The sequence below is a fragment of the Schistocerca serialis genome, chromosome 7 (genome assembly GCF_023864345.2).
Source record: "Schistocerca serialis cubense isolate TAMUIC-IGC-003099 chromosome 7, iqSchSeri2.2, whole genome shotgun sequence".
In the NCBI taxonomy this organism is placed as follows: Eukaryota; Metazoa; Arthropoda; class Insecta; order Orthoptera; family Acrididae; genus Schistocerca; species Schistocerca serialis.
Window position 1 is genome coordinate 86,394,615 of NC_064644.1, and position 144,179 is coordinate 86,538,793.

The following is a 144,179-nucleotide window of genomic DNA, read 5'->3' on the forward strand; positions in this document are numbered from 1 at the left end:
TGTAGTTAATGGGCTAATGATTTTGCTTGAAAATGGCTACACAGCCAAAACATTATAGTGCACACAACAAAATGGAAATGAATAACAGCCAATACAAGAAACTTGTTTCTTTCAAGAAGTTTATCACACTTGCAGACCCTGTTGCAGCTAAATTACTTACAATGTATGTCACTTCTAACGTATATTATCCCCCACACTTTAAAGTACACTACTGGCCATTAAAATTGCTACACCAAGAAGAAATGCACATGATAAACGGGTATTCATTGGACAAATATACTAGAACTGATACGTGATTAAATTTTCACGCAATTTGGGTACATAGATCCTGAGAAAGCAGTACCCAGAACAACCACCTCTAGCCGTAATAACGGCCTTGATACACCTGGGCATTGAGTCAAACAGAGCTTGGATGGCGTGTACAGGTACAGCTGCCCATGCAGCTTCAACACGATACCAGAATTCATCAAGAGTAGTGACTGGCGTATTGTGACGAGACAGTTGCTCGGCCACCATTGACCAGACATTTTCAATTGGTGAGAGATCTGGATAATGTGCTGGCCAGGGCAGCAGTCGAACATTTTCTGTATCTAGAAAGGCCTGTACAGGACCTGCAACATGCAGTCGTGCATTATCCTGCTGAAATGTAGGGTTTCACAGGGATCGAATGAAGGGTAGAGCCACGGGTCGTAAAACATCTGAAATGTAATGTCCACTGTTCAAAGTGCCGTCAATGCGAACACAAGGTGACCGAGACGTATAACCAGTGGCATCCCATACCATCACACCGGGTGATATGCCAGTATGGCAATGACGAATACACGCTTCCAATGTGCGTTCTGCGAAATGTCGCCAAACACGGATGCAACCATCATGATGCTGTAAACAGAACCTGGATTCATCCGAAAAAATTACGTTTTGCCATTCGTGCACCCAGGTTCATCGTTGAGTACACCATCGCAGGCTTGCAAACGTCCCTATCTGTTGACTCAGGGATTGAGACGTGGCTGCACAATCCGTTACAGCCATGCAGATAAGATGCCTACCATTGGGATGCAGCACGGTGTTCCGTATTGCCCTCCTGCACCCAACGATTCCATATTCTGCTAATAGTCATTGGATCTCAACCAACGTGAGCAGCAATGTCGCGATACGATAAACCGCAATCGTGATAGGCTGCAATCCAACCTTTATCAAAGTCGGAAACGTGATGGTACGCATTTCTCCTCCTTACACGAGGCATCACAACAACGTTTCACCAGGCAACACCGGTCAACTGCTGTTTGTGCATGAGAAATTGGTTGGAAACTTTCCTCGTGTCAGCACATTGTAGGTGTCGCCACCGGCGCCAACCTTGTGTGAATGTTGTCAAAAGCTGATCATTTGCATATCACAGCATCATCTTCCTGTCGGTTAAATTTTGCGCCTGTAGCACGTCATCTTCATGGTGTAGCAATTTTAATGGCCATTAGTAGAGTTCTGTCATAGCAACTTGCACATTCATACGCTGATGATTTTTAACAGACTAGATATTTTGATGAACAACAGATAATTCTGAGCAAATTTCTCTGGTTTTCATCTTTTTCTCTCATAACTGGTGAGTGTGCTCTCCAGTATGGTACAGTCTGTCACCCATGAACACACTGAAAATTTTCAAAACTGCATGACACTTTTAAGGAAGGGGAGCACAATGACATGATTTAACCTACAAAGACCATGCCCATGACAACAGATATTTAACCATGTGTGGCCCCATACCCACCTGTGATCCTCTCAGTAATTCCAGTGATCTCCCCTTACCATTCCTGTTGAGGTGCAAATAATGCCTAGTATAGCCCAATCTCCTGATAGTCCCTATCAGTACCACTGCAATGTGTGCCCGGTCAATCATCACTGCCATTTCTGGCCCTGCTTTGATTCACCGTACAGCATTGCCAAGATGAGGGTGGTGGTCATGGTGGAACAACTCAACCACGCATACACTTGTGCCCCTGGTTCCACTAAATATCTAACGCCTAAGTTTTGTCCTACTATATTCAATATAATTTTGTATGAATTGGTTACTTCTCAGAAGAAACATAAAGAAATTTTAATCTCTTTATATACTACTTATATTTGTGCTTGAAGTCGCTAAATAGCATTAGATGATGATAGAAGGATGTGTAGAAGGAGAGAGAATTAAAGAAGAGGGGCAGATATGTGGAAAAATAAGAGAGAAGAAATATAAAAAATGGAGGAACTAGAATCACAAAATTGTACTCAGGAAAGCTAGCATTTGAAGACAAGAAAAGAAATGTTAGCAGAATTGTAACTGATTCTCAGGTTCGAATTATGGTTACTAACCACCAAGAAGGGTTCCACAAATGGAAAGAGTACAATAGAGTTGTACTAGACAACCCAAAGAGTAAAGTTCATACCTATTGAAATGTTCCAGTGGTGGCCGAAGATTAGAAAGGATACTGTAATTTGAAATATTAGGTTGTAAAATATCTTAATGAAATGAATCACTGAAAGCAATAAATCTAGAGATCCATTCGCTGTGTAGGTACTCACCAATAACTGCCTGACTCAAATCAAGACAACTTTTCTCCTTACTACAGAGACCCTCACTGAATAACCTTAAAAATTAAGACTTAAATTCTTAGTATAACCAAGACTTCAACATCACAGAATTAATGTTACCATGTGAGAACTTACTTTCTGGTCATGAAGAAAGTAGGTCAATGTGGGAAATGCTCAAGAGATTATGATTTGAAGTCAGCAGGTGTAAGACCAACTTGAAGAAGGGGGAATTTTTCTGTGACACCACACGGTGCTAATGCGGAGAACGGCAAACTATGCGAGCAGTGTTGAAGCACATGCTCCCTAAGAGAACTGATGGCAGCTACTCTTGAAGCCTGTGATATCACTAAATATTAGTCACAAGGCATTTACAATGTGTGTTATTAAGTAACATCTGTTTGTAGAATGCTTATTGCACCAGACTGCAATTATCTATGTATTGTTTTTATTTTATTATATGGTCTATGTCTTCTGGCACTATTAAATGAATTGTCCTAATGCTCTTTTCAACAACTCTCAATTAGTGCTGAAAACATGAGAAAATAAGCAAAAATATAAGGCTTTAGTGAAGAGAACCACATGGTTCTTGAAGACAAAGGAGAAAAAGAGAGAGAGAAAACCGCATTACTGATGGGACAGGACATAAATGTATACAGAATAATAAAGAAATACATATCTGTGCTGACTTTTGAAAAATATTTGACAGAGTGAAATAGGCTATTTTTTTTTAAGGCTATATGAAAATATGCTAATATTACAGAAGATAAACAAAAGGAGGGCACTGCCTACGAAGAAATTGTGCGGTAGATACATTGGAAAGAATGGGGTCAGAAAAATTAGGAAAGAGGAGATGGAACACAAAGTGAGACTGAAAAATAGTTTATGAATAAGGGAATGGTAGTAAACAGAGAAATATTGTGAGCCAATGTATATAAGTAAAAACGTAAATGTTTCTTTGTATCAAATTGTAAATCCCCAACAGTTCTTCAGCAATTATTGGGCTTTAAAATTTTGATACAGCATTGCACTCAAATGTGCACGTTTTTATATACCAGTTAAGAGTGCCATATATATATATATATATATATATATATATATATATATATATATATATATATATATATATATATATAAAAAAATACAAAGATGAGGTGACTTACCGAACAAAAACGCTGGCAGGTCGATAGACCACAAACAAACACAAACATACACACAAAATTCAAGCTTTCGCAACAAATTGTTGCCTCATCAGGAAAGAGGGAAGGAGAGGGGAAGACGAAAGGAAGTGGGTTTTAAAGGAGAGGGTAAGGAGTCATTCCAATCCCGGGAGCGGAAAGACTTACCTTAGGGGGAAAAAAGGACAGGTATACACTCGCACACACGCACATATCCATCCACACATACAGACACAAGCAGACATATTTAAAGACAAAGAGTTTGGGCAGAGATGTCAGTCGAGGCAGAAGTGTAGAGGCAAAGAAGTTGTTGAAAGACAGGTGAGGTATGAGTGGCGGCAACTTGAAATTAGCGGAGATTGAGGCCTGGCGGATGACGAGAAGAGAGGATATACTGAAGGGCAAGTTCCCATCTCCGGAGTTCGGGTAGGTTGGTGTTGGTGGGAAGTATCCAGATAACCCGGACGGTGTAACACTGTGCCAAGATGTGCTGGCCGTGCACCAAAGCATGTTTAGCCACAGGGTGATCCTCATTACCAACAAACACTGTCTGCCTGTGTCCATTCATGCGAATGGACAGTTTGTTGCTGGTCATTCCCACATAGAATGCGTCACAGTGTAGACAGGTCAGTTGGTAAATCACGTGGGTGCTTTCACACGTGGCTCTGCCTTTGATCGTGTACACCTTCCGGGTTACAGGACTGGAGTAGGTAGTGGTGGGAGGGTGCATGGGACAGGTTTTGCATCGGGGGCGGTTACAAGGATAGGAGCCAGAGGGTAGGGAAGGTGGTTTGGGGATTTCATAGGGATGAACTAACAGGTTACGAAGGTTAGGTGGACGGCGGAAAGACACTCTTGGCGGAGTGGGGAGGATTTCATGAAGGATGGATCTCATTTCAGGGCAGGATTTGAGGAAGTCGTATCCCTGCTGGAGAGCCACATTCAGAGTCTGGTCCAGTCCCGGAAAGTATCCTGTCACAAGTGGGGCACTTTTGTGGTTCTTCTGTGGGGGATTCTGGGTTTGAGGGGACGAGGAAGTGGCTCTGGTTATTTGCTTCTGTACCAGGTCGGGAGGGTAGTTGCGGGATGCGAAAGCTGTTTTCAGGTTGTTGGTGTAATGATTCAGGGATTCCGGACTGGAGCAGATTCGTTTGCCACATTCCACATCAAACGGTCCCTTCCCTACAGCCTAGGTCTTCGTGGCAAACGAATCTGCTCCAGTCCGGAATCCCTGAATCATTACACCAACAACCTGAAAACAGCTTTCGCATCCCGCAACTACCCTCCCGACCTGGTACAGAAGCAAATAACCAGAGCCACTTCCTCGTCCCCTCAAACCCAGAATCCCCCACAGAAGAACCACAAAAGTGCCCCACTTGTGACAGGATACTTTCCGGGACTGGACCAGACTCTGAATGTGGCTCTCCAGCAGGGATACGACTTCCTCAAATCCTGCCCTGAAATGAGATCCATCCTTCATGAAATCCTCCCCACTCCGCCAAGAGTGTCTTTCCGCCGTCCACCTAACCTTCGTAACCTGTTAGTTCATCCCTATGAAATCCCCAAACCACCTTCCCTACCCTCTGGCTCCTATCCTTGTAACCGCCCCCGATGCAAAACCTGTCCCATGCACCCTCCCACCACTACCTACTCCAGTCCTGTAACCCGGAAGGTGTACACGATCAAAGGCAGAGCCACGTGTGAAAGCACCCACGTGATTTACCAACTGACCTGTCTACACTGTGACGCATTCTATGTGGGAATGACCAGCAACAAACTGTCCATTCGCATGAATGGACACAGGCAGACAGTGTTTGTTGGTAATGAGGATCACCCTGTGGCTAAACATGCTTTGGTGCACGGCCAGCACATCTTGGCACAGTGTTACACCGTCCGGGTTATCTGGATACTTCCCACCAACACCAACCTACCCGAACTCCGGAGATGGGAACTTGCCCTTCAGTATATCCTCTCTTCTCGTCATCCGCCAGGCCTCAATCTCCGCTAATTTCAAGTTGCCGCCACTCATACCTCACCTGTCTTTCAACAACTTCTTTGCCTCTACACTTCTGCCTCGACTGACATCTCTGCCCAAACTCTTTGTCTTTAAATATGTCTGCTTGTGTCTGTATGTGTGGATGGATATGTGCGTGTGTGCGAGTGTATACCTGTCCTTTTTTCCCCCTAAGGTAAGTCTTTCCGCTCCCGGGATTGGAATGACTCCTTACCCTCTCCTTTAAAACCCACTTCCTTTCGTCTTCCCCTCTCCTTCCCTCTTTCCTGATGAGGCAACAATTTGTTGCGAAAGCTTGAATTTTGTGTGTATGTTTGTGTTTGTTTGTGGTCTATCGACCTGCCAGCGTTTTTGTTCGGTAAGTCACCTCATCTTTGTATTTATATATAATTTTTCCCACGTGGAATGTTTCCTTCCATTATATATATATATATATATATATGTTTCCTTCCATTATATATATATATATATATATATATATATATATATATATATATATATATATATATATAATGGAAGGAAACATTCCACGTGGGAAAAATTATATATAAAAATTATATATAAAATTATATATAAAAACAAAGATATATATATATATATAATGGAAGGAAACATTCCACGTGGGAAAAATTATATATAAAAATTATATATAAAATTATATATAAAAACAAAGATGAGGTGACTTACCGAACAAAAGCGCTGGCAGGTCGATAGACACACAAACAAACACAAACATACACACAAAATTCAAGCTTTCGCAACAAACTGTTGCCTCATCAGGAAAGAGGGAAGGAGAGGGGAAGACGAAAGGAAGTGGGTTTTAAAGGAGAGGGTAAGGAGTCATTCCAATCCCGGGAGCGGAAAGACTTACCTGTCCTTTTTTCCCCCTAAGGTAAGTCTTTCCGCTCCCGGGATTGGAATGACTCCTTACCCTCTCCTTTAAAACCCACTTCCTTTCGTCTTCCCCTCTTTCCTGATGAGGCAACAGTTTGTTGCGAAAGCTTGAATTTTGTGTGTATGTTTGTGTGTCTATCGACCTGCCAGCGCTTTTGTTCGGTAAGTCACCTCATCTTTGTTTTTATATATATATATATATATATATATATATATATATATATATATATATATATATATATATATTATCATTGACCGCATAAAGTAATCAGAAGATCAACACAAATTGCAAAACAATTTAGAAAAGATGTTTGTACGGTGCAAAAAAAGGCAACTGACCCTAAATATAATACAAAGTTTGAGATCATCCACATGAAAGCTAAAAGGAATCGATTACATTTAGGTCTAAACAATAAATCAATCAAATCTAACGACTACAATATTAGAGAAGGAAAGTTACTACTCACCATATAGCGGAGCTGCTGAGTCGTGACAGGCACAACAAAAAGATTCACACAATTGGCCACTTAAGGCCTTTGCCAGCAATACACACACACACACACACACACACACACACACAAACGCAACTTGCACACGTCTGCAGTCTCAGACAACTGAAACCATACTGCGAGCAGCAGCACCAGTGCATGATGTGAGTGGTGACTGGGTGAGGGTAAGGAGGAGGCTGGGGCAGGGAGGGGGAAGGATAGTATGGTGAAGGCGATGGACAGTGAAGTGTTGCAGTTTAGACGGAGGGCAGGAGAGAAGGTTGGAGGTGGGGAGGGGGGGGGGGGTAAGTTGCGGAAAGGAGAGAAATAAAAAGAAATTAAAAGACTGGATGTGGCAGTGAAATGACAGCTGTGTAGTGCTGGAATGGGAGCAGGGAAGGTGCTGGATGGGTGAGGACAGTGACTAACGAAGGTTGAGACCCTCCTAGCCTCAACCTTCGTTAGCCAGTGTCCTCACCCATCCAGCCCCCTCCGTTCTCATTCCAGCACTACATAGCTGTCATTTCACCGCCACATCCAGTCTTTTAATTTCTTTTTATTTCTCTCCTTTCCGCAACTTACCACCCCCCCCCCCCTCCAACCTTCTCTCCTGCCCTCCGTCTAAACTGCATCACTTCACTGTCCACTGCCTCCACCATACTATCCCTCCCCCTCTTCACCCCAGCCTCCTCCTTACCCCCACCCAATCACCACTCCCATCATGCACTGGTGCTGCTGCTCACAGTGTGGTTTCAGCTGTCCGAGACTGCAGACGTGTGAAAGTTGCATATGCGTTTGTGTGTGTGTGTGTGTGTGTGTGTGTGTGTGTGTTGCTGACAAAGGCCTTAATGGCCGAAAGCTATAATTGTGTGAAACTTTTTGTTGTGCCTATCGCGACTCAGCATCTCTGCTATATGGTGAGTAGCAACTTTACTTCTCTAATATTGGTATATTCCATCCTGGATTTTCCATTATTTGAAATCTAAAGGCTAAATTCAATTAAATACCTATGAATTAAAATTACAAACAACTTAAATTGGAAAGAACATGTAGAAAACGTTATGGGGAAGGTGAACCAAAGACAGTGTTTTATTGTTAGAACACTTAGAAGATGCAACTAAAGAGACGCTTAAACTAGAGCTTCTCAATCCTCTTTTAGAGTGATGCTGCGTGGTGTGGGATCCTTACCAGATAGGGTTAATGGAGTACATCGAGAAAGTTCAAAGACGGACAGCACGTTTTGTATTATCAAGAAATAGGGGAAAGTGTCACAGACATGACACCTTTTCGGTAGACATAATTAAAACAAAGGCATTCCTCATTGTGGCGGGATTTTCTCACGAAGTTTCAACCACCAACTTTCTCCCCTGAATGCAAAAATATTTTTTTGACACCAACCTACACAGGGAGAAATGATCATCATGATAAAAAATAAGAGAAATCAGAGCTCACACAGAAAGATACCAGTATTCAATTTTTCCACGTGCTGTTTGAGAGTGGAATACTTGACAATTATTGTGGATGTAGTTTTAGGAACCCTCTGCCAGGCTCTTAAATGTGAATTGCAGAATATCCACGGAGAGAGGGGGGAGTGGGAAAGGGAGGGGGAGAGAGAGGGAGGAGGGGAGGGGAGGGGAGGGGAGGGGAGGGAAGGGAGGGAAGAGAGGGGGAGGGGGAGAGAGGGGGGAGGAGACGATGGACAGAGAAAAGGAGGAGGAGGAGAGGGAGGAGAGAGAGACAAAGTGAGGGGAGGAGGAGATGGGAGAGACCGGGAAGGGGGAGAGGGAGATTAGGATTTATATCCAATTTCACACACATATTATAAACATGTGCTTTCTGTTTTCTTTCTTTTACATTTAACCAGAATGAACTGCAGCACTGTATGACTGTGTATCCTGAATCAGTGTCCTTTCTAAACACTGCATGCCTGTTGTAGAACACAAACCAACAAACTGGCATACCATTAAAATTCCACCTCCCTGAAACAGCAAATGTTGTATTACAAAAAAAAAGCCTTCAATTTTCTTCTACAGACAAACTTGCACTCTGGTAAACAATAAAATGGCTCCTTATAAATCCTGTGCAGATTTAGGTGTTCAATGGTTTTCCTGCACCAAATACGGCAAATGGCAAGACTACCCCTTTAATAATAATAATAATAATAATAATAATAATAATAAAGAAAGCATGATCAATATCTTTCCTCTCCTCAGTCCAGTCTGAGGTTGCAGTCTGCCATCAATGGGACATTAAACTATAATCATCCTTTCTTGTTTTGTATTCCTCTGAAGGTGTTGTTGCCCCAAATTCCCCGAAAGAAAACCTTCAATAATGTGATATTCAGAAGTGGCTGTTGTCAGTGCATCTTCGAATGTTTTAGATCTTCCAAATGTTCATTATGCTTTGGTGAGGAAATTCTGCATTTCACAGATATAATTTCCTTTACTTAGGATTTCTTTCTGATTATCTGTAAATTTACTGTTTTGTCCTGTAAAACAGCAGTGCTTTTTATAAATGCCACACATGAACAATGACATACAGTACAGTATCAGCATGGGTCTAAAAATTCATTAACTGTTCCACAATATACTACCTGTTTACAAACAGTTGCATAGATGTTAGCTCTCTTGGAATAAACACACCCATTTGTAATTAAGTCCATTTTACTGAAAATTTGTATTAGCTAAATAAATCCAATTAGCCTTTTATGGTTCTTTTTCTGAATAATTACAGATATTTCCTTGCCATACATACACATTCTTATTCTAAAATGAATGCAGAACATGGCAGGAGAATATTCTAACATGTGATACTTCTCCCCTCCTACAATATGCATACCTTGTCATTCTGTGCCTGTGGACTTCTGAAGTAGCCATTATAGAAACAAACCGGAACTCATAGGGCAAATATTTGACATTTAAAATTCATACCAAACCAATGGGAAAATTAAGTAAGTCTTCTGCATCAACATGTAGTGAAAATTTTGCAGTGAACACTAATGTCACTATTTTAGTACAAAAAAAAGCAAAACCCTCTTGATGACAATTACACAAGAAACAAACTGTTACAAGCAATTAGATTAAGAAAACAATCACTGTAAGGAATAACTGAGAACAATGGAGATAAACTACCAATCCTGTGGCATTCAGCTAAAGAATGAACAAATGTCGTGTGAAAGGTTAAACTTATTTATGTGGCGAGCCAGCTTTTTAAGATTATGGTACTGGATTTAACATTTCTCACTAATCACAAGCACTCTTCTTTCTGAAGGTATTACAGACATCTGGAACTAATTCTTTCCATTTTTGATGCTCAATTGGTAAATTAAATTGCTACCACAAAGTGTAAATAGTGAAGGTACAAAGACCGACATGGTACAGAAAACATAATGAAACATTAAATATGACTGAAGTTTTCTTTGTATAGTTCTAAATGTAACTTAACACTCCTGAATAATATAGATTACGGCTTATAAGCAAAACGAAGACTTCTACAATAACATAAAAAATGACAAGAGTACCTGAACAATATGTTTGTCATCCCTCTCCGTGTAAACTATATATGCAGATGAGACAATGTAGGAGATCAAAACAGTGTGCTACATTAGGTATTCAAATACAAACATTGTTCCTCCAAAAAGTGAAACCGAATCTTTATCTGGCTCACATTCTTATTTGCGTTTATATTCTATTATGGAGTAAAAGTCTCAGTCTGGAAGTATTCAGGCATTCACAGTACTTCCCGTATATTTTGTGTGTGTCATTTTCTTAAATACAGTGACAAATGATTAACACACAGCAACACTGCTGACATGATAAGGGGCACCTAATGCAAAAGTATTCTAAGCTAACAATATCAACAAGTTTTTTAAAATTTTATTTTGGCATCCTGTAGTATCTATTGTTATCCTTATTAGCAAATGCTTTTAATATTTGTATTTACAAGGAAAAATTTTAATACAATTTTCTGAGATACTAAAGCCACATTTCAACACTTCTATATTTTCTGATTACACAGTTAACATGATATACACACATACATAACATAAATCTATGTACAAAATATCTCACAATTAAAATATGTATGGCATTCTCATTTAAAATTTGTAATGGTAATTCAACTGAAGATGACATATATAAAGGAGACAAACAGATTTCTAAAGAATTTGAGAAAAAAATATTTCATAAAGCTGGCATACAAACAATTGTAAAATTTAAGCAGACATGTGCAACAGTTTATTTTAAAAGAGTTTAATGCAGTCTTTAAATATGTGTAACAAGCTAGTAACAGTCACTCAGATTAGCTACAGTTCTTAATACACCTTCAAAGTAATGAGGTCATGACACACAGGAGTCACTGTTTTCTGTATCTTTGTTTTTCTGAGCCAACTGACTTCCAACAAAGTCACATGAATCCTCATCAAATTCATCCCAGTCCTTTACGAGATCTGATGCCATTCTTCTTGCCTCACTTACATCAGGCATTTGGATATGCCTGTGAGCTGAATAACTATCACCAGCTCCATCAGGAACAATGTTTTGCATTTCTGCCATTACAAGTTCTTGTTCAGAACCTTGTCCCTCAGGCTGAACCATAGCATTACTTGTACAAGCAGTATCAAATACAGGCACCTGCTGAGCTACGGTAGTTGCGATATCTGCTTCTAGCGATACACTTTCCACTTTCACTCTCTCACTGACCGAATGTCCTGCCACCTCACCCTGACTAATCCCAACATTGTCCATAATAGACTGCACAACAGATGCCTGCTCTGCTCTGACAGTCACAGGTCTAATTCCTCCATCCGTATCTTGTGGCTTATGTCTCACACACCGAGCATCTTGTGAAATTATTGTATTTGTTCGGCTCACTACAATACCTTCACTGGTTCCTTCAACAACCTTTGCCTGTACACTGCCACTTGCTATTATATTAGTAATTTCTTGACCAATATTATTTTGTTGTACTAAATAGGCACTACTTATCAGTTCTTGATGAATTTCGGTGTTGTCATGCAAGGGCTGCTTCCTTTGTACTGACTGTTCTTGCCTTTGCTCTTGAAGCAACTGTTCTTGAAGCAACTGCTGCTGATGCTGTAGAGTTTCCACTTGGCAGTTCTGGTGGTGCTGCAGATGCTGTTCTTGAGGCTTCAGGTCTTCCTGCCTTTGCTGCCGGCACAGTACATCCTGGTGGTGTTGTGGCTGTGCTTGAACTTGCACTTGCAGTTCAGATGGTTGCTGCTGGGGCTGCAGCTGCTGCTGTTGATGCGGGGTCTGTTGCTGCCGCAATGGTGGCAGGTGTGGTTGGTGTTGTGGCTGCAACTGCTGGTCTTTATTTTGCAGCTGTTGTGCAGAAGGCAACTGCTGTTCTATATGTTTATGCTGATCTTGTTTCTGTTGCTGCACTGTTTGCAGTATCTTCTCTTGGGTTACCTGCTGCTGTGCTGTTTGTTGTCGTTGTGGCTGTTGTTGTTGTTGTTGCTGCTGCTGCTGCAAACACAGCTGGTCCAATTTTTGTGTCTTTTGTTCTCGAAACTGTTGCTGCTGCACAAACTGATGTTGCAGGTGCTGTGTTAGCTGATGGGTGTACACTTCAGTATGTTGCTGTGGTGCCGCAATATGTCCTGTCTGAAGAATGGTGTTCCCATTGGGTCCAGGCTGTGTGATTATGAACATCATACCTTCACCGGTCATGCCTCTTAAGGCAACCTCATTTGCATAATCGTGATCCGATATAACAACACCGATACCCTCAGCATTACCTCCCTCTGAAACCTGTATTGGTGGTGGAACAATTGCTTGATTTAACGTTGGTCTCTGGACTATTGTAGAGAAAGAGGTGCCCCCAGCTGTAGTAACAACAGTGCCTTCATATGGGTGCACTTCCTCCCCAGACATAATTTCAGGCACTATATACTCCTGAGTGTCAGCATGTACCATCTGCTCTTCAACATAGTCTTGAACCTCTGTATCACCTGCTGATCCCAGAATGTATTCTCGATTGTCATCGAGTACAATGACCGTCTGGTCACCATTAAGGGCACCTGTAGAAAGTCCTAAAGAAGCAGCGATTCCACTGGCAACATTGCTCAAAGCTTCTGCTTCAGACGATGGCACCAGTGTCTGAACTGGTCCTGCGGGGCCCGAAGCCAAAACAGTCACTGCTGGAGCCAATACTACTGTCCCTGCTTTACTTTGCTGCACCGTGACCATACAGTTGCTGTCAGTCACCTCATTACGTCCAGGCCGCACCTCGTGTTCAGGTTCCTCCTTATCTGCTTTCCTTGCAACATCACCGTGGGCAGTGCGGAGATGTGCCTTCAGATTGATGTTGCGCACAAATGGCTTGTGACATATGGGGCATTCATAATTCTTCTTAGCTGGATCCGAATGCAAATTAGCTTGTATGTGACCTTGTAATGCTCCGTTACTTTTGAATGTTGCATTGCATACCTGTGGAACAGCAACAGGAATTAATTTTTAAAAATCTATTAAAGTAACATTAGTTTCAAACAATGAAGCACATCTTCGCAATACACTTTCAATTTATACATAAAACTTGAGAGGTAGCAGAAATACTTCAGAATCTGAAGTAATATTGGCATCCATGTAAGCAATTACGAACAAGTTTTTAACAAACTGTACAATGCACAATTTACAATAACTTATAAGTCACTATTACTGGTGTCAGTATTAATGAGCAGGTCTCTATTACAAATTATTTTCAATATTATACATGTTCATCTGACAGCTTCAGTCTGACGTGTAATCCCCATTCAGCACTATGATTTTGGCTCATATGTAAGTGGGGTAGAATGAGCACTAACTAGAATCTGCAGTTTTATTGCATTGCTCTCCAATTTATCGTTTCAATGTTATTTTGCATTTTATATTCACTTTTTTTAATCGAGAAAAGTGAGTAGCCAAGAACAATGATGTCAACAGCACTTGTAAGGGAGACATTGCTTCTTGTGCACCACGCATTCTCTTCCCCAATATATGAAAGATTCTCCGTCGAAAAATTTTTGAGACTAAAAAACTGGAACTACTTCCCACATTCAGGTGTAAGTGATAGAACCATGTCAAGGCTACAAAATAACAGACTGGATGGTCTACATAATCCATCAGATGAATTTCCTCTAGTACTCTTCAAAATTTTAAGATTCTAAGTAAAACACTGAACTTTAAATTCTCAATCAAGCTTCTCTACCAATTGTCACTTCAGTAAGCAGATAATTGAATATTTAAATGATGAAGAATCCCCAACTAGTATTTTCTGTGACATAAATATTTTGGTTTTTTATGTATGATTACCCTATAATTGAGAAGTTCAAAACAGTTTTTAAAAAATCTTGCACCATCACTGAATGGCAGCCATTTTTATTTGTAAGTGCACGACAGTTTTTCAATTTGGAGACATTAGCATTAATTTGAATACCTCTGCACTGGTTAAGTTACAACACTGCAATTTACATGACTGTTTTAGAGAAGTCTCCTCTACAACACTGTTTATTACCCAAAACATCCTACAAGGTGTACAACTTTGCTTCTGCCATTTTTTCCCCAACATTTGAGGCTTTAATGAAACAAATTGGTTACACATGTATCATTCAAAGTATTTTCCATCGCTGGCCACTACTTTCAGGCCATGTACGAATCCGGTGTCAAAAAAATTGTTCATCTTTTGAAGCGATACACGAATCGATCCAATTTGTGACTTCTTTATGAGATTGGAAGTGTTGGTCAGCCAGGCCCTGCGCCATTTATTTAAACAGGTGATTGTCAGAGGGAGTAATGTCTGGAGAATACGGCGGGTGGGATAGGACTTCCCATTTTAATGGTTTCAGCTCACACGGGACCCAAGTTCCTTCTTTCTGAATCATGCCCATAGCCTTGAGACGTTTTGAAATGACTTGCTGTATCACTCACTCACACTAATCATGCCAATTCTTCTTGAGTTTGACATGAGTCTTCTCTCAGCAATGTCTCCAATTCTGTATCTTCGGAAACATTCTAGCTTCTATGCCAGTCTACAACATTAAAATCACCGTTCTTGAAGCGTTGAAACCACTCATGACACATTCTTTCACTAATAGCGTCCTTACCGTATGTACTTGAGAGTATTCGATGAGACTCAGCCGCTATTTTCTTCCTATTGAAGCAAAACAGTACCACCTCCCACAAATGACGAGAACTAGGCTCGTGAACTGACATTTTCAATCAAGAACAACTTTATGATGCAGACACAAATCGACTAATGTTTGAATGAGGTTATGTTGACCGAGGTCAAAGCTAACTGCCTGACGTCTGTGATCTGTTTGTTTCAATCGCTACTTACCACTGTTGCCATCTATCGACAAACGGCAGAAGCAAAGTTGTATACCTTGTAAATTCAAAAATAATCAGTCAAAATGACCTCCAAAGTTTGGTATTGAAAATTTAGAAAATCCACTTTTTAGACCCGAAAATAAAAACCAAGGAGTGATTTATCATAGTGTATTTATTTTTTTCTCTCATTGTATATCAAACTGCTAGCCTTATGTAGAGCAAGAACACTGGCAAATGTTTCCTTTTTTAATTTTTGAAATTTTAAAATCTTTGTTTTTTTTTAAGTTTGTGGCTGGGTATCTCTGGTGGGACTGAATACAAAAATTTGATTTTTTGCATAGCTTCGGTTCTATGTTAAAAATATTCCCCATTTACACCTATGTTTATTCTCAATTAAGTAGCACATTATTACTAGTTCAAAATGATGAAAGTAAAATAATAAACATACAAAATTTCTCTACTGTTGGGAAAGCTGCACGAGTTCAGTCGTCAAGACAAGTGTGCACAGGAGCTCAGTGGACTGAGTACCAAGTTGGCACAGGTGCCCAGTAGTCACTGACAAGGCTGTACATGAACTGTGTACCCCCACTACACTTTCTGGGTACGTTAGAGTAGATGTACACACTTCATTGAGAGTGTAGAATATTTTATGTGCTTTTGTCGTGAGTGTAATTTTTAATAAGCTAAAGTAATTTTAAAATTTAATAGTAAATAAATCTGGAGGACATTGTATTGCAATAAAATGGATGATCAGTTTTCTATTGGACAGATAATAGGTGAAGTGTGTTTCAAAAAAGTTTATGGTTCAGTTTCAAAAAACTTAAAAAATGTTAATGACTTCAATAAAGAAAGACAAACTTAGTTTAAATTACGAGTAAGTGTCGGTTGGTCACAGCCAGTGAGCTCCCTGCCGCCGCTGGATAAGCAGCAGCCAGCAGCAAGTCATACTCTTAGCTCACTTAATCTGTTTCATTGTCTAATTCTTAATTTTTTTTGCGTACTTTTGGGTACTTGCATAGTTTAATTCACAAATTTCAGGCGTATTAAAGTATTCGAGAGTTGTAGCATCGCATTTTAGTACCCGTAATGTGTAAATTCGCGTAGTCATCAGTCACCTGTTTGGTTTTGAACGGCTTGTGAGATAGAAGAGAGGAAAAAAAAATTGTTAGGGATGGATAGGGACTGTGCCTGTTGTGGACAGATTCAGGGGAAATTGGCCACCGTCCGTAAACAGCTGGAAGCTATGTTGGCCGTGGTTGACAGGCTCCAGGCTGTTGCCCTGGGCCGCGGTGACCTTGGGACACTCGAGGTGAGTGCTTTGGCACCTCTGGAACCTGTAGCATCACCTGGGATCTCCGATGCCACTGCGCCCTCGGATTCGGACGTCCCTGCTGGTCGTTACTTGCCTGACGGTGATTGGCGAACCGTGGCGGGGTCGCGAATCCCTGGGCGGAAGGCAAAAGTTGGTGCTGGCCACAAGGCTGCACCCTTACGCCTCTGTAACAGGTTTGATTGGTTGGTTGGGGCTGAAGGGACCAAACAGCAAGGTCATCAGTCCTTTGTTTCAAATGTGGTCCATTCCGATAGCGTGACATCTCAGAAAAGTCAGAACGATAAACGGGAAAAGGCTAAAAAACGTAAAGGGCAGTCATGTTGTCAATGGTAAAAACAAAATGAGGTAAATCAGCATGAGAACTAAGCCAGCGCTATGATAGAGGCAGGAAATATCCCACCTCTGAAGCAGCAGAGGCGAGAGTAACAGGTTTGAGGTACTGCCCACTGCTGAAAGTACTTCTGAGCCAGCAAGGGCTGCCTCACCTGCTGCAGCAGTGGCCGGTCTTCCTGATAGGTCCGGACAAGTGCAGAGGGTGGGATTGCTTATCATTGGGAGCTCCAATGTTAGGCGGGTGATGGAGCCCATTAGGGATATGGCAGCTAAGGACAGGAAGAAATCCAATATGCACTCCTGTGCATACCGGGGGGGAGTCATCCAAGATGTGGACAGGATCCTTCCAAATGCCATGAAGGATACAGGGTGCAGCCAACTGCAGGTGGTGGCTCATGTCGGCATTAATGACATGTGTCGCTATGGATCAGAAGAGATTCTCTCTCATTTCCAGTGGCTATCTGAGTTGGTGAAGACTGCCAGTCTTGCTAGCGAGATGAAGGTGGAGCTCACCATCTGCAGCATCGTCGACAGGACTGATTGCGGACCTTTGGTACAGAGCAGAGTGGAGGGTCTGAATCAGAGGCTCAGACGGTTCTGCGACCATGTAGGCTGCAGATTTCTCGACTTGCTCCATAGGGTGGTGGGGTTTCGGGTTCCGCTAAATAGTTCAGGTGTCCACTACACACAGGATGGGGCAACACGGGTAGCAGGGGCTGTGTGGTGTGAACCGGGCGGTGTTTTAGATTAGACAGTCTCGGGAAAGATCAAAAAGGCCTCCAGTCTCAAAGGGTACAGGGCAAAGAAACAACGAGAGTCGACCAAGTAACAGTCGGTATTACCAGTTGTAAATCGTCGTAGCTGTGTTGGAAAAGTACCAGAACTTCAAGTGCTGATAGAAAGCATTGAAGCTGAAATCGTTATAGGAACAGAAAGCTGGCTAAAGCCAGAGATAAATTCTGCCAAAATTTTTACAGAGGCGCAAACCATGTTCAGAAAGGACAGATTAAATAAAACAGGTGGTGGTGTGTTTGTATCTGTTGGTAGCAGTTTATCTTGTAGTGAAGTTGAAATAGATAGTTCCTGTGAATTACTATGGGTAGAGGTTATACTCAACAGCTGTACCAAAACAGTATTTGGCTCCTTCTACAGACCCCCCCAACTCAGATGATAAAATAGCTGAATTGTTCAAAGAAAACTTTAATCTCATTACAAATAAGTACCCCACTCATACAGTTATAATTGGTGGAACTTCAATCTACCCTCGATTTGTTGGCGAAAATACATGTTCAAAGTTGATGGTAGACAGAAAACATCTTCTGAAATTGTACTAAATGCTTTCTCTGAGAATTACTTTGAGCCCACACAAATTGTAAATGATTGCAAAAACACACTTGACCTCTTAGCCACAAATAATCCTGATCTAATAGAGAGCGTCATGGCAGATAGAGGGATTAGTGAACACAAGGTCATTGTAGCAAGGCTCAAAACCATATCGACTAAAACCGCTAAAAATAAATGCAAAATATATCTATCTAAAACAGCAGATGAAAATTCGCTTCATGCCTTCCTAAGAGAGTCTCCATTCCTTCCTAGCCTCCATTCCTTCCAAGCTAATTATTTAAGTGTAGACAAGATATGGCTCAAATTCAAAGATACAGAATCGACAGCAATACATAGATTCATACCGCATAAGTTAATAAAAGACGGGACTGATCCACCATAGTACACAAAACAGATCAGAACACTGCTGTGGGAGCAACGAAAAAAGCATTCCAAATTCAAAAGAACACAAAATCCCCAAGACTGGCTAAGTTTCACAGAAGCTCGAAATTTAGTGCGGACGTCAATGCGAGATGCTTTTAATAGTTTCCACAATGAAACATTGTCTCAAAATATGGTAGAAAACCCAAAGAGATTCTGGTCATATGTAAAGTACACCAGTGGCAAATAAACAGTCAATACTGTCACTGCGCGACAGTGATGGAAATGTTACCGATGATGGTGCCACTAAAGTGGAGCTACTAAATACAGATTTCCATAATTCCTTCACGAAAGAAGGCGAAATAAATAATCCAGAATTCAAAACCAGAACAGCTGTTGGCATGAATGACATAAAAGTAAATATCTTGTTGTTGTTGTTGTTGTTGTTGTGGTCTTAAGTACAGAGACTGGTTTGATGCAGCTCTCTCCATGCTACTCTATCCTGTGCAAGCTTCTTCATCTCCCAGTACCTACTGCAACCTACATCCTTCTGGATCTGTTTAGTGTATTCATCTCTTGGTCTCTCTCTATGATTTTTACCCTCCACGGTGCCCTCCAATACTAAATTGGTGATCCCTTGATGTTTCAGAACATGTCCTACCAACTGATCCCTTCTTCTAGTCAAGTTGTGGCACAAACTCCTCTTCTCCCCAATTCTATTCAATACCTCATCATTAGTTAAGGGATCTTCCCATCTAATCTTCAGCATTCTTCTGTAGCATCACATTTCGAAATCTTCTATTTTCTGCTTGTCTAAACTAATTATTGTCCATGTTTCACTTCCATACATGGCTACACTCCATACAAATACTTTCAGAAACGACTTCCTGACACTTAAAGCAATACTCGATGTTAACAAATTTCTCTTCTTCAGAAACGCTTTCCTTGCCATTGCCAGTCTACATTTTATATCCTCTCTACTTCGACCATCATCTGTTATTTTGCTCCCCAAATAGCAAAACTCATTTACTACTTTAAGCGTCTCATTTCCTAATCTAATTCCTGCAGCATCACCCGATTTAATTCAACTACATTCCATTATCCTCGTTTTGCTTTTGTTGATGTTCATCTTATATCCTCATTTCAAGACACTGTCCATTCCGTTCAGCTTCTCTTCCAGTTCCTTTGCTGTCTCTGACAGAATTACAATGTCATCGGCGAACCTCAAAGTTTTTATTTCTTCTCCATGGATTTTAAATCCTACTCCGAATTTTTCTTTTGTTTCCTTTACTGCTTTCTCAATATACAGATTGAATAACATCAGGGATAGGCTGCAACCCCGTCTCACTCTCCCTTCCCAACCACTGCTTCCCTTTCATGCCCCTCGACTCATAACTGCCATCTGGTTTCTGTACAAATTGTAAGTAGTCTTTAGCTCCCTGTATTTTACCCCTGCCACCTTTAGAATTTGAAAAAGAATATTACAGTCAACATTGTCAAAAGCTTAAGTCTACAAATGCTAGAAACGTAGATTTGCCTTTCCTTAATCTATTTTGTAAGATAAGTCGTAGGGTCAATATTGCTTCACGTGTTCCAACATTTCTACGGAATCCAAACTGATCTGCCCAGAGGCTGGCTTCTACCAGTTTTTCCATTCGTCTGTAAAGAATTCCCGTTAGTATTTTGCAGCTGTGACGTATTAAACTGATAGTTCGGTAATTTTCACATCTGTCAACGCCTCCTTTCTTTGGAATTGGAATTATTATATTCTTCTCGAAGTCTGAGGGTATTTCGCCTGTCTCATACATCTTGCTCACCAGATGGTAGAGTTTTGTCAGGGCTGGCTCTCCCAAGGCTGTCAGTAGTTCTAATGGAATATTGTCTACTCCCGGGGCCTTGTTTCGACTTAGGTCTTTCAGTGCTCTGTCAAACTCTTCACGTAGTATCGTATCTCCCATTTCATCTTCATCTACCTCCTCTTCCATTTCCATAATATTGTCTTCAAGATCATCGCCCCTGTATAGACCCCATATATACTCCTTCCACCTTTCTGCTTTCCTTTCTTTGCTTATAACTGGGTTTCAATCTGAGCTCTTGATATTAATGCAAGTGGTTCTACTTTCTCCCAAGGTCTCTTTAATTTTCCTGTAGGCAGTATCTATCTTACCCCTAGTGGTATGCAAATCTACATCCTTACATTTGTCCTTTAGCCATCCCTGCTTAGCCATTTTGCACTTCCTGTCGTCTCGTTTTTGAGACGTTTGTATACCTTTTTGCCTGCTTCATTCACTGCATTTTTACATTTTCTCCTTTTATCAATTAAATTCAATATTTCTTCTGTTACAAAAGGATTTCTACTAGACCTCGTCTTTTTACCTACTTGATCCTCTGCTGCCTTCATTATTTCATCTCTCAAAGCTAACCATTCTTCTTCTACTGTATTTCTTTCCCCCATTCCTGCCAATCATTCCCTAATGCTCTCCCTGAAGCTCTCTACAACCTCTGGTTCTTTCAGTTTATCCAGGTTCCATCTCCTCAAATTCCTGCTTTTTGCAGTTTCTTCAGTTTTAAACTACAGTTCATAACCAATAGATTGTGTTCAGAGTCCACATCTGCCCCTGGAAATGTCTTACAATTTGAAACCTGGTTCCTGAATCTTAGTCTTACAATTATATAATCTATCTGAGACCTTCCAGTATCTCCAGGCTTCTTCCATGTACACAACCTTCTGTTATGATTCTTGAACCAAATGTGAGCTATGATTAAATTATGCTCTGTGCAAAATTCTACCAGGCGGCTTCCTCTTTCATTCCTTACTCCTATTCCATATTCACCTTCTATGTTTCCTTGACTTCCTTTTACTACTACCGAGTTCCAGTGACCCATGACTATTAAATTTTCATCTCCCTTCAATATCTGAATAATTTCTTTTATCTCATAATACATTTCATCAATCTCTTCGTCATCTGCGGAGCTAGTTGGCATTTAAACTTGTACTACTGTGGTAGGCGTGGGCTTCGTATCTATCTTGGCCACAATAATGAGTTCACTATGCTGTTTGTAGTAGCTTACCCACATTCTTATTTTCCTTTTCATTATTAAACCTACTCCTGCATTACCCCTATTTGATTTTGTATTTATAACCCTGTATTCACCTGACCAGAAGTCTTGTTCCTCCTGCCACCGAACTTCACTAATTCCCACTATATCTAACTTTAACCTATCCATTTCCCTTTTTAAATTTTCTAACCTACCTTCTCGATTAAGGGCTCCGACATTCCACGCTCCGATACATAGAATGCCAATTTTCTTTCTCCTTATAACAACGTCCTCCTAAGTAGTCCCCACCCGGAGATCCGAATGGGGGACTACTTTACCTCCAGAATATTTTACCCATGATGAAGCCATCATCATTTAATCATACAGTAAAGCTGCATGCCCTCGGGAAAAATTACAGCTGTAGTTTCCCCTTGCTTTCAGCCGTTCACAGTACCAGCACAGCAAGGCCGTTTTGGTTAGTGTTACAAGGCCAGATCAGTCAATCATCCAGACTGTTGCGCCTGCAACTACTGAAAAGGCTGCTGCCCCTCTTCAGGAACCACACGTTTGGCAGGCCCCTCAACAGATACCCCTCCGTTGTGGTTGCACCTACGGTACGGCTATCTGTATCGCTGAGGCACGCAAGCCTCCCCACCAACGGCAAGGTCCATGGTTCATTGGGGGGGGGGGGTTGATATCTTAGGTGTTGTGAAACAAATCACTTAAGAAAGGCAAGTCTTCCGGTCGAGATGTTATACCAATCAGGTTCCTTTCAGAGTATGCAGACACAATAACGCCTTTCTTAGCAATCATATACAACCACTCACTAGATGAAAGCGCATTTCCTAAAGATTGGAAAGTAGCACAGGTCACACCAATATTCAAGAAAGGAAATAGGAGTAACCCACTGAATTACAGACCCATATCACTGACCTCAATTTGCAGTAGGATTTTGGAGCATATATTGTACTCGAACATTATGAATCACCTTGAAGAAAATGACTCCAACACGGATTCAGAAAATATCATTCTTGTGCAACTCTTTATTCCCATGAAGTAATGAGTGCTGTCGACAAGGGATCTCAGACCGATTCCATATTCCTAGATTTCCAGAAGGCTTTTGATACCGTTCCTCACAAGCGACTATTAATCAAATTCTGTGCATATGGAGTATCATCTCAGTTGTGTGACTGGATTCGTGATTTCCTCTCGGAGCGGTCACGGTTCGTAGTGATGGACGGTAAATCATCAAGTAGAACAGAAGTGATATCTGACATTCTGCAAGGTAGTGTCATAAGCCCTCTCCTGTTCCTGATTTACATAAATGATCTAGGTGATAATCTGTGCAGCCCCCTTAGATCGTTTGCAGATGACACTAATTTACCGTCTAGTAAAATCATCTGACTATCAATTCTAATCACAAAATGATCTAGAGAGAATTTCTGTATTGTGCGAAAAGTGGCAATTGGCACTAAACAAAGAAAAGTGCGAGGTCATCCACATGGGTGCTAAAATAAATCCGATAAATTTTGGGTATACGATAAATCACACAAAACTAAGAGCTGTCAATTCGACTAAATACCTAGGAATTACAATTACGAGCAACTTAAATTGGAAAGACCACATTGTGGGGAAAGCGAAACAAAGACTGCGCTTTATTGGCAAAACACTTAGAAAATGCAACAAACCCACTAAAGAGACAGCCTACATTACACTTGTCCGTCCTCTGCTGGAATATTGCTGCGCAGTGTGGGATCCTTACCAGCTGAGATTTATGGAGGACATCAAAAAAGTGCAAAGAAGGGCAGCTCGTTTTGTGTTATCGCGCAATAAGGGTGAGAGTGTCACTGATATGATACACGAGTTGGGGTGGCAGTTACTGAAACAAAGGCAGTTTTCTTTGCGGCGAGATCTATTTACGAAATTTCAATCACCAACTTTCTCTTCTGAATGCGAAAATATTTTGTTGACACCCACCTACGTAGGGAGATATGATTATCGTAATAAAATAAGAGAAATCAGAGCTCGAACAGAAAGATATAGGTGTTCCTTTTCCCCACATGCCATTCGAGAGTGGAATGGTAGAGTAGTAGTATGAAAATGGTTCGATGAACCCTCTGCCAGGCACTTAATTGCAGAGTAACCATGTAGATGTAGATGTAAGTTGTTCTGTATCATCACTTTGTGGGTGTCATGAGAAAAAATATATTCTGCCAGAATCATGAAACCTTGTTAATGACATTTATATTCCCACAGAGAAAGCTATTAGTAAATTGTATTTTACTTTTCTAATTTAGAGGTATCTCCTGCTTCAAAATGAAGAAAACTGAGTAGCAGAAAAGGAAAAGCTGCTATTGAAAGCAAGATACAATGAATTTCATACAAAATTAGAAAAGACTTAGAATCATGGTTTAATAATGCAGATACCAATCATCCAACACTGAGTATTTGAGCTTAATCAAAAAATTAGAAAGCCAGTGCCCAGTGACACCTAGAGAGGAAAGAGTTAAAATTTCAAGTCTGCTCCCTGACTCATGATCAAGAGAAAAAACAGTTCACGAGTTCAACATTTCTGATCAGATGGTCAGACTAACCTGAAAATCAGTGAAAGAGCAAGGCATACTATCAGTTTTAGGAAATAAGAAAGGACTAGGTATAAGTGAAGAACAACTTAAAAGATCCAGCAGTTTTTTGAAGACAATGAAAACAGTAGAATGGGTCGTACCAAAGATAGGAAAAGAGTTGTTATAAAGGAAGCTAAAGTAACCAATGCAAAATTGTACTGTAAAAATTTTGTGGCCTTTGCCCTAAGTGGTGTATTTTTACCAGCTCATCAGGAATACACACTGTATGTTTTTGTTCGTATCATCAACATGTCAAACCGATGGCTGCAAGAGCAAACCTCAGTGATGTTAATTACACAGAGTTACGAGATTTAATGGTCTGTGACACTAACAATTATGAATGGATGATGAGTTTGTGTGATAAATGCTCTGGTAAAGAAACCTCTCTCCAACTATTTAACAAATTTGAGGATAAATTCCTGTCAGTTTTACCTTCAAACAGTGGGTCATAACCAACAGGGCTCAAATGAAAATATTGGTTAAATCTCAGGAAGAGTACTTTGAATCTTTAATTGATAACTAAGAAAATCTTAAAAGTCACCACTATGTATCTATAATCGAAGCAAGTTTTTGAAGGATAAAAATGGTTCAAATGGCTCTGAGCACTATGGGACTTAACATCTATGGTCATCAGTCCCCTAGAACTTAGAACTACTTAAACCTAACTAACCTAAGGACATCAAACAACACCCAGTCATCACGAGGCAGAGAAAATCCCTGACCCCACCAGGAATCGAACCCGGGAACCCGGGCGCAGGAAGCGAGAACGCTACCGCATGACCACGAGCTGCTGACTTTTGAAGGATAAAAAAGTACAGCTTTATGAAACTGAATGCATATTCCTAGCTGATTTTGCAGAAAACAGTACATTTGTGGTTCTGGATGAAATATAAGGATACCACTGGGTCAATGACCATGCAACAGTGCATCCATTTGTTCCGTATTTCAAAAATGAGAATGATGAAGTTACAGTTCTTCGATTTGCATTCCAAGTGATTACTTTGAGCACAACACTTTAGTTATCGACGCATTTCAAATGTATGTAACAAACTACATAAAAGAAAACTTGCCGAAAGTTGAGAAGCTGATACACTTTTCAGACAAAAATGATAGTCAAATGGCACTTTCTTGCCTCTTGCCGTCGTAAAACACATGCTATGGAATAGGAAGTACAATAAAATGTCAAGTTAGTAAAGCCAGCCTACAAAGAATGACCACAGACCAAATTCTTACAATATATAGGATACAATTAAAGGCATCACCTGTTTCTCATCAACAAGAAAGAAGAGATTGTTCTTCAGATCAAAACAACTCTTCAAACCAGATTTGAAACCTGCACAGCAATAAAAGGAACAAGGCAAATCCACAAATTCCTTGGTATTGCAGAAAACTTAGTGCTATAATTTGCAAGGTCAGAAACCGAAATTTACAAGGATCATTGTGTCAGTAAAATTACGTCTCTGTCTTTAACACTGAGGGACATAGTGGCATGTGCGTATGATGGTTTGCACAGTTTGAAAGAATAAGTTTGGAAAACAATCACGTTTTTGTGCATTTTTGCCAGTTTTCTGGCTCAAGAACATCACTCAAGAAATCTACTAGTTAGTGACAGTGGATACTAACAAAAAACATATTCAGTATGCTTTTAGTGCTTGAACTTCCCACAGCAACTCGGTGGTCTTATTCTACATCACAAAACCTGTCTGAAGAAATTAGTGTTATTAACAATCACCACTAGGACTAGGAAGCACCACATCTCAAAAGTACGTTAACTGAAAATATTTATTTTGTATTTGCATATAATTCAGTACCTTAACTTCAGTAATGACTGATTACCTGTAGCCAATATCACACATGAACTAAGCAACAGCCATAAGATCAATTGTAATGTAATGTGAATTATTTCCTCATTTTCAAAAATTCATAGCTTTGTCCACAGTCAAATATCAATTCTGAAATTTTTACAGGTGTACAAAATGTGCAAAAATCAAATTTTTATATTCAGTCCCACCAGAGATAACTAGCTCGAAACTTTACAAAAAAATAAAGATTTTCAAATTTCAAAAAATTATAAAAAAATATGGAAGCATTTGTCATTGCTCTTGCTCTATATATGGTTAGCAGTTTATAATATCTAACAAGAGAAAAAAAAAATACTCTGATAAATCACTCCTTAGTTTGGGTCTAAAAAGTGGATGTTCTAAATTTTCAATAACAAAATTTGGAGGTCATTTTAACTGGTTATTTTCGAATTTAGGGTGTTTTGGGTAATAAACAATGTTGTAGAGGAGACTTTTCTAAAAACAATTATGTCTACTGCAATGCTGTAATGTAACCAAGTGCACAGGTATTCAAATTAACACTAATGTCTCCAAACTAAGAGAGAATTGTGCACTTATGAGTAAAAATGGGCCCCGTTCAGCAATGGTGCAAGGTAATTTAAAAAACTGTTTTGAACTTCTCAACTATAGGCTGATCACATATTTTAAAAAAACCAAAATATTTAAAAATGGTCAAGCAACCAACTATATTTTTATTGGATCACTTCACTTGGATTGATCCGTATACAAAACTGACTGTGCTAATCGCAGCATTGTGTTACAGAAACTCAAACTTGTCATATTAAGGTAATACAACTCACCTAATTATGCATATCCTCCCTCTTTTGCTGCCTTTTTTGCTTATTTTCGTTTCTTAATAGCTTACAGGCAACTGTTCTGCAGCAGTTATTTATTTAGAATGAAAGTATTTATTGCTCAGGAGCATGTGCGAAGGGGGTTGTGAGGTATCTACAACTGGATGTGCTGTGAACAACCTCTGTTATATTTGTTTCCTTATAAAATTTATCAAAAGCATTCAATCACAGCTCAAAAAGTCATCATCTACCTTTAATATTTTGGCAACAAAGGGAAGCGTAGAGGGTGAAAATTGTGCGGGGAGACCAAGGCTTGAAACAGTAATCAGGTTCTACTGGCAGTTATTACGCAGGGATGAAGACACCAGCACAGGATAAACTATCTTTGAGAGGTGCATCAAATCAGTCGCTGAACTGAACACTGCAATGGCATCAACAACAACCACCATCATTAACATAATACAAGATGATAAAATTAGCCACACCATTCATTATATCAGTATGACACAGAAAGAAGTCTCGTACATGGCCAGTTAACCCGTAATATGAAAGGCTGGAGTACTATTTCCTGTGAACCATCGTTTCATTTTAAAGTAGACACAATGACATTTGTTGTGGGCTAGACTGGGACACTACATATCTGCCTTCAAAGTCAGTGTCATCCCAATCAAGTTATTAATTTATCTGAACCTTCCATAACTATAACATGACAACGGTGACAAGCTGAACCTGGATGGCACACCAGGATTTGAACTGAGGTTTCCACCTTTCAGGGGCACTGTTTTTACAAATGACTCAAGCACAACGAATACACTACCTTGTGCATTGATTTTAATATTTATTTTAATGGTCGGTCTGCTGTACATCTCATAAGAACAGTTTTTCATTGCAAGTTATTCTGAACTACTCATTCCACTTCCCTTCCCTTTACTTTGTTAGTTTACAAACCCTCCTGGTTATCGGCTTGACCAGGCAACAGGGTGGAGTGAAGCAAAGCAGAATGATTGAGGTTTATTAGGGTGGCCACAGGTAGTGGATGGAAACCCTTGAATGAGGCTATAGACGCATAGTAAACTGGCAAAAGTGTCACTTTGCAACTGTGAAATGTCACTCTCAAATATTACATGGAAAAATATTAAAGTTGAATTAAATTGACTTAGTAATGAAACAATGTAAAATCCAGGTAGGAAATATCAACAATGTAGGAAAAGACAGATTGCTACTTACCATAAAGAAAACACATCACATTGCAGATAGGCACAATTAAAAAAGACACTTACTTACACCTTATGGCCACAGTCTTCATCAGTAAAAGAGAGATACACATCATTCACAGACACAAGCAAGAACAACTCACGCACACATCACCGCCAACTCCAGCATCTCGAGCCGGCATTAATTGTGCCTGTCTGCAACTTTCCATGTCTTCTATATGGTAAGCAGTACTGTGTCTTTTCTTACATTGTTGACGTAATAATGAGTATATCAAATTGTGTAGCTCAACGACAAGTTTAATGCAGCATTACATGATGTTGTATGAACTCTTTTTTTAATTGACATTTGTGTCTGTGTATGTGCGGATGGGTATGTGTGTGTGTGCGCGCGCGAGTGTATACCCGTCCTTTTTTCCCCTTAAGGTAAGCCTTTCCGCTCCCGGGATTGGAATGACTCCTTACCCTCTCCCTTAAAACCCACATCCTTTCGTCTTTCCCTCTCCTTCCCTCTTTCCTGACGAAGCAACCGTTGGTTGCGAAAGCTAGAATTTTGTGTGTATGTTTGTGTGTCTATCGACCTGCCAGCGCTTTTGTTTGGTAAGTCTCATCATCTTTGTTTTTAGATAAATATTTAGTTGTATTTTCTTGTTTTCATTCATATTTAGTGCAATATGTATGCAATAATGTTTTATTGGAAAATTTTTAGTGTTAAGAAAAGCAATATATTTTCAGTTATGATTATTTAAATATAATTCTGAACAAGTTTTTACATGACTAGCATTGTTTGCTTTTTTCAAGTTTTTAAATAAGCAGCACTGCTGCGCCTTGTAGTCATTATTTGGAGTAAGCAGTTTCCTGTGAACAGTGGTTGGTGAGTCTGAGTAGTTTTCAGCAAGAGCTGAACTTACTTTCTAAGCGGCAGTGCAGTCACACTGTTTCAATGCTTTTACGGGTGATAGAATTTTGATTAGCGTGTGTGGACTTACGGCATTTCCATGGCGCTTTTGAGCATTGAATGTTTTTGACTGCGAGACTTTAATTTTGCACTAGTTTTAGTCTATTTCGTGATGAAGTTTGGCATACAATGAAGTACATTTCTGATGAATTTGATATTATCGCATAGCCAGGATTTTATGTAAGGCCCCCTGGCAATATTCACTGATGTGAAAAATGCCCAGCTAGGTCTCCCTATAACTGGCTGGGTCATAAAAAGGCAAAGGCACACCACCTCCAACAGGTGTGTGCCTACTTAAGCTCTGTTGTGATCAAAACAGACTTTGGGTTGATGACAGCCTTACTTTATGTGAAGCTATCATAGTTCTGTTAGTGTTATAAATGAGCAATACACATTATTCAACGTAACTTCCCCACTGTGTTAACTACATTCTTTTTTATTTTGTTTCCACTGAATTTTCATTCATTTTATTTAACCTATTACATTATTTATTAATTACTGCAATATAGTCTAAACCTCATGTATCTAATCTTGGTTGTCTGACAAAACCTACTGTATAATAGGGAAGATGCACAGGGGTGGAAAATCCACTCCTACGACTGTAGACTCACTTTTTGTTGTCAAGGTCATTCACTAGGCTGGATTCAAATAAATCCAAGAACCATATTGAGAACATTGACAACATATCGTATTATTTTCTCAACTTTGAGGGGGGGGGGGGGGGGGGTTACCTTATAACTTCATAAGTACTTAACAGAGGGACATCCAATTTGAACAGCTTTTGTGGATACAGACATAAACCATACTTCTATAAGAGCACTCAGGGCTTGCTATTTTCACAGCAAAGAATTCTGGTTACTTCCATAATACAACTCAGTTGGACTATTTTGAAGATTTGCTTTGTCACAGCAAGAATTTCTGATTCTAGAATCGAGAAATGGTTCATCGAATTAATACAGTGAGAAGTTCATCTATTTTCTTATCTGATATTTCTTTGTAGAAGCAAATTTTCAAATACATTCTAATAAAACATATTATAATTTTTTTTATTCTTTAGCACTTTTATTGAAACAAGGTACCCATGTCCAAACATATAAGTATATAAAATCTTTTTCAATCCCGGGAGCGGAAAGACTTACCTTAGGGGGAAAAAAGGACAGGTATACACTCGCACACACGCACATATCCATCCACACATACAGACACAAGCAGACAAATATGTCTGCTTGTGTCTGTATGTGTGGATGGATATGTGCGTGTGTGCGAGTGTATACCTGTCCTTTTTTCCCCCTAAGGTAAGTCTTTCCGCTCCCGGGATTGGAATGACTCCTTACCCTCTCCTTTAAAACCCACTTCCTTTCGTCTTCCCCTCTCCTTCCCTCTTTCCTGATGAGGCAACAATTTGTTGCGAAAGCTTGAATTTTGTGTGTATGTTTGTGTTTGTTTGTGGTCTATCGACCTGCCAGCGTTTTTGTTCGGTAAGTCACCTCATCTTTGTATTTATATATAATTTTTCCCACGTGGAATGTTTCCTTCCATTACATTAGTATATAAAATCTGTAACATTCATTTCACCTATTCAAAATGGTGACATTTAAAAACCCGCATAAAAATAATTTTGCTAAAAATATGAAGAACTGGTATCTGCATATCGTGCCAAATCTTATGTATATACCGTATTCCTCTTGGCACACTTTTTTCAAGCATACTGTTAAAATTTCACACTTTTTCTCTAAAATCCACATCAAGTCTACAAAACATGTCTTGAGATGACAGAATAACTCTCAACTGAGAAAGACTAAAGTTACATTCACATGTGTGTCACATAATGATTTGTCAAAACATTCCACAATGCATTACAAATGTGTGCATTCACATGGACCATCACTGGGATGGAATGCAACAGAACTGGACAGCACCACGAAGGATACTAGTGAGGAAAGTTTTTAAACTCATGTGGGGAACAAGACACAGAGGATGAAGTAAAATGGCATTATGTATTGCATTCTAAATACTGCCTGACAGTTTCACATCCATATATTTTCTTGATAAAATATATGTTGATGTTCTGAAATACTCGGAAGACCATTTTCCTATTCTTTCAATTATCAGCAATGTGGAAAATTTACTCTACATCCTTTGCTAAGAACATCATCATCTTTGTATCCTTCCTGTGAGCTGGGTATGGTGTTTATGAACAACTTGTCTCCATGTTGCTCTATCTTGATGTACAGGGTGACACAAAAGTCTGTTAACATTTGAAAATTCATATTTCACAGATTAAAGTAAGCAGAAAGATATAAACTGAAAAACATGTTTGAAATGATATGGGGTTTTACTGAAACCACAGAAAGTGCACAAAATGACCAACAGATGGCACTTTATATGATACACAAACAATAATTAGCATAATAATTGATTTTTAGAAAAGACGATGTACTTCATAACAAACACTCAATGTGTTGGCCATCATTCACCAACAATACCTATAGTTCAGGGACAATGTTGTGAACAGCACTGTACCGCTTATTAGTATGTAAGAAGAAAATTACTGTTGGATATTGTCTTTTAGAATCCCTGATGAGAGATCAGATGAATGCAGTAGACTTGAGACTTCAGGCAACTGCACAACCAATAATCACACAGACTGAGGTCTAGGGACTTTCACACATGTAGCAATATGGAGTGGAGTGCCATTTTGCGAAAAAGTCTTAGCTTCCAGCAGGTGTTTATCAGCCAGGCTGCGGATGATCTGTCTCCCTTCTTCACTACAACACTTTTTATATACGTTCTCATGTGGTGTTACTGACATCTTGCAGTTCCATCTGTTTGCCAATTTCTGCACTTGTTTTTGGTTTCAATAAAACCCCTTGTCATTTCAAGCATGTGTATCAACTTTGACCTCTCTACCACCATTATTCCAAGAATCCGTGCATTTTCAAATGTTAAGAGACTTTAGGGTCGCCCTCTACTTCTTGCCTTGTTTCCCAGTTTTCCCTTCCATTCTTCAGATATTCCTTAACCTGGTCCAGCCAACTTTTTCTGGGTCACCCTATTGATCTTCTCCTGTGCACATTTCTATCCAAGTATTGTTTCCACTAGCAGTTAACCTTCATTCTCTTCACATGTTCTTAACAAATGGCTCAAGTTATAAATTTTGATTTAGCCATTAATAAACTCTACGATCATTAGTAGTTCCCCTAATTCTGATATCACTTTCCGACTTTTTGTAACACCGATGGTATCTCATAATCTCAGTTTCACCACTCAGTATTGGATTTCTACATCTACATCTATACTCTGCAAACCACTGTGAGCAGCATGACAGAGGATACATCCCACTGTACCAGTTATTAGGGTTTCTTCCTGTTCCATTTACATATGGAGTGTGGGAAGAATGATTGACTGTATGCCTCTGTGCATGCAGTAATTATTCTAATCTTATCTTCACGATCCCCATGTGAGCAATACATAGGGGGTTGTAATATATTCTTGGAGTAATTGTTTAAAGTCAGTTCTTGAAACTTTGTTAATGAAAATAAAAATAAAACTTTCTCAGGATAGTTTACATCTATCTTCAAGAGTATTCCAGTTACGTTCCTTCAGTATCTTTGCAACACTCTCCCAAGGATTACACAAACCTGTGACCATCTGTGCTGCCCTTCTCTGCATATATCAATATCCCCTGCTAGTCCTATTTGGTACGGTCCCACACACTTGAGCAATATTGTACAACTGGTCATACAAGTGATTTGTATGCAATGTCCTTTGTAGACTGATTGCACTGCCCTAGTATTCTATCAATAAACTGAAGTCCACTACCTGATGTACCGATGACTGAACCTAAGTGGTCATTCTGTTTCATATCCCTACAAAGTGTTACACCCAGGTATTTGTAGGAGTTGGTTGATTCCAACAGTGTCTCATTGGTATTATGGTCACAGGATACTAAGTTTTTTTCATTTTGTGAAGTGCACATTTTTACACTTCTGGACAAACTGACAATCTCTGCACCACACTGAAATCTTATCAAGATCTGACTGAATATTTATGCAGCTTCTTTCACATTGTACTTCATTATAGACAACTGCATCATCTGCAAAAAGCCTGCTTTTACTATTAACATTGTCTGCAAGATCATTAATAAACAATTTGAAAAGCAAGGGTCCCAACACTCTTCCCTGGGACACAACCTAAGTTACTTCTACATCTGACAATGACACTTCATCCAAGGCAATATGCTGTGTCCTCCCTACCAAAAGGTCCCCAATCCAGTTACATATTTCACTTGATACCCCATATGATCATCTTTTGATAATAAGCATGGCTGCGGTACTGAGTCAAATGCTTTTCTGGTTGCCTTGATCTAAATCTTCCAGTATATCATGTGAGAGAAGTGCGAGCTGGATTTCACATGATCAATGTTTTTGAAATCCATGATGGTTGGCATTGAGGTCATTCTGTTCAAGATACCTCATTATGTTTGAGCTCAGAATATGTTATAAGATTCTACAACAAATCGATGTCAAGGATATTTGTGGATCACTTCTACTACCCTTCTTGTAGATGGGTGTGACCTGTGCCTCTTTCCAAGAACTGGGCATGGTTTTTTGTTTGAGGGATCTATGACAGATTATAGTTAGAAGAGGAGCTAACTCAGCCACAAATTCAGTATAGAATCTGACAGGGGTTCTATTGGGGCCTGGAGCTTTGTTCAATTTTAACGATTTCAGCACTTTCTCAACCCCACTGACGCTAATACTTATTTCATTCATCTTTTTAGGGGAACGAGGATTAAATTGCAGCAATTCTCTGGGGTTTTCCTTTGTAAAGGAACACTTGAAAATGAAATTAAGCATTTCAGATTTTCTTTGCTACCCCCAATTTCAGTTCCTGTCTCATTTGCTAGGAACTGGACACTAACTTTGGTGCCGCTAACAGCCTTTACACACAACCAGAATTTCTTTGTGTTCTGTGAAAGCTCACAGAAGATGTGAAAGATAAAGTGAAATGATACCTGTGTAATGGTGATGATCCACGTAGAGTGAACACACCTCCATTTAACAACGGTGCTCCCTCCCGTTCCAGTGTGAATCAATCTTAAGGCTCACATAGAGGATGCCAGGTATTGTATAAAACCACCATTAAGTTCTATAACTGGTAACTCAGTTTGTCTCGACAGTTACAGGAGCATGCCATATCGTTACTTTATTTATGAACACAGCAGTTAAACACAGTTTAGAGGTGTAGCACTAACCAAATAAAATGCTCTATGGATGATAGGGAAGAAGAGCTAGTGTTCGACAGTGTTCCTAACTGTCATATTGTACTAAAGCACTTTTAGAAGAAAATAGCACCAAAATACAATGACTTTTATATGCACAGTCTGAACAAACATCATTGAAGAATTATGGTAAGAAGGTTTTTAGTTGTAGGTGGCAGCATTACACTGTTCAAAGTGTAAATGAAGATATGCTTGTTTGATGTGTGTCCTACAGATGGTAGATGTACACACTATTTGAGTCTGGGCAGTCTGCAATGGCTCAGAGTATGATTCACTAGCTGCCACACGAATCAGCTCTAAAAGACTACCATCCGAAGTGGTTTAGGGCTGACGCAATATTATTTGCACAACGAGTGAAAATTAAGTTGTTGCACAGCAAGGGCTTTCAAGCATTTCAGTCTGACACTTACAGCTGTCTCAAATGGTATGGAGGGGCACGTGGTTGCCTGGAGCTGTAACCAATCAGTCCCATCATTTGTGATGTGTAAAAGTCTTTTCTATGCATTGTAAATACTCGAAGAGGCATATGTTCAGATGTTTCTTGATAATAGCAACTTCTTTCATCCATAAGGTCATACTAACTGTCACTTTTATGGCACTCTGAAACCTTTCTCTAATATCATTATCCATTGCAGGGAACAATGCCACATTACAACTTATTGCTTCCACCTTCATCAGTCTCTTGCATCATATTTTTCATTATCAGTTAGCTTCGGTAACACTATTACATGTAATGCAGAGAGAGAGTTAGTTCCCGGATTATAAGACTCACGGGGAGCAGTAGATTAAATGGGAAAGATTGTCTGAAATAAATGCATGCACTTACGATACAACAAATTGTTGAAATTGAGGAGCCAATGAAAAAGAAGGAAGGAAGATTAAGAGTTTAAGATCTTGACATCAACAAGGTAATTATGGGAAGACCACATGCTAGGATTTGGGAAGGAAACTGAACAGTTGCTGAAAGAAACTAGAATCTGATATGAAACTTCCTGGCAGATTAAAACTGTGTGCTGGATCAAGACTTAAACTTGGGAACCATTACCTTTCGCACGCATGTGCTCCATCAACTGAGCTACTCAAGCGTTACTCACAAACCATCTGCACAGTTATACTTCTACCAGTATCTGTCTCCTACCTTCCAAGCTTCAGTAGAGATGTGAGGACAGGTTATGAGCCTTCCTTGGGCAGCTCAGTTGGTAGTGAACTTGTCTGTAAAAGACAAAGGATCCTGGGTTCTAGTCTTGATCCGGCACACATTTTTAATCTGCCAGGAAGTTTCACATAAGTGCACACGCCACCACAGAGTGAAAATTTCACTCCAGATTTGACTTGTTTTAAAAATGAATAATAGATATTCCATGGAAATCTTTGAAGTCTACATACCAATATGGTCACATTCTGATGAGATTTCAATAGGGAGGAAACAAAATGGACAAATGTCAGCAAATCCCACTGTAACATTAGTGGATTCTAATACAAAAGTATGTCTAACACTAGAGAATGATTCTTCAATGAATTACACTGAGTATGACAACAAATTCCATGGAACACACATTTGTAGAATTTACTGAAAAGAACAACACATTATCCCAGAAGAAAACAAATCCAAAATGTATTGGCAACGACCAAATGGAACTGAAAATTAAGCCGACTATATTTTACCTGACAATAAAGAAATATTGCTGAATTTTAAGGTCTTAAACCAATATATAATATAGCCTGCTTGGCTAGCAGCACGGTCTAACATGCTGCTTCCCGAGCGGGAAGGCGTGCTGGTTCCCAGCACGAATCCACCTGGCGGATTAATGTCAGGGCCCAGTGTGCCGGCCAGCCTCTGGATGGTTCTTAAGGCGGTTCTCCATCTGCCTCAGCAAATGCGGGCTGGTCCCCCTTATGCCGCCTCAGTTACACTATGTCGGTGATTGCCGCCCAAACAATATCTCCAAGTACGTGTACATCATAATTGCTCTACGACGCAAACATCTGGGGTTACACTCGTCTGGTATGAGATGTTCCTGGGAGAGGGGGGTCCACTGGGGGCCAAACTGCACAATAACCCTGGGTTCGATGTGGGGCGGCAATGGAGTGGGTGGACTGCTGTGGCCTGTTGTGGGCTTGTGAATCACTGAGGGCTATGGCAGGACGAAGCTTCTCCATTGTTTCTCTTCTAGGTCTCCCCCCCCCCCCCCCACACACACACACAATACAATATATAATATAAAGTGATCAAATATAATGAAATAATAGATACAAGAGCAGAAAGACACACATTCATGCAGGAAGTTAGAAATGTACATTATGATAATTTATTTAAGAACAGGAATGTAAAGCAGCAAGTTTAGCATCTTAGAAAATGAATATTACATGTATACAACAGGCAATTATTTAAAAAGTACTTACGCAAATACTACAATGTGCTGTGGGTATGTAAAACCCAAAAGAAAATCTAAAATGAGACAAGGTGATAAACAGAGGGCGAAAATTTCAAGTAAACAATAAAATGTTCGATTAGGCACTACTGTCTGAAATGAATAAGAGGTTGTAAGAACGTACAATGGACATCTGATCACAGGAACAATTAAAAACAAAAAGAGTATGAATAAAACAAAATGGAAGGATGTTGATTAATAATTACATTTCATCAATTTTGGCAGTTGGTGCAGTGAGTAACAACAGAATTAAAATTCATCCATGATCTGGAAGACTCCTTTAAATGATTCTAGTTCAAGAGATGAGTTACATACAATGGCATCATTCTTTCACTACACATATGCAAGAGAGTGGACCGCATTTGTTTACATGCTTGCTGCTAAAGCATGAAAATGTTACACTGTTCGATATGTACTTATATAAACATATATCTTGCAACCTCTGCAGATTCTCATAGTTGTTTTTTTCCTTTCACAAAGAAAAATCTACTTTTATTTCAAAACTAAATCAATTCCTTCTGTATCCTTCCAGTCTCTTTCTACACCTATCTGTTTTTAATTTATTGTTTTTGTGTCTCTCTCCTTATTTTAAATACAACATGCTACCCATAATTATGATCAAAATATAAGATTGAACTATATTTACCTTGCATACAAATTCACGGTTGTTTGTGTGGTTGTTGCGATGTTTTATCAGCAGGCTTTCCGAGAGTGCCACATATTCACACTGGTCACAACGAGGAAACTGGCAATTGCGCGGTGGGGGTACATTGTGCCTTGTATACAGGTGGTACAGCAGTAAGTTCCGCTTGCTCGCACGGTGACCACAATGTTCACAAATGCGTGCATCAATTTTCTCCATATGAATGTCCTGTAAATGGCGGCGATACAGGTAGTAGGTTTCGAAGTTTACAGGGTCACCATCATTTCCACATGAATAGCACAGCCATGGCCCTGTTGTGTTCTCTGCACCCGATGCCACTGGCCTCGACACAACCAGTGAGTTCTTCGCCGACACTGCAGAGGTACTGCCCGATCCCCCGCTGCCTGCTGCAGCAAGCACACTACTCGGAAGCTCTGACAGAGGCTCCACTTTGTTTCCATGTTTGAGAGCAACACTCCCAGTTATTGGTTTCCCCTTGCTGATAGCATCTGGCTTCAAAACTACATACGACACCTGCACAAAAAGTTCACGACATTAAGAACAGAAGATGAAAAGATCTAGTCATAAGATAACAAAAAAATTTTGGCTTTACCTGTCCTTTTTTTAAAATTATTATATATCTTTTACTTTTCTTGTTTTGAATGAGGTTTATGAGATTATGAAACAGAATTAATGGCCAGTACTTACTTTCAGGAGACAAAATATTTAGTACCATCAACAAACATATGTAAGGAACACTACACCATCCCAGCTCAGGACTATTAGTTTCTTCCACGAGGAGGAAGAGAGAGGGATAGGCTGATGAAAGTTAAAAAAGATCTTTTCACTTGAAACTCCAGGGTGAGAGGGACCACTTGTAGGGAGGATGACGGAGGCAACCTTGGCAATGTTAAACAATTCTGCAACACAGGCAATGTGACTCCCAGGATGAGAGGGATCTGCCCTTCCTTTTTAACATTTCCCACTCTATCTTCCTCTCCTACGTGAAGAAGCAACCAACAGTTTTGAAAGCTAGGTTAGTGTTGTCTACTTTTGTGTGTGTATTGACAATACTGAATATTTCTCCTGCTGAAGGTAATTGCAATCCCTTGTAGAAAAATAAACACCAAAGTACCCCAAAGATATTTTCTGATGAAGGACTGAAGGCTTTAACTTTTTTTAATAACCTGAAATAATTCTTGTTAAAGAAGACAAGGGCATATCACCTCCAGCAGCACACAGTGTAGTACAGTCACTTGGTGTTCAAAACTGGAAAGTTTTCTGTGAGTTTTAAAAATTAGTATTATTTTAGATTTCAATATGCTCTTTTCAAATTTTCATTTGCGCTCATGCCACCATATTGGAAAAATGTCACCCAAAAACAGCTGTTTGACAATATCTCATTTCCAAGACATTTTACAATGAAAACAGTTACTTAACAAAGAAAACTAGAGAAAAGTCCTGTAATTTATGCGGTAACATTTTCTGCCACAGGCACAAAAAAATGCCCCACATGCGTAAAGGGACCTTGGTGTTTGGGTGCCCCCCTTTACAGAACATCTGCTGACAGAACTAAAATATTCTGCCTGAATCATTAGTACAAGTGTCGTTAGCATTTCTAGAGCGATTGTTTCTAAGGAACTGAACTGTTTTATCACTGTTTTATCCACTGCAAGGAAGTGAGGTGAATGGAGTGAAGGAAAAAGGATTTGAATAATTTCGTAAGTCAAGCGTTCAAGGCAATGAAAACAAGGGCAAACTTTTGGAGGGACTGAGATCGATACTGGTTCACAAGGTGTGTTGAAAACACTTCAATAATGAGAAATTTACCTCTGCATCTTTGTAAAGAGGAAGTGGTGTTGCACCTTCCCATCCACATCTGCAATCCACTACCCCAACATCTCATTGAAAGATCTTTATTTTTTATGTGCTGCTGAGCTAACAGCAGAGTTTGCAGCAAAACAAAAACAGGCAAGAATGCGCAATCACAATATTATGTATGGTGTATGTAAATTGTTCTTTGATTTGATTTTGGTTTTATAATCCCAGCAATCATCTTACATGTGAGCAGACATCACTCTAAAACCTCAAGAAGAGATGATACATAAACCATCTAGTCATATCTCCTCCAAGACATCTATAACCCCTGTGATTACTGTCAGTGCTTTTTCTGTATTTGTGTGCTCTTATAATTAACAGGAGACAACTAATTTCTTCACTCATGGGTGATCAGCAAACACACACGTCATGAGTAAAGGTTGCCACTTCCTGTACACTGTAGGCACCAAGAGGTGGATTTTGGGGGGAGGGGAGGGAAGGAGGGGGAGGGGGAGGGGGAGAGGGAGGGGGAGAGGGAGGAGGAGAGAGAGAGAGAGAGAGAGAGAGAGAGAGAGAGAGAGAGAGAGAGAGAGAGAGAGAGAGAGGGGGGGGGGCACAATCAATTCAAGAACATTAGAATACTTATTTATCTGTGTGTGCCACTATTGCTCAACAACCTCATTATACAGTGAATGGTATGGTTTTTATTTTTCAGCCAGGATTTTGCAGTGTTTCATAAAGGAGGTGCGGATAATGGAACTTAGAGGGGGAGAAGGGACTATACAAAAAGCTACATAATCTGCACCAGAAATTGTGAGAGAACTGCAGATAGTAATGATCCTTCTTTGGATCTTAAAATTATACCTTGATTGCCTGTAGCTTGTAACTCAGTTTGTAGCAATTTCTATACACCCGCATATTTAGCACCGCTGTCACAAAATGGCTTATCCAAATTTAACCAGTTAGTTCATAATGTGAAATGGCAATTTTATATAGTGATAAGAACAGGATTTAAATTTAAAGTTGGACTTTACTTTGAATAGATCAGTGCTTACCCATCCAGCTCAGTATATGAGGTATATAAAATTTAACATATTATTCTCTAACTTGAATATGATTCAGTAGTGATAAACCTTGATGCTGATCATTCTGAAGACTGTAAAGCCTAGTGCAACTCAAACTGTGACCATTGAGGAAAACAGGGTTAAATGTTATTAAATGTCAGCTCTACACTGATACCTACGAAATAGTCCTGTACAACTGAAAAGCCAAGCTGTTTACACCTTAATCTTCCCTCAGTTCATTGTACCTTTCTTTCTTCAAATGAATTAATAATTTCTTATTCAAATAGTTTCAGGATGGGAAGATCAATCTCTGTGTGCGTCTTTACTCCTATCATAAGTTCAGAGGGTGTTTTCTCTATATCTCTGTGGTATGACAAATTTGTGGCACACTGAACTGATAGTGTCACTTTGTACCATCTCATACAGTTGTCAATACTAAGTTTAGTGATGATCGTAGCTCAAGTTGAACTAATTCTTACAATATTACAATTGGTTCCAGAGAATCCTATCACTTTTGAAATGTGTTCAGTTCATTTTGTCCTGTGATACTCCTCAATTCTTGAGAGACAAAGCAATTCCCTATATGTAATTATTTGTACTGGAATTCCGAATTAAGTCTTCTGTACTTCTATCTTACTAATTACCTCTGCTGATTTTGTAACCACTGTGGGCCTACATTTGGCCAGCTGGTTGAATCTTGCATCATCCAGATTTGTGGGGCATTTGGATGTGACAGTTGGCCAATGTTGACTGCATGAGATGGTAAGTGGAGACATACTCATAATCAAGGTTCTTGTTGACTACGTCTGATCAACAGAAGAGGAGTTGCCATATTGTGGACCATGCTCACTGTAACCCCTTCACAACTGCATCTGTCATCTGAGAACAAGTAATGAGCTTCCTGCAACATTTTGTGTCATCCTGCACCATTGTTCAGAGATCAGACTAAGGAATTACTGCCCACACTTAGATGCCATAACACCACAATATAAATGGTTGTGTTTCAATTGGTTCTGTGACCGGGAAGCATAGACTGCTGATAAATGGTGTCGCATTGTGTTCAGTGATGAATCGCTGCTCTGCACCACCCCCGATGACCATTAGTGGCTAGTATGGCAGCGAACTGGAAAGAGGTTTCATTCTTCCTATGTTTCTGTGAGGCACAGAGGTTTTACTCCTGGCATCATGATGTGGGGAGCTACCAGTTATGACTTTATGTCACAGATAGTAGCGACTGAGGGAACTCTTGACAGCACAATGGTACCTTACCGACTCACAGAAATCTTGTGTATTCACATTTCACCTCTCATGTGGCAGTACTACAGTGCCATTTTTTAACAGGACAATACTCGTCCAAACACGGCATGTCTCTACAAACTCTCTGTGTGATGTTGAGGTAAACCAATGACCAGCAAGATCCCTACTACATCTGTCCCCAGTACAATATGTGTGGGACGTGCTCAGATGTCAACCCCATCCCAGTGCCAGTATGCAGGGTATCAGGCTGTGGGCCTGACCGCCTCAGTAGTGGATACAATGGCTCTGAGCACTATGGGACTTAACATCTATGGTCATCAGTCCCAGTGGATACAATGGTTTTACTTTCCCACAATGCACACTTCCCAGGTCACAGGGGGTCAAAGTTATACTGATAAATGGGCTCATAAAGGCAAGTTCTTTGCAAATTTGACTTGACTTTGTGATCATTTCAATAACATCACATACCCTCTCAACCTATGAAGTTTTATTTCCTCTTCCACTTCTGTGCGCTTCCCTTTTTATCAGGCAGTGCACTTAGAATGTGGTTGTATCCTTGTGTCGATTGAAGTGGTCCATTATGATCCGTGCGATAGGTACATAATGGCTCACCCACTTTGCTTTGAATAATGGATGAAGGAAACCTCCTTCCTTCCCTGATTTCTTATTCACACTTAAAACATTTTACACAACTGAATATTACTCTTTTTCTCGTCACTCAAATCTGATAAATATTAACTTTGTTTTTCTGCTTTTTCTGTTCTCTTAACAGTATAATGTCCTGTCTCATGCACAAGCTTAATGATTGCACACTGCATAGTGTGTGGAATCAAACTCCCTCTTCCATTGTTGAACTTGAAAAAACTAATCTCTCATCAAAATATTTTCATAAGGTCGTTCTTTGACAATGAGCATGACTGCTGCAAACTATCATTCTTATCTTTAGATTTCCTGATTCCAGCTATTAAAGTACATACAAAACCAAACAGTACATTTACACAGATCAGCGTTCAATGGTGTAGGATACTCTTAAGTTCATCTTCCTGTTCTTTGTCACAACTCCTCCTTATAAATGATCTTTTCGGAATACTATTGCACAATTTGTTACAATTTTAATGTGTACTCCTAGTAAAAACATCTGGAATTTCTTTAAGGCATTAACAATAGCAAACACTTAAAACTCATAGCTACTGTATTCTTCCCATTCAGGTGTTGTTTTCTTAACCATGTAAGAGGTCGGCTGGAATTTGTCACATTTTTGTACTAACACAGCTCCAAAGCCTGCTTTGCTTGCATCCATATTTAGTTCAGATCCATATTGTTGGTTGTGGATTTTTAAAACTGAATCCAACAAAAGAGTCTGAGTGTTTCAGTAATTTACTCAGAGGTTTGGCAATCATAGAGTAATTTGAGATAAACTCTAAAATATCCCATCAGTTCCAGGAAACTTCCTGTTGCTGCAACAGATTCCGTTTTGGAAAGTTTGGAAAGCTTTTCTCTCTGCAGAAGATGGTTGAATTTGTCCAGTAGTTCTCTTCATGAACTGACATTTTGCAAAATTAATTTCCAAGCTGTATTCTGCTGGATTTTTACGACTACATTAAGCGCTTTTGGTTAGTATCAAAATACTGTCCACATAAATAAATTCGATGTTACCTCGAGCCAATGCCCAAGAAACAGTGTTTATAAATTGGTGGAACACTGCAGATGAATTTGATAATCCGAATGAAACTTTCTTGAATTGTAACTACCCTGAGTGTGTCACAAACAAAGTATACTTTCAGCTCTGCTCTTCAACCTCTACGTGAAAACATCTGTTCTTGAAATCTAGTGCGCGAAACACTCAGGCTGCTTGTAGTATATCTAAAAGATCTTCTATAAGGGGAAACAAGTAACAATCTTTTGCTGTAATCTTATTTAATTTTCAATTATGAAAAGGATAGATTGTTACTCACTATGAAGATGACACATTGAGTAACAGACTGACCCAACAAAAGGCTTTTGGTCAAAGCCTTCTCAGAAAAGAAACAAAAACATACACACATACACAAAAGCAGGCACACCTGATGCATGAATGACTACCATCCAGCCACTCTAGCCGAACTGCAACTACTGTGCTGAACAAAAGCAGCTATGGGAGTATGGCAGGGAAGGGGAAGGAAGAACATGCTGGGACTAGAAGCCAGCAGGGCAAGGCTGTCAGGGGCAGTGTCAGGATGCCATGGGGGAGGTGGGAGGGGGGCTCGGGCTAAGAGAGGAGCCAAGAGAGGAAAAAGACCAGTAGTGCGTTGGCAGAGACTGAGCATAATGAAAGTGAGGGGCATGAATTCGGAGGAAGTTATAAGGCAGAGAGGGAAGAAACTGTTGGGTGAAAGGTGTCGGGGAAGTAGCTTACCATAGGTTGAGGCTGGATAATTCTGAGAGGGGAGAATGTGTTGCAACGATAACTCCCATCTGTGCAGTTCCCAAAAGTTGGTGGTGGAGGGGAGGATCTAGATTGCCCGGGTTGTGAAGTAGCCATTAAAATCAAGCATGTTATGTTCGGCTGCTCGTTGTGCCACAAGGTGGTCAACTTTGCTCTTCGCCATAGTTTGGCTGTGCCCATTAATTCTGGTGGACAAGTGGTAGATAGTCATACCAAAATAAAAAGCTGTGTAATGTTTACAGCAGTTCTGGCACATGACATGACTGCTTTCACAGGTGGCCCACACACTGATAGGGTAGGATAAGCCTGTGACAGAATTGGAAAAGGAAGTGCTAGTGGGGTGGATTGGGCAGGCCTTACACCTGGGTCTTCCACAGGGATATGATCCCTGTAACAAGGGGTTGGGATTGGGAGTGGAATAGGGATGGGCTAGGATGTCATGGAGTTTGGGTGGGCGAAAGAACATCATTTTAGGATCACCCTTTCTAAAAAGTTACAATTATTAATACTCTTCTTATCAGCATTTGTATTCATTACCCCCTTTCGGCTACTTTTCTCCTTTGTTCATTTATATGAGATGGCCAAACTCGTTGCAATTTTAGTATATTTTGCCCTTGTTCTTATGGTTGCAATCACTTGGCCTGTGGTCACTAGTGCCACAGTTGAAACACTTCCTGTTTGGATCCCAAGCTGCACTTTTGGTGTTCTTGTCATGTGAATCTTTAGCAACTGTTACTGGGGTTTTTGAAATTTTCATTGCTGTAACTTCCGTTATTTCTTTTCAGCAATTACTTCACAGCTCTTCCATAATGTCTCATTTTCTTCTTTACCTCTTTCGGTTTCCCAGCATCTTATGACAGAAGTTTTGTGCCTGGATGGTCTTTTACCCCCATCAATTTACTCAGTGCAGCCCACTACATAAGACTCTTCTCACCCTGTAGAAAAAGTTTAGCAAACCTGTAGTAATTCTGCTGCAAAAATAAGCATTTTAAATTGGTTCCAAGGTGTTAAAAACTCAGTTCTCTCAAAGACTGAGATCCACTTTTTAACTGGTTGTCTGCCACTGCCACGAAATGACAGAAAATTTACATTTATTTAGTAATTGTGGTGAGAATTGTGCTTTGCTTCCATAGCCTGACTCTGAAACATAATCTTTTCTCCATTTTCTTTTCCAGTAAACTCTATTACTGATACCCATTTGGATTCCACCCTCTTCTCAGTCCCACTATCTATGCATAATACATTGCAGACTGCTCCCAATTCTGGTTCTAAAAATGATTCTTGAATACATTATGTCAAAAAAGGAGTGGTCCTAAGCAGTGGGTGGACTTTTTGAAACCATTTATATGATGATGTGGGTTAAGGTCCAAGGCATCACACCCTGCAGCCATTGACCCTGGCAGGCCTTCGTATGTGAAAAAAAATATTTCAGAATTTTGCAGTAATGCTCTACAGCTTTAAAAATAATAATGTTGATCAGACCATTACCATAGTGTAGTGGTTATTGTGTGGCCCTCACACATGCAAAATCGACTTTGATTCTTGTCACATGCTTTTAAATTTTTCATTTTTTAATCCTTATCAAAATGAATGAGTATTGTTTTAAATGTATTTTTTTATTTTATTTATATTGCTTTGTTATGTCATTGTAATCGGTGTTTTAACTGTTTCGACTGCTCTCACTTTTTCTTCTTATCATTCTTTTTCCACTTGGAATCTTTGTGCGTGTGAAATCATTGATATTTATTGATTTCAATTTAAATTCCTGTCTTTTATAATTTTTTATATTTTCATCCACGTAACTGCATCTTATTTTTATTTTTTACTGGAGCTTCATTTTAGTTATAATTCCTTCTTTCATTTAAATCTGTATCTGCATTATTTCGTGCATAGTGAAAAAAGAATTTATATTTTAAATGTTTATATGACAACTGCTATCCAAAAAGCTGAACACTTTGTAAAGAAAAATACATTTTTGACACCATTGCATGGTCATAATGAGTAAATTATTTTGTCTTTTGTTTGTGACTGATAAATCAGGATTTTCTAAAGTTTGAATATTATGATGAATAAATAAAAATAATGAAGGTCTCGAGTACACACATTCAAAGCAGAAAAAGAATGGTAAGAAGCAGGAATGACAAAAATTGAAGCAGTTAATATGCAATGAAAACGACATGATAAAGGAATAGAAATACAGCAATTACATTTAAACCAGTTAACTGAATAAAAATAGCTGACAAGTTTCGAATCCAGACGCTATTGCGTGTGAGGATTGCACAATAACTGTTGCACTATGGCAACAGTCTGATTAACATTACTATTGTTAAAGCTGTAGAGTATCACACAATTTTCCGAATGTTTTTTTCATCTCGTACTATTAAATGAGGGCCCACCAGTGCAATGGCTTCAAAGTTTGATACCTTGTATCCTAACATACATAACTGTAAAGATGGTTTCAGAAAGCTGATCCCATCGTTGGGGACCTCTCCTTGTTAGTTTCGAGTTCCCCTGCATATCAACTGAAAAATATGGCCAGAAATTTCCGTCACACATTTACGATTTTCTCTGTCATTCCGTGTTCAAACTTATTTTGAGTAACAGTTTTTGTTTTGTAGGATACACCTCCTTTCATCACAACATTTAAAATTTGTCCTTGTGTCATTTAGCTACTGCTAATCATTGTTAAAATTTGAATCCCCAATGTAGATCCAAAATCCATGCAGTCACACATCCTTCCAAGCAAAACAGCATTCAGAATTACTTGTCGTAAACCTAAAGACACACAAGCTGACCAACCGAAAAATTGAATGAGTGTAGTGCTTTGGAAAATATTTACAGAACCGATGACTACTCCTCTTCCAGCTCCTTGTAAAGAGTGTGGAACTCTCCTCCATAATCTCAATTTTTTAACATTTTTCTAACCCAGACTCTTTTTGCTCTCTGTTCCTCACCAAGTGCAACAGCAATCATTGCAAACTGCTTTAAACTAAATTTCGGTATTTTATGACTATCTACTATGAACTATGAAATAGCACTTCTAGTGAGTATTTTATGAACCTGGTGTAGCGGCACAATGTTCTTTCCACGTTAACGTGCCATGTAATGTGAATGTTCAGGGATTCCTCTGACCACCTTCAAGTGAACATTCATGTACGTTTGCACTTATAATAGCATTAAAAGATCTTACATTTTGTCATAAAAGAAACAAGACATTAGAGAATACCCCAAGAGCAACAGAATTTCATAAACTGCACTAAAAGAGCATAATTTGGTTTAAAGTGCACTTTTGTATGTCCAAATTCACTCTGCAGTACTTGGTATTAAGCTTTCTTAGTGTGGTTTTTACAATGCCAGTTTTCTTGAGTATGTGACCTGTTAATGCTATACATACGAGGAAATGAAAATGCACACTTGAAAATGAGAAAACAGTTGAAACTAGCCAATGAAACACTTTGTTTTGAATAAACTGAGTGCCTCCTCAGAAAAGAACAGTTCATTTCTTTAGAAAACCAAGAAAAATGATTAATGCTTGATTTGCTAACAGCATGGAAATAAAATTAAATCAGAAGACTGAAACTAATATCAAATAATTTTAGTCTTCCATGATTACACGGGTGATTTTAATTCACTTTAGAGCTCCCAGTCACAGAAATCTGTTTGATTTGACAATAATACTGCACATTAAATAAATACAGGAACCAGCAAAATCACCATATGTAAACATGGGTCACATGGAAACTATCCTACTACAACTCAGGCAGCTATGTATGCTAATGAATCTTGCTGCTTGGGAGTGCCAGAATAATTTCTCCTGACAGACTCTGGCTGCTTCTTGCTGTCTGCTGCTATATTCTGGATAGTTGTACTAGCAGGGTAACACGGGTTTTAGTAGTGGAAGTTATGTGAGGTGCATGATGAATTAGGAGGTCCAGCAGACCATATTAATCTGCCAGGAAGTTTCAAGTCAGTGCACTCTCCATTGCAGAGTGGACATTCATTTTTGAAGTAGGGGGTGTAGTTTGGGGAAGTGTTGAGGGAGAGGCAATAGGGCACTGAAAGAGTATTGGTGCAAATTAATGGACATACAGATTAAGTGGGGTGGGGGAGGGAAGGCATGGTGACAGGGGAGGAGTTGAGTGTGGAACAATGGTCAGCAGAGATTGAGCTGTGGGAATTGTAGGATTGAATTATTTATTTATTTATTTATTTATTTTTTTTATGAACAGTTCTCATTCCTGAAAATTAGAGAAACTAGTATTTGCTAGTGGTGGTTTTAGGGGAGGGGTGATGGATCCAGATGGAGTGAGTTGTGTAGCTTAGCTTGTTGTGCCCAGTGGCATCCCAAGTGATCAAATCTGCTCATGGCCAAGGTTGGCAGCAATTCTGACAACAGCATATGTAGAGGTTGTTGCAGCTTACTTGATGTACAACATGGCTGTTTTCACAGGTTATCTGCCTCTACTGGGTTATGTAACGCATGTGACAGGACTAGACTAGACTAGGTGTATGCATGGGACACATCTTGCACCTGTGTCTTCCACTGGAATAAAACTCATGTGGCAAAGGGTTGGAGATAGATAAAACATAATGATACGACAGACATTCTTTCCACGGGAATACAGCGGCCAGCTAAAATATGGTGTAGGTTTGTGGATTTTACGACAGAAATAGAAGGTGGATGCACAAAAGACAGTTGGGATCAGGAAGGCAACAGATTCGCATGAGAAGATCAAGAATGGCGCTAAAGATTTGCACATGGATTGGAGGTTATGATGAGCTTCTGGATTTAGACCACTATGAGAGCAATTGTAGGTAACAAAGAGCCCTCTGCTAGATAATTACTGCAATTTCTCACTACTATGGTGGAGCCTTTATCTGCAGGCAGGGGTGGAGCCTTTATCTGCAGGGAGGATGGTCCAATTCCGGATTGGGTGAAGATCGTGGCTTTATGATCTTCCTTCTTCTGAGAGGTTTATGTTAATGTGAAAGGGCATAGAAAAGGAAGGTGAGGAAAGATTGGAGGTGCCTAGTTATTAGAAGATAGTCACAAATGAAACAATCAAAAATCCAGGATGGAATGTAACAATATTATGAAAACGAAAGCCTGGGGTCTCATCTCGCAAGTGATGAGGAAGGAGGAGAGAGGCATAACAGCTCGTAAAAAAACCTGGGTCCATCTGGCTCCGGATGGTAGCACCCCGTGAGGGCCCTGCTACAGGTGACGCCTGCTCAACAGTCTCAAAGGCAGAAGAGGAATCCTAACTCCCAATGGCAGAGAGAGCGGAAGAACCTAATGGAGAAAACCAAGAAAAATAACCATTTCGGACTAACAATCTGATCTTACCCTGGAATTTATTTCCTACCACATACAATGCACAATTTCAATTGCAGAATGGAAAGTCCGCTAGAAGAAAGCACTACCCCAGGTGGTAACTCGAAAGAGGAATCCACCATTGCTTTATGCAATGCACCAGGACCTAGGGTTCTGGGGAGTCCCAACATCTGCATTAAGGATGAGTCGCACCCTTGGTATCCTTCCAAACTCAAGTTCAAAAGGAAATTATTTGCAGGCACCTTGAACGTAAACTTATTACTAACAATTGGTAAACAAAAAGAACTCGAAATTCTCTTAGATAAGCATGAAATACAAATTTTAGAAGTTCAAGAAACAAGATTTTTGAATGAAAATGTTACAGAAACCAAAAACCATATAATTATTAAGGGTAAACCAGCAATAAAAATCATGAAAGGCATGCCAATACATGGTACAGCTTCCTATGTTCATAAAAATTTACTAGATAACATTACAGAATCCAAATCCAGTTCACAAAGGCTATTCTTCTCACAGTATACCTTTGTTAATTGTCATGCTCCAATCAATGATGACAATAAGAAAAATCCTAGTAAAGTAGAAGCATTCTGGGAACTTCTAGAAGAAGAAATATATAAAATTCCAAAATCAAATGATGTTATACTAATGGGGGATTTTAATGCACAAATAGGGAGGGAAAAATCATTTCGAAAAATAGTAGGATATCATCCAGTCAAAAAAAAGGGCACAAGACTAATAAGTCAGTCAGTTGAAGGTAATGTCAACCTTCTTCAAAAAATTACCCAGAAAGCAAAAACATAGATCTCTCCGAATGCAATGCTGGGGAATTCCAGTTAGATCACGTGGCTATTTCTAAATGCAATTTTAAAGAAATCATGATTGTAAAAGTAGCAAGAAACAGGGAATTTGATTCTGATCATTATCTCACTAAAATTAAACTGAAACTTCTCCCCAATATAAACCAAAAGAGGCAGAAAAAACTAATTAAATATAATACAGATAGGCTCAACATCACCAAAGAGGTAATACAAAATTTTCGGGAAGAAATAAAAGTAACTAAATCAGGGAAATGGGAAAAAATATAGAAAGAAATCAACAGATCAGAGAAAAATGTATTTGGAACAACAAAAATGAAGAAGAAAGTCAGGTGGAATGAAATCTGTGAAGAAGCAGTTACAGTAAGAACAAAACAGTGGAAGAAATGGAAATGTTCTAGGAAGCCTGAACACCTTGATGAATTTAGAATGCAAAGGAAAGAAACAGCAAGAATAATAAAGAGTGTTAAAAGAACTTTTGAGAAACCACAACTTTATGACGTACAAAACAACTTTGTATAAAATAACTTCCAGAATTCCTATCAGATGTTTAAAATTCATCTAAAGGGCTATCAAGCTCCAAGTATTTGCTTCGCAGATGAAAATGGTAACTTAGGCCTAAGCAACAGCCAGAATTGTGAAATACTAAGAAAGTACTTTGAAAAATTATTGAATTGTGAAGAACGAAACGGTAAGCTAGAAACTCCAGATCTCCATGGAAATACAGAAGCAGATCCACCACCTACAGCTGAAGAAATTAAAAAAGCAATAAGTACCCTGAAAAACAACAAAGCCAGTGGAGAAGACTCTATCACAGCTGAACTTATTAAATGGTCTCAACCAAAATTAATAACTAACCTTCAGCTCATGTTTGAAGAAATATGGGAAACTGAAAAGATACCAGAAGACTGGAAAGTGGCTCTCATCCATCCCTTGCACAAGAAAGGTTATTAAGCGAAATGTAAATAACTACAGATGTATATCTTTGTTGCCAGTGGGTTATAAAATATTGTCAACAATACTACTTAACAAGGTAGAAGCAACACTTGATATGCATTTGGGAGAATATCGGAGTGGATTTAGAAAGGGCAGATCTTGCTCAGAACAGATTTTCGACCTAAAGTCCATAATTCATCACAGACTTACAAATTCCAAAGATATAGTTGTAACATTTATACATTTTAAAAAGGCGTTTGACTCGGTTGATAGGGAAACACTAACTAAAGTGATCAGAGAATTTGGCATCAAATCTAAATTAGTACATCTTATTCGTGAAACACTTACAGACCCCAAATCAAAAGTAAAGTTTCGGTGTGAAGTATCGAAGGCATTCAACATAAAAACAGGTGTAAGGCAAGGTGATGGCCTGTCTCCACTTCACTTTAACTGCTCACTAGAGAAAATAGTATGAGAATGGAAACAAAAACTAAAAGAACAGAAGCTATCACCAATTAGACTGGGAACTAAAAACAAAGGTACTGAAATTCACTGCTTAGCATCTGCGGACGATTTTGTCATTCTTTCTGAAAACCTAACAAATGCTGGAATACAAATCTCTTAGAAGAAATAGCCAACAAACCAGGTTTAAGAATGACTGTGGAAAAAACAAAATTTATGACAAATACAAAAAATGCTCCAGCATCCCTAGCAAGGGGGTAAATAAATTTAAATATTTGGGAGAAATTATCCAAGAAAACAGCTTAGAAAAATTCACAGTAGAAGAAAGAGTACATAAAATGAAGAGAGTTCACGGAATAACTAGGAATGTCTATAACAAAACGTATCTGTCTAGAATTTGAAGATACAGCACTACCATACAGTAGTAAAACCAGAATGTCTTTATGCAAGTGAATGTTTAGTACTGAACTACAAATCACACAAAATTAAAGTCCTAGAAAGAAAAATCATTCAAAAAATACTTGGGCCACCCAAAAATACAGAGGTATGGAAATTAAGAAGCAGTAAAGAGGTTTATTGCAACACAGAAAACATAAATGAAACACTACGAAAGAGGTGACAGCTATTTTTTGGACACTTACACAGAATAGACAGCAACAGGTTAACCAAACAGATTTTTAAATATCTTTAGGACAAGCTGTCAGCAATATCCTGGATTCAAGAAGTTAGGAAGATTTGGAAAGGAATAACGTAAGTGAAAAAGATGCAACAGAAAGAGAAATTTTCAAGAGTAAAGTGTTAAAAATGGAAGGATTCCAAGGCAGGAGGGAGAAGAAGACAGTTTCAAAATGGTCTGAGGCGAGAAAACAAATACTTAGTGAAAAGATGCAAGAATACTGGAGGAAAAAGAAAGACGAAGAAGAAGATGAAGAAAAGGAAAGTTGCTACTCACCATACAGCGGTAATGTTGAGTCGCAGATAGGCACAACAAAAAGACTCCTATAATTAAAGCTTTCGGCCATTAAGGGCTTTGTCAACAACAGACAACACCGACACACACACACACACACACACACACACACACACACACACACACACACACACATGCAGACACAATTCGCACATACATCTTCAGTTTCAGGCAACTGAAACCACACTGTGAGCAGCAGCACCAGTGCATGATGGGAGTGGCAACTGGGTGGGGGTAAGGAGGAGGCTGGGGTGAGGAGGGGGAGGGATAATATGGTGGGGGTGGCAGACAGTGAAGTGCCGCAGGGGAAAAGTAGGGGGGGGGGGGGACTAGCAGAAAAGGAGAGAAATAAAGACTGGGTGTGATGGTGGAATGAAGGATATCATGTCCTTGTTGTTTGTCAAGCTTATATACAGAGTGTATACGTGGACAAGGAAAAAAAATTCCCGGATTTTTCCCGGATTGCCCGGTTAAAAATACAGTTTCTCCCGGGTGACAGTATTTTTTCCCTTATCAATCTTTTGAATGATTATATATAAAAAAACAAAGATGAGGTGACTTACCGAACAAAAGCGCTGGCAGGTCGATAGACACACAAACAAACACAAACATACACACAAAATTCAAGCTTTCGCAACAAACTGTTGCCTCATCAGGAAAGAGGGAAGGAGAGGGGAAGACGAAAGGAAGTGGGTTTTAAGGGAGAGGGTAAGGAGTCATTCCAATCCCGGGAGCGGAAAGACTTACCTTCGGGGGAAAAAAGGACAGGTATACACTCGCACACACGCACATATCCATCCACACATACAGACACAAGCAGACATCTGCTTGTCTGATGTCTGCTTGTGTCTGTATGTGTGGATGGATATGTGCGTGTGTGCGAGTGTATACCTGTCCTTTTTTCCCCCTAAGGTAAGTCTTTCCGCTCCCGGGATTGGACTGACTCCTTACCCTCTCCCTTAAAACCCACTTCCTTTCGTCTTCCCCTCTCCTTCCCTCTTTCCTGATGAGGCAACAGTTTGTTGCGAAAGCTTGAATTTTGTGTGTATGTTTGTGTTTGTTTGTGTGTCTATCGACCTGCCAGCGCTTTTGTTCGGTAAGTCACCTCATCTTTGTTTTTTTATATATAATTTTTCCCACGTGGAATGTTTCCTTCCATTATTTTGAATGATTATGGCGTACAATATCCCGGCACTTTAGAAAACGAAACTCAGGGAAAAAGACACGTTATGGAAACACTTTTGATGTGCAGCAACATGTACGCTGCATTTTTTTTCGCATTACGAAAGTATACACTGGAATTCCACCAAACACCGCATGTTACTTTCCGAATCATTGAAAATGAGATTTCGATGCGCTCTTGTAGGCCGTTCGTAGCCCATGTCACGTGATCTCGCCAGCCGATGACAGCGGATATTCAGGACACGTGATGTAGTCAGCCAACAGCAACATCACTGTTAAGTAGCACGACCTCACAAACAGCGAAAGTTAATAGTTTAAATTAATATACATAGTGTTGTTACAAGAAAAGCAACGTTTTCACATATAATATTGTTCTCAAGCTACAAGAGAAGCTAAGCTTTCGCATATACTGTTGATCTTTTTTGCGCGTGTTACACTTTAAGATATATCACACAAATATGCCAGTAAAATTTTTAATAATGACATAAATGATCTTCAGGATTCGAAATTCTTCTAAATGGCGCGTCATCAAAGAGTTGATTTTTAAACGAGAGTCAAACGCTCTGTGATTTAATAAATTCATGGTACATTCTTGCACATAGTTCAACTTACGTAAAACGATATTTACTTTAAAAGTAACGCTTTTCAAACCACTATTCGCAATATTTTCTCGCAACCTGTTAGAAATAGGTTCGTTTCAGCAGTTGCCAGAAAGCGCAGATAACAGGCGACACCGCGCTTGGGTAGCTATCATGACTAGGAAGCCCGTATGTACGTACGTGTAAAACATTGAAAGATCATACACAATGTCATAAAAGAAAAAAGACATCAGAGGATACTGCAAGAGCATCGGAATTTCGTAAACAATATTAAAATGTGCACATTTAAAGTGCATACTTAAAGTGCACATTCGTATGTCCGGATTCCCAATGATGTAGACCTCGACCTGATATTAAGCTTTTCAGTGTAGTTTTCTTGGAGCACCAGTACTGTATTATATCATGTTTGGTTCTTTATTATGACATAATGCCATACGTGCTAGAATATGAAAACGTGCACTTGAAATGCAGCGAACAGTTGAAACTAGCCAGTACTGTGGAATTAAACATTTCGTTTCAAATACATTGACTGCCTCTGTGGAAAAAGCTTAACAAAAGTCAAATTTCTTTAGCAAACAGACAAAAATAAGTTTATTGTTCCGCAAGGCGATTAATGCTTGACTGTCAGAAAGGTGGAAATAAAATCAAATCTGAAACTAATGACATATTTTAGCCTTCAGTAATTATGTGAATATGTTTTAATTCACTTGATAGCTCCCGGACACAGATATCCATTTTGTTTTCATTTGACGTGAGAGTAAACGAAGGGGAAACAGCAAAATCACTAAATGTAAACACGGGTCAACGGGTCATGTGGAGACTACCCACTATAACTCAGACTGCTCTGCGCATCAGCCCCGGATCTACATTTGTGAACCGAGCAAAAAAAAAAAAAAAAAAAACGAATTTTGAAAATATGTTCATCTTGTAGTGCACATCTTTCTGAAAAGTCTGAAACATAAAACATATGTATTCGAGGAAATGTAAGACATATTATTTGGTCTTAAGCATGCCAAAGTGCAGTGCCACGCCTCTTCATAAAGCATTTTTCTACCCCAGGTCCAAACTATATTCAGGCGAGTAAACATTGAAAAGTCCTGTGGTGCCTCTCCTGCTCCCAGTTGACCGGTTTGACAGCCTGCCCCTCTTTAAAAAAAATCTCGCAATTAATAGCGGATGGGATTATTTGTAATCGAGAGAACAAGAACTCTTCAGAAAATCTGAACTCTTTATTGCCTATTAGTTAATAACTTGCTGTTTTGTGTGACATAAAATTAAATAAAGGATTCATAAAACCAATACTGACAAGAGATAAGCAAGAAATTACACATTTCCTCAAACCTTAGCTCCTAGCATTTTTTTCTCTCTAATCTTGCTACAGCTTTACATGGCCTGCTTTCCTTTCTGCGAAAGAATCTATTACCTCATCAAAGTTCGTCAAACGTTTTGCTACATGAAAAATCGAAATGTCGTTATCTAATACTGAAAAAGCTGTTAATACAAATAATAACCAAGACTTGTGTGGTTTCTCGACCTGATTACGTCTATTTTGTCACTGTCTGGTAGATAAAACAAAATAGGCCTTTCTAATATGGCAGCAATTTTGTAACACACCAAATAAACGAGATTGTTTTGGCACAAACGGCCATTTTTATAACACGACAGAATATAATTCACGAAGTACCAATATCAAATGCCTATTAGGCCTCCTACAAGCAAAAAGCTTTATGTTAGGAAATAGTTTGATATTTCACTCATACGCACCAGCTTCTCAAGCATGAGATCGAAAAGTAGTCTTATGAAATTTTTATATAAATTTGAAATCGTCTTATTCTTCCATAATTTATGTGATGTCCCCGTTTCTTCTCCCTCCTCGTTCTAACAATCTTGTCATCACAAATTCTGTAGCTATTGCTGCCATTGTCAAAATTTGTTCGTCGATTAACTTCACTAACCCTGTCAGAATCGCATGTTTAGTTATCCCGCGATTATTTTCCGGTTAGGCGTTATTACGTGTTCGAGCAACACGTTTTCCGCATTACTTCCTGAATAGAACTTACGCGTCTGCTAGCCGGGGACTGTACAACTGGTCAAACTGGCCAAAAATTTTCTGTCAAAATTTCATTTTCTAGGATACACCGAGAAGATAATGCGTAATCTTTCTCACCTGTTATTCCAGTTAGTCGTTTATTTCCATTCTGGTAGTCTGAATCTATGGATTTCGCTAGTAATTATAACAATTCTGATCGTTCACAAACCCAATCAACCACATAATCAGACAGCGATTGGCATTCATCCATTCGGCTTTACTCCCTCAGCTCGTATTGCCCCGCCCCCTTTTGTCTGCGGAAAGTTTATTTCTAGATGCAAAGAGGATTCTCCTGACAGAAACATCACATACACTATGCATGCATTCAAAAGTCAACTTATGATTCATTCAGAAATCAACTTAAAATGTGTTCAAAAATGTTCAAAAACCAACATGGAAGCGTTTCAAAATCCTGCGAATAATCAATAGACAAACGTGCGCCGGATGCTAGGCGCTTTGTGAAACAAGTTTTTTTCCCCCAAGAATATGACTTTGGCGGCCCCTTTTTCCGGTAGCATCTCCCCCTTTTTTCCGGTAGCATCTAGCTGCTTGCTGTGACTGCTTGCACAGCCAACAGCCACATTCCTGTAGCCAGAAGCGGGAGAATCACTACTCAACGTCACTCAACTGCGCTTGCGCATGAGCCCGCACGTAACTGCTAAAACAAATCGTATGTAAACAGTTGCGACTTCACGCTCATTGAAGGCAATTTGTTGTTATGAAGCACTGCGTAGTCTTCCTAAAGCCTTTGACACGTTTTCAATTGGCAGATGCTTGCATGAGAACTGTGTGTCGTTGTTGTATATGACGCACTGCCTTTGCAATTTATTTTCGTTTTTTTCTCTCGTTTATGTTTTATTGTTGAAGTATTATTCTGCAGTAGCGGGATACAGTAATATCCTTTGTTAGAGTGTCGGTTCTTACCAGTCAAAATTAAAAAAATTTAACTGAAAACTCAAACAATGAAAAATTCCCGGAATTCTAAAAATATCCCGGGTTTTTCCCGGTTTTCTCCCGGATGAAAAAATTCCCGGGTTTTTCCCGGATCTCCCGGTTGTCCCAGGTCGTATACACCCTGATATAGAACACAGCATGTAGATTATGTGGCTGTGTAGTGCTGGAATTGGAAAGGGGAGAGGCTGGATGGGTGAGAACAATAATGAAGGTTGAGGCCACGAGGGTTACGGGAACATAGGATGTACTGCAGGGAGAGCACCCACCCGCGCAATTCAGAAAAGCTGGTGTTGGTGGGAAGGATCCATATGGCATAGGCTGTGAAGCAGTCATTGAAATGAAGGATATCATGTCCTTGTTGTTTGTCAAGCCTATATAGAACACAGCATGTAGATTACATGACTGGTTTCACAGGTAGCCCTGCCTTCAATGGGATAGGTGATGTTAGTGACTGGACTGGAGTAGGTGATGGTGGGAGGATGTATGGGACAGGCATCTAGGTCTATTACAGGGGTATGATCCATAAGGTAAGGGATTGGGAGCAGGGGTTGTGTAAGAATGGCTGACTAGTTGTTTACCTCCATCTCAAAGATGGCTACATCAATATTTCTGTCCATATAAAACCTACTAACAATATCTCCACTTCCACAGCTGCCACCCATTCCATACCAAGAAGTCCCTTCCATACAGCCCAGCCACCCATGGTCGTCACATCTGCAGTGATGAGCAGTCCCTCTCAAAATATGCCCAGGGTCTCACTGAAGCCTTGACTGACCGTAATTATCCTCCCAACCTTGTACAAAAACAAATTCCCATACCTTATCCTTCCAGTCTCCCACCACCTCCCAAAATCCCACCGTCTGGGCACAAAGGAGCATTCCCCTCTTAACTCAGTACCACCCAGAACTGGAGCAACTGAATTACTTTCTCCGCCAGGGATACGACTACCTCTTATCGTGCCCTGAAATGAGTATGTCGTGCCCACTATTCTTCCCACTCTTCCCACAGTGGTATTCCGCTGTCCAACGAACCTACACAATATACTCGTCCATCCTTACACAAGCCTTGCTCCCAATCCCTTACCTCATGGCTCATGTCCCTGTAATAGACCTAAATACAAGACCTGTCCCATACATCCTCCCATCACCTACTCCAGTCTGGCCACTAACATCACCATCCCATCACAGTCAGGGCTCCCAGTGAAACCAGTCGTATCATCTACAAGTTAAGCTGCAACCACTGTGCTGCATTCTATGTAGGCTTGACAACCAACAAGCTGTCTGTCCACATGAACGGACACCGACAAACTATGACAAAGAAACAAGTGGACCACCCTATTGCTGAACACAGTAGCAAACATGGTATCCTTCATTTTAATGACTGCTTCACAGCCTGTGCCATATAGATCCTTCCCACCAACACCAGCTTTTCTGAAATGTGCAGGTGGGAACTCTCCCTGCAATACATTCTACGTTCCCGTAACCCTCCTGGCCTCAACCTTCATTAGTCATTGTCCTCACCAATCCAGCCTCTTCCCCATTCCCATTCCAGCACTACACAGCCATCATCCCACCATCACACCCAGTCTATTTACTTCTCTCCTTCTCCACTACTTCCCTCCCTCCCAACCTCTCTCCTGCCCTTCGTCTAACCTGCAGCACTTTACTGTCCGCCACCCCCATCATACTATCCCTACCCCTCCCCGGCTGAGCCTCCTCCTTACCCCCACCCAATCGCCACTTCCATCATGCACTGGTGCTGGTGCTCGCAGTGCAGTTTCAGTTGCCTGAGACTCCAGGTTTTGTGTTTGTGCGTGTGTGTGTTGTTGACGAAGGCCGTAACGGCCGAAAGCTTTAATTGTAAGAGTATTTTTGTTGTGCCTATCTGCAACTCGGGACCGCCGCTACATGGTGAAAAAATAAGTCACAGATAGGTAGGTGGCAAAGGGGGAGATTTGTGGTTAAGAGGTGGTATGAACTGGGAGAAGCACGATTAACTTTTGGTAGTAAAAGTATGTTAAGGAAGCAGTTGATCTGTAAGGGAGATAAGTTATTTGACCATTTCAGCAAGAATGAATTTGGATGTAAATGATGTAATTAAGAAATACCCTCAACAATGCATATCACTGAAGTAAAAGCTTGAGATTATTCAGTGAATCACCAACTGTGTCCCACAAAGTGTCTTCCCTTATGCAGAAATACATAAGACTCGATATACATGGTTGTGTAAATATTTTACAACAAGAAACTTTGAGTACAGAAATACTTTAAACCTAACAGCTTTGTTTCAAAATGATTCACTAATTAACATATTTCTATTATGAATTTACAGTCGTAGTTGTTTTTATGCAACAAAACGTACTCACTTTTGACTTTACTCCTTTTCCATCTACAACATTCTTACATGATGAAGTGCCATCTTGACCCCTGCGCAGGATTTTAAGCTTGATATTCTTCTTGTTATTCACAAGATGAGGATACTTTTTGAGAACTTCTGTAATAATTTTTGCATGATTTGCCAAATTTTCTTCTGGTGGTTCCTGATTGGAAGCAACTGAATCTGCCTCACGGGTAGGAGGCGAAGTAGTAACATTTGTATCTACTTTTGCTTCATTTTCTTTGCCCTCCGAAGACTCAGTATTGTCACCCAGAGAAAAACGAACACGTTTTGGGACAGAAGCTATTACTTGTGAGTTTGCATTACTGGGTGCTGCACCATCATGCGATGCCTGAGTTTTAAGAATAGATTTGGCTGGCTGTGGTGGTGGGACAGGAACCGGAGGTTTTGTGATGCTCTCAGGATTCTGCTGCTGGTCAACATTCTCTTCACTATTCCCACTTTCTTTTGCATTGGCATGGTCATCATCCCTACTCCCTTCCCCTTCAACTTCAGCATCAGCATCGTCATCATCATCGTCATAATCCGCCACCGCCATGTCGTCGTCTACATCTTCACTACCATCTTCTATTTCAACGAGATCCTTTCGTAGTTGATGTTCTTGTACATACTCCTTCACTGCCTGCAAATCTACCATTTTGGGTTGCTTTTCTGGTGAAGCGCCAGCGCTATCACCGTACGATGGCCTCTTTATAGCAACTGCTGTCCTTCGCACCTCTTCAAAACTAGCTGTTTGTTGCACTTCTTTTTTCACATTGTTCAAAGAACAAACTGGTGTACTCGTCAAGGAGTGAGAAGAGGACTGAGACACTGGTGTTTTCGGCGTATCTGCAGGCCTCACAAGGGGTTTTGTTTCATACGTGATGTCATCAAAACTAGGATGGTAAGTCTGCGGTTTCAAATCCACGTCCGGCCAATCAAAGCGCATAGGACCCGAGACATCTTCGTGACGGGCATTTGCTCCACTCTTTGCACTAAAAACAAAATAAAGTGAATAAAATCGTTAATCTCATTAAGACAAGTGATATGTTCACATTTATTAAACATAAAAACATCTGTTATATTGAAAAGTGTCCACTGTATGCAAACAACAGAAGTATCTGACTGAAAATATTTAATAATTAAAACCATGAATTACAAAAATCAAAACTGGAAAATCCACGAAGCAAAATCAATGATCAGTTATACAAAGATTTCTCACCAATAGTACTTCGCCACAGTACACACAATGAATGCAAATTCGGCAAATAAATGTTTCTCAAAAACAATACTTGCTCCTTTATTTATAAATTTATAACTCTTTTAAACAATACAAAAGTTTTAACGATACTAATATGCTATTTAATATTAATGAAGTTGTACACTAACATATTCCTCAGTGCAGCTAAGGAATGTATAATAAAAATCTAAAATAAATAGCTGATAACAATGAACATTATCAGTAGCTGATGAACAACATGCCACAAAACACTCAAAACTGAGAAATTTTTTTCCTTTGCTTCTGTCATTTACACTTTCTCATTTCAAGCATTACCTTAGACAAATTTGTCTATTACACACCCATATGTCCACATACAATCTAGTCGAGTGAAGTGGCTCAGTGATTAAGACACTGGATTTGCATTTGGGAGGGCAGAGTTTAAAGTCTTGTCATGCAATCCAGATCAAAGTCTTTCACAGTTTTTCTGAAATGCTCAAGAGGAATGCAGGGTAATTCCTTTGAAAAGGATGTGGCCAGGCCAGCTTCCTTTCCTATCCTCGATCAGTCCAAAATTGTACTCCATCTCTAATGACCTAATCAACTGGACATAAGTTTTTCAATGCTGGCCTGTTTGATTTGATTTGATTTGATTTGAGATACATATTCCATAGATCCAGTATGGCGTGATTACACATGGATGTGGAACGAGTCAAAGCAGATACAATATAGATATCATACAATACAATACATACTGGTATATTACACATGGTAGATGAATGATTCAAAATTGGTACAATACAATAATATAATCAAGGTAATAAACAATACATTACAAAAATTCAATAGTGATAAAAAACAATACAGATAACAATGACAAAGGAAATAATCAATGCATTTTGTACAATATTTGTCAGGTAAGTAGATTTCACATTAACAATACTTTCTCATACCAGGAACCAAATGGTCAAAAAGACAGCTTATTTTTATTTCGTGTAGTCCATTATACTGTATGAAATAATTTTCTGGGGGAAATGTTTGCTAAACATATCCTAGCTGCCCAAAAAAGAGTAATAGAATAATTGTAAAGCAAATTCCAGAATCTCCTGTTCCACTCTGTTCAGGCATCTGAGAAAATAAGCCACTGCTTCTCTATATTTTCACTTACATGCTTTGTCATAAAAAACACTACCAGGCAACCATTCACTTATATCGGACTGATGTGGACACACAGAAACACCTAACAGGAAACACTTCTCACACTACCTTTCGATCTCTCGCTTTGGTAAAAGTATACACTACCACACAGACACCCAAACATACATTCCCATGGCCACAGGAGTGCATGTGCAGTCGTGTGTGTGTGAATGTGTGTATTTTTTCTAGACAAAGAGTAAGATCTCAAAAGCTAGTGTGAATAGTGTTTAATGTTTCCTGTTATGTGTTTCTATGCTCCACACATCGTTCTGCTGTAAGTGAGTGGCCGTCTTCCCCTTTTTTATATATTCTACATTCAGGAATTTCAATTATTGTGGTACAAATATGTGCTACGTATCCTGGTACTAAAATTTTCAAATTACTTCCCATACACCTTAGGCTTATGGAACAACAAATACTTTTTCAAAATTAAATTACACTCTTTCTGCTCCCACTTTTTCCACTCTTCTGAGGAATTTTTGCACACGAGCATACCAAACAAATGAATATTTAAACTGTTATTTGATTTTTAGTGTACGCCTAGCTTACCTACGCCAGCAGTTACACAATTTCTTACAGATATTCACAATCATTTTTGGTGCATGTGTGTTTTTTGACTTTACGGGCACTCAATGGTCAATTTATCAGTACCCTGACACATTTTGAAAGAAACGAATGTGGATAAAATTGTTAAAATTATTGCACACAGTGAGAATGAAACCTACAAATGACACTCATGCACTCACTCCCATCTCACATTCATTCACACAATTACTCTGTCTCACACATCTTAAGACAATGGAGAAAGGGTGAAAGGGATTAAAATGTAAACATAATGACAGAGGAGCTAAAACAACAGCACACGCAAATGTGACCGACTGACCACCTACAAAAAACATAGGGGAGCCAGTCACCCCGTTAACACATTAACACAAGCTTCATAAAATCCCGGGGAAAATGTTGGACAACTACAAAACTTTAAAACTCTAACCACATTCATTGGAAAGTCACTTAAAATAGAAGGCAAGTCTGTTCACAAATCTGCTGCCATCTTCTGGTCTGAAAATACAACACAGTCTAATAAAATGTGGTGCAAAGTGATCTGTATGCTACAAGCACCACACACTGGAGGGGCCTCTCAGCAAACTAAGAACCCACGTGTCACAGGGCTGAGACCTTTGTGAACACCACAGACACGTGGGCTTTCCTAGTTAGAGCTCACCGTCTATTACTTTCATCCTCCAAACAACGCAAGACTGGATATCAACAGTGAGGCGATAAAAGTGCAGGGGGATGGCACACAGAACTACCCGATGATCACAACCAGGTTCCTTGGCAGCTACATCTGTCCTCTCATTTCCTGCGATACCCGTGTGCCCTAGCACCCAAAAGAAGGGTACTTCCTTTCCAGCCGCTGTGGGTGGTGGAGGGTGTGCTGGATATTTTGGACTCCCTTATCTGCTGGGTACAAGCATTGTAGAGAGTGAAGGACACTCAAGAGAATCAGAACAGACAAGGGATTTAGTACTTGAGTCATGTCTCAACTTCTCCAGTGCCCACAAGATCGCATATAATTCCGTGTCAAAGACAGTAAAGTCTTAAGGCAGTCGGATATTGAAGACACGATCAGGGAAAACAAGATAGCAACAAAGTCCTCCTGTTCACCGCCCGTAATGACAGCTGTAAAGTTGTGGTGCTCAGTTAAAATGCCCTTAAATAATGTATTAATAACATATGCAGGAGTGCAATCTCTCCTGTAATGCAATAAATCTAAAATTACATTCAGCCTCTGCAGTAACCACGGTGACAGACAGTTAAAACCCTGGATTTGGGGTTGTACTTACTCCACACCAAGTGACTCCAGCACACGCAGCATGCACCTGTGACCAGCCTAATCCCCTCATGGTGGATAACATGAATGATCTTTAAATAATAATGCCTCAACAAACCATAATCTTTGGACCTATAGGCTAGCTGCAAATGCACAAAAACCCTTATAAAACTGGAGCAGACACACCCTGTCCTCTCCCCATGACCTGTGGCTAAGGCACTTTATGATACTTCGTGCCTCCAGGGTTCTGGCTTTCAGATCTCTCAGGTGTGCAACCACAATAATTTGGAGTCAAAAATGAGGCCCAGAAACCAAACCGAGTCTTTAAATCTTTATAGATCAGAATACGGTCCCTCATATGCAAGCCAGGTAAATTAAAAATGTGACCAGATTTATTAAAATTAATTTTAATTTTAATAATGAACAGCCTCAATTCCACCATGTACCTAGAAATTTACCTAGGTTTCAGTCGGGATAACCCAACCTTCTTCAGAATAACAGTATCTATCGTTTGCCCACAGTGGACATAGTCAAGCTAAAACTGCAAATCCATAAATTATCGTCAGAATGTAAAACTTATCTGCCACTGCTTCGGCCCCACTTCGCAACCGCGATGCGGCAGCCAGGAGTGCTGTACTGGAACTCAGCACTCGTGGCTGCCGCATAGCAGTCACGAAGTGGAGCCAAGGCAGTGCCAGATAAGTTTTACATTCTGACGATAATTTATGGATTTGCAGTTTTAGCTTGACGATGTCCTCTATGGTCAAAAGATAGATACTGTTATTCTGAAGAAGGTTGGGTTATCCCGACTGAAACCTAGGTAAATTTCTAGGTACATGGTGGAACTGAGGCTGTTCATTATTAAAATTAAAATTAATATTTACACAGTTGCTGACAGGGCCACAAAATGTTGAAGATATCTAATTATTAAAATGAACATAAACATTTAGCTGTGGAAAACTGAACCCCACCTTTGCAGCCCACTCTTCTAATCCCTGCACTTATGTTGCAGCTGGCGAGTCCCTTTTGTAACACTAAAGGAGGAACAGAAAAAACAAAATAGTCCACAAATAAGGAGCACTTTACAGGACTCGTTATCATAGACGTGACAAGGGTGTATGGATATGGCAAAGAGGGTAACACTTAAAACACTGCCCCGAGGGGTACCAATCTCCTGCTCAAAATGCTCTGACAATGCATTACCAGTGTGGGAACAAAAACCTAATTAGACAAGAAAGGTCGTATGAAGATGGGGAGGTGACCACGACAGCCCCCACTGACGAAGTTGCTCTAGTATACTGTGTCTCCAAGTAGTGTCAAAGAAAATACTGAGACAGTGATATTTATGCAGAAAAGCCTGCTGAATAGCCACCTCTAGCAGGGTCAGGTCGTCGACAGTGGACCGAAATATCCAGAATACATACTGAGAGTGGCTAAGGAGTTGCCTGGTCTCTACCAACCAGACCAGATGACAGTTAACCATTTGCTCCAGTGTCTTTCCAACGCAACCCATTAAGGCAATACTCCGGAAACTATTGAGACGTGTGGTCCCTGCCTGATTTGAGGAGAGAGATCAAAGCTTCCTCTCCTCAAGAGTCGGGAAAGTGATCTGTCTGCCACATTACAGTAAAACATTTCAGGAGGATTGCCTTTGATGCTGTAGGCAAATGTCAAAGCATGCAGTACAAGGTTTGGTCATGACCAGGTGCAGTATCATGAGCCTCAGGCAGTGCAGATTCCAGCTCCCACAAAGAGGGGTAGTTGTAGGTATCAGAAGTGTTGGAGCTGAGGTCTAACTTGCCTCCCTCCACAATCACACCATACCAGCAAAATGCCAGATCCTGGCTAGCATTGGCAGTTGTCTTTGTGATGCTCTGCCATCGTCTGAGCGATGTCCCCAGGCATTATTGTTGCTGCTGCTATTGGTAAATGACCGAGACTACTGGAAATCATCCTGATGGCTTCCCATACGTTTGTAGAACAAGTGGAAGAGTTGATGGACTCCAGTAACACTTGCCACGACCTTTTCTTGCTCTCCTTGGCTACACATTGAGCTCCGGCTCTCATGATCTAAGAGGCTGTGAGGTTTTCTGTTGTTAGACGGTATTTTAACCATTCTAGTGCCGCACGCCTGTTCTGGATTGCTGAGCACCAGTCATCGGTTCACTGAGGTACAGGTTGCCTCCTAAGATGACCTGAGGACTTTGGGGTGCTTAAGTCAACGGCATGATGAATCATTTGTGTAATGTGGACCACTCATTCCTGGACACAGTCGTGGTATTCAGACACAGCCAGCTGGCTGAACAGTGTCCTGTTAGCCCTGTTGACCATCCATTTTGGTGACTTCTGTTCAGGTAATCCTCCATCCAGTAGGGGAATCCACCATAGGAAGTGGTCACTGCAATGAATGTCATCAGCTACTTCCAACTGAGATGAGTGTGCAACAGCGGGAGAGCAGAAAGAGAGGTCGATGGCTGAGAATGAACCAGAAACGGCAGAGACACGAGTTGGGCTTTGTATATTGAAGATGCTGAGCTCCTGTGACATAATGAGGTTCTCCTAGACTCGGCCCCTAGGCCAAGCATAGTTCTATTCCCCCACAGTACATTTTGGGCACTGAACTCGCACAGTAGGAGAAATGGGCAGGGGAGCTGTTCAATAAGGTCCTTGAGAGCCTCAGGGTCTATTGCATCACGTACACGTAGGAGCAGTGAGTAGACAATGATCTTCTGATCCACTTGAACTGCAATGGCTACTCTTACGAGGTCAGTAACCAAGGAGAGAGCAGAGAAGTTGTAGGTGTTATAGACAAACATAGCAACCCCTGCCTTGGCTCTGTCCTGTCAGGTCATCCTTTTGGTGAAGGGTAGAGCCCCATAGCAGAGGGGCATCAGTGGCTTTAAAATGTGTTTCTTGTAAACACAGGCACAGGTGGTGTGCCTGTACTAGAAGTTTCAGTTCCTCCACATGTGCCCTGAAACCATTAATGCTCCATTGAAAGATGGGTAGCACTTTCATACTGACTTTCTGCCAGGAGTGGAGCCCGCAACGGTTGGAGGTTCAGTCTTGGGGTAAGATGATTGTCCTAGCCTATGAAGAAGATTCCACAGAGATGTCAGAGAGGATGACACTGACATCATCAAACTGTGTACTTTCTATCTTGGTCAGTGGGCGATTCTTCACCTTCGACTTTGATTTCTTGTCTGAGAAGGCTTCGGAGCCACAACTGCGGAAGTGATAGTGGTGGCGCTGGACCAGACTGAATATTTGGAGGGACAGGGAGTTCTGCAATGTCAGCAACCACAGACTTTTCTTAAGTTCTGGGGAGAGGGGGACAGGCTTCAAAATAACTGCAGCAGCACAAGTGCATTGACAAAAGCAGGTACTAGTGCTGACACTACCATCCTGTGTGGGGCAGCATTGGTTTTCTCGACTAGCAGTTTGAGAACGGAAGCAATGGCTTCACCATATGGGATGCGCTTTGTCATTTTTATCTCCTGGATGTTTTGTTCTTCAAAGAAGACACTATAGTCCCCATTCCAAAAAGGGTGATGCTCAGAGTAGTCGACACCCTAAGGAGAAGATAAACAACCAACTCCATCACAGGCAGCTTTACCGCATTTGCCACAAGTGGCTTCTCCCTTACATCCAAGACTGATGTGCCCAAAGTGCAAGCAAGTATTTAAAATAGCTTACTGGGTTGAGGAGATAGGGCCCAAATGGTTAACTGAAAAAAAAAAAAAAACCTCAACTTGATATGCACCAGAAGTTCTGTGCTATTAAAAGTGAGATCGAGTGAGTCAGATTTTATCATATCAGCTACCATCCTTTTCATGATATTCTGCAGGTCTACAATGCCTTTTCAGGCCCACTCAACTTCCAATTCTTCTTTTGGGATGTTCACCAGGCCCTGCACATCACAACATATTTACTGTAGTTTAAGTCGGTATGCAACTCAGTCTCAATGGCATATTTCCCAACACTTTTGTCCTTCTGCAGGTTTGACACTTGTTGGGAACTTGAGGTTTCAACCATTGGTGACCTATTACGCAACTGCTTAACGGATTTTAATTTGATACAATATTGCAGTGCCTGTGTTACTCTGATTATTATGCAAAGCTCCTTAGGACATGCATGCAGCGACCACAGCCATTACGAAACACCATCAAATGAATTTACTATTGCAAATAAGGACTACCATCAGCTGTAGAATGGAATGACGACAATGAAATGGTTGATAGAATGTTTAGCCTGTGGAAATCCTGAATTGCGATTCTATAAGGTCTGCAAAATTCCAAGCTACAGCTACTGTAGTATTTTCATTGGAGACATTTTTCAGCCATAAATTTCTTTAGATGTTGTATGTTGAAGAAGCCATATGTCATGAATAGGACATATGCTCCACCAAGTGGGACTTTGTTTTTCCTAACTTTCCCAATAACAAAGCACCAATTAGGGCAATGCACTGTCCTGAACAATTTTTTCCTTTCCAAGTTTCGGTCTCTTCTCACACCTTTTTTTTTCATTCAGCTGATGCAGCAGACTTGAGTTATATTTATGTTTTATACACTAAAAATTTTATTCAAGGAGGATAATTCTGTCTGCGTCCCACAAAATGTAGTTGTGCCTTTCTGAGCAGATGAAAACAACTTCACCTTGTTTGGTTTAGACCTCTTGGTGTCCACCCATTCCTTAGACTGCTGTTTTGTTTCTCGAGTTAAATATGGACCTATATCCCACCCGCAGCAGCAAATTAACATACAGTCAATTTCATTGTTTTTAAAATGGTACGAACATTTCTGATATGTTGATTTCTGGCACTGCTTCAGGCCTATTCATAAATGCATCATCCAACCAGCACAAAGCATTTTCCTACTTACTTATCTCTTTACAATGTATCATACAGTTCTTTCTGCTATTTCTGTTGACATAGTTATAAGAAACAACTGTTATTGCTGATTGCCTAGTAGCAAACCTGGCACTAACTATAGATTTTCATCTGTGGTGGCAGTGTTCAGATGTCTTTCACATGGATAATCTTCAAGAAGAGTTAGTCCTGCAATGAGTTTTCACTCAACAGCAGTGTACGAACTAATTTGTAATGTCTTAGTAGATTAAAGCCGTATACCAGATCAAGTCTCAAACCAGGGACCACAGCCTTCTGCAGGCAAGTGCCCAAATGACTGAGCTATCCACCCCAACTAAAGTACCATCCTCACAGCTTTCCCTGCACCAGTAAGTCTTTGTCTACCCTTCCAAATTTCACACAGATTTTCTTCTTTATATTGTAGGATTAGCACTCCTGGAAGCTGGAAGAAAGGATACTCGAGAGAAATGGCTTTGCCACAGCCTGGGGGATTGTTTCCAGAATGAACATTCTCCATGCAGTGGAGTGTGCATGGACTTGAAACTTCCTGGCACATTAAAACTAGGCTAGGCCATGGCAATGCAAATTCCCCAAAATATCCTTTCTTCGAGGAGTGTTAAGTCCCTAAAGGTATGCAGAAGAACTCCTGTGAAGTCTTGAAGGTGGGCGAGGTGTCATTCATGGGTGTAAAGCAGATCCTCACTTGTGCTTGAACAGCTCAGTCAGTGGAGCACTTGCTCGCAAAATGCAACTCTCCGAGGTTCCAGTGCCTTTCTGGCGTACAGTTTTAATCCACCCAGAAGTTTTAAATTTAAGTCCATTTCTTAAATCTCAAAAATGAAGGACACTCATACAACTCATTTGCCGATTTCCATCAGCAATAAAACATCCAAACCAAGAATTTAACTACAGTAATTTATTGCTCATTTTGAATGATAAACTTTAAATTGCTGTAAAAATCAGCAGCAACAAAATGAGTCTGTAACTCAATCTGATTTGGCTTATGACTCTGTGCAACAGTAACAATGTAACAAACAAAATTTTGTCGATACCATCAGAATTTTTGTTCCACCTTCAGAAATTTTCCCTTGACGTTGTGAAACACAAACTTACAAAATCTCATATGTACACCACAAAATAAATATGCAAAGCAGAAATGAAATTTCTGTTTGCAGAAACTGACAACTTTTCTGTGTACAAAAAAGATTTAAAGATTTATTGCCATGGCCTAGCCAAGTTTTAATATGCCAGGAAGTTTCAAGTCAATGCACACTCCACTGCATGGAGAATGTTCATTCTGGAAACAAAGATTTAGAGAGAAATGGATAAAAACTGCAATTCCTAAGGAGTCAGCACTTCGATATGACAGTGGCTATAGTCAACAAACCTGAAAGGACTCATTGTTATTGAGACTGACTTTATTGCAATAAATAAAGATATGATCAAGATACAAAAATCAAACAGGGACACACTGAACAGAGGACTAGAGACTACACTGTGCTACTAATAAGAAAAATTATGACAGAGGATCAACTATGACAAATGAAGACACTGAATATTAATGGGGATTGGAAAACACCAGAAGGCAGTATGTGAAAGTTGGACAAAAATGAGTGTTTGCGTCACTGCCCGGGAGGCCCCTTACGGGGCAGGTCCTGCCGCCTTGGTGGGGCCTTATTACATTCGACACCACATTGGGCGACCTGCACACCGGATGGGGATGAAATGATGATGAAGACAACACAACACCCAGTCCCTGAGCAGAGAAAATCCCCAACCCAGCCGGGAATCGAACCCGGGCCCATAGGATGGCAATCCATCATGCTGACCACTCAGCTACTCAGCTATCGGGGAAGCCAACGAGGAATGCAGTTCTACTTGTGGCCGAGACGACTAATAGTACGAAGATAAGGTGCAGTACAATGAGACACTAGTGATAAATACTAAGGAAAACAATGGGACCTAAAAGAGATGGTGAGGGACAGATGTGAAAGGCTAGGAAATAGCTATACCGGAGCAAGAGAATATTATTAGGAGATATCAAATTTAAAAGAGTAAGATTTGCAAGACATATGGTCGAGATGAATATGAATAGAATGACCTAACAGTTCGGGAAACAACTGGAAGGATAAGAGGAAAGACAATGACCAACTGGGTTGTTGAAATCAGGGTGGAATGGTCTGACTTGAGTATCACGAGAAAGGATACAAACTCACCAGTGGTACAGACAAGACAAGAGGACACTGGAGATCTCTGAAAAAGAATGGGAGATTAGAAGACAAAAATTAAAAAGTTGGGGGAGAAGAAGAAAAAAATGCAATCCAAGAAAGAGCTACCTGTGGTCCTACAGAAGCCACCAATGGAAGTAGTAGTATACGAATGATTAGTTACTTACCTCTTTCTCCCCCCCCCCCCCATAATTTTGGACTGCTGTTATGAACAATACACTCTTTACATTTTCACACAGCAGATACATGCTTCAGTTTCCGATAACAAAATTCTTTATCATTCATTCATTTACCAGACGTTTCAGAACCATATGGCAAAGTCAAAACTGTCCCCTTTACAAGTTCTTGTATTTGCAAAGCTATCTTCAATTCAAATCTTGGCTTGACCACAGCAGTATTTACTGGGCATGGCTTTACTGAAAAAGATAAACCATTGGCTTATCTTCCTCCGACTTCGGCACTGAATTACCCAGCCAGTTATAGGAGTGGGCATGATCTTACTGAAAAAGGTAGCCCTTTGCGTGCCTTCCTCTGACTTCGGAACAGAATTACCCATCCAGTCACAGGAGTGCCATCAGTTCAATGGTTTTTCACATTACTAAATTATGGTCAGAGATGAAAGAATCAACAAACGACAGAAAATATCTGAAAACTGACAGATTTGTAGAATGGCGCTCTCCCCTTAATCACTGAGCCTCTTACGCATTCTGAATTATTTGTAAATCCATCACCTGTTGTGGTACAACATTTTAATAATAAAGACAGTAATGCCTTCTCTCTCAACACTGATAATTAATGGAATTCTTCTACTAGTGTGATCAAAGGTTGTTTCTTTGAGTTCTACTAACAAATTAATTGTTCCATTAGTTCTCTGGAACAAAGCTGGGATGTCATATCTTCTGACAACATTTAACACTTTGGAGAGCAGCCACTTAGAAGAATAATGAGCCTAGGAAACAAGCCATGTAACCTGTCCTGTAAGGCATTACTGACTCATCTTTAATGGATGTATCTTCAAGGGTAATATACGCTAAAAAGGACCAAGCTTCAAGATTTGTTTTTCACATTTACTTTAGTTCTTCGATAAGTTACAAATTTTACAATAAAGGTGACAGAAAGTATAATTATCCTCCCAAGAAAAAAAAGTATGAGGTGAGTTATTGAGGAATTTCCTCCTCCTGAGCTTCCACAATTCCTTACTCAATAAATGTGACACATTTATGGCATAATTACAGCAAACTGCAAAACTTTACGAGTACACGCACAAAATTACGTCAATGTGGTCATATTGGCTCAGCCATTCGCAACAGCAGTTGTTACGTTTCCTCGAGCTTCTTTCGAAATAATCCTAGAAATTGACAACAGAAAGCCACACTAGTTGAGGGACAGATAGTGAGACACCTATACATTGTTCTCATGCAAAATGAGTCCAGTTTCTGAGAGAGAGGTGGCTCGCAGACTGAGAAAATCCCAGCCCAGCCAATACTTGAGCGCGGTCTTTTTAACACAAAGCTATGCTCAAGCATGGTCTATGAAGTGTTACCTGAAGACTAACCAGTTAAAATGATGGGAAAAAAAATATGGATTCCAAGCAGCACATCCAGAAAAATAGAATTACTGTATTAACTCACCATTTGTTTTAACCTGGAAAATTTAGCAGTCACCCTGAAGTCCATAAAAAAGCAGTTTCAAAAATTTGTTTATCAATTTGAACTTTGTTCATTCATTACACCTTACTACATAATATTCCATTAACAGGCATGTGCTATCTTGGAGAAACTAAATAGAAACCACTCCCTTGATAACATATTCAAATTTCCATTTGAACTATTTAGGCAAAGATTTTATTAATTATTTTACTTACAGTAGAAGGGGTGATGAGAAAATGACAGGAGTTGAGTCTTCAATGTGTGGAGTTATAACTGGCAGAGTACTCCTCCTCTTCCAAATGGGAAGTCTGAAAATATACATTCAAATCAAACTGTGAGCTACAACGAAAAAAGTGTACAGGCTGAACTTAAGTATGTATGAATTATTGCCAGAAAAATCTTACTACACAGGTATCTCACACAGTGTGAATAATAGACTGGTTCTGACAATATTAAGGGTAAAATGGCAAGAACAGCCACCATTCTGTAAAATAAGGCATTTGATATGTCACCTACGCATTTTTTTTAAAAATATGTATGACTTGTAGACAGCAGAAAACTGCACTTTTGAGAGGAAGATGACAGTAGGAACTGTGAAAGTAAGAGAACACAGCTGAATTGCCAACTTGGTCGAACGGCAATGTTTACTGCTTCTACTATTGTTGTGCGTGAATGTAACACAGTGGACGGATCCCAGCTTACTCATGTTTTGCATGCCTTCTGCTATGAACAGATCTGAAGACAACTCACATTTTCTACTACACACGCTGTCTGTGGATGTCATCTGTTGTGATGTTTCTGAACTACTTCATCTATTTAAACATTTACACGAGTCGTCAAAGTATGAAACTTGATTGCTTTCATGCACTTTTTTCTTATTTAAAATTCTGATTGTAGTTAGATATTTCAAATAGTTACTATTTTCATCTTTAAGTTCCTCCTGCCTTTGGAGATGGCCCTATTCAGTAAACAGAAGGAAATGGAATGAATCTGAAATACTTTCAGAAGTTTTTGATGTAGATGTTTCTAGCAAGAACGAAGATTCAGACGACACTGAATGAATGTTTCTATGGTTGTGAAGACAATTCCAGTGACAGCGACATCATTAACCTGTTAAGAAGTGTAAAGTGACCATTTGTTCAAGTTATTCTGAAAATAATGATGAACGTAATTCTGTTCTTGTGAAGGATTCATTTTGTCATAACATCAACCCTTTCAAGACAGCACTGGCGTCTCACTTGAGCACTGGTTATGCCAGTGCACGAGTGAGACTAGGATGACATCTTGAAAGCATTAAGCAATAGTTTGGTATCACAGGTTGGGCTACTAGACAAAGAACAAAAACAAAATAAAAAAACACAAAAGATAATAAGGTGTACCAATGAGAATAACTTTCTGCGAGGGGCACATGTTACTACTGTAACTTTCACTGTTTCATGACAATCCTTCTGCTACAAACAATGAAACCGACTCACTTTCGACCTGGCAGTGGTTCTGGAAGCTGTGAGTCACCTGTCTTCACAACTTTCTTCACAGGCAAATTCCAGGATGTATGAGATGGCACATGAAGTTTCTTGACAGTTGCAGGTTTAAGTGACCCCTGAACAGATGCAGAATTATACTGAGCATCCAGAAGTTTTGTCAGTACTGACATGCTCATCACTTTTGCTGCTGAATACAACTTTGAGTGTAGCTCATATTTGAACTCTAGGCGGCCGGTATACATGAAGCTGCAACAGAGAAGTGTAATCTTTAACATAATAAACATCACAGGTAGTAGCAAGAAATATACATTCTCTACATAATAAAAGTGATTAAGTATTACCTACACCGTAAAATGTAAACTTTCATGGCCAGAAATATCACAGTTAATAAAATGTTCCAGACTATTACGCCATGGTTGAATGGATTTAACATTAAAGCCCAACATTTTGTCCCCACCTACTGATAAAAAAGAGAAGCACCCAGAAGATGTGGTCAGATGTCAATGTAACTTTGTAAATGATTGAGAGTTGCAATTCTTTGTGACAGATAGAATGGCCATTGGAGTGCATCAGGGTTGTTCATATTTAATGTTGTCACCAGGTCTGGCAGGAAATATGGGAGTCTCTCCTAAATGTTGTCGGGCATGTTTTCTCTAGCGTTTTGGCAGATACATGCAATTTCATTTTTGCAATATATAACTGGAGCCAATCCAAACAAATACTGGTTATCATGGCTTTCATGTGATGCCTGGTGTGTAGCGGAAAAGTTGTATTGTTTCCTGTTAGAAACAAAATTATTTTTAAAATGGAATGTTATACGTCCGTTCGATACGGTGGTCCCAGATGAGTTTAGTGCGACATTTGTTTCATCAGTAAGTAATAAAGGGACAATAAAACGTGAAGAATAATCAGCACTCCAGCGGCGACTGAGTAGCACTGCTGCTTGGCGGTAGCAGTCAGCATAGTCAGGGCACTGCTGTCGCTACTCAAATACTGTTCATTCTTCGCGTTCCAGTTTCCCTGTTAACACATATTGATAAAAAGGATATCGCACTTAACTGATCTGGGGCTGCTGTATGGAATGAGTTTGTAACACTCTTCTTTAAAAATCATTTAGATTGTAATGGGAATTACACGACCTCTAAGCTTTCTGTTGACACTGGGTGTCACATGAAAGATGTGATGACCAGTATTTGTTTGACCTGGCTCCAGTTACATACTACAAAGACAGAATTGCAAATATCACACAAAACACCAGAGAAAATGTGCCTGACAAACTTATAGGAGAGGCATGCGGTATGAGGGGTGTGAACAGTGTCACATAATGAGTGATCACTATGAAAGACATGGAGGTGTCTTGTACGTGTGAGATGGTACTACCAGCACTTGACAGAGATCGAAAGGGGACTCATTGTGGGTGTCTACTTGGCTGACTCATCAAATCGTGCAACATCCAGATATATAGGACATTTGGATGTGATAGACATGTATATGTGCGAGACGTTTGGAGATGACAGTGGCCCAATGTTGGAATGCATCAAAATGTGGGGGTTGGCATACTCATCGTCAACGTTCCAGTACATGACATCTGGCCACCAAAAGGGAGGATCGTCACACTGTGCACCAAGCACATTGTAATCCCTTCACATCTGCACCTGACATCCGAGAACAAGAACTGGACTCCCTGAAATATTCTGTGTTATACTGCACCGTTGGCTGAAGACTAGGGAGTAGCTGGACTACAGAGTTACCATCCCACACACTGCACTGCACCACAGCTTTGCTGGGGTAATAAACAGTTCCTGCAACAATCAGAACAACATCACAGAGGAGGAAGGGGTCATCAGCCCGAAGTCCGGGCACAATGGGCAATAAAGTGTATTCTGAGTGCAGGTGCACTCATTCAGAATGCTAACAAAGTGGAAGATGCCAGCCAGCACTCCTGAAGCCAAAGGTATGAAATCTTGATAGCTCTGACAAGGCTTCTGCAGGAGCTGACTATGCAGGAAAACCCGGGCAAATGAAGCCATCACCGCCCAATGGTGAAGCCCAACCACTCGAACCTGCAATGGGTTTTGGGTTGGAAGTGCTGCTGGTGGAGAAATACCAACCAGCCAGGTCACACATACAGCCTCCAAATTGCACTCTCATCCTCAGATTTTCATTATACCCAGCAATAACCAGGTGTGAACCCCAGCTCGTGACTACAAGACAGGGATCACTTGGAGCACAAGGTGACTCACTCATCTCCCGTCCGCAGACTTTGCCACCAGCAGTTACAGGCTCCTGCCTGAGCCAAGGTCTGTATGCGGTGAATCTGGAGCCTCTGCTCCATTGAGTCACATGCTGGATGACCACTGGCTCTTGCTGGCCATCTCCTCAGTGGGACATGAGTTCAAGCCTGGGCCAGGTTGTTGCCTACCTACAATGTTGCTGCCATATGGCCTGTGTGGGCCTACTACACAGTCACTGACCACCACCCCGTGCAGGAACACACAATCGTCATCTATGTTAATGCATGTAATTTAATCCTGCCTGCCACCTGGTGCTGCTCCCATGTCTGCGATCAAGAGGCTACTGCCGACGTCCACACAACTCTGGATGACCATCATCAATGAGTATAGTGGCGACCTAGGAGAGGTCCTGTAATTCCAACATTTTGAAGAGGCACAGAACGTTTCATTATGCGAGGAGCCATCAGGTATGACTGCAGGTCACTGTTGGTAGTGACTGAGTAAATTATGACAGCACAACGATACACCGAGGGCCTCTCATGAAAATGAATGACACTATGGACTTTGCATTTGGTGGGATTCTCGATGGGAGTGGGTGTTTCAGATTACAGAACGAAGAGGTGTGACCATTTGGCAACAAACCGCGCGGCCTTTTGTGATAATTTGGGCCTATCTCTGTTCTAGTGTGACAGAGGCATTAAAACAATCATTCTTCCCATGCTCCATACGTGAATGGGGCAGGAAGAAACCCTAATAACTAGTACAACTGGACTTACCCTCTGCCATGCACTTCACAATGGTTTGCGTAGTACAGGTGTAGATGTACATCTCTCTTCTCACTTTCCAGTTCTACCTCATTTCTTTTCCTTCCTGTCCAACTTAATGTCAGTATCCTTTCCCACATGCACATGTATTTTACTTCTACTCGTATAATATTCTGTCAAGTTACAATCAACAGGCAATGTGTTTTAGTATTATAATCAAAAGCTTTTGATATTGTCTGCAGTTTGTTGCTTGGACTTTAGCAGTATCATGAGAGATAAGCATAAAGTGCTGCCACCAAAATGACCACATTTTACAGTTCTGCAATAGCTACTTCAGACTATTTGACTAATTGAAAGTACTCCATTTAGGGTCCTGTACCATCTGTGTAATTGGCTCTAAAGGTCTGGGGCATCCTGTAGAGATGAATAGTTGTGTGTGTGGCATTTGGGTGAGAATGCAATCTCACCTAAGACTTAGATCAATAATGGAGAAACAGAATATGAAATGGAAACACACAAAATTATTTTACTGCATAATTACTGTTACCACAATCATATCCCAAAACTTCAGAATACAAAAACAATTAATGATAAAAACTGAAAAATTATAGTTCTGTACTAAATAAACCCTTCAGTTCTTCTATAAAGCAGTTTTCCACATCAATTACACTCTGTAAAACTTACTTTATAATTGGAACGACGACCTCTGGATCCATGTCCTCTGGCATTCGTAATAAATGGCTGCCTGGAGGATTCTCTTTCTCTAAAAGTTGGAAGTACTCTGTACATGCATAAAGCACAACACGATGCACCTGAAATGTGTGTTTAGAACTTATTAAAATACATAAATGCTGTACAACTTCAATCAGGAGGTGTATTTAAGTACAAACTGTAAATGATAGTTCAAGAAAAGATAAGTCAACATACATTGTTGTTGTTGTTGTAGTCTTCAGTTGGAAGACTGGTTTCATGCAGCTCTCCATGCTACTCTATCCTGTGCAAATTCTTCAACTGGCTATAACTTCTGCAACCTACGTACTTCTAAATCTGGTTCTGTACTCATCTCTTGGTCTCCCTCTAGGATTTTTAGTGCCACACTTCCCTCCAATACTAAACTGGTGATCCCTTGCTATCTCAGAATGTGTCCTATCAACCAATCCCTTATTTTAGTCAAGTTATACCACAAACTTCTTGTCTCCCCAATTTTGTCCAGTACATCCTCATTAGTTATGTGATCTTCCCACCTAGTCTTCAGTGTTCTTCCATAGCACCACATTTCAGAAGCTTCTATTCTCTTCCTGTCTAAACTGTTTATCGTTCATGTTTCTCTTCCATACATGGTACTCTCCAGACGAATACCTTCAGAAAATGTTTCCTAACACTTAAGTCTACATTCGATGTTAACAAATTTCTCTTCTTCAGAAATGTTTTTCTGCCACTGGCAGTCTACATTTTATATCCTCTCAGCCTAAACCATCATCAGTTATTTTGCTGCCCAAAACTCATGGGTCATTCCATACCAAGTGGTCCAAGAAAAAAATAATTGGTTGCTTCACCATCTCAGAAAAATTATATATTTGCTGGGTGAATTCCCCAATGTTTATCAGTCACAAAAATATTTTTTTTAAAAACTTATTGTTTATTATTTTGAAATGATGGCCATATTTGTCCCAGGCCGCATGCTTTTTTTTTTTTTTGTATTTGCAAGCATCTACATTTTTTATATTTGCAAGCATCAACATTTTTTACAATTATTCAGTAGTGGATTGTCCTAAGCCTTTCAGACAAAATGCATTTAGTTCAACACACTCTGGGCTACAAATTAAAAGATCATTATCACTTAGCTCCTCCCCCCATGAACCATGGACCTTGCCATGGTGGGGAGGCTTGCGTGCCTCAGCGATACAGATAGCCGTACCGTAGGTGCAACTACAACGGAGGGGTATCTGTTGAGAGGCCAGGCAAACGTGTGGTTCCTGAAGAGGGGCAGCAGCCTTTTCAGTAGTTCCAGGGGCAACAGTCTGGATGATTGACTGATCTGGCCTTGTAACATTAACCAAAACAGCCTTGCTGTGCTGGTACTGCGAACAGCTGAAAGCAAGGGGAAACTACAGCCGTAATTTTTCCCGAGGGAATGCAGCTTTACTGTATGGTTAAATAATGATGGCGTCCTCTTGGGTAAAATATTCCGAAGGTAAAATAGTCCCCCATTTGGACCTCCGGGCGGGGACTACTCAAGAGGACGTCGTTATCAGGAGAAAGAAAACTGGCATTCTACGGATCGGAGCGTGGAATGTCAGATCCCTTAATCGGGCAGGTACGTTAGAAAATTTAAAAAGGGAAATGGATAGGTTAAAGTTAGATATAGTGGGAGTTAGTGAAGTTCGGTGGCAGGAGGAACAAGACTTCTGGTCAGGTGACTACAGGATTATAAATACAAAATCAAATAGGGGTAATGCAGGAGTAGGTTTAATAATGAATAAAAAAATAGGAGTGCGGGTAAGCTACTACAAACAGCATAGTGAACGTATTATAGTGGCCAAGATAGACACGAAGCACATGTCTACTGCAGTAGTAGAAGTTTATATGCCAACTAGCTCTGCAGATGACGAAGAAATTGAAGAAATGTATTATGAGATAAAAGAAATTATTCAGGTAGTGAAGGGAGACGAAAATTTAATAGTCACGGGTGACTGGAATTTGACAGTAGGAAAAGGGAGAGAAGGAAACATAGTAGGTGAATATGGATTGGGGCTAAGAAATGAAAGAGGAAGCCGTCTGTTAGAATTTTGCACAGAGCATAACTTAATCATAGCTAACACTTGGTTCAAGAATCATAAAGTAAGGTTGCATACATGGAAGAATCCTGGAGATACTAAAAGGTATCAGATAGATTATATAATGGTAAGACAGAGATTTAGGAACCAGGTTTTAAATTGTAGGACATTTCCAGGGGCAGATGTGGACTCTGACCTCAATCTATTGGTTATTAACTGTAGATTAAAACTGAAGAAATTGCAAAAAGGTGGGAATTTAAGGAGATAGGACCTGGATAAACTGACTAAACCAGAGGTTGTACAGAGTTTCAGGGAGAGCATAAAGGAACAATTGACAGGAATGGGGGAAAGAAATACAGTAGAAGACAAATGGGTAGCTCTGAGGGATGAAGTAGTGAAGGCAGCAGAGGATCAAGTAGGTAAAAAGACGAGGGCTAGTAGAAATCCTTGGGTAACAGAAGAAATATTGAATTTAATTGATGACAGGAGAAAATATAAAAATGCAGTAAATGAAGCAGGCAAAAAGGAATACAAACATCTCAAAAATGAGATCGACAGGAAGTGCAAAATGTAAGGATGTGGAGGCTTATCTCACTAGGGGTAAGATAGATACAGCCTACAGAAAAATTAAAGAGACCTTTGGAGAAAAGAGAACCACTTGTATGAATATCGGAAACCCAGTTCTAAGCAAAGAGGGGAAAGCAGAAAGGTGGAAGGAGTATACAGAGGGTCTATACAAGGGTGATTTTCTTGAGTACAATATTATGGAAATGGAAGAGGATGTAGATGAAGAGGAAATGGGAGATATGATACTGCGTGAAGAGTTTGACAGAGCACTGAAAGACCTGAGTCGAAACAAGGCCCCGGGAGTAGACAACATTCCATTAGAACTACTGACGACCTTGGAAGAGCAAGTCCTGACAAAACTCTTCCATCTGGTGAACAAGATGTACGAGACAGGCGAAATACCCTCAGACTTCAAGAAGAATATAATAATTCCAATCCCAAAGAAAGCAGGTATTGACAGATGTGAAAATTACCGAACTATCAGTTTAATAACTCACAGCTGCAAAATACTAACACGAATTTTTTACAGGCGAATGGAAAAACTGATAGAAGCCGACCTCGGGGAAGATCAGTTTGGATTCCGTAGAAATGTTGGAACACGTGAGGCAATACTGACCTTAAGACTTATCTTAGAAGAAAGATTAAGGAAAGGCAAACCTACGTTTCTTGCATTTGTAGACTTGGAGAAAGCTTTTGACAATGTTGACTGGAGTACTCTCTTTCAAATTCTAAAGGTGGCAGGGGTAAAATACAGGGAGTGAAAGGCTATTTACAATTTGTACAGAAACCAGATGGCAGTTATAGGAGTTGAGGGGCATGAAAGGGAAGCAGTGGTTTGGAAGGGGGTGAGACAGGGTTGTAGCCTTTCCCCGATGTTATTCAATCTGTATATTGAGCAAGCAGTGAAGGATTGGAGTAGGTATTAAAATCCAGGGAGAAGAAATAAAAACTTTGAGGTTCGCCGATGACATTGTAATTCTGTCAGACAGCAAAGGACTTGGAAGAACAGTTGAATGGAATGGACAGTGTCTTGAAAGGAGGATATAAGATTAACAGCAACAAAAGCAAAACGAGGATAATGGAATGTAGTCGAATTAACTCGGGTGATGCGGAGGGAATTAGATTAGGAAATGAGATACTTAAAGTAGTAAAGGAGTTTTGCTATTTGGGGAGCAAAATAACTGATGATGGTCGAAGTAGAGAGGATATAAAATGTAGACTGGCAATGGCAAGGAAAGCGTTTCTGAAGAAGAGAAATTTGTTAACGTCCAGTATAGATCTAAGTGTCAGGAAGTCGTTTCTGAAAGTATTTGTATGGAGTGTAGCCATGTATGGAAGTCAAACATGGACAATAAATAGTTTGGACAAGAAGAGAATAGAAGCTTTTGAAATGTGGTGCTACAGAAGAATGTTGAAGATTAGGTGGGTAGATCACGTAACTAATGAGGAGGTACTGAATAGGATTGGGAAGAAGAGAAGTTTGTGGCACAACTTGACTAGAAGAAGGGATCGGCTGGTAGGACATGTCCTGAGGCATCAAGGGATCACAAATTTGGCATTGGAGGGCAGTGTGGAGGGAGACCAAGAGATGAATACACTAAGCAGATTCAGAAGGATGTAGGTTGCAGTAGGTACTGGGAGATGAAGGAGCTTGCACAGGATAGATTAGCATGGAGAGCTGCATCAAACCAGTCTCAGGACTGAAGACCACAACAACAACAACAACAACAACAACAACAACACCAACAACAACAACATATCACTTAGCTGAATGTATTCTTTAATATTTTTAATAGTTCAGAGTTATCAGCCACAAATATAAAAAACTCAATTTTTGAACCATAGTTTTCTAAAGAAAGATTAATTTCTCAGCTTTAATATTTTTTCTGCTATTACACTGTATAGTATAGTTACTTTTTTTTTTTATAGAGTATCAATATTGAGCAGCTTACACTTAAAAACACACTATTTTGAAAAACAGATTTTTTAAAATTTTTCCATTTTGTGGCCTGCAATATCTTTGTTGGGGGACCACATAAAAATCTGAAAATTTCACAGTTAATAGACCTTTATGATATCAAACTTCAATATAAATTTCAACTTTGAGATTCAATTGGAAGTTATGGAAAAAAAAAAAAAAAAAAAAAAAAAAAAAAAAAAAAAAATCACAAACATGAGTCAAAAATACATTTCTTAACATCTGCTATATCTACGCTTACGGAATAAAATATATCAGTTACAGTATACAGGGTGGTCCATTGATCGTGACCGGGCCAATTATCTCACGAAATAAGCATCAAACGAAAAAACTACAAAGAACGAAACTTGTCTAGCTTGAAGGGGGAAACCAGATGGCGCTATGGTTGGCCCGCTAGGTCAAACGAATATCAACTGCATTCTTTAAAATAGGAACCCCCATGTTTTATTACATATTCATGTAGTATGTAAAGAAATATGAATGTTTTAGTTGGACCACTCTTTTCGCTTTGTGATAGATTGCACTGTAATCGTCACAAATGTATATGTACGTGGTAGCACGCAACATTCTGACAGTGCAGACGGTATTTGCTTCTTGATACATTACCCGCATTAAAGTGGACCGTTTACCAATTGTGGTAAAGGTCGATATCGTGTTGCTGTATGGCTTTTGTGATCAAAATGCCCCATGGGCGTGTGCTATGTACGCTGCTCAGTATCCTGGACGACATCATCTAAGTGTCCGGACCGTTCGTCGGATAGTTACGTTATTTAAGGAAACATGAAGTGTTCAGTCACATGTGAAATGTCAACCACGACCTGCAACAAATGATGATGCCCAAGTAGATGTTTTAGCTGCTGTCGCGGCTAATCCGCACATCAGTAGCAAACGAATTGCGCGAGAATCGGGAATCTCAAAAATGTCAATGTTGAGAATGCTATATCAACAGTGATTGCACCCGTACCACATTTCTATGCACCAGGAATTGCATGGCGACGACTTTGAACATCATGTACCGTTCTGCCACTGGGCAGAAGAGAAATTACGGGACGATGACAGATTTTTTGCATGCGTGCTATTTAGCGACGAAGTGTCATTTACGAACAGCGGTAACGTAAACCGGCATAATATGCACTATTGGGCAATGGAAAATCCACGATGGCTGTGACAAGTGGAACATCAGCAACCTTGGTGGGTTAATGTATGGTGCGGCATTATGGGAGGAAGGATAAAATGACCCCTATTTTATCAATGGCAATCTAAATGGTGCAATGTATGCTGATTTCCTACGTAATATTCTACCGATGTTACTACAAGATGTCTCATTGCTTGACAGAATGGCGATGTACTTCCAACATGATGGATGCCCGGCACATAGCTCGCGTACGATTGAAGCGGTATTGAATAGCATATTTCATGACAGGTGGATTGGTCGTCAAAGCACCATACCATGGCCCGCACGTTCACCAGATCTGACGTCCCTGGATTTCTTTCTGTGGAGAAAGTTTAAAGGTATTTGCTATCATGATCCACCGACAACGCCTTACAACATGCGTCAGCGCATTGTCGATGCATGTGCGAAAATTACGGAAGGCAAACTACTCGCTGTTGAGAGGAATGTCGTTACACGTATTGCCAAATGCATTGAGGTTGACGGGCATCATTTTGAGGATTTATTGCATTAATGTGGTATTAACAGGTAATCACGCTGTAACAGCATGCGTTCTCAGAAATGGTTAGGTTAGTGGTGTTTAACGTCTCGTCGACAACGAGGTCATTAGAGACGGAGCGCAAGCTCGGGTTAGGGAAGGATGGGGAAGGAAATCGGCCGTGCCCTTTCAAAGGAACCATCCCGGCATTTGCCTGAAACGATTTAGGGAAATCACGGAAAACCTAAATCAGGATGACCGGAGACGGGATTGAACCGTCGTCCTTCCGAATGCGAGTCCAGTGTGCTAACCACTGCGCCACCTCGCTCGGTTCTCAGAAATGTTAAGTCCACAAAGGTACATGTATCACATTGGAACAACCGAAATAAAATGTTCAAACGTACCTACGTTCTGTATTTTAATTTAAAAAACCTACCTGTTACCAACCGTTTGTCTAAAATTGTGAGCCATATGTTTGTGACTATTACAGCGCCATCTATCACAAAGTGAAAAAAGTGGTCCAACTAAAATATTCGTATTTCTTTACGTACTACACGAATATGTAATAAAAAATGGGGGTTCCTATTTAAAAAAACGCAGTTGATATCCGTTTGACCTATGGCAGTGCCATCTAGCGGGCCAACCATAGCGCCATCTGGTTTCCCCCTTCAAGCTAGACAAGTTTCGTTCTTTGTAGTTTTTTCGTTTGATGCCTATTTCGTGATATATTTGGCCCGGTCACGATCAATGGACCACCCTGTATAATTTCATCATATCTATGATAACTTAATTTTTTTTTAATTGAAAATAAGCCTACTAATTAAATTATATTGTTCTCCTGTTATTTGTTTTTAGTACATTGCTCATTGAACATTTGAGAAATTTGTTCACTCCGTTTGGGTGTTAGATCACAAGTTCACCCAGTCACAGTTGTAAAGTTCCATGGTAGACAGATTCCTTAGTACATTTTTAAGTGGCATCCAAACTTGATACTTCTTAATTTTTTTAAAGATGTCCTTGGTCCTGGAGGGTGATGAAATGCAATATGTACATCTTGGTTTTGACAGTCAATATTATCAACTTCACCAATCCACCACTGTTCATTGTAAAGACAAGCCACTACGTCTTTCTTTTGAAGAACCAGTTGTACAAGCTTTCCACATTGATGAAGATCACTATCCAGTGAAGTTGATGTGATCTTACACTTCAGTAAGTTGTGTGAATTGGGTACAAATCAATGAAAAGATCGAGTGCCTTTAATCTTCTGACAAGTGTTGTACCCTTCCTTCAAGACACTGTCATAGGCTTCTTGTATTTCCTCACATTGTACAAAAACATAAGTAATTCCTTTGATATGTTTTTTACAGAATTCAAACATTTCTTGAACTGTTATGATATTATTATCATCGGTCCGCTGCAGTCTTGCTTTTGTGACAGCTCGCTTTGTTGTACTCCCGACACCATCACAAGCATTCTTCCTATGGCATAAAGCAAAAAAGTGCCATTCTACAACAAACCCAAAATCTTCTTTATGAAAGAATATATTAATAATTTTTGTTTGTTTTTATATTAACTTGCTGCCCCATCCAAAATGTAAATCAATATCTTTATAGAAGAGCGTTGTTGTTTAATGTAGTTTGTTACTTTTAGTTTAAAAATGTGCACTGCTCTAGTGTTGTGTTCAAGGTAGTCACTTATGACACAAAAGCTGTGGCTCATTAGTTTATCTTCATCTTTATAATAGAATACAAATGGATGAACTGTGGCCTGTTTGTTTACCCAGTGCAGCCCTTGTACTTCATCTTGAACAACAAAGGAATAATTTTCCGAAAAGTCAGCAAGAACTAAGCATTCATCAGATGCCAAGGTTTGTTTTTTGTCTTTCAAAAATTTACTTTGAGATTTTGCAATAAAAAGATGCATTTTCAGATTTTCAAGGTTATCCACCAACACTTCAAAAAACTCTTCTTGTGATTTTATGACTGTTACCATTTCAGTTCTGTCTTGTGTCACCGTATTGTTTGTATTTTACATTGTCAGGCATCAAATCGTCTTCGGATTCTTCAAACATGTCAAGTAAGGCTTGTTTGCTTGGACAATCTTCACATTTTCCCTTGATCATACAACTGTAACAGTCAATATTGCATACCATAGCTTCCAAAAGGTCTTTATAGTCAACTCTAAGATTGACCTCATCTATCATCAACTTTACGTTCTGATGATACAAACAAATACAAACATTAAGGGTGCCAGATGCCCCTGCAAAAATACACCATCTTGGTCTCAACTCGCAAAACTTTGATCTTACAATTTTAATGTCAAGATTTTCTTTTTTAAATTCAGTGAACAGTTCATTTAAATTACATAATATTAGCCTTTTTTGTCTTTGAATCTTAGAACCATTTTCTTTCACAGAAACACAGTCTTTTTTGCCAGACATCACACGACTGTTATTGCCATAATCATAATACTTAATAACTTTATTGATTGTGTGTTCATCTACCAAATTAGATGCACTTTCCTTTTTGTAATGCTGGTAAAATTCCCTGTTATTTTACTAATTGCCTTGCTAACTTAACAAGACATTCTGACACTTTCAATTCATCACTAACCTTTGCTCAACTCCATGAATTCGGTAGTAAACTGATAATCTTAATTTTACCTCTTTGTTTGAAGTACTGCATTTAGTTTTTCTATCAAACCATCATATTCAGTTGGTGAAGTTTTAGAATTTCCATCTGTTTTAGTACAAATTGTATTTTGAAATGAAACTTCCAAAATTCTTTTTGACTGCAGCTGCCACTTTCTAAATTTTTGTATTCAAGGCACTTGGTCTTTTATTTATTGCACAAAAGCGTGTAATCAGAATAATAGCTGGAGTCCACCCAAGATCATCCTGCAGACATTTATTTCAGGATCTAGGGATACTCACAGTAGCTTCTCAGTATATATACTCTCTTATGAAATTTGTTATTAACAACCAAACCCAATTCAAAAGTAATAGCAGGGTGCATAACTACAATACTACGAGAAAGGATGATCTTCACTATTCAAGATTAAATCTAACTTTGGCACAGAAAGGGGTGAATTATACTGGCACTAAAGTCTTTGGTCACTTAACAAATAGTATCAAAAGTCTGACAGATAACCAACAAGTATTTAAGAAGAAATTAAAAGAATTTCTGAATGACAACTCCTTCTACTCCATAGAGGAATTTTTAGATATAAATTAAGAAAAAAAGAAAAAAAAACAGAAAAAATATTTAAAAAATAAAAAACACAAAAAAATAAGAAAGTTGTTATATTAACTTAAGTATGTTGTTAAATTAACTTAATTTTGTCACGTATTGGAAAATTTGACTCGTTCCACATCATTACGAAATATCGTATTCATGATCCATGGAACTAGTATTAATCTAATCTAATATTATCTTGAGTTAGTTTTCTAATTTTACTAGCAGGCAATATACCCAGGATTTCACAAGCTGTATCTACTTTTTTAATGGTTGCTGATAAGTCATTAAGTTCTGTATCTGAGGTTTCACTATCCTTTATTTTGTGAATTACAAATATCTAATAACATGTTGGACACAATGATTTTCCTGGTATGAGTTTGAAAAAAGGCCTTTTATTTTTAGAATAATGATCAAATGTTATTTCTCGCAAACCTTTTGTTATAGGTTTCTTATGTTTCTCAAAAGGGTCCATGCAAGACTGGCCAAAAAGGTGATGAAATTTTTTAAAGTAATTCATTCCATGGTACTTACATGTTGATTTGACTTCTGGGCCGACTCATAAGTGAAACAACACTTTTTCTTCTTCACTGTAATCTTCGTCAAAGTAATGTCTTTATGGAACACTCCATACACACTTTTATGACAAGCTTCATTAATAATAACACCAACAGAACACTGAGACACCATTGTTAAACTGCACACTTCAAGAACTTCTAGCTAAATAAGTGTGAGAGACAATTGTTGGTGTAAGGGGGAAGACAACAATCACACTTGAATAAGCTTGCAGATGCAATTGTTAGCCTGCTGAAACAATTACCACAGAATTGTTTCAACAAATAATCATTAGCTAGTGTAATGTGGTGTGTTACATTAAGCAATTGGTATACTTTATTTGATTAGCCTACCAGATATCAAAGATGTTAAAAAATGTATTTTTGGCTTGTGTTTGTAATCTTTTTTTCCATAACTTCCAACTGAATCTCACAGTTGAAATTTATATTGAAGTTTGATATCATAAAGGTCTATTAACTGTGAAATTTTCAGATTATGTGGTCCCCCAACAAAGATATTGCAGGCCACAAAATGGAAAAATTTTTAAAAATCCTTTTCTTAAAATAGTGTGTTTTTTAAGTGTAAGCTGCTCAACATTGATACTCTTTATATAAAAAAAAGTAACTGTACTATACAGTGTAATAACAGAAAAAATATTAAAACTGAGAAATTAATCTTTCTTTGGAAAACTACTGTTCAAAAATTGAGTTTTTTTTAATTTGTGGCTGATAACTTTGAACTATTAAAAATATATTAAAGAATACATTAAGCTAAGTGATAATTATGTTAATTTGTAGCCCAAAGTGTGTTGAACTCAATGCATTTTATCTGAAAGGCTTAGGACAATCCACTCCTGAATAATTGTAAGAAAATGTAGATGCTTGCAAATACGAAAAAACGCATGCGACCTGAAACAAATATGGCCACATTTCAAAATAATAAACAATTTTTTTAAAATATTTTTGTGACTACTAAACATTGGGGAATTCACACAGCAAATATAAATTTTTTCTGAGATGGTCAAGCAACCAGTGCTGGCCCATTTGGTATGGATTTACATATCTAATTACTTTATATATCTCATTTCACAACTTAATTCCCTCAGCATCACCTGATTTAATTCGACTACATCCTATTATCCATGTCTTGCTTTTGTTGATGTTCATCTTATAATCCTCCTCTCAAGACACTGTCAATTCCAAACTGCTCTTCCAAGTCCCTTGCTGTCTCTGATAGAATTACAATATCATCAACAAACCTCAAAGTTTTTATTTCTTCTCTCTGAACTTTAATTCCCACTCCAAATTTGTCTTTTGTTTCCTTTACTGCTTGCTCAACACACAGATGGAATAACATCGGGGGTGGAGGGGGGGGGGGGGGGGGGGGTTGTAGGCTAAAACCTTGTCTCACTCCCTTCACACCCATTGTTTCTCCTTTCATGCCACTTGACTCTCATAACTACAGTCTGGTTTGTGTACAAGTTGAAAACAGCCTTTCCGTCACTGTATTTAACCCCCACTACTTTCAGAATTTCAAAGAGAGTATTCCAGACAACACTGTCAAAAGTTGTTTCCAAGTCCACAAATGCAATAAACATAGTCTTGCTTTACCTTGACCTATCCTCTATAGTACGTCGTATGGTTAGTATTGTTTCAAGTGTCCCTATATTTCTTCAAAATCCAAACCAATGTTCCTCAAGGTTGGTTTCTATCAGTTTTTCCATTCTTATGTAAAGAATTTGTGACAGTATTTTGCAGCCAAGACTTATTAAACTGGTAATTCGATCATTTTCACACCTTTCAGTAACTACTTTCTTTGTAATTGGAATTATTACATCCTTTGTGAAGTCTGAAGGTATTTCGCCAGTCTCATACATTTTACATACCACATGAAAGAGTTTTGTCACAGCTAGCTCTTTCAAGGCTAACAGTAGTTCTGATTGGATGCCATGTATACCTGGGGCCTTGTTTCAACTAACATTTTTCAGTGCTTTGTTACGTTCTTCTTGCAGTATATCATGACCTTTCAGTGCTCTGTCAAATTCTTCTTGCAGTATACTCTATGTCACATCTTCCTCCTCCAGTTCTATAGCAAAGACTTTGTCTCCCTTGTGTAGACCCACTACATATTTCTTACTAGTACAAATTTGAGGACTTCTGGGCACTATTGGGGGTCAAACAACAATGAATGAGGGTGGTTTGATATGTCCAGGGGGGAGGGGGGGGGGGGGGGAGGACCACCACAGTCTCCTTTGATGAAGACGAGTTGGGTTGAGGGGGCGCTCGACATCACGGTCATCAGCGCCCTGACTAAAAGTCAACATGAAATCTCATGGGTGGAGACGAAGGCTGTCCCCACATGCAGAGCAGTTTATAATGTACTAAAGACTGCCGCCCTTCCCCACCAGTTCAGGGATGAGGCCTGATAGTTCACAAAGTTTCACCACTCTGTTAACACTGATATCGGTATCTGCGAGGACGGTGGGCAGATCTCCAGCGAGACCAAGAGCTGCCCTAATATCAGTATACAGGACACATGTAGCCACAATATGTTGAACTGAAAGCGGCACGCCACAAACTTCACAGAAAGGTGGATCCTCCCCCAGGAGGAGGAAGCCATGTGTGAAAGGGCTATGCCCCGACGCGCAGTCTGGTAAGCAAAACCTCCTTCCAGCAGTGAGGCTGATACAAAGTCCGCCAAGCTTTTGTGGTCGGTTTGAGCGACCGCAGTTTGTTGTCCAACACCTGCAACCATTCAGTCTCCCACTGATGCATGATACATCTGTCAGAAAACAAGATAATGGCGTGCAACGGGATGGGACATTGATGGACAGCACCATCCTAACATGCTTCCTTGGCAGCTTTATCAGCCATGTCATTACCCTGTATCCCAACGTGGCCAGGTACCCAGCAAAAGATCACCACCTTGCCACAGCATTGGAGCCGCTATAAGCAGTCATGGATGAGCTGAATCAGTGGGTCTACCAGATACATTTGGTGAAGCACTTGCAGTGCACTAAGAGAGTCAGAACAGACAAGATAACTCATACGATGATGTCTGTGAACCCTCTCCAGTGCCATTAGAATGCAATATAACTCCACACCATAATTTGTAAATTGTTCTGTAAGACGCATTTTAAAAACCCTATCACGGAAAACCACAGAACAACTGAGAGAATTACTCTGCTGGGATCCATCTGTACAAATAACAGTAAAACTATGATACATACTTAAAATAGACGAAAACAAAGTTGTAAAAACCATATCTGGAGTACAATTTTTCGGGTACTGCATCAAGCTTAAAATCACTTTGGGCCTCCGAAGACACCAAGGCGGCAGTGCATTCCATCCCTGGGTGTGTATTTTCATGCCCGAGAGATCCAGATCCTTGAGGCAGTACGCAGCACGTATACCAAATGGCTGGGTCGCTTGGGGTCAATTCCTGAACAGTCGTTCGAAGGTGGGTTGGATCACTGAACTAAATGCCAATGACTGGGTTGATGATGAGATTTTCAGTGTCTGTCGAGCCAAAAGGATATGTCGCCGAATCCAGAGTGGTGGTTCACCAGCCTCTGCACACAGACTCTGAACTGGGCTGGTCTGAAATGCTCCAGTCGATATCCAAATGCCCGCATGGTGGACAGCATCTAACATCCAGAAGTAGGAAGGAAGGGCCGATCCATAGACCACGCTGCCATAGTCTAAGCGTGATCGAACAAGTGCCCTATAAAACTGTAGGAGGCAGGACCTGTCAGCTCTCCATGTTTTTCCACCAAGGCATTTCAAAATGTTCAACAACCGGAAGCCTTTTGTTCGTAGGTCTTTCAGGTGTGGGAGCCATGTTAATTTTGAGTCAAATAATAAACCCAAAAAGTGTACTGTGTCTTGAGTAAGTAAAATATGGTCACCCATTGTAAGCTCTAGTTGGTTAAAACTCCGACAAGCACAATTAAAATTGACACACACACAGTCTTCTCAGGTGAGAACTGAAGATCAGTTGTCTGGGTCCAGGTTTCCAGCCTCCTAATGGTCAGTTAAAGCTGCCTCGTCGTCATCATAAGATAAGAGGAAGAGTAGAAGATTGTAAAGTCATCCACAAACAAAGAGCATTTACCAGGACTCCTGACTGTGGACGAAAAGCCATTGATAGCGATGGCGAACAATGCCACACTGAGGACACTGCCCTGGGGCACACCATTCTTCTGGAAATAGCAATCAGGCATGGCATCGCCAATGCAATAATGAAAACATCGGTCCTCGAGAAAGGATTGGATCAGAAGCGGCAAGCATCCACGTAGTTCCCATTCATGAAGTTGGCGAAGGAGGTTGTACCTCCAAGTAGTGTAATATGCTTTTTCGAGGTCAAAAAAACACACAAACTAAATGGTTTCGGGGTAAGAAGGACTCCTGTATCGCCATCTCCAGTAGAATTAAGTTGTCAAGAGTGGAACAGTAGCACATGAAACCACACTGGGAGCAGCTCAGGTAACCTCAGGAGTTACCCATAAAACTAGTAAGGGCAACACTCCAATAACTGTTAGGGGCACTACAGTCCTTACCTGGTTTCCAGAATGGAATTAAGATTGCCTCCTTCCAAGTTGTGGGGTACTGCGCATCAAACCAAATCTGATTGAAACAAGAGAGGAGCTGACCTTTCGCTTCAGGGCACAGATGACAAAGCATGGTATAACGGGTCTCATCAGGTCCTGGAGCAGTGTCTCTGGCTGCAGATAAAGCTGATTCCAGTTCCCACACGGAGAATGGAAGGTTGTAAACTACTTCATTATGCGAGAAAAAACTGAGTTTCCTCATCTCTGCAGTCCGACAGAATACCTGAACAGCAAGCTTGTCTGGATGACTTAGTAACAGTAAAGAAGTGTTCAGCTAAAACGTGAGCGATCTCTTCTGGCATGTCCACCAAGACCCCATCGTTTGACAAGGCCATAAGGGGATGTGGACTACCCTTGCCTGAAATACATCTTATTGATTCCCAAAAGTGCGCAGCGGAAGTGGGCCGATTAATGGAAGTTGTGAATGCCCTCCACAAAGCTCTCTTCCGTTCTTTGATTACTCGCCTTACATGTGCTCTCGCAGACCTGGAGACATGAAGATTGTCTGTAGTTGGACACCGTTTGAAGTTCCGAAGAGCTGTCCATCTGGCCCTGATTGCTAATCGACAGTCGTCATTCCACCAAGGCATAGGCCGTCATCCGAGGTCGTTGCTAGACCTGGGGATGGACTCTGCGGCAGCCCTTTGAATCTCATGAGTGATATGGGCCATCACCTCTTGTGCACAATCCTTTCATTCAAAAATAAAAAATGGAAATTCAAAAATAGCCTGTCGACTGTACTCTGTACTGTAACCAATATGCCCTTTGTATCATCCACCTGCGTGGTCTCCCGCAGATGAATCCACACTGGGAAGTGGTCACCAGAATGTAAATCTGAAGCCACTTCCCACTGAACTGAATCTGCAATAGCTGAGGAACGAAAGCAAAGATCAATAGCTGAAAAAGACCCTGTAGCTGTGGAAAAGTGAGTCATCACATTCAGAAGGCAGATATCCTCATAATGGACGAGTCGCTCGATCAGTCGACCCCTGGAGCAAGTAGTAGCCAAGTCCCACAGCACATTGTGGGTACTGAAGTCATCCACACGAAGGAATGGGTGCGGGAGTGCCTGGAGGAGGTCTGCCAGTGCGTCCGCATCCAAAGCGTCATGGGGCGGCAGGTACAAAGAACACACTGTGATAGTAAATGGTGAGAGAACTTTCACAGCAACTGCTTGGATGGTCGTGGTAAGAGAGACAGGAGAGGAGTGGTGTCTGTCATCAAGAAAAATAGCCACTTCACCTTTAGCCCTGCCTACAGTAATATCATCTTGCCTGTATATGTGGTAGCCCCGTAATATAGGTGTGTCTGTGACTTTAAGATGCGTTTCTTGTAATCAGATGCAGAAAGGTTTGTCATGGACCAGTAGCTGCAATTCTTCCAAATGTGAGCGATATCCATTCAAATTTCACTGTAACACAGAGATCCCTATGGAAGCCGTTGGTTAGTGACGGTAGTTCTTTCCTTTCTCCCTCAGAGGTGGTGGCTTACTGGGGAGGTCAGGGGGAACATTAGCCGGTTCCGTGTTCTCTAGTTCCTTCAATTGGAAGTCCATATCTTCAAGAGCATAGTCACCATCAGAAAGGGAGAGTGCTCATTGATATGAAGGTTTACGTACCGCTTTTTGGACTTAGGACTACTTTTAGAAGGACGTTTTTCTTTACTGACAGGAGGAGGAGGCTGCCTGGGTTGCTGGGATGGCTTAGGTGGCTTCTGAAGGTGGGGAGTGGTATGTGGCTTAGGTGGTGAGTCTACTGCTGACGGCTTCCAAGCGACATCAGTTGCAAGTGGAGATTTTCCCCCCACAGGTACAGTGGCAAGTGCATGTGCTTGTACTTGAATCTGTGGTCTGAGTTTGTGTGGAGGCATCACGCTTAGTGATTGGTGCCTCAATGGCTGATGCAAAAGAAGTAACAAAAACCGGTGGTTGCACGACTTTGTAAGCCTTTTAGCTTCATCATAGGGTATCCATCTCTGTACTTTCAACTCTTGAATTTTCTTTTCCTCATTGTAAACCCCACACTTTCTGCTCCACACTGGGTGATCCCAGGGCAGTTAACACATTTTGGAGGAAGTGTATAAGAAGTTCCTGACTCTTGAGCGGAGCCTCCACAATTGCCACACGTAGCCTTCTCGTTACATCCCATAGTGGTATGGCCAAATCTTTCACATTTATAGTGTCGCATGGGGTTAGAAACAAAAGGGTGAACCTTAAGGCGGATATAGCCGGCGAGGATATGTTCCAGTAAATCAGGAGTACTAAACGTTAGAATAAACGTTGCCAATTTTTCCAATTGGCCATTGGCTCTCCTCATATGATTCTGCACCTCCGTGATGCCCACATGCTTCCACTCTCCACGCAACTCTGCGGGGTCCATCTCCATTATATCGGAGCAGGTAACCACGCCCTTACTATAGTTAAGGGTGTTATGCAATTCAGCCTCGAATGGGTAGTCACCTAAGGCCTTACATCCCAGAACCTTAGATATTGGGGTGGAATTTGCAGTTTCAACCAAAAGTGTTCCATTACATAGTTGTTTGACACTTTTCAGAGACCCAGCAATACCTTCCAATGCCTTGTTAATATAGAAAGGGGATATGTTCTCAAAGCTTCCACCATTTCGCTTGATTACAATGAGAGTGTTATGGCACACTAATGCCCTGTTACTATTACTCTGAGAATTCTTTTCGGGAGGACTGACCAACAGAGCTCTCTTTGAGGAGTGGGTGTAGGTGTTGCCTGACGGTACACCCATCCCGTCAGGAATAGTAGTTTCATGAGACAGTTCCATAAGGATCCCATGAGACGCTAGGGAAACAACCGTCGACCCAGGCAGAGCCCTGCATACCTGAGTAAGCCTAATCCAACTGGGGTGCGGAAGGTGCCCCAGAGGTTGCTCGCTAAAGATTGTTTCACCTCAACAGCCATTCACTTCCTCAGCATGTAGCACACCTTGAGGTTGAGGTTTTTTTTTTATAGAGGTGGGCACCTTTCTCGCAGCACAGGCGGTGAAGCCAAGACTCCCGTTCTCCGAAACACACAACATTCCACTGCTGCGCCACACGGTGGTTTTTGAAGTATGACCAGAGCTTACGGTGACAGAGGACTGGCGATGCCTACCAGTCCCCAGCTCAGGAACCCCAGGGTCGCCAAGCCCGTACTCAGCAGACGAATGCTAAGCCCCTGAGGGAGTCTCCTTTGAGGGATAAACACTTGGTCCAATGATCCTCAGCCTTTTCCATCCCATTGAAAAAAAGGTTCTGTCAAACTCTGCTAAATAATCATTCATTGCTACTATCACTTCCTCATTTGATAAAAATTTCTTCTCAGAAGGAAAAGTTTCAAGTCAGGGAATAGGAAGAAATCATTTGGAACTAAGTCTGGTGAACATGGTGGCTGAGGAACCAATTCAAAGCCCAATTCATGCAATTTCGCTATTGTTATTGCAGATGTGAGGGGTGGTGCACTATTCTGGTGGAAGAGCAATTTTTTGCATGCCAGCCTTGGTCTTTTTTCAGCAAATGCAAATTTCAAACAAACCAACAATGAATTGTAATAGGGTACAATTATGTTTCTGCCTTTTTTCCAAGTAATCTATGAGAATTTTTCCTTGGGAATCCCAAAGAACAGTGTCCATCACCTTACCAGCTGGCAAAATGGTCCTTGCCTTCTTCAGTGCACTTTCACCAGCCTTTGTCCACTGTTTTGACAGCCGTTCTGAGTGGTGTGTCATGATAGAGCCAGGTTTCATCAACTGTTGTGCCGGATGCACTTTAGGTACACTGTGAGCAATAACTGCATCCACCTCGCACACAGCTTCATTGTAGCCAATTCTCCACACAAGATATTACGAGCACACTCAGCTAAGGTGCAATGCAGTCTCAGCAATCTCATGAATTTTTACTTGGTGGTCTTGCATTACCTTATATCATGGGTCTTGTGCATGGTTCCCTTTGTGGAGACTTCAACTGGATGGCCAGAGTGCACTTCTCCTTCAATGTTCGTCTGACCATATTTAAATTCATTAACCCAAAAGTAAACGGTCTTCAGTGATGGAACACAGTTTGAATGAGCTTCATCCAATCTTGTTTTGATTTGTGCAGCAGTCCAATTCTTCAAATGAAAATGTTTAAAAACAGCACAAAACTATAATTTCTCCATTTTCAATTGCAGTCAACACACAGACCAAATCAGACACCTTTCAACAATGAACTTTGCACCGCGCACTACTGAAATTCTTTATACAATCCATGGAATAATCAAGCTCACCAACCACGAAGGCACAACAAAAATGTTCCATTCTGTCGTGGAATTCTACAAGACTTATCAAACCATCCTCATACTGTACTTGCAAAGTTCCATTTTTCTATACTGTGGTTGCTTCTGAGCTAAAATGAGTGATAAAGCAATTCCTACTCCCATGTGGGCAGTGGCACTTTGTTAGTTATGTTACATATGGCAAATTTCACAAATGCTTGGTATGAAGCACAAAGCATTGATATATCCAACACACTGAGTGACTGAAGCATGGCTGACTCCCTACACAAAGCAGTGGTCTATTTACAGTGTAAGGCTAATTTCCCTTATATCTCTTCTACATCATTTGAGAGAAAGTGCATGGAAAGTAATAAAGCAATGTTGTGACAGAAGCAGGGCAATCACCAAGCACATTAGAAGTGACTACTGACCATATACAATACATTAAACTGTACTGGACACTTTAGTAGTGTCCATATAAGAAATGAAAAATCTTGAATAAGCTCATTTTGGAGCAATAATAGCATATAGTGTTTATTTATTATCATTAGTTTCACAAATTAGTACAATGGAGTGCTAAGCCCAATGATGAATCTATGTAAAATCTTTAATTTTAGAAATACTACTTAAAAAAAAAAAGAGGTCTCATTTCACAAACACTGTCATAGTAGTATTTTAACACGGAGTGAAGACCATTTAAATGCAAGTCACTAAGCAGTATACATACCTTTATCCTTTCTGCATTCTTGAATAATAGTATAAGGTCACAGAATTCATTTTTGCTGAAAAAGTGGTGCAACCTTTGCAGGAAAAATACTCCCCAGTTATCAACCTTCACTTGCTTCAAGCCCGTTTCAGTCATTTTGAACACATTTGAATATTAATGAAAACAATCCGAAAATATGTCACCTGAAATGAAGTTGAACCATGATAATTTTAACAGAAACATGTAAGTCCAAATGAAGTTTTAATACTTATGTAGCTGGTGCTATTCATAAAAATATTATGTAAAGGATAAACTATTACTCACCACTTTGAGAAGGCATTGACTCAAAGATAGCCGGGGTGGGGGGTGGGGGGATCTTTGGGCCGAAAACTTAAATATTTAGCAATCTTTTCATTGTGCCTATCTGCAACTCAATGCCACCTTTCTGTGGTGAGTAGCACTTTATTCTTTTCATATTTATTACTATTTTCCATCCTGGACTTTCCACTGTTTGATTCTATCTACAAGTATATTGCTACAATAAAAAATTACTGGCAGCATTCCACACATTTATTTTCAAGCTGCCTAAATTTAATCCTCCATAAAAGTTTCAGAGATGGAAATTTTTGGTCATATATCGTAAAATTCCACTACAGTATGAAACAAAAGTACTTAAAAATGATGTCCAATCTATTTTTTATTTATTTATTTTTATTTTTTGTGCAGGACCACAGTAAGAATGTCACACTGCCATACAAGATGTTGATACGTGAATTGAATAACAACTTAATGTATTAACAACAGCAATGCAGATCGGCAAGAAAGTACTTTGAAATTTTGAACAACACAAACAAAATTGGTATGATGATGGATGGCCCAACTCTTAAAAAACAAACCAGTTTCCACCTGGGACAATTTTGGAGAATTACAGATAGCTCACAAGATGCAACAAACTAACACCGCTTATAGTTATAGATGTTCTGTTACACTAAATATTAACAAGTGACATGTGGCAAATAATACGAAACACAATAAGCCTTACCACTCTACAATAAATGAAGTTAGGCAACCAAGAAGATACTAACAGGGAGTGATAAGAAAAATTTTCCAATTTAGATCAAACATCTGGGTGGTTTCTGAAATTATATTTCAGAGACATATATCACAGTGAAGAATATCACACCAAGTGTCCTGTTGATTGGGTAGTTGCAGTAGCGCAAATTGTAAAGTGAAATGTAATCCACTGGATTTGGTATAATGGTGGTCAAGTATATTACATAACCATTTAGGTGGCAATTTTAACATCCTACCATGAACCTATGTGAGGTGTCAGACACATAAAGCCAGGACAAGCTACACATGTTTCTTGAAAATCAGCCAGGAATTTGGAACTATTTGAAGGGCAGCACAAATCAGGTGTCATTTTTACAACATTCGTACGTATTTTTTATCCAGAAAGGAGGTCAATGTGCACTGACAAGTGAGTTACATTTTTTAATTTGGTCCTATGCAAGGCTTTTTCTTTATATTTTCGTGTTATTCACAGATGGCATCCTGCTGCGCTTATCACAAGATTCACTCTTTGAGTGGCCATATACTGCTGTTATTGATGTTACAAAAACACAGTCAACAGCACTATACACTGCTCTGTTCGTTTTGCAACAAGAACTATACTTCACTAGTGCAGAAATCAAAGCACATTTAGGTATAGCTCCATGTAACTTGCTCAATCACTGTACAAAGCGTCAATGCAAAATTGTACCCGTTGTGGTCTTTGAAAGGCCCTAGAACTGAAGGCATGCCACTGCCTTCTTCCAAGCTGCATATCTTGTGTGAACCAGATGCAAATAGTGTAGATGACGAGTGGACAAAATGTTGTACATAGTTTTGGAAATAAAAAATAAATAAATAAAATAAAATATTCAAAATGTTAGCATCTTCTACAGTTGCATAGTCTAGTTGATTCTTATAGCAACAAGAAGGCTCTTGAGCTTATAGTCCCACCCATTCTCAATACTGTCATATCTCCTTATTCCACAGGACGGCATACAGGGACTGAAGGTACATAACTTGCAGGTGAACTGAATGCCACCGACTCTCCCTGCCCCATGCCATGACCTGGTTTAAAGTTCGGTACTTCATGGTCAAACACACCAACAAGGTCATTATTTAGAAATCTGATCCACAATCACAAGAAAACATTGTAGTCAACCATCTATTATGAATAATATTATTTCTAAGTGGAGCACCGAATTTATCTTTAGTTTTGAGAAACATATACTTTTTTCTGTGTTATAAACTGTCCCTTTTATGTCTCACTGGGTTTGAACACAGGTAAATTATGTAAGTCATGTTTAAAGCCCCTCCCTCCTACAATTCTCCTGATTTGTAGATCACATCATGCAATAAAACTGTGCGCCCATATTTCGTCACTACTGAGAAGCATGAGATGGACCTTGCCGTTGGTGGGGAGGCTGGCGTGCCTCAGTGATACAGATAGCCGAACCTTAGGTGCAACCACAACGGAGGGGTATCTGTTGAGAGGCCAGACAAACGTGCGATTCCTGAAGAGGGACAGCAGCCTTTTCAGCAGTTGCAGGGGCAACAGTCTGGATGATTGACTGATCTGGCCTTGTAACACTAACCAAAACAGTCTTGCTGTGCTGGTACTGCGAACGGCTGAAAGCTAGGGGAAACTACGGCCGTAATTTTTCCCGAGGGCATGCAGCTTTACTGTATGATTAAATGATGATGGCGTCCTCTTGGGTAAAATACTCCGGAGGTAAAATAGTCCCCCATTCGGATCTCCGATCTCCGGGAGGGGACTACTCAAGAGGACGTTGTTATCAGGAGAAAGAAAACTGGCGTTCTATGGATCGGAGCATGGAATGTCAGATCCCTTAATCGGGCAGGTAGGTTAGAAAAATTTAAAAAGGGAAATGGATAGGTTAAAGTTAGATATAGTGGGAATTAGTGAAGTTCAGTGGCAGGAGGACCAAGACTTCTGGTCCGGTGAATACAGGGTTATAAATACAAAATCAAATAGGAGTAATGCAGGAGTCGGTTTAATAATGAATAAAAAAAATAGGAGTGCGCATGAGCTACTACAAACAGCATAGTGAACGCATTATTGTGGCCAAGATAGACACGAAACCCACGCCTACTGCAGTAGTACAAGTTTATATGCCAACTAGCTCTGCAGATGATGAAGAAATTGAAGAAATGTATGATGAAATAAAAGAAATTATTCAGGTAGTGAAGGGAGACGAAAATTTAATAGTCATGGGTGACTGGAATTCGGTAGTAGGAAAAGGGAGAGAAGGAAACATAGTAGGTGAATATAGATTGGGGCAAAGAAATGAAAGAGGAATTATGCACAGAGCACAACTTAATCATAGCTAACACTTGGTTCAAGAATCATAAAAGAAGGTTGTATACATGGAAGAAGCCTGGAGATACTAAAAGGTATCAGACAGATTACATAATGGTAAGACAGAGATTTAGGAACCAGTTTTTAAATTGTAAGACATTTCCAGGGGCAGATGTGGACTCTGACCACAATCTATTGGTTATTAACTGTAGATTAAAACTGAAGAAACTGCAAAAAGGTGGGAATTTAAGGAGATGGGATCTGGATAAACTGAAAGAATCAGAGATTGTACAGAGTTTCAGGGAGAGCATAAGGGGACAATTGACAGGAATAGGGGAAAGAAATACAGTAGAAGAAGAATGGGTAGCTCTGAGAGATGAAGTAGTGAAGGCAGCAGAGGACCTAGTAGGTAAAAAGACGTGGGCCAGTAGAAATCCTTGGGTAGCAGAAGAAATACTGAATTTAATTGATAAAAGGAGAAAATATAAAAATGCAGTAAATGAAGCAGGCAAAAAGGAATACAAACGTCTCAAAAATGAGATCGACAGGAAGTGCAAAATGGCTAAGCAGGCATGGCTAGAGGACACATGTAAGGATGTAGAGGGTTATCTCACTAGGGGTAAGATAGATACAGCCTACAGGAAAATTAAAGAGACCTTTGGAGAAAAGAGAACCACTTGTATGAATATCCAGAGCTCAGATGGAAACCCAGTTCTAAGCAAAGAAGGGAAAGCAGAAAGGTGGAGGGAGTATATAGAGGGCCTATACAAGGGCAATGTACTTGAGGACAATATTATGGAAATAGAAGAGGATGTAGATGATGCTGAAATGGGAGATAAGATACTGCGTGAAGAGTTTGACAGAGCACTGAAAGACCTGACTCGAAACAAGGCCCCGGGAGTAGGCAACATTCTATTAGAACTACTGACGGCCTTGGAAGAGCCAGTCCTGACAAAACTCTACCATCTGGTGAGCAAGATGTATGAGACAGGCGAAATACCCTCAGATTTCAAGAAGAATATAATAATCCCAATCCCAAAGAAAGCAGGTATTGACAGATGTGAAAATTACCGAACAATCAGTTTAATAAGGCACGGCTGCAAACTACTAACGTGTATTCACTACAGACGAATGGAAAAACTGGTAGAAGCTGACCTCGGGGAAGATCAGTTTGGATTCCGTAGAAATATTGGAACACGTGAGGCAATACTGACCCTACGGCTTATCTTACAAGCTAGATTAAGGAAAGGCAAACCTACGTTTCTAGCATTTGTAGACTTGGAGAAAGCTTTTGACAATGTTGACTGGAGTACTCTCTTTCAAATTCTGAAGGTGGCAGGGGTAAAATACAGGGAGCGAAAGGCTATTTACAATTTGTACAGAAACCAGATGGCAGTTATATGAGTCGAGGTGCATGAAAGGGAAGCAGTGGTCGGGAAGGGAGTGAGACAGGGTTGTAGCCTCTCCCCGATGTTATTCAATCTGTATACTGAGCAAGCAGTAAAGGAAACAAAAGAAAAATTCGGAGTAGGTATTAAAATCCATGGAGAAGAAATAGAAACTTTGAGGTTCGCTGATGACATTGTAATTCTGTCAGAGACAGCAAAGGACTTGGAAGAGCAGTTGAACGAAATGGACAGTGTCATGAAAGGAGGGTGTAAGATGAACATCAACAAAAGCAAAACGAGGATAATGGAATGTAGTTGAATTAAGTCGGGTGATGCTGAGGGAATTAGATTAGGAAATGAGACACTTAAAGTAGTAAAGGAGTTTTGCTATTTGGGGGGGCAAAATAACTGAGGATGGTCGAAGTAGAGAGGATATAAAATGCAGACTGGCAATGGCAAGGAAAGTGTTTCTGAAGAAGAGAAATTTGTTAACATCGAGTATTGATTTAAGTGTCAGGAAGTCGTTTCTGAAAGTATTTGTATGGAGCGTAGCCATGTATGGAAGTGAAACATGAATGATAACTAGTTTGGACAAGAAGGGAATAGAAGCTTTCGAAATGTGGTGCTACAGAAGAATGCTGAAGATTAGATGGGTAGATCACATAACTAATGAGGAGGTGTTGAATAGGATTGGGGAGAAGAGAAGTTTGTGGCACAACTTAACTAGAAGAAGGGATCGGTTGGTAGGACATGTTCTGAGGCATCAAGGGATCACCAATTTAGTATTGGAGGGCAGCATGGAGGGTAAAAATCGTAGAGGGAGACCAAGAGATGAATACACTAAACAGATTCAGAAGGATGTAGGCTGCAGTAGGTACTGGGAGATGAAGAAGCTTGCACAGGATAGAGTAGCATGGAGAGCTGCATCAAACCAGTCTCACGACTGAAGACCACAACATGATGTCTGCTTACAATAGTGGCCAAAACAATGGTACACCGTTGTGCAACAACACTTTCTACAACCCATAAGAATTTTATGTGAATTTACTCTGACCACAAAAGCTTGAAGCTGTCATGTTTTGTTATTGCTCCATTTTTCAGTTTGGATCACACATTCTTAACAGCCATTCTATATGTATAAATGACAAACAGAAGAGATTCAAACCTAGAACTTCAAGCATACATTCTCCAGCACCCACTATGACCGCAGATAATCTTTCATTTCACTGCGTTAACTCTGTTTTGATCTATCAAACAAAAATCAAGTGCTTCTTAGCAAATATTTACACACTAGCACCTGTGACTTAATGGATTATTTTAATTCTACTCATATAACAGTAACTTTCCTCACCAACAGGGGTCTTGTCAAATAAGAAGAAATTATGCAGAATCACACTTTTCAATCTTTACTATTGAAACTGTGTGAAAAATGTGATAGAGATGCATAAATGCTCAAGTGTCTTGCACTCAGTTGCATGTTGCAGGAGATTCTGCCGCAGTGACTAAAATTTTCTAGTGGTATCAGGACCAACCAAAGCAGTGTACAACACTAATGAGTGTACTCTTTGTGTGAACACCAGCAACAAAACAGGAGGTACTGCTGATGTTACAGCCAAGCCGTGTGCAAGGCATGTGATGACAGTGATAGCAATGTGCCATGTGGTTAATTTCTCCTTGCTGGAGGAAGAATACACAATAATAACGAAAAATAACAACAAGTACACACTGTCCCTCAAACAGTTAAAAATTATTGGATGTTGTTCCAAAAATAAACTTCACTTGGTCAAGTTACGTGTATGCCAAGCCCCTCTTGCGTATCCTTGGCAAGTTGCCAAAAATTTTATCAATGTACCACATAAGTTTTTACATATTGTAATTCACTTATATCAGTTACATTAGATAAATTAAGATATAACACCTATCTACCGAAATTGGGCTATGTCAATCAACAGAACCTTAGCTGTTCAAGAATGATAGTCTCTGTCTCAAAATGTTGGTTGCGGACACACAGTAATCTGTAGTGGCACCAAAGGTCTAGGCTAGTTTGGCAGGTGGCAATATCAATGTCAGCTGGCAAAGTAAACTTATGTGAATCTACACAGATTATAAAAATGTATGTATGCATATTCCACGTCTGCCCCCAACCACTCTCAACCAAACTTGGTACACATATCATTTACTATGTGGAAAGAAGCACTGTGTGGGTACAACCACCAATGTTCCACAGGGATGATTTGGGGGTGAAAACAGATTGAAATAGAAACATAACTCAGGAAAGTCTGGAGCAATTTCAAACAAATTTGGTGCATACACGACTCATTTTACGTATAAAATTGCTGTGGGAATATGATACCCCTACTCCCCTAGGGATGAGGAAATGTAAAAATGTTATAAAATGACTTGTTGGTATTTGTTTCATGTATTTAGTTGACTTGGAATACTTTAAAAATATGAAGTACAAAATCTGTCTCTCTTATTTGTGTTGCTCAGTGTGTTAACGAAGGCACAAAAAGAGCACTACACTAAGCCAATAATTTTGTCAATGTGTTTTAGAACATACTATCATGCCACACCACTGAATAGCATGGATTGTGTGTGCAATATGGGTAAAACTGTGGGTAAGAAGCTAGTGCAAGATAAACACTTGCCAAATACACTTGCCTTATTAACACCAAAATCTCATAAAAAAGTTCAAATACATGCAGAAAGGAATTTCTGGCGAAAAATAATGTTCACTAATGTAATGGAACTGGTCAATACTCTTCTTTTTTTCATCAAATATCAGAGAACCTGATACACTATAATTTTGAAAACAATCAAAAGAGATAGAAATTGCGATTTTTTTTTTTAATAATTTTGACGTAAATGTACATCGATGAAGCATAATGCTGGCATAAGATTAATACTCTTATAAGAAACATGATAATTTTTGTATTTCTAATGTACTCTTAGCCTAATGGAAATAACAACACTGCAATTAGACTCTGTATGGTTCTAAAGTGAGTGGACAGGTCTGCTTGCTGATACATATACAGGGTGTTTATAAATGAATATCACGGTGATAATGCTTTATAGTATTTATTAAATTAAACTTACAGTTATAAATGATACGTCAAATGAAAGAGCAACTCAAACAGTTGTGTTTGGCACCAGTGCACATGCACAGCGTGCAATGTTTCCGCTGCAATTGATAGAACTTCTCTGTACCCAAGGGCTTGATAGGCCGCAAGGGGGCCAATGACAGGGCTTGTTTAGCATGGCCTCCACATTTACCCATCCTAATGCCATGCGATTTTTTCCTCTGGGGCTTCATCAAGGATAGTGTGTACGTGCCTCCACTACCAGTAGACCTCCCTGAATTAAGAAACCGGATTGAAGCAGCTGTTGCTACAATCACTGAAGACATGCGTATCAATCTTTGGGAAGAACTCAGCTATAGACTTTATGTGTGCCGTGTCACAAATGGTGCTCACATTGAACATTTATAAGGTTCTTGGCAAAACTGTTGGAGTTGCTCTTTCATTTGACATATCATTTATAACTGTAAGTTTAATATAATAAATATTATAAAGCATTGAAACCCCGATATTCATTTACAAAAACACCCTGTATAAGAAAACTGAGTTTAATTCACCTTAACACTAATCACTGGTTTATAATCGTTTAAATTGAATTAATGAACATCTGGGCAACAGTAATATCTCACACTATGAACCACATAAACTTCCAGGAAAAAACTTCACAAAATAAATCAAATTTTGTTTCATGTAAGTTTAAAGACATTTGCAAACTAACTAAATTCTAAGTGCAGATCACTTACAAATAACCATGGTAAGGTCTTAGATTTCAGATTAGTTGCCTAACATGGAATATTCAAATTCCTCAAGTTGAAAATATTTCATAGTATTTCCTAGTGACACAAGAGACAATTGCTAGTCTGCAGCTCAGCACTTAGAAAAACTTTGACATACTTGAGACACGACCTATTGCCATTCATAAGTAATGCCTCTCCCAGGATTCAAAGCCAACTGCTCCATTTATCTGAATAATGTGGCCCGTGCAAGATAGCTGCCACCTATTTAACGCTATCACACCAGTGAACTTCTACACAAGTCGGGAGGGACTGTGCCACTCAGCTGGTGAACTGCTGCAGAAGTCAAGAGCCACCAATGCCACTCAGCTGGAGGACTGCTGTACCAGATTTACCTCTCTTGGTATTTCTCTGCTTCACTACACTCAGTTTTTGTGGAAGTTTGTCCTATGTGGCATCTAGTGGCTGTCTTGGAAGACTGTAGTTAACAACAGTATCACCAGATGACAGTTGTATTCAGTTTCAAAGTGCAGTTCACATAGTAGAAAGCACAGGTTCAAGAGAGAGATCACAGCAATATGTTAAAGAAGTAACTCTCATTAAATTACATCATATGAATGGATCACCAACTTCTACTTCTGAAATTAAGAGAGTCACACATTCTCTCAAGAATAAAAGCTGTTCTGGTTTGGTCGTGTTTCAGATAGAGTACTAAAGATTTGTTCCCATGTAATAAGTCCAGTACTGTCAGAAATATGTAATGCACCATCAAGTCGAGGCATTTTTCCAGAGAGACTAAAATATGCCATTGTTAAACCTCTCTTTAAGAAAAGTGATAAGAGAAATGTCAGTAACTATCAACCTATTTCACGGCTGACATCATTTTCCAAAATCTTCGAAAAGGTGATGTATTCTAGAATAGTATCTCACCTAGGCAACAATATCCTCAGCAAATCACAGTTTGGGTTTCAGAAGGGTTGCTCTACTGAGAATGCCATTTACATGTTCACACACCAGATATTACAAGCATTAAATAACAAAATAGCACCAGTAGGTATTTCCTGTGACCTACCCAAGGCATTTGATTGTGTGAATCATAGTATACTCATAGATAAACTGAAGTTTTATGGGATTGATGGTATAGACAACCAATGGATCATGCCATATTTAACCAAATGAATGTAGAAAGTTGTACTTAGTAGTAATTCAACACACAGAATCCAGGGACATAATTTTGACTGGGGAGAAATCACGTATGGGGTTCCCCAAGACTCCATTCTTAGGTCCACTACTGTTTCTCATATATGTAAATGGTCTACCATCTATGTACGACACGCAGAATTAGTTCTTTTTGCAGATGATATCAGTAGTGTAATCACTCCCAGTATACATACAGAAATGGAAGAAACTGTGAATAAAGTTCTCAAAAGTATCGTTGATGGGTTTTCTGGGAATGGTCTCACCCTGAATTTCACAAAGACACATAATACTCAGTTCTGCACCTCTAGGGGTACTGCACCAGTGATAAGTGTAACACTTGATGATGAAATAATACATAGGGTGGAAACTTCCAATTTCTTAGGTGTCCATATTGATGTGAATTTAAAATTGAAAAAACTCATTCTGGTACTTCTAGAACAACTTAGTTCGGCCACATTTCCACTTAGAATCATAGCAAATTTTGGGGAGAGAGAAATCAGTCAGTTGACGTATTTTGCTTATTTCCATTCAATAAGGTCTTCATTGCCCAATAAATTGCTGTAAGAATAATATGTGGCGTTCATCCACGATCATCTTGTAGACATCTGTTTAAGGGGTTGAGCATTCCGACTACTACTTCACAGTATATTTATTCCCTCATGAAGTTTGTTGTGAATAATCCACCACAGTTCGAAAGGAACAATGAGGTACATAATTACAATACTAGAAGAAAAAATGGCATTCATTACTCAACATTGCGGTTGTCTTTAGCAAAGAAAGGAATGCACAATGCTGCAACAAAAATTTTTGACCACTTATCCAGTGATGTAAAATGTCTAACAGACAGCTAGATAAAATTTGAAAATAAACTGAAAAAGTTTGTCCTTGATAGCTCCTTCTATTCTAGATTAGATTAGATAGAGATTAGATTAGTTTTCGTTCCATAGATCCGTGCTGAGGAGATCCTCGTGGATGTGGAACATGTCAATTTTTTTTTTTAACCTGAAATAACAATACTAATAGTATGAATATATACAATACATCATTTGTTTCTATTAAAAAATTCGTCAATGGAGTAGAAGGAGTTGGCCACTAGTAAGTCTTTTAGGCTCCTTTTAAACTTTATTTGTAACGAAATTTTTTATGTTTGCCGGCAAATTATTGAAGATGAGTGTTCCTGAGTAGTGGACCCCTTTTTGAACTAAAGTAAGTGCTTTTAAGTCCTTGTGCAGATCATTTTTGTTCCTGGTATTGTATGTATGAACTGAGCTGTTTGTTGGAAAAAGAGATATACTATTTAGGACAAATTTCATTAAGGAGTAAATATACTGAGAGGCAGTAGTTAGTATACCCAGTTCTTTGAAGAGGTTTCTACAGGACGTCCGTGAATTTACTCCACAAATAATACGTATTACACGCTTCCGGACTCTGAAAACTTTTGTTTGACTTGAGTTACCCCAAAATATTATACCATATGACATTATGGAATGAAAATAGGTAAAGTACGCAAGCTTTTTCATTTTTATGTCGCCTATGTCTGCTAACACTCGAATTGCAAATACAGATTTGTTAAGGCGCTTCTGCAGTTCTGTGGTGTGCTCTTCCCAACTGAATTTATTACCAAGTTGTAATCCCAGGAATTTAAGACTGTCAACCTCTTCTATCTGCTCTTCTCCGTATTTTATGCATATGCTGGGTGGAAACCTCTTACAGGTTCTGAATTGCATATAGTGAGTCTTTTCGAAGTTTAATGTCAGTGAGTTGGCTTTAAACCATTTATTAATATCCATGAAAATATCATTAGCAGATCTTTCTAGAACTACACTTGACATACTATTTATTGCAATACTTGTGTCATCTGCAAACAAAACGAACTCTGCCTCTGGCAGTGTAACTGATAAGAGATAATTAATGTACACAAGAAAAAGCAATGGCCCTAAGATGGATCCTTGTGGGACACCACATGTAATTTCTTCCCATTCTGATGATGACTTAATTCACTAGTCCCTTGCACGGACACCCTTTGTTTCCTGTTAGTAAGGTATGACTTGAACCATTTTGCAGCACTGCCCGTGACACCATAGAATTCTAATTTACTTAAAAGGATGTTGTGGTTCACACAATCAAATGCCTTTGACAAATCACAGAAAATACCTGCTGCTTGTAATTTGTTATTTAATGAATAAAGTACATTTTCACTGTAGGTGTAAATAGCCTTCTCGATATCAGAACCCTTCAGAAATCCAAACTGTGTTCTTGATAATATGTTATTTGTGGTCAGATGGTTGAGCAGCTGCCTGTACATTACTTTTTCTAAAATCTTTGAGAATGCTGGCAAAAGTGAAATCGGTCTGTAGTTTGATGGTATCTCTTTATCCCCTTTCTTGAATAGAGGCTTAACATCTGCATATTTTAGACAGTCAGGAAATGTCCCAGTTATAATTGACTGGTTACACAAGTAACTTAGAATTGTACTAAACTCACAAGAACATGCCTTTATTAACTTTGTTGATATTTCATCATACCCACTAGAATGCTTTGTTTTTAAAGATTTTATTATGGACGTTATTTCTTTTGGTGAAGTGAGTGATATGTTCCTGTCCTTGAAGCTATTTGTGAAGGCTAGTTTCAGATATTCAAGGGCATTATTTACTGATCCTGAAAGTCCCATTCTATCAGTAACAGATATAAAGTACTTGTTAAATAGATTTGCCACACTATGCCCATCAGTTACTAATGTGTCATCTACCCTTAGTGCTATTTGCTCCTGTTCCTTTCTGGTTCTGCCAGTCTGCTCTTTCACTATATCCCATATTGTTTTTATTTTGTTCCCTGACATTGCTATCTTCTTCTCGTAGTGCATTTGTTTAGACGTCTGAATTACTTTTTTTAATGTTTTACAGTATTCCTTGTATTTAGCTAAATCATCAGCATTGGAGCTATTCTTAGTCGACAGATACATTTTCCTTTTTGTGTTACAGGAAATCTTTATTCCTTGTGTAATCCATGGTTTTATTATAGACTTCTGTTTAATTTGAGTAACTTTTAGAGGAAAACAGTTTTCAAACATGGTACTGACATTGTTCATGAATGTGTTATATTTTTCATTCATGTCATGAGCACTATAAACATCTTTCCAGTTCATATCTTTGAGCAGTTTTCTAAAACGCTCAATTTTTGGATGATTGACTACTCTCCTGTACTCAGATTTAGCAGTCTTGGTAATCTGCTTAGAATTTACATCTAAAACAAGGAGCTGCATGTCATGATCTGATAGTCCATTTATAACAGGTTTTATGATATGATTTTGTTCCTTTGATTTGTTTATAAAAATGTTATCAATGGCTGTCCTTGAGGATTTAGTGATCCTAGTTGGAAAGTTTACAGTGTGAGTTAGATTGAAAGACAACATTACTAACTGCAGTGAATGTTTATTGGAAGATTGCATTAGAAAATCTGTATTAAAGTCACCAGCAATCAAAATTTCTTTGTTTCTTCCTGTTAAATAACCCAAAAGAGCTTCTAGATGATCTAAGAATAGATTATAATTTCCTGCAGGTGCTCGGTAAATAGTTATTATTATATAGGATCTGTTATGGAACTCTACTTCTGTTGCACATGCTTCTAGATGCTGCTCTAAACAGAATTTATTAATGTCAATGTTCTTGAATTTATGGCAGTTTTTGATAAATGTGGCAACTCCTCCTCCATCCATATCTACTCTGCAGAAGTAGGAAGCTAGCTTAAATCCTTAAATGTCTACCACATCTATATCAGTGGTCACTTGATGTTCAGAGAGGCAGATTATGTCAATTTGGTTAGATGAATTCATTTCATCGATACAAATGAGTAGTTCATCAACTTTATTTCTAAGTCCCGGAATGTTCTGGTGTAATAAAGATAACTGATATTGCATACTAATGGGATTGTAACTGCTTTGGCGAAGATGAACTGGCAGTTTCTGATTACTTTCTGTTAAACACTGTTTAAATGGAGGCTGTATGATAAAATCTGACTCCTGTTCATCTGTTTTCTCAAACAGTGTGTGTCTGCCAATCTCTCTTAAAACTCGTTTTCTTTCCCCCTTCCCTATCCTAAAAAAGGCATCCCTCTGACACCTGTGACCATTGGTATTTTACCACTTGTGCCAGTGTCCCCCCTTAAGTTTTCTGCAATCAACCCAGACAGTTTTCCCTTCCCTTTCCTATTGAGGTGAAGGCCATGCCTAGTGTAGTCCCACCTATCTATAGCATCTACAGGAATCAAACCAATATGGGACCCCATATCCGTCCTAAGCAGCCACTCCAACTACAAGTTCACCCTCCCTACGGAAGAGTTCAAATGAGGCCGATCATGGCGTCTCAACACAGACACAAATCCCACACTCGTATGCTTCGTTGCTGATGCTATCTTCACCAGGTCACACACTATGGAATATTCAGAGTCTCTGCCAATGCTATTTCCCGGACCACCCACTATAACCACGGCATCCTCCTTTGTGAAATCCTTGCATAAAGCACCTACATCCTCTGTTACCTGACCCAGATCTGCACTAGGCTTGAAAAAGTTTGTGACCTGGTACTCTGGACCTAGATTTTCCTGCAGTAGTTGGCCAACACCTCTACCAGGGGAACTACCTAACAACAGAACTTTCTTTCTCTTTACAAATTTCCCTACCTTTTTCAAGTCCTTGAAAGCTTGTTGTGCCCTTTATACCTTGTTTTCATTTTGGGGGAGGGGGGACGACGATGATAATAATAATAATAATAATAATAATAATAATAATAATAATAATGTGATGTTTAGAGAACAATCTGATTTGCAATACGAGTGTAAAATGACTCGTTCCACATCATGGTGATTTATCATGGAAAATGATCCATGGAACATGAAAGTACGTAACTGACTTCTATGAAATACACCAATACATCACATACTATTTTGAACACTTGCACCTAATTTGAAAATACCCTTTTGATCTCTCCCAAAGAGTGTCTTGTTAGTTACTTTCAAAAACAGAAGTGTTACAAAGCTGTTAATGTATTTAACATGATTTTTCAAGAACCATATCAGTTAAATGCAAGTTTTCAGATATCAATATCAAATCACTCATAATGAAGCAAAGAATACACCACACACTTATTACAGGGAAATGATTCAGTAGCAAAGTAATTTTTTTTTATCGTAAAAGGTGAACTCAATCTGAGTGATCAGTTATGAGTAAGAAGAACACAAACAAGCTAATAGTGTCTCCAAGGAAATGCAACTGACAGGATCCTTGACATGATAGTTCAAGTTATTGAAAATAAAAAGGCAATGCTAGTAAAAGATACATAGTAGACCTCTTCCATTTTTCATAGTTTATATATGATATACGGAGGTCAAAATAACATCAAAATACTCTGAGACTTGTCCATTATTTATTACAGGATTTCTGGATGTACCTGGTAGTTTTAGGTTTTGTGACATAGCTGCATTACGGCACACACCTAAACAACAGGCTACACCACAGATCAACATATTATGTATCCCAACCTTTATTTGGTATTCGCCAACTCGCAACCATATTATCACCTCAGGCTAATCTACAAAACAGTCTGTCATCACAAGCAAGATTTCAGTGAAGGGGCGAGATGTCCTAGTATCACATTCTAGCCATGATGCTAATGTTAACCCATCCACTGAACGGTGACAAAGCTAAACACTATGTTTTGCAGGTCAAGTGCCCGCTCTATGTTTCAGCCTTCATTTATTTTTGATTTCATGTCTATCAACAACAGTAACACAAACTACATTTGAATGCACGCACTGTACCTGCTAAAATGTTCTCGTATCACTAGTCCATAGGTTGTAGGAAAACAAAGTATGATATCAAAATAAAACTGGCATAGTCACTCAAGATATTTTTTCCCTTTCCGTTGAAACAAGTATACTTAAAATTACTAGCTGTAAATAACATTTAGGCAAATTGCAGATAATCTTGTTCTCAGTATTGCAACATGGTTCTTTTAACAGCCCTACTCCCTTCAAGACCTTTTTGCCCCCCACTAGTAGCAGCCACTGGTAAGGATACTCAATTTTTATCCACACTGGTGATACATGGTGTATTACCAAATATATAGTTCACATGTCAAGCTCCCAGTGTTTATTTTTTTAAATATAATGTATCCTTTATCAACAAACATTTCATTAAAAACGTTTATTATTTGCCCCTATCGCACTCTCCTGCCTACAATTTAATGCAGTTGCAGCCGTGAATAAATTGGGTACACTCTCAATGCAGTTGCAGCCGTGAATAAATTGGGTACACTCTCAGTCTTCTTAACGGCTAAAGTTCTTGCAAAAAAATTCGGTGCCCTTGCAACGGAAAAAGACCTGTGAAATACATCTTCAACGTTCTAACAACACGTTTTCTCACTGCTGTTAAAATGAAGGGATCTACGCTACATCCACGAACGTAAAATGATTAAAAATAACATTTGGTAATTCAGAGATTCAGCTTAAATTAAAAAGAAAACAAATAGTCATCCGAAGTTTATGATGTACATCAACACTGTTCGTCTAATTAATTTTTTGTTTCGCCAATAAAAAAGGCCTTACAATGGCAACAATGTTTTAAGAAAAACAGAAAATACCGAACTACAGGTTCCAATAATGTGTAAATTTATAAGTCAAAACAACGACTTCTCAAGCCTACGAAGGCACATTCTGTTGCCTTCAGATGTCGGGGAATTAATTTTGACATGTTTCAAATCTATCAAATTATTAAAAATAGCATCGTTATATGGAGCAATTAATACGACTTTGACGAGTATATTCTATAAAAATACAGCATTCGCATATGGTAACTAAATACCATCCCACAGACACATCATCATCTATCAGTTGTGCATCATAACAGTATGTTTTCCTAGACGCTGACATCGAAATGATGACAGGGAAACCTCTTTCAGCCTAATTCATCTCATCAATCTCTCGCAAAACACCACATCTGAAAATGCTATGGTCCCATATACTATGCTCACCGGTTCAAAACACAATGTTTATGTTACTTAACAATTTATCAACACACAATTGATGATATTTGTAGTCAAACAATTCCAGATTACGTGTTTCTAGTTTCAGTTTACCTTTTCAACAAATGCTTTCCGCATTTCCAACTACTGTCACATTCTTTGTCCATCTCACTAACTACTTTAAGAAATGTTAAGGCACAACAATTTATTCTTCACGAGATTTCAGACATAATTCCTTCGATACCGAACATTAACATTTAGGTAAACGAAAATATAACATTACGCAAGGTCATTCCACCGCTATTGTCGCTAACTAAAACATAATCACAGTGTGCGGTATCATCACTATCCCTTCGACCATCACTCAATTCACTATCATGGATTGCCATGATGTGTTCAACTAATTCAAATATACAAACCAGAAGACGAAAGGCACAAATGTCCGTCCCAGCTCCATCTCTTAGCTCAACCTCAATTGCCAACGAAATATTGAACAACTTAGTTCGGAAAAGCTTCGCATAGATAGCGCCACGAACCACTTGAGCGCGAAAGTTCGCTGTCAAAATGCGTTAATCAATACAGACGGACATGAAATCTTGACAATCCACCTTTCAACCTTAATACTACAAAGGAAAACTATACTGCTACATCTTACAGCTAATGCTTAACACAAAATCTGACTCATTTTCGCACTAAAGCAAACATTAAATTCTCCAGTTCGCAGAAACTCGTTCCATTACCAGCAGACTGGGAGTTGAAATCCAGATGAAATAAAATAAAGCGTAATTATTAGATTGTGGAAGGTGTAGCGGAAGGAATTATATGTCACATTCCCCTCACAGTGCTTTTGTATCTCTCTGAAAATTGTTAGCAACTATTTAAAATGGTACAGATAATGGCAGATCAGAAAGGAAGTAAGCCACGTAGCAGCTTCCACAAAAGAATACATTTTAACACATTGACTGCCACGTGAGTTAAATATAACTCACAGGAAGTGTTCTCTTCGGGCCACGTGAAGTAAATAAAACTCACGGACATTTTTCAAATACAGCTCACGGACATTTTTCCATTTAAAGCACCGTGGTGCAGTTGTAACACAGGAGCGTGCTGTGACTCGGTGTTATAGTGGGTTATGGCCCCAGTAACAAATCATCTTCGTGGCCTACAGTTTTCAAGAGTAGTTATTGTAATTCGTGCGTTATATATAACTAACCCTCCGCCCCATGAACCATGGACCTTGCTGTTGGTGGGGAGGCTTGCGTGCCTCAGCCATACAGACGGCCGTACCGTAGGTGCAACCACTACGGAGGGGTATCTGTTGAGAGGCCAGACAAGCGTGTGGTTCCTTAAGAAATGGTTCAAATGGCTCTGAGCACTATGGGACTCAACTGCTGTGGTCATAAGTCCCCTAGAACTTAGAACTACTTAAACCTAACTAACCTAAGAACATCACACACATCCATGCCCGAGGCAGGATTCGAACCTGCGACTGTAGCGGTCGTGCGGTTCCAGACTGTAGCGCCTTTAACCGCTGGGCCACTCCGGCCGGCAGGTTCCTTAAGAGGGGCAGCAGCCTTTTCAGTAGTTGCAAGGGCAGCAGTCTGGATGATTGACTGATCTGGCATTGTAACACTAACCAAAACGGCCTTGCTGTGCTGGTACTGCGAACGGCTGAAAGCAAGGGGAAACTACGGCCGTAATTTTTCCCGAGGGCATGCAGCTTTACTGTATGATTAAATGATGATGGCGTCCTCTTGGGTAAAATATTCCGGAGGTAAAATAGTCCCCCATTCGGACATCCTGGCAGGGACTACTCAAGAGGATGTTGTTATCAGGAGAAAGAAAACTGGCGTTCTACGGATCGGAGCGTGGAATGTCAGATCCCTTAACCAGGCAGGTAGGATAGAAAATTTAAAAAGGGAAATGGATAGGTTAAAGTTAGATTAGTGGAAATTAGTGAAGTTCGGTGGCAGGAGGAACAAGACTTTTGGTCAGGTGAATACAGGGTTTAAATACAAGATCAAATAGGGGTAATGCAGGAGTCGGTTTAATAATGAATAAAAAAATAGGAGTGCGGGTAAGCTACTACAAACAGCATAGTGAATGCATAATAGTGGCCATGATAGACACGAAGCCCACACCTACTACAGTAGTACAAGTTTATATGCCAACTAGCTCTGCAGGTGAAGAAATTGAAGAAATGTATGATGAAATAAAAGAAATTATTCAGATAGTGAAGGGAGGCGAAAATTTAATAGTCTTGGGAGACTGGAATTCGATAGTAGGAAGAGAAGGACACGGTGTAGGTGAATATGGATTGGGGGGAAGAAATGAAAGAGGAAGCCGCCTGGTAGAAATTTGCACAGAGCATAACTAAATCATAGCTAACACTTGGTTCAAGAATCATAAAAGAAGGTTGTATACTTGGAAGAAGCCTGGAAACGGGAAGGTCTCAGATGGATTATATAATGGTAAGACAGAGATCCAGGAACCAGGTTTTAAATTGTCAGACATTTCCAGCGGCAGATGTGGACTCTGATCACAATCTATTCGTGATGAATTGTAGATTAAAACTGAAGAAACTGCAAAAAAAATGGGAATTTAAGGAGATGGGACCTGGATAACCTAACTAAACCAGAGGTTGTACAGAGTTTCAGGGAGAGTATAAGGGGACAATTGACAGGAATGGGGGAAAGAAATACAGTAGAAGAAGAATGGGTAGCTCTGAGGGATGAAGCAGTGAAGGCAGCAGAGGATCAAGTACGTAAAGAGACGAGAGCGAGTAGAAATCCTTGGGTAACAGAAGAAATATCGAATTTAATTGATGAAAGGAGAAAATATAAAAACGCAATAAATGAAGCAGGCAAAAAGGAATACAAATGTCTCAAAAGTGTGATCGACAGGAAGTGCAAAATGGCTAAGCAGGCATGGCTAGAGGACAAGTGTAAGGATGTAGAGGCTTAATTCACTAGGGGTAAGATAGATACAGCCTACAGAAAAATTAAAGAGATCTTTGGAGAAAAGAGAACCACTTGTATGAATATCAAGAGCTCAGATGGAAACCCAGTTCTAAGCAAAGAAGGGAAAAAAGAAAGGTGGAATGAGTATATAAAGGGTCTATACAAGGGCGATGTATTTGAGGACAATATTATGGAAATGGAAGAGGATGTAGATGAAGATGAAATGGGAGATATCATACTGCGTGAAGAGTCTGATGGAGCACTGAAAGACCTGAGCTGAAACAAGGCCCCCGGAGTAGACAACATTCCACTGGAACTACTGACGGCCTTGGGAGAGCCAGTCCTGACAAAACTCTACCATCTGGTGAGCAAGCTGTATGAGACAGGCGAAATACCCTCAAACTTCAAGAAGAATATATTAATTCCAATCCCAAAGAAAGCAGGTGTCGACAGATGTGATCAGTTTAATAAGTCACAGCTGCAAAATGCTAACGCGAATTCTTTACAGACGAACGGAAAAACTGGTAGAAGCAGACCTCGGGAAAGATCAGTTTGGATTCCATAGAAATATTGGAAGACGTGAGGCAATACTGACCTTACGATTCACCTTAGAAGAAAGATTAAGGAAAGGCAAACCTACGTTTCTAGCATTTGTAGACTTAGAGAAAGCTTTTGACAACGTTGACTGGAATACTCTCTTTCAAATTCTGAAGGTGGCAGGGGTAAAATACAGGGAGCGAAAGGCTATTTACAATTTGTACAGAAACCAGATGGCAGTTATAAGAGTTGAGGGGCATGAGAGGGAAGCAGAGGTTGGGAAGGGAGTGAGACAGGGTTGTAGCCTCTCCCTGACGTTATTCAATCTGTATACTGAGCAAGCAGTACAGAAAACAAAAGAAAAATTCGGAGTAGGTATTAAAATCCATGGAGAAGAAATAAAAACTTTGAGGTTCGCTGATGACATTGTAATTCTGTCAGAGACAGCAAAGGACTTGGAAGTGCAGCTGAACGGAATGGACAGTGTCTTGAAAGGAGAGTATAAGATGGACATCAACAAAAGGAAAAGGAGGATAATGGAATGTAGTCGAATGAAGTCGGGTGATGCTGAGGGAATTAGATTAGGAAATGAGACACTTAAAGTAGTAAAGGAGTTTTGCTATTTGGGGAGCAAAATAACTGATGATGGTCGAAGTAGAGAGGATATAAAATGTAGACTGGCAATGGCAAGGAAAGCGTTTCTGAAGAAGAGAAATTTGTTAACATCGAGTATAGATTTAAGTGTCAGGAAGTCGTTTCTGAAAGTATTTGTATGGAGTGTAGCCATGTATGGAAGTGAAACATGAATGATAACTAGTTTGGACAAGAAGAGAATAGAAGCTTTCGAAATGTCGTGCTACAGAAGAATGCTGAAGATTAGATGGGTAGATCACATAACTAATGAGGAGTATTGAATAGGGTTGGGGAGAAGAGAAGTTTGTGGCACAACTTGACTAGAAGAAGGGATCGGCTGGTAGGACATGTTCTGAGGCATCAAGGGATCACCAATTTAGTATTGGAGGGCAGCGAGGAGGGTAAAAATCTTAGAGGGAGACCAAAAGATGAATACATTAAGCAGATTCAGAAGGATGTAGGTTGTAGTAGGTACTGGGAGATGAAGAAGCTTGTACAGGATAGAGCAGCATGGAGGGCTGCATCAAACCAGTATCAGGACTGAAGACCACAACAACAACAACAACAATATAACTCACATGACTCAGTCGTATTGGGCTTTCTTTCCTTTTATTATTTATTTATTGTTTAGTTTGACATATTACTTACACAGTAGATGCAAATCAAGTACAGTTTCATTTACATTCTTCAACTCTAATTGCAACAACAATGAAATTGTTTCTCGAACACCTGTATGCACTGTGCTTTATGAAAAAACATTGCATGCAATAATATGAGTCACAATTCTTACATTCCGATGCAGTTTGTTTGCATTCCTTGACAGCTTGTTCTCGTCCAAATTCATTCTTCATTTTTTCATAGGACACTGTACACCTACGTCTGGCTGCTCCCGCGTTCACAAGTGCACAAAATGCAGGTAACGCAGTGGCTTTGGTGAGAGATCTCTCAGGCTCATTGGCATCTTCTGTATGGAGCAGTCTCACAATCACTTCCTCTTTGAATTCTGTGATTGAGAACTTCTTGTTGTTGATGTATCGGTAAATCACATGAGCATTTACCAGTGCTAACCCTGTCAACAATTCAATTGCAAGCTTCCTGTACCATTTCACATCCCGTATTAGTCAATGCGAGTACGACTTCATTCCATCAGAAAGATCTATAAAAGACTTTGATTGATTATAGTCAATTATCATTGCTGTTTTTTTCTTTGTGCCCTTCCTGGTTTGAATTTCTGCTTCTTCTTCTCCATGAACAGCACACGACATCAGAACATCCCTCTTATCTTTCCATTTCAGTACTACTACACCTGTGCTACTTTCCTTTACTTTGTGTTTCCCGTTCTTTAGTTTTGCCTGTACAACATCTTGAGGATTCAGTTTTCTGTTTGATCTTACAGTACCAACTAAATGTGTTGATCGTTCAAGAAGCTCGAGTGCTAGATGAACACTTGTGTTAAAATTGTCTGTATATAAGATTCTGCCTTCATTTAGTAATCCACTCATAAAGCTCATAACAACAGAAGTGGCAAGAGGAACACCAGGATTCACATTCTTCCCACAGTAAACTTTCATATTACAGATGTAGCCATCGCTTAGACAAAGTTTGAACAATTTAGTTTCGAATTTATGGCGCTTATTCTTTATATACTGAATGATACTTAGTATTCCTCGAAATGGCACAAGTGTTTCTTCAATGCAAACTTCTTTCTCCGGCACGACTGCAACTTGAAATCTCTGCAGTAATTTATCAATAAGAGGTTGAATATTAAATAAGCGGTTTCCCAGTGGGCACTGATTGTTATCGGAAAATGCCACATACGTAAAAGCAGTTCAAAACGATTGCGTGACATAACATTTTTACATTGTTGTGATATTGCATATTTCTTGACCGATAATTTGGAATCCTCGGTTTTACATTTAGTGACATCCATAACAAAAATCCTAAAAATTGTTCAATTTCAGTTTTGCTGACATCAGTCCACTATTTCAGTTGTGAATTAACAGTTACTGAATGACTTTCTAAGACTTGTTTTGGGTAGCATTTAGTTTGTTGAATCACATATTCTAAAATTTCATCAGTTACAAAATACACTCCTGGAAATGGAAAAAAGAACACATTGACACCGGTGTGTCAGACCCACCATACTTGCTCCGGACACTGCGAGAGGGCTGTACAAGCAATGATCACACGCACGGCACAGCGGACACACCAGGAACCGCGGTGTTGGCCGTCGAATGGCGCTAGCTGCGCAGCATTTGTGCACAGCCGCCGTCAGTGTCAGCCAGTTTGCCGTGGCATACGGAGCTCCATCGCAGTCTTTAACACTGGTAGCATGCCGCGACAGTGTGGACGTGAACCGTATGTGCAGTTGAAGGACTTTCAGCGAGGGCGTATAGTGGGCATGCGGGAGGCCGGGTGGACGTACCGCCGAATTGCTCAACACTTGGGGCGTGAGGTCTCCACAGTACATCGATGTTGTCGCCAGTGGTCGGCGGAAGGTGCACGTGCCCGTCGACCTGGGACCGGACCGCAGCGACGCACGGATGCACGCCAAGACCGTAGGATCCTACGCAGTGCCGTAGGGGACCGCACCGCCACTTCCCAGCAAATTAGGGACACTGTTGCTCCTGGGGTATCGGCGAGGACCATTCGCAACCGTCTCCATGAAGCTGGGCTACGGTCCCGCACACCGTTAGGCCGTCTTCCGCTCACGCCCCAACATCGTGCAGCCCGCCTCCAGTGGTGTCGCGACAGGCGTGGATGGAGGGTCGAATGGAGACGTGTCGTCTTCAGCGATGAGAGTCGCTTCTGCCTTGGTGCCAATGATGGTCGTATGCGTGTTTGGCGCCGTGCAGGTGAGCGCCACAATCAGGACTGCATACGACCGAGGCACACAGGGCCAACACCCGGCATCATGGTGTGGGGAGCGATCTCCTACACTGGCCGTACACCACTGGTGATCGTCGAGGGGACACTGAATAGTGCACGGTACATCCAAACCGTCATAGAACCCATCGTTCTACCATTCCTAGACCGGCAAGGGAACTTGCTGTTCCAACAGGACAATGCACGTCCGCATGTATCCCGTGCCACCCAACGTGCTCTAGAAGGTGTAAGTCAACTACCCTGGCCAGCAAGATCTCCGGATCTGTCCCCCATTGAGCATGTTTGGGACTAGATGAAGCGTCGTCTCACGCGGTCTGCACGTCCAGCACGAACGCTGGTCCAACTGAGGCGCCAGGTGGAAATGGCATGGCAAGCCGTTCCACAGGACTACATCAAGCATCTCTACGATCGTCTCCATGGGAGAATAGCAGCCTGCATTGCTGCGAAAGGTGGATATACACTGTACTAGTGCCGACATTGTGCATGCTCTGTTGCCTGTGTCTATGTGCCTGTGGTTCTGTCAGTGTGATCATGTGATGTATCTGACCCCAGGAATGTGTCAATAAAGTTTCCCCTTCCTGGGACAATGAATTCACGGTGTTCTTATTTCAATTTCCAGGAGTGTATTTGAAGAAATCGTATGGTGTCTTGCCTTTGAGATTTAGTGCAACAGAAGCATTTACACAAGAACTGGAATGAATAAATGTGAAGTTTTTCATATTTTTACCCGCAACTGGCCCCCAGACAATCTCATTAGAATTTTTTCTAAGTGTGTCATCTTCAGAACTTTCTGATATTACACTTACTTCAATTGAACCTGAATCAACTGCAGTAGTTGTAGCACTTTGTTGCCTGGTTTTTACAACTGTGAAGTCTGTTCCTTTGACTGAATGTGGACATAAAACTCTTCTTCCTACCTTCACTGATGTGATTCCATCATCAGAACTTTCGGTTTCGCTTCTGATCTCCTCTGGTAAAAATTCGTCTGAGCTATCACCAAATAAAGACACAGAATCTTCATCACTTATCGCCATAACTTCATCTAAAAGCTACTGTACATGCCTTTATTCGTCTTCATAACTTCTACTCGACATTTTCTTCTGCCACAATATCACTTTGTTACAGAGCAAACAACGGTGAATAAAGACTGTAGCAACAATGCAGGAAAGCAATAATTGAACTGTACATTAATAATGCTCTGGAATGAAAAACTGACAGGAGTTCAAACTTAAAATTATTAGTGACATAGCAAATGACACACCTGGCACCTTTACGCTGGGGCCATGTGAATAATATGTAACTCACACAAAAAAATTAGAAAAAGATACTAAAATGCCATATTTTCACTTTATTTGCACTTAACAAGTTTACTTGGAGCAAACTATGGCAGGATAGTGAAAAAAAGTAAATGGCCCCAAGGGGTCGGTAACCCAACTATACCATGGCAATCAATGAGTTAACTTAAAGTAATTTTCAAGCGACATTTCCAGTAAATAGAAGGTCAGAAATCACTCTGTTCGTTAATTCCAATGCCTGTAGGCATGCTGTGAGCACAAAACCCGAAACTTATTTTGGCCTGTGTAACGTAACCAAAGCTATCATTGTCGTCATCGGCAATACTGTCATTAAATGCCGCTTAAATGCAGCTTCACCACTGAGCTACCAATATTACATAAAGCCATAGTCACCAGTTATCCTCACTGTCATTTTCTCATCGTTGAATTCATATGCGCAACATTCGCAAAATCTGTTGTTGAAATTTGACACGAGTGCTGAATTTTGTCACTGGACCAACGTAGACTAAAAGAAGGCTTTTAATGATATCAGGGTTCCATCAAACACCCACATTGTTTATGTTCCTGGTCGTTAATTTCGTTAACTAGAGTAACATGCATCTCACTTTTCATGTCCTCCTCTTCCTGCTGTCCTCCCACAAGCAAATGTCTAATGGATAAGACTGGGCAAGCCAAAGCACTGGACCTAAATGTCCGATGCAGTAGCTTTGAAATGTGTTGTCCTGTAATTAACGCACATCCTAACTGAAGTTTGCTCGGACCCTATTGCACAGACCACACAACATGGCGAAATATTAGGGGAATAGGGCACATTTTCCAGCAATTTTGCAGCAGGTAGCTCAAAACTAGAAGTGTATTCTTCCATTCCGTCGTCATGTGACTATGCAGGAGTTAATCATGGATCATAATACGCCACTTTCATCCAAATTCATTTTGGTTATTATCCGCAACAACATCACAAGAATTATACATCTTCCTGTGAGTTTACAATTGCCATCACTTTTGAATGTGATCTATTTGGTGAAAAAAGTTTTACATTTGGGATACAACACATATTTTCCACAAAAGCTGTAATTCAATGCTAACGCTTCATAGGGCGCATGCTTACAGGAACACGTTGTATTGGCTCATCCTGGCAATCCCTCCTTGATGTCAGTTGCTACTATTACCCGTAGACCCCTTCATGCCAACGTGAATTGTACAAACACTGACAGTAAGTGCCTCACGTCTGGTATCTGAGCACCATAATAGCTACATCACCATCCACTTAATTCTTGTTCCCTGTCTATTCCTATAGATCACTGGTGACTAATCCAACAAGGAAGTATGCCTAAGGGTCTAAGAACATTGTGTATGAACAAAAGTCTGACATCATGTTCTGGTGCTCCAGTTTGTACCGTGAGTGGTCTCAAGTTCTCCAAATTTTGCTCATCAATTACTGCTATTGGAGTAAAGATGAAGACAGTTAAGTAGTATCCTTCCTTCAATTCATTCCCTGAATTGTATTCAAACAAGATAACACTCATTCACGTGATCAAAAGAATAAAAAAAATATCTTCTTGTTGCCTGATGTGTTACTTAATCAACATAGGAGGTGATACATCAGATAGAAAACTCATTGTGGCTCTTATCCAGTAGCTGATGCGAACTCTAGTACAATATACGTACAATATACGTACATCGACATTCTATTTTATTTTTACATCAATGCGTACAGATCATTACGACATGACAAGGTGGCTTGACAAATAAGGCACATTGCTCTAAATCTACCTAATTTCCTTCTCAGGAAAACTGTGTTCATGAGCTATATGGATAGTTATTATGGTGAAGGGTGGTTTATGACAACAAAACCGTTTCTAAACCCCTTTTATCCGCTGTAACTGTAGTTCCACATAGTGGACATTACCAAAACCAGTTTAAACCTGATCTGTCTGGCAGTAGCCACCGTACTGGAACGTGTGGTACTTTGATTGGAAAGTTTGTAAAACAATATTATTATGAGGCTTAGAGTTTATACACTGAAGAGCCAAAACACTGCCTAATATCGTGGAGGGCCCCCACAAGCACACAGAGGTGCCACAATGTGACATTGCATGGACTCGACTAATGTCTGAAGTAGTGGTGGAAGGAACTGACACCATGAATCTTCCGTGGCTGTCCATAAGCCCGTAAGAGTACGGGGGTGGAGATCTCTTCTGAACAGCACGTTGCAAGGCATCCCAGATATGTTCGATAATGTTCATGTCTGCGAAGTTTGGTGTCCAGCAGAAGTACTTAAACTCAGAAGAGTGTTCCTGGAGCCATTCTGTAGCAATTCTGGGCGTGTGGGATGTCGCATTGTCCTGCTGGAATTGTCCAAGTCCGTCGGAATGCACAATGGACATGAATGGATGCAGGTGATCAGACAGGATGCATATGTACGTGTCACCTGTCAGAGTCGTATCTAGATGTATCAGGGGTCCCATATCACTCCAACTGCGCACACCCCACACCATTACAGAGTCTCCACCAGTTGAAGAGTCCCCTATTGACATGTAGGGTCCATGGATTCATGAGGTTGTCTCCGTACCTGTACATATCAATCCGCTCCATACAATTTGAAACGAGACTCGTCCGAGCAGGCAACAGTCCAGTATCAGTGTTGACGGGCCCAGGCAAGGCATAAAGCCTTGTGCTGTGCCATCATTAATGATGTACGAGTGGGCCTTTGGCTTCGAAAGCCCATATCGATTATGTTTCGTTGAATAGTTCGCACACTGACACTTGATGGTCCACGACTGAAATCTGCAGCAATTTGCGGAAGGGCTGCACTTCTGTCGTGTTGAACGATTCTCTTCAGTTGCTGTTGGTCCAGTTCTTGCAGGATATTCTTCCAGTTGCAGCGATGTCGGAGATTTGATGTTTTACCGGATTCCTAGTATTCACGGTACACTCGTGAAAAGGTCATATGGGATGATCTCCGCTTCATAGTTACCTCAGGGATGCTGTGTCCCATCGCTCGAGCGCCGACTATAACATCATGTTCAAACTCACTTAAATCATGATAACATGCCATTGTAGCAACAGTAACCGATCTAACAACTGCGTCAGACACTTGTCTTGTATAGGCGTTGCCAAGAGCAGCGCCCTATTCTACCTGTTGACATATCTCTGTATTTGAATACTCATGCCTATACCAGTTTCCTTGGCGCTTCAGTCTAGTGCATGTGTTGAGAAGCAGTTGGCAATGTTGCTCCCAACCAATGCCCCAGTTCTGAAGTGAGTGAAAGGCTTGAACCAGAAGTGACAAGATAGGTTGTGACTTCCTTCGCTTGCAGTAGATAACTGTGAACTGAAAGGTTTCCTAAATACCTTGGGGTAACTACATGTCACAGCTGCTACCCAGGTAGCTGAATGTGTGTGGGATGTACTCTTAGTTTTTAGATTAGGCAACTGTCCATTTTGTCCATATAATGACAGCTGTAGGAGACTCCTAAGTTTCAGTGTAAGAACTGAAGAAATGCACCCTACAGAAAACACAACTTAAATAGAAATAATCAACATCTGAAAAGCCTTTCTCAAAATAGTGCCATAAAGCAGTGGAGTTCGCAAAATACTGGATAAATAAAATTGATTGAAACTCGAAGAGGGGTTTTTGGTCTAAATCTAATGGTACATTTAATGATTAGCAAATAGGAAAGGGACGTGGTGCACTTACCGCAATAGGCCTTGTTGTGCCCTGATATAGCCTCACACAGAAAGAGCAACTCTCAGGTAGACAATTAATAATGAACACTTCATGAGCAGTAACATAAAAAGAGACAATGTTTTTTGACCTCAAGGGGTGCAGTTAAACCTGTCACAGAAAACCCAAAAGACTTTAGGGTGCAATAAGAATTGGTAGCTGTCTTATAGCTTGATAATTTGTAACAACTCTTAATTGGAGTTTCCTGTTTAACACTCTCACTCTAGGTCTGACAAAATAAATTTCTACACCTAGATGGAACACTATATCAACGGCGTCTGAAATGGGCAGTCATAGAAGAAGACTAAGATCGGTAAATACAGACCCTAGCGTTGGAGTCCATGGAGTCCAAGGTCACAGAAAACTGTTTGTGGTGGACTGCTGGCAGCTCGTAGAGGGCTCCAAAGCTGTTGGTGTCCAGGATGTTCATCAGCTACAACCGGATCATGGTTCAGTGCTGGGACTACAAGACGTATGGATCCTTCAGAGAGATGATCCTCGATTGGTTCAGCAAACTAAACTGCTTTTGCAGCTTTTTTAAAGTATGGGATGGAGCCTCTCCACACCCACCAATGTCGTGACCATCACAAAAGTTGTACTGTCACCTCCATGCTGTTAGTTTAAATGGATGTCACAGAATGTGGGACTGTGATGCTGTCTATATGTCTAAGTAGGATTACCCAGTAACACAGGTCCATCTAGGTGATAGAAGTGGTTGAAAAGCGAATGAAGGTTAGTGTGTTTAAGGGGAGAGGGAAAAAAATGCCAAGGCAAGCGCCAAGGGATAGTCAGGACGTGTAATAACAGTAGTAGCGACTTCCTTGCTATCTGCGATACGTCATGCAAGGTTAAGGTTTTGGTTAGTTTTTGAGTATCGTGCAATGCTCAGAGCCATTGGATAGCTTATGGTCGTCATAAAGAGTAGCCATCCAGTCGGGAAGGGGTACTGCTGAGACTGGGCACCTATGATGTCTTCTGGGCCAGCTGCAGTGTCTGTACCTGTTACATGCCAAGGTTGTCATATGAGTGGCCAACTCGTCATAAATCGATCGCACAAAGTGTGGGGTTTTGTTTGTGTTTAGTGTGCAATACAACTTCCCTGCATTGGATGCAGGATGGTCGGCTTTGTACATTCAACTGGCATTGCCAGTTAGCTTTGTTGTAATGCAGGGATTCACCAGTATTTGCTTTCTTCGTGAGCTTGCACTAGCCATATATGGTTTAACTGTCCCTAGCAAACAGTGATATTGGGCGATTATGTTTCTGTTTATGGCTGTGATCGTAGTTTTCCAGGTTTAGGATGAAGGGCTGTTTGAGTGTTTCGAGTTAATGTACATTTGTATGGCGAGTATTTTGAACACTTCCATAAGAGTCTCAAGGCAGTATTCCCTGTGAAGGTCCGCAGTGCGTGTGTATTGTGGAACATTGCTAAAGATATGTAGCACCTTGTTCTGTATGACCTGCAGCTGATGCCAGCATGCTGGAGCTGCGCAACCCCATACTAGAGCTGCATACATCAGCAGAGGTCTAATTAGTGTCATGTACATAGACCTCGACACCCTCCTATGCAGTGTGCTTTGCGTGTTGAGTATTGGGTAAAACTGCTGGAACCTTGCGTTTGCTCAGTTTGTTACGTATTCTATGTGGTCTCCCAGATGTTGGTTTCCACTCTACTCAGACACTGAGGTACCGAACTTTCACAGCGGCTAGGCAGCTCCCTAAGTATGTGCCCAGTAGAAGGATACCTGTGCGTCACTCAGAGGGCAAGTGACATGCAAAGGAAAAGTAGAGCTCGCGATTGCAGTGCTGTTGAAAGTGGTACTTGTGCCACTGGTGCTAAGGCTGGCACCTGTCACTGAGTCCAGCATCACATGTTACTGTATCAGCTGCAGGAGTTTACTTAGGCAACAAGTCAGCCTGTTGATGTTCATGTCTGGAATGATTCCATACATGTGCTGCACACACTAGCCAGTACCGTACCGTTGGTCTCTAGAAGAGCATAGCGTTCCAAAGGATTGGAAAAGGACACAGGTCATCCCCATTTTCAAGAAGGGACGTCGAACAGATGTGCAGAACTATAGACCTATATCTCTAACGTCGATCAGTTGTAGAATTTTGGAACACGTATTATGTTCGAGTATAATGACTTTTCTGGAGACTAGAAATCTACTCTGTAGGAATCAGCATGGGTTTCGAAAAAGACGGTCGTGTGAAACCCAGCTCGCGCTATTCGTCCACGAGACTCAGAGGGCCATAGACACGGGTTGACAGGTAGATGCAGTGTTTCTTGACTTCCGCAAGGCGTTCGATACAGTTCCCCACAATCGTTTAATGAACAAAGTAAGAGCATATGGACTATCAGACCAATTGTGTGATTGGATTGAAGAGTTCCTAGATAACAGAACGCAGCATGTCATTCTCAATGGAGAGAAGTCTTCCGAAGTAAGAGTGATTTCAGGTGTGCCGCAGGGGAGTGTCATAGGACCGTTTCTATTCACAGTATATATAAATGACCTTTTGGATGACATCGGAAGTTCACAGAGGCTTTTTGCGGATGGTGCTGTGGTGTATCAAGAGGTTGTAACAATGAAAAATTGTACTGAAATGCAGGAGAATCTGCAGCAAATTGACGCATGGTGCAGGGAATGGCAATTCAATCTCAATGTAGAAAAGTGTAATGTGCTTCGAATACACAGAAAGATAGATCCCTTATCATTTAGCTACAAAATAGCAGGTCAGCAACTGGAAGCAGTTAATTCCTTAAATTATCTGGGAGTACGCATTAGGAGTGATTTAAAATGGAATGATCATATAAAGTTGATTGTCGGTAAAGCAGATGCCAGACTGAGATTCATTGGAAGAATCCTAAGGAAATGCAATCCGAAAACAAAGGAAGTAGGTTACAACACGCTTGTTCGCCCACTGCTTGAATACTGCTCAGCAGTGTGGGATCTGTACCAGATAGAGTTGATAGAAGAGATAGAGAAGATCCAACAGAGAGCAGCGCGCTTCGTTACAGGATCATTTAGTAACTGCGAAAGCGTTACGGAGATGATAGATAAACTCCAGTGGAAGACTCTGCAGGAGAGACGCTCAGTAGCTCGGTACGGGCTTTTGTCAAAGTTTCGAGAACATACCTTCACCGAAGAGTCAAGCAGTATATTGCTCCCTCCTACGTATATCTTACGAAGAGACCATGAGGATAAAATCAGAGAGATTAGAGCCCACACAGAGGCATACCGACAATCCTTCTTTCCACGAACAATACGAGACTGGAATAGAAGGGAGAACCGATTGAGGTACTCAGGGTACGCTCCACCACACACCGTCAGGTGGCTTGGGGAGTATGGATATAGATGTAGATACATGTAGATACACTATACCTCGCTAATCTGGCCATTCCTTCCACATACGAGTGCCATATTAGCGGAGTGCCGGATTATTGAGAGTGCCTGAAATTTATTTTAGAAATATATGCGAGGCTTGTGAGATAATAATGAGACTAATTTTTTATCTCACAAAGTTTTTTTTTTCAGACAACAATATTCTCCCCTTCAAAGTGGTTTTCTCCGGCAGCTATACGCTGGCAGAGTCGTTTTTCCAGTCTTGGTAGCAGTGGTGAATGCGTTCAACTGGTACTGCCTTTAACCTGTAGATCTCATTCTTTTGAATGTTCTCCAAAGTCCCAAAATGACTTCCTTTTAAGGTATTTTTCAATTTTGCGAACAGAAAGAAGTCACAAGGACTCAGATTAGGCGAACAGGGCTGTGGAGTAACAGGAGTGCCTTTTGAGGACAAAAATATCGTGATGGCAATGGCCGCGTGACATGGCGCATTGTCATGATGCAACATCCACTTGTCTGCTGCGTCCAGTCTCACTCGGTTCATCCTTTTCCTTAGCCTTTCAAGGACAACTTTGTAAAAGACCTGGTTGACAGTTTGTCCTGAAGGAACAAATTCTTTATGCACAACAATGCTACTGTCAAAAAACCAAATCAGCTTTGTTTTGATCCGAGATTTGTTTATTCGAGCTTTTTTCAATCGAGGCGATGTCTCAGTGAGCCACTCCTCACTTTCCCACTTTGTCTCAGGATCGTGCTAAAAAATCCAACGACTGAACCATTTGTGGTCATTGGCAATTCTCTCTAGAAGATCAGCGCACACGTTTCTTCAATTGTCCTTTTCGTCAACAGTTAGGTTTTTCGGCACCATTTTGGCACAAACAAATCACTTGTGCAAAACTTTGCTCAAAATCTGATGTAAGTTGAAAGTATTTAAGTTTAAAAATCACCCATCATCCTTATTGTTAAACAGCGGTCTGATATCACAAGAGCAAGCACACATTCGACGTTTTCGTCGGTTTTTAAGGTTGAAAGTCTCCCTGAGTGAGGTTCAGCTTCAGACAAAATAAAACAAATGCAGTAAGAAAATGGTTAAACCCCCCACATACAAATCATACTTTAGTTTTCATACCTACAACAGATACAGAAGTGCCAAACCTAATAAAACAATTTAAAATTAAACATTCATCTTGCTTGGATGGTGTCACATCACATCTCATAAAGGAATGTAGTGAATGTATATTAAAACCATTGACACACATGCTGAATGCTGCGATAGAAGAAGGTATATTTCCAGATTCACTGAAAGTTAGTTAAGTGAAGCCAGTATTTAAGAAAGGGAACAGGGATGAATTAGGAAATTACAGGCCAATATCATTGACCTCAACATTTGCTAAAATTTATGAAATGATAATAAAGAATAGAATTGTAAGTTTTATAACAAAGTACAGTATACTGCATTCATCACAACATGGTTTCAGAGAAGGGAAGTCAACAAAAACAGCATCAATAGATATAATTTAGCACATTCTTAATTTACTTGACAGGCAACAAAAGACTTGTGGGATTTTTATGGACCTATCTAAGGCATTTGATTGTGTGAACCACTCAAAATTAATGATGAAATTGTATCAGTATGGAATTAGAGGAGAATCCTATGACATACTTAAATCATACATTACAAATTGGAAACAATGCACGGATATCTGACACACTAGAGGAGGACATATAACAAACTACAGATCAGAATTGCAAACAGTTACACACGGTGTGCTGCAAGGGTTGGTGCTTGGGCCAATACTATTTATACTCTATGTAAATGACTTCCCTAGCTATATAAATCAGAAACTTATAATATATGCTGATGGCACAACTATCATTTGCACAGCTGACGCAAAAGAGGAGATTGAGAAGGAAGCACTCCTGAATATCGAAAATGCAAATAAATATTTAACACAAAACAACCTGTTTATGAATCAGTCTAAAACAATGAACGTAGTATTTCAGACCAAGCATAGTGAAAATTATAATATAAATTTTTATATAAATGGAAAGACTATTAAAGGAGTAACCAGCACAAACTTTCTAGGAACTATAATAGACAAACATTTGGCATGGGGTGAGCACATAGATGCACTGTGTAAAAAGATAAACAAACAGATCTTCATCATGCATAAAACAGCTAAGACTGTGGATGATAAAGTCCTCAGATCAATGTGTTATGGACTTGTCTTCCCACATTTGTCTTATTCAGTTCATATATGGGGAAGTGCACAAGGTGGCTATTTAAAAAGAATATTCACAATTCAGAAAAGGGCAGCGAGATGCATTGCAAAAATACCACCAAGACAGACCTGTAGGCAAGCTTTTGTACACCATAATATTATGATAGTGTATTCACTGTACATATACCGAAGCATAATGGCGGTAAGGTCAAGCGATAAACACCTCCTAAATAAAGATGTACACAAACATGGTACAAGAGGAAATGAAAATTACTACATGATAAACAGAAATCTAAAACTTTTTATGACTGCCCCTGAAGAAGCAGGCAAAAGGTTTTTTAATAAACTCCCCAAAATCATTAAAAAAGAAACAGACATAAAATGTTTTAAAATTATTTGAAACGATATCTCACAGAGAAATGTATATACAGTTTGAGTGAATACTAAGATGGTGTTTAAACATGTTATATCATTACTGGGCAAAGAATAAATAAATAAATAAACTTATTTTCGATCCTCCAAAAATGATTTGTGTCAGAGAAAAACTTGTGCTCTTGACAAAGAAAGTTTCCCAGAGGCTTGTTTAACATAAAATGCGATGGCATAACGTTAATCTAAATTCTGTTGTTCTATTTTCGTAAAAAACAACAAAAACACTACTTCACTGACGGCGCTTTCAAAAATCACATGATAGCTGAGCGGTGCTGAAATTCGGACTGAGCATCTGGAATGGATGAACACACTGCTCTACACAACAATTAGATCACCACAGCTTCGCCAGATTGGTTGCCTTGTTGCCAGTCTCATTACTTTTGTCACACACCTCATACTTTATTAAATCCAAAGATACAATTTTAAAAATATGGGGGACATACTTTATTAAACACAAAGATATAATTTTGAACATGTAAGGGATTTAATTTACTAAATCGAAAGATAAATTCATTTTCAAAGAACACTTTGTCCTTGAGTGTGTACATAATGATACAGTAGTGTCACTCCCACAAATTTTTAAATATCGCAATGATGATATACGACAGTAGCATGTTTTATCACACAACTACTTTAAAAGCATCACATTGGTACTGCGTGTATCTGTTTGTTGCATAATATACTCCAGGAAGATGCCTGTAGTTTCATCTCCAGCAGTGTGAAAAATCCTCATGCTCTCTGTCCCATGTCCTCTTCTTAATCACTTTCATCAGTACTTACATACTTACTTGCACACTTTTGACTGTTTCTTCATCTGTTAAAATCTGATCAGTCTTACAGTTTTCCTGACTCGCCCACTTAGGAACATCTTCATCGTCGATTTCTCCTCCTACTGGAAGCTTGTCGAACATGCCACTGTACAAAGCATCTGTGATCAGCGATTCCGAACTCACTGACTCATCACTTTCGCTCAGTACTGTACCCAGCTCTGAGTAAATGGACTGCCACATTCTTCTCCAGCCTTTCGTCATGGTAGCTCTCTCCATTTCACCCCATGCTTTGGCTGCTTGGAAAACAACATCACGTCATTCTGAGGGTATTTTTGTTCTGTCGTTGCAACTACAAAAATGCGTGAGTTTTTCACCAGACGCGTTTCGCTTTATTGAGGCAAAGCGTCATGAGCGCTTTAATTAAGTTAGTTATATTTCGATTTGCTTTTTAGATCGAAAAACAGTTCGCTAAGAACAGGTTGATTTGTACTTACTGTGATTTTTCGGCTGATTCCTCGCTTACATCAGAAAAGTCCGTCTGCTAGCACATCGTTTTTCCGTGTTAGACACTGATAGTTTTTGGTCTAATTTTTAGATGTTCTGCAGCACTATGCATTTCTCACAACACACTTTTATGTACACCACTGTATTCTGTTTGTTTTTGTACTTCAAGTATGTGTTGTTGTTTGTGTTTTGTAGTGTTGCCAACATAACCTTTCCATTACTTTGTCTTTGACCTACAACACGCACAACACGCACGTTCAGCGTAGTCTCGCTAGACTCGTCTTCACATTCGTTCGACATGGAGACAAGACGTGCATGTCGATAATGAGATTTAATTGATTCCAAAATTCCATGACCATGGGCTGAATCAGGGCTGTCACATTGGGTGGAAGAAAGAGTGCTTGTATATCAGACCTTAGAGTCACATCAGAAGGATGGTTGGGAGCATTGTCAGTAGTAAGGATAGCTGTCAATGGGAGCTTTATCTTCTTCAGCTCCTTCCTCACTGCTGGTACAAATGTTTTGTGCAATCACTGACAGAATATTTCTCTGTCTGTCTACGATTTTTCTGAGTGCAATACTGCACTGGTAGTGTATTTATGTCACTGAGCCAAAAACAATGGGGACGTTGGTATTTTCCACTCACCATGAGCGGTAGTTTATGATTCCCATTTGCGTTACAACACGCCATGAATGATATGCACTGCCATGTTGCTCGTACCCACGAGATTGATGAAAGTGATGAAGAAGTGGAGATAGGAGGAGGGAGCATGCTTTTAAAGGAACCTGCTCGTAAAATGAGTCTGGTTTCATCAGCTCAGTACAAGGCATCAGCAGTTAAATCTTCTTTCCCTATTGTTTTCTATATTTTGTTTACAAACTCATCTGTATCTTTTTCGTTAGCTGTGTGACTCTCCCCAGTGTCTGTCCCACAGTATCGTTTCTCATAGTTTGATGGCCAACCCTCGCTTGCTGCAAACAAGTTACTACTGCTAAGTCGTTTCATTTCATTTCATTCATTATCATCCTTTGCATCATTTACATGATATAGGAATTGTCATAATACTGTCCAGAATATGCACAGCAGAATATCACAAATTTCTATCAAACACATAAAATTAACGTTATACAATATGTTGAAAATGATAACATTGAAGTAATGGGTTGTTGTTTTACATGCTCTTTTAACATGTACCATATGTGATGAATTTATATATATTTAGTACATTTTGGAAAACACATATTACACATAATTTAGAGTTAAAAGAGTACAAACGATATATAGAACTGACAATGAGAACAACATGATATTGACAATACAACTATCAGTTAGTAATTTAAGGATTCAAAACATTCCTGTATGCTATAAAACATTTATTTACCACATACTCTTTTAATTCTGACTTAAATTTTCCTTCATCTTCTGTTCCCCTGATGCAGAGTAGCAGAGCATTATCAAGCTTTATTCCATAGTGGCTGACATGTTTTTGTTTTTCTTGTTCTTTCTACATGCAGATTCTTACACATATGTGTATTGTAGTCATGAAGATCTGAATTTACACGTAAACTACTCAAGTGTATTCTTGTATGCAGTATGCTTTTTAATATGTACAAAGATAGTACTGTGAGTATGTTCAGCTGCGTGAACAAGGACTTGCAGAGTGTTTGTGGAGAGCTGCGTGTAATAATTCTAATGGCCCTTTTCTGTAATTTAAAAACCTCTCTCAAGCGACATTTAGTTGCACCCCAGAATGTTATTCCAAAGGATATAATAGAATTGAAATAAGCCATATACACTAATCTTGTACACACTGCACTGCAAACTCTAGAAATTATTCTCAGTGCAAAACATGCTGAATTGTGTTTTTTGGATATGTATGTGACATGGTCTTTCCAGCTCAAGTGCTAATCGATGTACATGCCCAAAAATTTTGTAGACCAGACTTTCTCTATTTCATGGTCACTCATTAATAAATGGTGATCATCCTTCTCATTTACTTTACCATACTGTATGCAATTTGTTTTATTTAAATTGAGTGTTAACTAATTAGCGTAAAACCACTGTTGCACACTCTTTAGAACTTTTTCAGCTGTAGTGAATAAGGATTTGCTGTCATCACTTATAATTACACTTGTACCATCTGCAAATAACATAATTTTAGATGATCTGTTGGGCCTTTCAATGTCATTTATGTAGATTAGGAATAATAGGGGGCCAAGAACACTACCCTGAGGGACACCTATTGCCACTTTCTTAGCATCAGATACCCACTTCATTATTTGCTTATTCTGAGGTGGGGTGAGTTCCACAACCTGAGTTCTGTCTTGGCGATAGGATTCAAACCATTTCCCCCCCAATTTCTCTGATGTCTATTGCCTCCAGTTTGTCAAGGAATTTGATGATCTACTGTGATGAAGGCCTTGGAAAGATCTAGGTTGATTCCTACCACACATTTGTTATTGTCTATACTTCTAATAATTTCTTCCATATAGGCCCCTATAGCTATTTCTGTGCTGTGACCTGTACAAAAATCATGTTTTTTACAATTTAGAAGATTGAAGGTGTCACGGTACCTTATGAGTCTAATTTTCGTCAGTTTTTCAAAAAATTTTAATAAAGATGGAAGGAGAGATCGAGGTCTATAGTTCTGAATAATATTTGAATAATGGTTTAACCTTAGAAATTTGCAGCCTTTGGGAGAACACACCTTCATTGAATGATAAATTGGCAATATGTACCAGTGGTTCCAAGATTTGTGAGGAGACTTTTTTATTATTGTCACTTCATCCAGTCCCGCAGACATTTTGGGTTTCATGCTGTTAATTACTGCAAAATACTAACACGAATTCCTTACAGACGAATGGAAAAACTGGTAGAAGCCGACCTCAGGGAAGATCAGTTTGGATTCTGTAGAAATGTTGGAACATGTGAGGCAATACTGACCATACGACTTATCTTAGAAAATAGACTAAGGAGAGGCAAACCTACATTTCTAGCATTTGTAGACTTAGAGAAAGCTTTTGACAATGTTGACTGGAATACTCTCTTTCAAATTCTGAAGGTGGCAGGGGTAAAATACAGGGAGTGAAAGGCTATTTACAATTTGTACAGAAAACAGATGGCAGTTATAAGAGTCAAGGGGCACAAAAGGGAAGCAGTGGTTGGGAAGGGAGTGAGACAGGCTTGTAGCCTATCCCCGATGTTATTCAATCTGTATATTGGGCAAACAGTAAAGGAAACAAAAGAAAAATTCGGAGGTGGAATTAAAATCCATGGAGAAGAAATAAAAACTTTGAGGTTCACCGATGACATTGTAATTCTGTCAGAAAGAGCAGAGGACTTGGAAGAGCAGTTGAACGGAACGGAAATTGTCTTGAAAGGAGGATATAAGATGAACATCAACAAAAGCAAGACAAGAATAATGGAATGTAGTCGAATTAAATCGGGTATGTATATGGAGTGTAGCCATGTATGGAAGTGTAACATGGACGATAAACAGTTTAGACAAGAAGAGAATAGAAGCTTTCGAAATGTGGTGCTACAGAAGAATGCTGAAGATTAGATGGGTAGATCACACAACTAATGAGGAGGTATTGAATAGGTAAGAGGTAAGAAAAATTTGTGGCACAACTTGACTAGAAGAAGGGATCGGTTGACAGGCACATTCTGGGGCATCAAGGGATCACGAATTTAGTATTGGAGGGCAGCGTAGAGGGTAAAAATCGTAGAGGGAGACCAAGGGATGAATACACTAAACAGATTCAGAAGGATGTAGGTTGCAGTAGGTACTGGCAGATGAAGAACCTTGTGCAGGATAGAGTAGCATGGAGAGCTGCATCAAACTAGTCTCTGGACTGAAGACCACAACAACAACAACTGTTAATTACTTTCAGTATTTCATATTTATTAGTGGGACTTATCATCATGCTACTGACTACTTTTGGTGCTGTTGTTTTCTCTTCTTTGGTAAAGCTCTTGCTTAATTTATCAGGTACACTTAGAAAGTAGTTGTTAATGTAACTGGGCAAGACTTCCTTCTTTATTTCAATGTTATCACTGGATTTAAGTACAATATCCTCGTCTTTAGATATTTTTCCTATTTCTCTTTTAACAATTTCCCATGTAGTCCTTGATTTATTGTCTGACTTCCTTATTAGTCTATCGTTACTTAATAGTTTTGCTAGAATAATTACCCATCTATATACCTTTTTGTAGTTACTAACATATATTTTAAAATTAGGGTCAGTATTAGTTTTCATTGCAGAGTTTAGTCTTTTCATAGTTTTGGAAGAGTTTATAATGCCAGATGTGATCCAAGAAATTGTGTGTCTATGGCTAGACAAATTGATTTTAACTAATCTTTTTGGAAATCACATTTCAAAGTTTGTCATGAAAAAAGAGGAGAAAACATTGTATGCAGCATCTGTATCAGTTTGTGACAATAGTTCTGTCCATGACTGGTTAGTCAGTGTGATACCAAACTGGTTGCAGTTTTTGGGAGAGAAAATTCTCTTATACATACGATGTACTGCTTTTGTATGTATTGGCTCTGTGAGCACATTAATAATAAGTGCATTATGATCAGAGATTCCTAGGTCTATATTCAAAACTTCTGTATCTGGGCTTTCTATATTTGAAAATATATTATCTATAAGACTTTTTGAAGTGTTTGTTACCCTTGTAGGACTGTTTATATTAGAATATAGGTTGAAACTGTGTAGAATATTGAGAAATTTAATTTTAAATGAACTATCTACCAACATATTGACATTAAAGTCCCCATATACAATTATTGATGACTTCTCATCATGTAAGATGCTCAGCAGTTCTTCAATCATATTTTAAAAATGTTCTGGGTCAGCACTTGATCTCTACACTGATATGACTGTTATTTTCCTATTTCTTAGATTCATTTGCACTGCTGTTGCCTCAAAATGTTTTTCTATGCTCCGGTGTTCAGCTTCAGGCCTGTTTTTTACTTTAATATCTGATTTTACACAAATACAGACACCCCCATTCTTGGCTTCCTTCCTAGAATAATGATCAACCAAGGTATATGGGGAAATATTAATGTTTTCTAATTCATAATTTTTGCACCTGTCGGTACCGGTTTGAATTACCACGACATCTGCGTGTGCTTGTAGGCTGAATAAGAGAAGTAGGTTTGTCTCAGCTTGATGGAATAATTTATTTACGAAACCCTGCGTTCGGAACAGACAATATTATACCGCAACCGACAACTCGTGCGAAGGTGTGAGAAAAGTTCAGTACGGTAAATTATTCCGTATGTAACACACTTGGATTCACGCTTTCGCCACGGAGTAGAACGTGGAAACAGAAATAATCAATCAAAGAATAAAACACAGAACAAATGTTGCTTGTGTATAGCATAGCGTCTCTGGCGTCCAGCGGGAAAGTTTCGCAGCACTGTACTTTCAAACACCCGAGCATGTCACGGCGCTAGTCGATGACAGAAGACGCCACATCAGCTCCCATGGTGGAAGCGGAGCGTCATTCGATTCCTGGAAAATTGACATGTCGTCCGTATCTTGAGGTGCGTGGTGATGGGTCAGCTGCGGCCCCCGGCTGCGTTGACGGAGTGATTGCTGAGTGAGGCGGAAGTCGTGGTAGGTCAGGCGTCGTTGCTTCCGGGAAGACGTACGCCGGTTTCATGCGGTCAATGGAGACTGTAGTCGGTTTTCCATTGATCAAGATGTCCAAGGTCTTGCTTCCTCTGGTTACGACACGGTGTGGGCCGGAATATGGTGGTTGGAGCGAGGGTTTAATACCTTCCGTTCGTAACATGACGAGTGTGCAGGAGGACAGGTCACGATGGACAAACGTGGCAGGAGTCCCGTGTCGGTGAGGTTGCTGCGGACGGAGGCGAGCCACATTTTGTCGCAGTTGGCGGAGAAATTCCGGCTGGTCACCCGTAGGGTTCGGCAGAGCGTCGGTAGCTACGAATTCTCCCGGCAGGCGCAATGTTTCGCCATAAACCAATTCGGCTGAAGAAGCATCCAGATCTGACTTGAACGTGCTTCGGAGTCCAAGTAATACCACAGGAAGTGCTTTGGTCCATCTGGTGTCATGACGCATTAGGGCAGCTTTTAGAGTACGGTCCCATCGCTCTACTAAACCATTGCTGGCAGGGTGATAGCTCGTTGTCCGGTGGTGAAGTGTGCCACAAAACTCTCGAAACAAATCGGGCTCAAATTGACGTCCCCTGTCTGTCGTAATGTGCAGCGGGCAACCAAAACATGACACCCAGAGTGTGATGAAGGTGAATGCGATAGTTTCTGCTGTAACATTGTCCACTGGTGCAGCTTCTGGCCATCGAGATGATGACAGTGGGCCAACAATGTCAAGGTGGACATGCGTGAATCGTGCTGTCGTGATTGGAAAGCTTCCTACCGGTGAGTGGACGTGACGATTTATCTTGCTACGCTGGCATTTCAAGCAGCATCTCGCCCATTCGCGGCAATCCATTTGCATTCCAGGCCACACGTAACACGTTGTTACTAAGCGTGTCGTAGCTCGTATGCCTGGGTGACATAAGTTGTGCAGCGAATGGAAAGCGTCCTTCCGAAATTCTAGAGGTAGGAAGGGTTGTAACCTCCCCCTCACTTATCGACCTTAATGACAGTGAAAAATTAAACCGTGTGTACCTAATGGAAATTTGGGACAAGCAATCGTCACCGAAGTTAATCTGTCGGTAAAGAGGGAGAAAAGGAAAAAAGCAAATGAAACTGGTGGAAATTAATTTTGAAAAGGGGTAAAGTTAATGAAGAAAGTAAATGTGCGGCCGTTACGTTAACAAATAACTAGCGGTAATTAGATATTTGAGATTTGGGGGAAATTACGGTCGCCAGTCCTAAGGACAATTACTATAGTAACTGAAAAAGAAAGGTAATTACACATATAATTAGCACTAGAAGCATGGCAACTGAAGGTTGACACGTGTAGTGTGAAAACTGAAAGTTTGTCAGAAGTAATAAATCTCGCTACACTCTGACTTAATTTAGCAAAAGAATTAATAAAACCGGAAAACTGAAAGTTAATTTAGTGACTGAAATTAATAAGAAGCTTTCTTTCTTAAGCACATCGAAATTCAGTAGAATACGGTTAGTCTTGGACTACCTCAACAATCATTTCAAAAGCTACTTGAATCTACGCAATTTAGAAATAAGAGATTTAGCTTTGAACTCGAATTAAATGATTCTGAACAATTAACAATAGTAAGATTTAGTACATACCAAGCTGAGCTGCAGTCACAGGTAAGCTAAAATACGGTAACAAAACTCGCACTCTTAATTTGTGCATGCGTAATCTAAATATTGTAGCCAGCTATGAATACTTAAACTGAACTTTGAAATTAAAGCAGTGAAATGGAATTATGCTGGCGTTTGAATTTCAACGACACTCGGGTTCATTTCGGAAAAGGAAGGGACCCTGCTTGGTAATGCAATTGGGACAATGAGCAACAAAGGTTCATGCTAAGTTGCTGTAATTTTGTGATGCAACAATTTTAAAAGTTTGAAAAGCTGAGGTCTGCCATACAGTTCTAAAACTTTACGTGCTTCCAGTCTTCCTTGTTGGTTGATTGAAGGTTTGAAGCCGTCGATCGAGGAGGCGGCGACAGTCACTCATTGTCGGCCGTCGCTGTTGCAGAAGGTGGATGCTGGCGCGCCTTCTTCTCGACACGGTCACCAGACGAAACGGGCTCTTGATGTGCGCCAGCTAATGCTTCCCGTCCGCGACACCATGTCAGAAACTATCATCGCAAGTCGAGCGCAATTACATGCTGCCAAACCCCGAAAGCGCGGCCACTCGCGGGAGCGTCACACAACACACCTGCCCCACTCGCTACCCCAGCCAGACTCTCACTTCCCTGCCCGCGCTCCACGCGGCAGAGTTAACACTACCAAAGATCCTACACACTTTGATTCTTCGCACGACCCATCGATGTAATCGTTCGATAGCAGTTTTCCCTAGGCAAGACCCAGCGTAAAAATACAAATAATATTTACGAAACAAACCAATTATACATCGACATAAGTGCATAAATATATATATATATATATATATATATATATATATATATATATATACATAGTAAAACAATTACAATATATAAAGACACAGAAATGTCATATCTTGAGGTAACAAAACAAGGAAAAAAAATATAGTACAATAGATGGAAATACGAGGATATGCATTTCCGGCGTTACAGGGTCTCGGCTTCGATGTGGACATGTCACAATATAGCTTTACGACGCTTCCAGAAATGTCTACCAGCTGCAGGTCCAGCGCTGATTCACCATTTGACAGAATCGCTTGTAATTCGGCATCAGCTTGCTGTGCTGCAGCGAGGTTGGTGTAATCGATCGTATTGGCAATGCTGCTGACTCTGGACAAACAATCGGCCACTACATTGTCGATTCCAGACACATGACGCGTATCAGTGGTAAACTGAGAAATAAACATGAGCTGGTTGTGTTGTCTGGGGTAACAGTTCATGTTGTTCTGACGGAATGCATATGTTAGTGGCTTGTGATCCGTAAAGATAACAAAGTCACGTGCTTATAGCTGCGGTCTGAAGTACTTGACAGATTCGTAAATGGCCAGAAGTTCTCTGTCATACGCGCTCCAAAGTCTTTGTGAGGTCGTCAACTTGCGTGAAAAAAATGCGAGTGGCGGCCACGTGTCGCTACATTGTTGTTGCAACACAGCGCCGACTGCGGTCTGGCTAGCGTCGACTACCAGTGCTAACGTGTCGGTAGGATCTGGATGTGCCAGCAGGGCTGCGTTGTCGATGCTTTTCTTGGTCGCTTCAAATGCGATAGTCATTTCGTGAGTCCAAGCTATGGGCGCGTTACCCTTGGCTTTCGGACCAGTTAGCGCTGACTAAATGTTCCTGTAGATCAGCAGAGTGTGGCAAATGGCGGCGGTAAAAATTTAACATTCCGAGGAAACGCCGTAGTTCCTTGGCTGTAACGGGTCTCGGAATGCGCGAAATGGGTTCCACCTTCTCAGGTAGTGGTAGCGATCCTGCCGCAGAAATTCTATCACCGAGAAAGTCTACTTCAGGCTGACCAAAGACATATTTTGAGGTATTGAGCACGATTCCGTAGTGTTCCAATCGCTTGAATACTTCGGTTAGATGGTGACGATGTTCCTCAGGCGACGACGAAAAAACCAAAATGTCGTCAAAGTATGCAAACGCAAAAGGTAAACCCTGTGGCACAGAATCTATGAAGCACTGCCATGTCTGTGCGGCATTCCTCAGTCCAAAAGTCATGAACATGCTCTCGAATGAAACAAAAGGAGTGTTGATGGCTGTCTTTGGAATGTCACGTTCGGCTACAGGTATCTGTGTGTAGGCCTTTGCACAGTCTAACACAGTGAACACTACTGAGCCACTCAATGCGTAATTGTAATCACGCAACAAGGGTACGGGATAACGATCGGGTATTGTCCAGGCGTTCAGGGCTCTATAATCGCCGCACGGTCTCCATGCACCCTCCTTCTTTGGCACTAGATGTAATGGTGAAGACCAAGGGCTGTTGGATGGCCAGCCGGCCGGGGTGGCCGAACGGTTCTAGGCGCTACAGTCAGGAACCGAGCGACCGCTAAGGTCGCAGGTTCGAATCCTGCCTCGGGCATGGATGTGTGTGATGTCCTTAGGTTAGTCAGGTTTAAGTAGTTCTAAGTTCTAGGGGACTGATGACCTCAGAAGTTAAGTCCCATAGTGCTCAGAGCCATCTGAACCATTTTTTTTGTTGGAAGGCCGGATTACACTTTCGCGCAACATACAGTCAAATTCAGCCTTTGCTATTTTGAGGCGATCTGGGGCTAAACGTCGCGGCCTACAAGAGGTAGGTGGTCCGTCAGTAGTATCAATATAATGGACGGTATCATGTCTTACCTCCGTAGGTGATCCGGGTGGTCGCATCGGGGCTGGAAATCCTCGCAGCAGCTCCGTGTATTCGCCATCCACTACCTGAATTACCTTGGCAGTATGGACAGCGGCATCTCGATGGAATCAGGAAGTTGTTAGGCCGGTGGTGTTGTCGACCAGGCGAGAGTTCCTTATGTCAGGCAGCAGGTTGTAGTGGGCGAGGAAGTCGGCTCCGATGATTGGTTCGGCGACGTCCGCGACGGTGAAGTCCCACGCGAAAGCGCGCCGCAACCCGAGATCGAGTTCCAAGCGCATCGTGCCATACGTCGTAATCCTGGAGTTATTAGCAGCTGTGAGGCATATGGACGTAGACGGTCGCTTCTGACGTAGCACGGTTCGAGGAAAGATTGACAAATCGGAATCAGTGTCTACTAAGTACTTA

General features: G+C 40.1%; 2 protein-coding genes across 3 annotated transcripts; both read right to left on the minus strand.

Moving 5' to 3' along the window:
• Window positions 1–11,114: 11,114 nt before the first annotated feature.
• Window positions 11,115–115,021, minus strand: LOC126412394 (uncharacterized). 2 transcript variants are annotated; one of them, XM_050081971.1, is made up of 8 exons: window positions 114,948–115,021; window positions 97,765–97,946; window positions 78,096–78,223; window positions 74,405–74,659; window positions 73,145–73,237; window positions 59,928–60,933; window positions 37,660–38,190; window positions 11,115–13,585 (listed from the first exon to the last, which is right to left on the minus strand). In XM_050081971.1, the coding sequence occupies exons 2-8, from the start codon at window positions 97,897–97,899 to the stop codon at window positions 11,471–11,473; spliced, it is 4,263 nt and encodes a 1,420-aa protein (XP_049937928.1). In that variant the 5' UTR covers window positions 97,900–97,946; window positions 114,948–115,021; the 3' UTR covers window positions 11,115–11,470. The 2 variants fall into 2 exon arrangements, with proteins under 2 accessions (XP_049937928.1, XP_049937929.1); XM_050081972.1 differs by lacking the exon at window positions 114,948–115,021 and adding an exon at window positions 114,643–114,929.
• Window positions 115,022–119,779: 4,758 nt separating this feature from the next.
• LOC126412903 (uncharacterized) lies at window positions 119,780–120,229 on the minus strand. Its single transcript, XM_050082792.1, has one exon. It carries the CDS (start codon window positions 120,227–120,229, stop codon window positions 119,780–119,782), a length of 450 nt encoding a protein of 149 aa, XP_049938749.1.
• Between the last annotated feature and the right edge of the window lie 23,950 nt (window positions 120,230–144,179).

Bases quoted from the DNA above. Each gene is read 5' to 3' on its own strand.
- LOC126412903 (XM_050082792.1), bottom strand. From the start codon at position 120,229: ATGAAAGTTTACTGTGGGAAGAATGTGAATCCTGGTGTTCCTCTTGCC.
- LOC126412394 (XM_050081971.1), bottom strand. From the start codon at position 97,899: ATGACTGAAACGGGCTTGAAGCAAGTGAAGGTTGATAACTGGGGAGTA. The intron at 78,224-97,764 runs GTATGTATACTG...CACACATTTCAG, and splicing joins AGAATGCAGAAAGGATAAAG to GTGCATCGTGTTGTGCTTTA. The intron at 13,586-37,659 runs GTAAATATAGTT...GCTGTTCCACAG, and splicing joins ACCGTGAATTTGTATGCAAG to GTATGCAATGCAACATTCAA.